Here is a 110444-nt window from a genome sequence, read left to right on the forward strand (position 1 = left end):
ATACTTCTTTATATGGCTCAGTGAAACGTGTCAACGCTACTGTATCTGATGGCTTTTCAATCAAAAAACTTCGGACGTGACAGCTGTTATCACTCACGTCCGAAGTTTACAATTCGCGCTGCTGCTGGTCGTTCTGCTGCAGGTAACAGTGTGCGTGTAGCGCTTTAAGGAGTCCGTGTAGAACACTCCGTCATGTCAGTTCCGATCTTCGAGCCAGCGCACGTCAAAATTAATAAATCTTATTATCTGTTCAGCACAGGGGCCACAACAGGGGCCAGGAGCAATTTTACAGGGGCACTGGCCCCCTCTGGCCCCCGTTTAAAACCGCCTATGGTGTCCTCACTATATAGTGAGTAGGGAGCGATTTCGGACACAAGGTCAGACTTTCCCAAAGAACAAAGAAATGGTTCTGTGCATGCGCAGCAGAAGCCTTTCTCATTGGATATTGGCATCAGTTCTGACATGTGACGTCATGTTGTCTTGACAACCGTGCAACATGGTAAACCATATTGCACGCTCATTCTCCAACGCTAACAATACTGCATGCTGTCGAACCAAATGAATGAAACCTGCTAGAAGGGAACAGAATACATGTTTTTATTCCATGGAAAAGTGTCCTGTATGTATAATAATTAAGTATCTTAAGTCGAAATTTGGTGCACATTAAATCATTAGACGTTTAATCATTTTAACTCAGAACTACTTTTATTCTGAAGAACAGTAACACTCATGGTTGAATCCTAAACGGTCCTCTGTTCCCTATATTAACGCACTATCTAGGGTATGTAGAAACAGTTTCGACACGCGATGTGGAACACTGTGTAGTTAACGTGTATGTATTTGGAGTGCGGCCCGTCCTGTGCTGTCGCCTGACAGCCGCAGTGCTCGATGGGAGTTAAATTGATTGAGGAGGGGACTGAGTGTTAGGATACAACATGGCTACTGCGGAGGGCTGTCAGTAGTTGTTTTTAAACTCTGAAGCGGTTGCTTTATTTTGGTTAAAGGCAGAGGACAGACTCCGCGCTCGGGTCCCGTCATGGCTCGGTGTGCTCAGTCGGTGCAGGAGTTTATCCAGGACTCGTTCGTGCCCATGGTGGCGGTGCTGTGCAGCGACGACGCTGAGAGAGTGAGCCGCAAAAACAACCTGAGTTTCCCCGAGCTGCTGCGGCCTTTCTGCCGGCTGACCTCGGAAGGTACGAGCTAACATTATCTCCGTGTGCTATTGAAGATGTACAGTGTCAGCTTAGGTTTGTTTGTTTGTTTATTTTTAAACGCGAAAAACGTCTGCGTAAACACACTTAACTAGCATTAGCTCTGTGCTCACTCACTCAGGAACTGCTGTTCATCCGGAATCTCATACTCCTAGACTAAGTAGTGTGTCACAGTGTAGCAGCAAGTCTGCTGACTAGCGCACTAAATAGTAGCCCAAGGTGATGTGTAGTACTCGGTTTAGGACAGAGCCTTGAGTCCTCAGCGGCCCTTTTCCTTTTCAGTGTGTGACACCTGATCGGTTTGCCGGTTACCCGAGCAGCTCAGCGATATCCGATATCTTTACCGAACTTCTTTCAACATTTAACGTCATCTTCTCTTTTCACGACTTAAATGAGCCCAAATATCAGCTTCTTCGCCAGCCATGTTAGCGTCTAAGCTAGCTAATCGGCTGACTACACCCTCTGTTTGTTTATAGAGCGCTTCGAGATCAGCGCGAACCCGGCGGCGGCCATATTGGAAGTCAAACGTCGCTGTGTCAGTGCGTTGTTGTTGCTCAGCGAAACAAAATGCCGAATACGTGTGTCATTGTTGGCTGTAGTAGCCGGGGGGAAGGGTGGCAAAAGCTTCCACAGACTCCCTAAAGTCGTGACAAACCCGGGAATTGCAGCACAGGAGAAAAGCGAGCGGAGGAGGCGACAGTGGCTGGCTACCATTAACCGATCAAATTTAGGACTAGACTGTATTCGGTAGGGCTGTAACGATACACCCAACTCACGATTCGGTTCGTATCGCGATTTTTGACCCACGATTCGATACGCCCACGATTTTTTTAAAATGTTTTTTTAAAGTAGTAAAAAATGACTTATTAACATTTACTTACTTACATTAACTATTTAATAACAAATAATTCAGACCACTGCAGAGAATGAGTAATGGGCAATTCCATGTAAATGTCAACCTCACCATGCAAAAATAAAGCAACATGTAATACATCAAAACCACTCCCAGAGATATCACCTAGGCCTGTATTTTACAGATGTGAATAATGCCGCTTTTCCACTACAAACGCGGCTGAGCCGTGCCGTGCTGAGTGGGGCTGTTGGAGTTGCATTTCGACTACAACCGCGCTGAACCGTGCTGGCTGGAAGTGGGTGGACACATTGGGTGGAGTTAGCGAAAGTGGGTGGACGTCAGGTGATGTCGTTAAGCAGCGCAAACAGTGACATCAGTGATCTTTTAAGCGGTAGTCTCACGACCCGGATAGTAAACAATAAACATGGAGGACATGGAGCCATTAGTGTTGCTGGTCTTGGTGCTGTGGCTTGTTGTCACCGACAACGCCAACAGATACTGGCAAGAGCGTATAGATGAGGCGAGGCGCATAAGGCTTCAGAAATTCTCGTAATTCGTAATTCTTCTCCTTCCGGGTTTGCGGTGTTTACAGATCCCAGCGTGCTCGCGGGGCGTGTGTGGGCATGTGAGGACACTCCTCCTCACCAATCAGTGCACAGGGGAGTGTCTGCTCACGCCCCCAGCCTCAGTCGGCACGGTTTGGCTCGCTTCAGCCCCACTCCAAAACGGTGCGAGTTTTAGGGGCTAAGCAGGGCTGAAGCGAGCTGAATCATGCTGGTTTTTGGTAGTCGAAACGCGAGCCGTGTCGGGCTGAAGCAAGCTGAAGCGAGCTGAAGTGAGCTGAAAAAGGGTAGTGGAAAAGGGCCATAAGTTGAACCAATTTGTAACCAACCTAATATGTCACTGTCAGTCTTTCTTTCTTATAATGTAAACCCCAAGCTAAAATCAACTTTGATCATGTACAATTCTATATTATTGCCACAAGCCACAGAAATGTATGCTAAAATCCACAAAACAGCAAAACAATAGCCATCCTAAATATTATTTAAGAACTTTGATAGTTTTAGCTGATATTTAGAGAGTTTTTCAAAGGGTTATGGTGGTTACATTGCTGATTTTCTAAACATATGCCATGTCTATTTCAGATGCGTCACATCCATAAAGGAATTTTGTCACATCCATAACGCTGACTTTTCCTTCCGAAACTCTGCATGAAATACAAAATATTTTAAACAAAGATTTTTTAATATTCACCTTGGACCCCTCTATCAAATGGATATCTCCATTTCGACATTAGGTTTACGATTTCACAGAGTTTGATAAAAATGTACAGTCACCCAAGAAAAGTGATACTTTTTCTGTCACATCCATAACGCATCTTTTATTGGCATTTTCTGGCATGCCCTAGATGTACTATGGGAATTGTTCTTGTTCTATCACTTCTCCAGTATGGTACAGCCTTAAAATATGCAACACCTGTTTAAATACTGGGAGACCAATAAAACATGGACTGGGTCATTTGTTGCCATTTTGAGTTCGTCACGTCCATAACACTGGAATTGCTCTAATGTCTGCAAAAATGAACAAATGTATATCCAAAGATTGTTTTATTTCTCAAAATAATACTGTTGAGCCGGAAGCTGTTTTTTTCGGTTCTGAAAATCATTTTTCCAAATCGTGTAAATCCGTTAAGATTTTTTTTTGGGGGGGTGGCTCTCTCACTGTCTCACTCTCATAGGGCCAATGATTTTCTGTGATCGCGGAAAACCGATGGAAATTACGGAATTTTTATGGTGAAACATTGCTCGCGTGTCAAAATGTAACTGCCGCAGAAGGCTTCCGCCCAAGCAGACATGCCTTCAGTGTTGCCAGGTATTGCTAACGTTTTCCACCCCAAAATATGTTCAAAACCAGCCAAAAAGCACCTAAACCTGCCCAGTCTGGCAACACTGCATGCCTTTCCGGTCAAGTGATTGTGATTGGCTTGTGGCACACCTAGCCAGCCAATGAGCCGCTTGTTTACAGATTCGCTCCCCGCGTCGCAACCAGAATGGCGACCGCTTAAAAGAAATGAATGCTCTGCCAGTGGCGAGTGTGGACGTTGTGTGACTCGCAGAAGATTGTCGCAGGTCGGCGAAAAAACAACTTACTAATAGATATAAAAAAAAGTAATTTAAGTTTAAAATGTAATTTAAATAAAAAGTAAAGTATTCATAAATTGAAGTTTGGAAGCGCCTCTGTTTTTGGGCTGAGGAGAAGTTTGAAAGGGTGTACCGCGATTCTGCCTTCTTGTATCGCGATACGGATCGTGGCTCTGCGTATCGCGATTTCGATACGCATATCGTTACAGCCCTAGTATTTGGATTTGTTCTGATCACTTTGTGACAGGTAGGTTAAATTGTCTTGAATTTCATAGTTACTAAAATAAATGCGATACAAACTATTATCTTTTCTATGTACTTTCAGCAATGATTAATGGATATATTTGTCACATTAGGTAGCTTATGTCTACTGCAGTGCATTGTTACATCAAATGGCATTTAAGATCTAGCCCTAGTAATGTTTATGTACACATGCTGTTAGTACAAGTTACATACTAGGCCTACATTTTATTCACTGACGAAAATAATTAATAATTATGCGGCAACAAGCTGGGGTCAGCTTTGGGACTCCTTAAAGTGAATGACGCATGAAATGGAATGACGAATGACAGCTAGTGATTTGAACAATAAATGGTCCCTTGTCATTCAGGTTCTTATAAATGGAATAACGATTGAAATGTAGGTGGAATGACATGTTTCTAAGTGGAATGACATACTTTTAGGTTATGTTATCAGTGATATCCCCTTTTACAAATGGAATGACAGTGTTTTTAGGTGGAATGACATACTTTGAGGCAATGTTATCAGTGATATCACCTATAACCTAACCCTAGAAACAATGTCATTCCATTTGTTAATTTAATATCACTGATAACATTGCCTCAAAGTATGTCATTCCACCTAGAAACCTTATCATTCCATTTGTAAAAGGTGATATCACTGACAGCATTAGCTCAAAGTAAGTCAATACATATAGAAACCCTGTCATTCCATTTGTAAAAGCTGATATCCCACCAAGCACCCACTTATCTTATCCTAAGGAGGTCTAAAACTAAAAATTTCAATCGTTATTCCATTTGTAAGAATCTGAATGACAAGGGACCATTTATTGTTCAAATTTACTACCTGTCATTCCATTTCATGCGTCATTCACTTTAGGGAGTCCTGTGCTCCATCACTTCAGATGTCTAAATTCTTAAAAATCAAAGCTTCTAAGCCCTCTAACGCGGAAACGAATCGGTGAATGTGTACTCTATGATGTGTACTCTATGCGCGCTCTGGAGCGAGTGACTTCCAAGATGGCCGCGCCGACCGCATGGTTACTATTTTTAGCATCATCTCGGAGCACTCTATTAATAAACAGGGATGGGTTTCCCAAATCCTCTTAACGCTAAGAGCGTCTTAACTAAGAGAGACCGAGAGAGGGAGTGCTCATTGTGCTGCTCGCTCTACCATTTAACGATGATCTTTGTGCCATTGATTTGATTGCTTTATTCCAAACAGTAAAGAAGATATAAAAAATGCAATAATCAGAACATCGTCATAAAGAAACAGAATAGCATAGCTACAAGGCCGTAACATAATGATGTTCGGAAAGGATTAGGAAGAAGTAAATAACTTGTCAAATCCTAACCCTCTATACCACCGCTAATCAAACGTCACTTTCCGGCATAATAATAAACTATATATACAAAAGCAACAACAAAAAAGAAAACATACCAACATGGTATAATATCGACCAAATCATATATAGTTACTTATGTTATGCATATATACACATACAATACGTACATGCATATACACATACCTATAACTATAGACATCCATATGTACACAGACACCCATATCATAATTATATACATTTTTTTTTTTTTAATATAATATATGCTATGATGCTTTTGGGAAGCTCAGGTCAGATTAGTTGAGCAACACAGTGACTGTGTCTGTTTAGTGCTCTAAGTATTCGTTTCTGTATCCGGAAGTAGGCGTTCCCTAAACCGGAAATGGTTATTTAATCTCTTCCATAATACCTGCAGAGATACTAACCAATAAACTTCTGTTAAAAAACACACCGGGTGAAATGGTAGCACTGGCAGAGAGAGAGAGAGAGAGAGAACAGTTCTTCAGCCTCCGATACATCACCGAGAATCAGAATCGGAATCAGGTTTATTGCCAAGGATGTTCTCACGTACAAGGAATTTGCTTTGGTGATTGGTGCTTGAATAGTTAAAATAGAGGAATTCAGTCGAGACAAGAAGTAGCTCTGTCTGTCTGTATGTATGTATGTAGCCGCTTATCCTGTTCTACAGGGTCGCAGGCAAGCTGGAGCCTATCCCAGCTGAGTATGGGCGAGAGGCGGGGTACACCCTGGACACGTCACCAGGTCTACTCTGACATGTAGAGACAAACAACCATTCACATTCACACCTACGGTCAATTTGGAGCCACCGATTAAGGCCAATTTATACTGACAACCCAGTCCTCGCAGATAGCGTCGCAGACAGTGTCTGCGTAGCCCCCCCACCTTCGCAGACGCTCTGCGCGCACCTCCCAAAAATTGTGACCACCGCAGAAGCCTCGCAGACAGCGCTGCAGACAAGAGAGCTCTGATTGGTCCACTCTACATCCGCTGTACACGCACTTCCGCTTCCCTACTTTCCCGGTTTGGTTTGTTTTCACGACCGCCATTTTTAAAAACACGAGCGAAGATGGAGCAGCACGAAGAGCGGTTGATTGAGGAAGTACGGACATCTATACGACTCCAGTTCTAGTCATTATAAAAAAAAAAAGTTCTAGTCATTATAAGTAACCGGAGGATAAACACTCCACTAAGCACACCCACCAACTACTCCTAGCGACTTCGCGCCCCCTTGCGTTGTGCCGGTGAATAACATCGCGCACGCCTATTACTCCCCGCTCAACAATAAATTACAACTGTCTGCGAAAAGCTATCTGCGAAAGCCTTGTCGCAAGAGCATGCAGAGGCCTTTAGCCTAACCTACATGTCTTTGAACTGTGGGAGGAAACCCACAAAGAGAACATGCAAACTCTACACAGAAAGGCCCTCGCCAGCCACTGGGCTCGAACCCGGAACCTGCTTGTTGTGAGGCGACAGTGCTAACCACTACACCACCGCGCTGCCCGGGAAGTGTATATATAAAGGATCTGAAAAATACAAATTTGAGAAGTTGACACAATTTAAGGGGTATGTGCATGAGTTGTTGAAGTCCAAACTGTACAGTATGTCCGGCATGTGCACAAATGGGTCATGTGATGAAGACGAAGAGACACAAGTGCGTGAGAGGAAGCGAATATGTGTAATCGGCTAAGTCAATAACCAAGCTGTACAGTGTGAGCTGGAACGTGCAGTAAAGGTTCGCAGAATGGCGATGCATGCCATGACCTTGAAATGTACAAAAGTGGATTCATGTTAGAGATTGGAAGTGTGAGGTGAGAGTTTAGTCAGTAGGCGTCTCTGACCTTATTGATGAGCCCAGCTGCAGTGGGGAAAAAGCTGACCTTATGGCGTGAGGTTTTGGTTCTAATGGACCGCAACCACCTACCAGAAGGAAGTGGTTCAAAAAAGTTCATCATGGGCTACTTGAACAAATGCGCTTCTGCTTCCACCTCGTCAGCTGTCGTCACAATAGCACTATTTTATGCCAAGATCAGAGCATATGATATTTTTCTTTCGTGATGGTCAGATCACAGTGCCATAAATTCTTGGTGACTGGCAACATGGCCGGTTTGACCCTGACCAATCATCGTTCACATCCTTGCGTGTCATCTGAGAGGAAGAGCAAGAAAGTGCCAGTCGCGGCTATCAAGTTTTGTCCGGGTGTGATGGGGAGTCCCAGACGCCACATTACTGTTCTTTGGTTATGTCGTACTGCAAGACCAGTTCGTCATGTCCGACATTCATATTCAGGCCTGATGCTGGGAATTTGTCAGCCATGACAAAATTGTCAATCAGGCTGAATTCCTGTAGTCTGATCCCAGCATAACCCACAACATCTGCAGCACTTTCTGAAAATAAACATCAGCGACGTTCAGCATTCTGTATAGACCCCTTTCACTGACGTCACCCGAAACCGGAAGTAAACAGACCCTGTGCCATTTTGGAAGACCAACAAACTCGTGATTAGGGGGAAATAAGTGAACCCACGAGAATAAAGTAGAGTGGCAAACGACTTGAACAAACAAATCTGAGCTGTTTTATTTATGATTTATTGGCCCAACAGTAGACTTGAAAGAAACCTGTGTGAGACTTGGCAAAAAACTGTGGATATAATGGATAAGTCTGTGCATGATCTGCGGACACTTTGAGGTAAGCAAACGCAAGAAATTCAGATTTAAAACATGCTAAATTGGCCCCAAGTTGATAACTGGATGAGGAGCAAGCCTCCCAGACTTCTACAATTTAATAATAATAATAATTTAGGATGGTTTGGGGCTTGCTCGCTGCTGCCAGGTTGGTTGTTGAGTAGCCTGACTGGTTTTTTTTTTTTTTTTTTTTTCTTGCGTGTGGTATCATTGTTGACGCGAGGTTGTTTTTTGAACATGCCAATGCGGACACGATTTCCCCGATGAGTTATGACTTCAGACGCGATGCGTGTGTGGAGATGTGGAGTCCGCGTGATATGTGCGTAAGATAGGCTTCTCATGTGTTTGGAGATCCGCGCTCCGAGACGAGCGCAAGCACACACACCCCCAAGGGGAAAAAAGGGGTCCCCCGAAAATATCGGCATAGTTCGAACACTGAGTGTAGGCACTGGGTGTAAACAACAAATAGTTTACAATGTCTGGGTAGCAAACAGATGGCAGAATTGGTGTCAGGTCCTCTTTATGTTTCCATTCTCCCTTGCCGCGAGTCTTATCATATGGGTCAAACCCATCAATCACAGCCAGTTTCTCCACATACCGTGCCCTTTCTGCAGCTGGTAATGTACTCACATAACCAGAATTATCATCCATCGTGTCACTTTACTCTCGCTCGTACTTTGTTTTATATTGTGAGTGCATGTACTTGGTCTTCCAATATGGCGCCTAACAAAATCTCGCGGCGCGGTGACGTCGTGTGAAAGGGGTCTATATGTATAAATATTTGTTAAGCTCCTTTTAGTAAGCTGGAGAAAGGACTCCGACTCTGTGCTTTGTTGTACATAAGAAGAAACCTTTATTTTTCACATGCACACTTCAAGCACAGTGAAATTCATCCTCTGCATTTAACCCATCTGAAGCAGTGAACACACACACAGAGCAGTGGGCAGCCACACACAGCGCCCGGGAAGCAGTCAGGGGTCAGGTACCTTGCTCAAGGGCACCTCGGCCCAAGGCCACCCCGCGTTAACCAGTGTTCTCCACTATTGTTAATGACTCGGTGGCCCGCCGAGTCATAACGGCTAGAAGAGCTATTACCGCCAACTCATAAATGCGCCGCCGAGCCTTAATTTTTGGCCGCCCAGTCAAAAAAAAAAAGTTTACTTCAAAGAAAAGTAAAAACAAAACAAAACACGCCAATACAAACACCAAAGTAATTCTCTGATCACAGATCGTTGATACGCTTTACTTTACAATAGACTCAACATGTTTCAGTGTCGCGCAGGGATATGGTCGAACGCCGACTTGCCGAATTATCTATCTTCCGTGATGTTTTTTTCCCCTTTAAGCTGGTCCCAGTGGTCACAATGATGACGACTACGTAGAGTGATGCACATTATGTAGGTCAGATCGGCTCTGCTTCATTAAGCGTTAGCATAGGTTATCTTTCATCACTTGGCTATCATTCTCAACTCTTATGATGTCTTTGTTTGGTTGGCTGAAACGGAAAGATGATGCTTTCTTCTGTCCTGAGATAATCAGAGGCCCTTCATGCTTGCTCGCTCACTTGTCACTACGCATGTGTAGTGCGGCGACAGAGGAGTGCGTGTCAGTTAAGTGTCTCCAATTGCCTCAGACCTCCGAGAGGAGTACGGTGGAAAGAAAAGACACAGGTAATTTTGTGTAGAATTCAACTAAAAACAAATTCTATTCAATAAACATTTCAGTAACGGAGTGACAAAATAAATAAATGTAAAGTCGGGTCCCAGTGTCAGAAGATTTTGCACAAAAGCAGCTACTTGCGAAATAAATAACATGCAACTTAGATGCTAGGAAGTGGGTTTCCAACCCCCCCACGACGGCCGCTCAATACTACCGCCGGGCTATAACTTCAGGTAGTGGAGAACACTGTTAACCTAACTGCATGTCTTGGGACTGTGGGGGAAACCGGAGCACCCGGAGGAAACCCACACAGACGTGGGGAGAACATGCAAACTCCACACAGAAAGGCCCTCGCCAGCTGCTGGGTTCAAACCCGGAACTTTCTTGCTGTGAGGCGACAGTGCTAACCACTACACCACTGTGCTGCCCATACATAAACTACTACATGGGTAAAAAAAAAAAAAAATCTGTTAATTGAAACAAACATCCAAGCCAATGTTCGCCCGACGCTGACTATTATAAGACTGGGGGGAGCCCAAACTTTACATGCCGCTGTCTTACTGTACTGCTGAATGTAAACAGCGCTACTGGAGACACGAGATTTGTGCTGTTTCAAAACAGAAATGCGTCATGGCCCTGAGCTGAAAGTGCATATCACGGGCAGGGTTTTTTCTAGAAAAATTTAGCATGAGGGAGCGAAGCGGGGGGGGGGGAGAGATGGTGCCGGTTGTCGTCCCCCCCCCGCCGTGCAAAGCCTTTGAAAAATGCTCCAATGGGACATTCTGAGGCTATCTGAGAGGGAAATTGGAACAAATTGTCTGTCAACATTGAAAAAGAAAGAAGTAATCTTCTGCCCCGGACAGTCTTTGGCCAAGTTTACATTAGACCGTATCTGTCTCGTTTTCTTCGCGGATGCACTGTCCGTTTACATTAAAACGCCAGGAAACGGGAATTTGCCAGGGTCCACGTATTCAATCCAGATCGTGTCTGGTCCGGTGCTGTGTAAACATTGAGAATACGCGGATACGCTGTGCTGAGCTCTAGCTGGCGTCGTCATTGGACAATGTCACTGTGACATCCACCTTCCTGATTCGCTGGCGTTGGTCATGTGACGCGACTGCTGAAAAACGACGCGGACTTCCGCCTTGTATCACCTTTCATTAAAGAGTATAAAAGTATGAAAATACTGCAAATACTGATGCAAATACTGCCCATTGTGTAGTTATGATTGTCTTTAGGCTTGCCATCCTTCCACTTGCAAGTGGTAAGTGACGCGCATGCCCGACATGCACTGAGATCTCACACACAGCGGCTCAGTCCCGAATCACAGCTCGTGTGCTTCACTCGCGCGCTCTGTGAGCTGTGCAAGGCCGGAGTGCGCACCCTCCAGAGGGCACTCGCTGTTCAGGGCGGAGTGATTTGGAGCGCAGGATGCCTGTGGAGCTGAGCGTATCCGTGTATTGGCGTTGCTGTGTGCACGTGAATCGTGTATTGGCGTTGCTGTGTGCACACTAATCGTTTTAAAAACGTTAATCTGATGATCCGCTGATACGGTCTAATGTAAACCCCATCTTTGGCTTTCTTCCGCTTCGTGCCGCGGGATGACATCTTTAAATGCCCAAGTGTCAACAAAAACAACTCGCGAACTACTTCTGTCAAAAGCTCCCGCGCCGGTGGGTGAAAGGTCATTCAGTCTCGAGAAATCTCGCTCTACAAGTCAGCTGACCTTGTATGTAACCCATGTCAAATCTCGCGAGAGCAGCCGCAACAAGTAAACAACTAAACAACATGGCGCCTCAGTCTGGAAAACGCCAATTCAGATTGTTTTTGCACCGTCTGGTGGTGTATCTACTATGATTGGAATATTTTTGGAGCAATTATAACGTATTTGATGATCAGACACATTGTCATGTAGTGTTGCTGGGATGTTTTCACGGAGTCGGTAAGGGGGCGCACGCCGAGAGTAAGAGGGCGCAGCGCCCCTGTTCCCCCGTTTAGACGAAAGCCTGACTGGTAAATTCAGAAGCAAGATCAATGTAATTCTCCTATTTTATATTAAACTTTGGTCAAATATCTGTAACGTTCTGCATTTTGCGCAATTTTTTTACCTTGCGTATTCAATTTGTGTAACTGAACTTGTTTCATATCACTGGTCATATAAACCTATGTAAACAGGAAAAACGCGGAAGAGTTTGGTCGCATCTAACTACAGCCCCAAAAAATACCATTGGCCATGCTGAGCCTAGCTACATTGCTAACAGGAGTGACAGCGCGTCTGACTGCGTCTGACTGACTGGGAGGTCGCGCAAAGCTCGGAGAGGTACGGAGCAGCTCGTCTCAATTCAGATAAGAGCATATTTCATTATGGAAGTACGGTGGACTGTTCCTTTAAGGCTCTTGAGGAATGACAGAGGACCATTTGTGAAGAGTATATCGCGATGACAATCGTCTGATTGAATATAAACAGTCTAGACATCTAGTTTAATAATTAAAAAGCATTCAGTAACCTTGTTGAAGCTAGACGGCTTTTCAGTTTTATAAAATCGGTGAAATTTAGTTCCCTCTGAAATTTGGTCATTGATTTATGTATGTTTTTCTGTAATATCTTTCAAGGTCTCATTGCATTTTTTTTTTTCATTAATTGTGCGGTGGTCTCTAGAATGAATGAATGTCCTGTGAGCCGGTTTTGGTGAAAAAAATGCTGTGGTTCTCCTGTTTCAGGCTGTTCTAGTTTGGTGGTGGAGTGGGTGACGGGAGAACGACAGGATTTCAGCTCTTACTCCATTAATATTCATGGCATGTAAACGCGTTACCTCTGATTGGCTAACAGCAATCAGTAAACGCGTTACCTCTGATTGGCTAACAGCAATCAGTAAACGCGTTACCTCTGATTGGCTAACAGCACTGTGACGCTACCTCCAGTGGGTCAGAACAAGCGGATGTGGGTGTCTTTGTAAAACCTGTTTTGATTGGCTATTATGGCCTCGACATCGATGGTTTGACCGATAACAATGTAGATAACACGAATTTTACATCACATTCAACGAGATTTAAACGAGACTAAAGATGGCGACTTACAAATAATGTGTAAACATCGTTGGAGTTAAAGTTTGAACAGCATGAAGGAACATACCCCAACCCCCCGAAATTAATAAAAAATAAATAAATTCTCAACGGATTTGGCATAATATAAAAAGGTCGTTTTTTACTCAGAAAAAGTGGAAATCTGCCGAAAAGCGGAAAACTCTCATCCCTGCCTAGTTTGTGACCATGTCATGCATGCTAACGTGGAGAATATGAACATGCTATTTTATAACAAAAACCTTCGAACAAAAAGTTCATGTTTTACTTGCAGCTTGTGAGCTGGTGGTTGATCGTTTTGACGGCACAGATCCAGGGATTAAAAACAACCTCGAAGCAAAACCACTACTGAAGGCACCCAAGTTTGAAAAGTCACTGTGGTTGAAATGATCAGAACACTGTACTAACGCTGCATTATAGACCCTTTTCACTCACGTGACCTTTGTAAACGCGACCGCCATTTTGGACATGAAGAAATAACGGTTTATGGCACAGACCCTTTCGGTTCTCGCTCATCTAGCTGCTACAATGACTGCTTAGACTGCAACAATAATACCTAACACACATTTAAGTATCCGTCGTAAAGACGTGAAACTCGACGAGTGTGTTCATTGATAAGCTAACACAATCTAAAAGTAGACATACCATCACACTGCCCTGGCGCTGTGTACAGTTTACCTTCTATGGTTTGTGCACTCGCTATTTGCCATTACTTTCTCCAACCCAGTGTTCGAACTATGCCGATATTTTCGGGGGGTCCCTTTTTTTCCCTTGGGGGGGAAGGGGGGGTGCTTGCGCTTGTCTCAGAGCGCGGATCTCCAAACACATGAGAAGCCTATCTTACGCACATATCACGCGGACTCCACACCTCCACACACGCATCACGTCTGAAGTCATAACAACTCATCAGGGGAAATCGTGTCCGCATTGGCATGTTCAAAAAAAACAACCTCTCGTCAACAATGATGCCACACGCAAGAAAAAAAAACAGTCAGGCTACTCAACACATCTGATCCACAGCAGCACCAAAGCATCACTGGAAATCATGTCAACAACCAATCTTCCATTTCAACACGTGTCAACAAACAAATGGCACCACAAACATGAACGAATCGGTCAGGCTACCGATTCCAAACCCACAGCAGACGAATAATTAAATGCATCTTACCTTAAAGCAGAATCGACCACAAAGGAAGTCTGTTGGCACACTTCCTTTCTACTAGTTTGTGTCCCCAACCTGGCAGCAGCAGTCGTTGTCATATCGGTTTATTTTATCTTTGATGTAAACACAACACTTCGGATATGCAAATGCTTCCCGTTACGCATGATTGCTATGTCAATAAACATTTTGCCAATATATTAGAGACCATCCATCTTCTCCGTCGGTCAGCATCTGTCGGGATCCGATAAAATGATAAATCTTGCCTTGTGTGTTGATGGTTACTACATCCAGGTGCACAACAATATAATGGCATGATGGAAGTCTTGCTCAAAGTAAAAGCTTTCTATGATGGCTATATTCCTTTCGATGCTTCGCCGTCGTTCCTCGTTGTTGGCTGTGGTAGACTACTGGCAGTTCATGTCGAAAATGGCGGCCGCGTTTGTCGTGACGTCACGTGGGAAGGGTCTATACTTCGCTGGTGGTCTTCCAAAGATAAATTCCAACCATTTCTTCTTCACCTCTTCTATCTTGGGCAAGAAATGCAACGTTGATGTGTTACTGCCACAAATAGCACAGGCACGAACTTGTTCAGACATGTTTTCAACTTGCTGTTAGGTCCTCTTCGTTAGCTACTGACGAGATGGGCTCTGCTATCTCTCCTCGCGCTTAAATCAGAACTTTCTTCCTGTGGGCAGTCGCAAGCCAAGGTGAGCGAGGCCATGAATACTAATTTTCGAAGTGACGCAAGTTCGTAGGGCTTTTTCAGATTCGCTCGTTTTTCTGACTATTTTCTTTCATAAGCTAATACAGGGAATGGGAGTAGAATTACATTTTCACGTGCAGCATGCATATGCAACTCGGAGTGAACTATGGTATTTTAAAAAGAGCCAGTATTAAACGTTTTTGGTGGAAGGGCACCTTTTTAAAAAAACAAAAACCCAGGTCCTTCTGTGGCTGTGGAGTTATTTAATTTGAGGCGATTCCCTAGCAAATAGTGCGCATGAAATTGTTTGCTCAAGAAATTGCTTGGTAAATATCTAGTCATTGCTTTAAGAATCAAAATTGTCCTATCAAGTAGAAACCTGAGGTTTACACCCTACTAAACATGAGAGATTACAAACACTCATTACTTTTGGTCATACTGTCATCAGCTCAATTTGACGATGCTATCTCTTATTCTCTCTCTCACACACACACACACACACACACACACACACACACACACCTCTCATGACCCCATGCTTCATACGTCACTTTTAAATTAAAAATCACACACGTTGTTTTCTTAAATATAATTCGTATTTTTTTTTTTTTTAGTGCTGTCAAGCGATTGAAATATTTAATCGCGTTTAATGTCGCGACTGTCATAGTTAACTCGCAATTAATCGCACATTTTTGTCACATGAAAAAACATTGTAATTCTCTTACCAGCATAAAAAAGTGAATGGGCTTGTTCTGTACCAATGTTTTTTTTTTTTGTTTGGTTTTTTTTTTTTTATATATTGCAAAGCATAACATGTCTTGACACAGCCACTGCAAAGTGAAACCTAAGCCGAGCACCGGCGCGGGGCTAGCAAGAGAACCATGAGTGAAATGATCTACTGTTTGAGTTAGTCTACAACTCTAAATCAGAGAGATACGTAGGTTACACAGTGACTGTAGGCTTGACATGCTTGATTATAAATAAAGTACACTATATTATATTAAGTTTAAGTTGTTCGTTGATAAATATTGCATTGAATCTGATCTTTACTGTTTCAGCTCACTTAACACATTTTGTACTTTTACACTTTCTGCCTGTTGATGCGTCGCGCTGTCCAATCAGAGGTGGCCAAATTTGCATATTACAGGAAGGATTTCTGGGATAGCATTGAGTTTACAGTTCAGAGGGATCTGGCTTCTTTAGACGCTGTCTTCTTAAAACTGAATAAATATTTAAAAAGAGCCAAATGAGCCAGTCTTTTGAACGGCTCTTTTCAAAGAACGGATCACAAAGATGCGGATCCCATCAAAGAGCCATAAATCCCATCTCTACTAGCGCGCCCTGCCCGCGCTGGTTCTTTGGGGGGAGGGCAGAGGACTCCGGCTGTGCGCGGCGCGGCATTATAGTCTAGCTGCTATCGGTTTTCTAAGCAAAGTCTCTGTTCCAAGTTCCTGGTAGTTTCAAAAGCTTATGAAAAACCTACATGTCACAGAGCGTTAATCTTGCGATTAAAAAAAAATTATCGCCGTTAAAATTGAGTCAAGTTAACACGTTAATAACGCGACATTTTTGACAGCACTAATTTTTTTTTTTTTTTTGAATAGCTCAAAGCATACTTGTGCAGTCATCAGTATTCCCGGACTTGCTGCTGCATTTAAACAACACTAGTTCCATATTACTAATCATCTGCTTCCAGTCTTAAGGCCAATTTATGCTGACAACGCAGTCCTTGCAGATGGCGTCTGCATAGCCCCCCTTCGCAGACGCTCTGCGCGCACCTCCCAAAAATTGTGACCACCGCAGAAGCGTCGCAGACAAGAGGGCTCTGATTGGTCCAGTCTACATCCGCTGTACACGCACTTCCGCTTCCCTACTTTCCCGGTTTGGTTTGTTTTCACGACCGCCATTTTTAAAAACACGAGCAAAGATGGAGCAGCACGAAGAGCGGTTGATCGAGGAAGTGGGGAAGTACGGACATCTATACGACTCCAGTTCTAGTCATTATAAGTAACCGGAGGATAAACACTCCACTAACCACACCCACCAACTACTCCTAGTGACTTCGCGCCCCCTTGCGTTGTGGCGGTGAATAACATCGCGCACGCCTATTACTCCCCACTCAACGATAAATTACAACTGTCTGCGAAAAGCTATCTGCAAAAGCCTTGTCGCAAGAGCATGCAGAGGCCCTTAGTTTCTAACTGTTAAAGAAACACTGATGTTACCCTGGACAGACAATATGGCCAAAAGTATGTGGACACGACCATCATGTCCACATGCAGTTCTTCTCCAAACTGTTGGCACAAAGTTGGAAGCACCCAGTTGTATAGGGTGTCTCCGTATGCTGTAACATTACATTTTCCCTTCACTGGAACAAAGAGGCTCAATCATATTCCAGCAGAACAATGCCCTGTGCACAAAGTGATCTCCACGGAGGCATGCTTTGCCAAGTCTGGAGTGGAAGAACTCTTGTGTCCTGCGCAGAGTCCTGACTTGAGCCCCATTGAAGCGCTTCAGGATGAGCTGCACCCCAGATCTCCTGACCTCACTAATGCTCCTGTGGCTGAATGAGCCCAAAGTCTCGTGGAAAGCCTTCTCAGAAGAGTGGAGGTTATTATAACAGCAGAGCGGGACTAAGTTTGTAAACGGCTGTTCAAGCACGTATAGGCATGTTGGCGTCTCACTCATACACGTCAGTTTTCTGCTTTAAGTGCATGTAAACTCAATTTGGTCTTTGTGATATGTTTCTGTAAAAGCGAAAACCAAAAACGGGTGATTGTGTGGCTGGGAAGTAATTTAATTTTGAGGGGATTCCCTAGCAAATAATGTGCATGAAATCGCTCACTTCTCGCAGTCAAGCAGACAGAGGAAGTCCGTGTGCGCATGCGTACGCTTGCCTGCGGCGGCAGCTTCATCTTTTGGGTTTTACGGCAGCTGGCATCACAGTGTTGCATTACTGCCATTTACAGGTTTACCTTTGACCGTGCACTGACAGTTACATCATTCTGTCGCTAAACGAACTGCTGATCACTCCGAGGTGCTCGCTGACTACCGATATTTATATTAGTTTGGTCCTGCGTTTCCTTTCCTTCACAACATAATGTCTTTTCTTCTCGCTTCTCGTTACTGTAGTCGGTCTTTCACGTTTCATTCGCACACTCACTTCCTACATTTTTCTCTCCGGTTTCAAATCTGTATCCCACAATGCCTTGTGCGAACGGGGAAAGCCCACTACGTGATGCATGACGTAGGCATGTTAACCAATGACTGTTTGACCGAATCAACGTCAACCGGTGTTGTTTTTTGGGTTGTCGATTTAAAAAAAAAAAAAAATCAATCGTTTTGAAGCTGCCAATTTTGGAGTGGAGAACCTGGAATTCATCTCATTATCTCTAGCTGCTTTATCCTTCGACAGGGTCGCAGGCAAGCTGGAGCCTATCCCAACTGACTACGGGCGAGAGGCGGGGTACACCCTGGACAAGTCGCCAGGTCATCACAGGGCTGACACATAGACACAGACACCCATTCACACTCACATTCACACCTACGGTCAATTTAGAGTCACCAGTTAACCTAACCTGCATGTCTTTGGACTGTGGGGGAAACCGGAGCACCCGGAGGAAACCCACGCGGACACGGGGAGAACATGCAAACTCCACACAGAAAGGCCCTCGCCGGCCCCGGGGCTCGAACCCAGGACCTTCTTGCTGTGAGGTGACAGCGCTAACCACTACACCACCGTGCCGCCCAGAACCTGGAATTGTGTCTTGTAAATGCTTGGGGCATGCCATGCGGTGTAAGGACGACAGCTGACAAATCAGAAACACCCCTTCAGTCATGTCCCGCCCCAGTTGAAGACAGCTGCCACTCGGCGAAAGAAAAGTGATTTTCGGAGTGGGGTATTTTGTAGACCACAGTGTTTTCTATTTCAACTTGTTTAAACCTGTTAACTTGTTAGCCTATGTATTTCCAAGAACAACTGGTGGTTTTTTTTTTGTTTTTGTTTTTTTGTGACCCTTGACAGAAGTTGACTGTATTTGTGAAAAATAATCAGGCTAGACTTTTTAGCTTACAAATTACTTTTTTTTTTTTTTAAATTATTATTAGAAGGCACATCGAGTTTAGTCCTGCCTTGGCCAGTGCATTCTGAAAGTATGTTTCGGTCTGTAGCCAACAATTCATGTTATTGCAGATCATATCTCTCCACACAAACTAAAGGCGCAGGTGCCGACTTTTGGAGGGAAGGGGAGAGAATGAAATGACAGCGGTGTCTGGAGGGGGAGTGACAAACGCAGCTTTTATGTCTGTGAGCCAAGTCGGTGACGGCTTCAGAGCAACTTCAGTACCATGCAGTAATAGCGTGTTGATATTGGTAACAGCGTTATAACAATTGTAGCTAATTAATTATAGATTACCCGGCGTTATAACAGCCTTTATTTTAACGCCATTATTCCCATCACTGAATGTTATGTACTTCTTCTAGCACTTGACTTTATTTTCAACGCCATCATGGCCAACTGAAACTGTGTCTAAGCTGGAGCCATTTGTCCTCCACTCCAATACAAACCCCTTGACATCAGTGCCGCGTTTGACTAAGGCTACATCCACACGACAACGGCAACGAGATGTTATTTAAAAAAATATCGCGTCCACATGAGCAACGATCAGTAAAATATCAGGTCCATATGGCAACGCAACGCTTGCTGAAAATGATGCAATACACATGCCACACCTCTAGGGGCGCTGTAAGACGGTCCCTTCGGAGACACCAGAACATTAGAAGAAGTAAGGACGCATGCGCATAAACTATTATGCGCGAGACTTCATATTAGCCACAAAGTCAGAAAAATCTGTTCGTAAAATTGTTATAATGACCAAATACAATGAAAAGAAGTATTTTTCCAGTCTCACCTGTGAAAGGTAATCCCATGTGATCTCGTTTGGACGGCAAACCTGTTGGTACAGTTAAATGCAGCACATGAATGAGGCATCTTTATTCTCTGCTTTGACCCATCCAATATGGCGGCAAGGATGACGTATGATTCTACGCGGAAGGCGGCGTCTTTAATGGTCCGGAATAAATTGAATGCTACACGTTGATGGATTAATTTGTTGTTCTACGCCCTTTTTGAGGAATGTATTGTAGGACTTAAACCAACATCTGAAGAGGTGAGATCACTCCTCTTTTTCCCTATTTTTGCTGGCGGGATTGACTCTGCCCTAAGGGCTATTCTCTCTCTCTCTCTCTCTCTCTCTCTCTCTCTCTCTCTCTCTCTCTCTCTCACTTTGCACCATTACATAATATTCACAGTGAAAATATTTTGTAAGCGCATTTCATGAACCAAGTTATAGGATTTGTTGACAACTCGCATCGAGTTCGTTACACTTCTACCCGGCGTGAAGCACATGTGGTTGTGACGTCATCGTAAACAAATCTGTTCTACTCATCCAGACAACTTCACAACGGCAACGTTGCCAGATCTTTCCACTCTGGGACCCGTTCTCAAAAGATTTCGTTTTGGGGCACCCAAAATGCCGGTGCCGTGTGGACGCCAGGCCGAAACGATAAACAATTGTATCGGATTCACCTGAATCCGTTGCCGTGTGGACGGGGCCTAAATGTTTCGCGCTGTAGAAAAGGTAATGTGAGTGGAGGGCAGCGACTGGGACTGAATGTGCGGATGCTCACGGTTAGATTTAGAATAGATTCTAATAATTCCAATTCTAGAATTTTAAACTCCTAGGTTAACCGACTTTAACCGGCTAATGAGGCTTGGTGGTCGGTCAAGATTTTTTTTTTTTTAGTTTTCGCCATCCCTAGCATGACGTAGTATCTTGAATAGGGTCATGGTGAAGCATGAGAAAAAGCAGAGAATTTAGGGCCACATGTCCCTAAATTCATTAATTGTTCTGTTATAAAAAATAAAATTGGAAGTCTGTGATTCGAATTCAGTAGCTTTCTGTCCACTAAACAAAAATAATTGGGTGTCAAGGAAAATTCTTTTTATGACCAACTTGAAAAATCTGAAAGGCAGTATAGCTTTAAAACATAAGGGCATTTATTCTGGTGTGAGTTTTTTGCTACTGGAAAATAGGATGAGGCAGCATGATGATATTAATGCCATGATAAATTGTCAAAACATTTGAGAGATTGCAGACGTTTCTTGTACAGATTCTGCAAGCGGTTGAATGTGTGAAATATTTCAGCTCAATTTTTAGAAATAAAATATATTTTAAAATGAATACTAAATAGTTTAACGTTTCTATTTTAGTTTTGTACATTTTATTTTTAAAGTAGATCATAAAGTTAGTTGCATTTTTAAAGGCAGCACTGTTTGTTTGGCAGTGTATCAAGTCTACAGTCCTCACTGAAAGTATTGTTTTTGCTATACACTGAAGACATTTGGGTTTGAGATCAAAACATGTATGATGAATATTCTACATCCAGATATGATAAATAACTTAGAACATGGTGCCCACCCCACCCACCCACCCCTCATTTATGCATTTATTTATAAATATAAACCCACCCATTTTTCAGGTGACCAAAAACTATCACACCATATGACTGGCGGGTTTCTTGTTGCCCAGCTGTGCCCGGTTATATTGACTGTTTAAACAATTAATAGCTCTGATTGTCTACTCTTGGTTTCAGCCCTGGGTTTCATCTGTAAGGACTGAATTTGTTGTTAAAAAGGATAAACCAACAAGACCAGAGAGCTGTCTATGGGAGAAAAGCAAGCCATTCTGCAACTGAGAAAAGCGGGGGTAAATCAATTGAAGCCATTGCACAAGCATTGGACATGGCCAATAAAACGAACTGGAATATCTTGGAAAACAAAGAAACCACTGGTGTACGAACATCCAGACATTGAACGTGTCAGCCAATGAAGATCAGATTGGAATTCACAAAGAAATACAGAGATGAGCCACAAAAGTTCTGGAACCAAGATTAATCTCAAGAAAAGTGATGGAAAGGTCAGTGTGGTGAAAGGATCCGCTCACGATCCAAAACGTACCAGTGGTTGTGTTATCGATTGGGCTTGCATGTGTTTTCTGGAAAGGGCTGACTAATCTTTGTCATGTAACTCATGATGGGAGTAGCAGGATGAATTGAGAAATCTATAGAAATGTTGTCTGCTGATTTACAGAGAAATGCATCCAATCGAACTGGGAGGAACTTCATCATGCAACAAGACAATGACCCAAAACACACTGCCGACGCAAATAAGGACTTCATCATGCTCCAAGTCAATCACTAGACCTTAAAGTGCCATTCCACCATTGGATGCATTCTTTGGCATAAAATACAATATATTTTATGACAACATGACTAGACAGAGAAATCTTTTAGCTTCAAAATGATATATCAAACACAATTTTTTGACAACGACAAGTATATTAATTTTGCGACCAAAGTCACCTACCCTTTTAATTTCCGCACGTGATGTCATCGGCAGGTTCCCCTTCTTGTGTACCACGTGTCGGTCTATTTTTAGACCAGGGAACCACCAAAGTGAGAGAGTCATTTCTCCTCGTATATGGGGGCCAAAAAAATGGCGAAAAATTGAGTTAATCTTTGTTAGCTAGATTTATTGGTATTAGCTAGATTTATTGGTATTATTTTTATCGCGTTCTATCTGCCATTGCTGATATGTGCCACGTCACACGTCACGTGGTACACAAGAAGGGGAACCTGCCGATGACATCACGCGTGGAAATTAAAAGGGTAGGTGACTTTGGTCGCAAAATTAATATACTTGTCGTTGTCAAATTGTTTGATATATCATTTTGAAGCTAAAAGATTTTTCTATCTAGTGATACCATTAATACATGTTGTCAAAATATATTGTATTTTATGCCAAAGAATACATCCAATGGTGGAATGGCACTTTAAGCCAACTGAGCTGCATTTCACCTCCTGTAGACAAGACTGAAGGGAGGAAACCCCCAAAACAAACAACTGAAAGAAGCTGCACTACAAGCCTGGAAAAGCATTACAAAAGAATAGAACAGTTTGGTGAGGTCAATGATTTCACCAGCTTGATGCAGTTGTTTGAAACAAGGGATATACAACCAAATATTAAGGGTTTTTTTGTTTGTTTGTTTTTTTAAACGTTGCTATGACTCTGTTCCTATACTTTTGCTCTCCTAGAAATTGGGTAGTCTCCCACAAAAGGTTCCATGTATTATGTTGATTAACATATCTAGATGTAAATATCAGGACATGAAAGCACCTGAAACTCTGATTGGTCATCTCATATTCATCTTTTTGATTTAAAATCCAGCCGTCTTCAGTATAAAGCAAAGGGCCACTGAACTGGTCTCGTTCCAATATTTCTGAAGGCATTCATGTGTCTGTTTTTATGAACATTTCGTCAGTGTATCCTGTAAGAATTGGCCTTGATGCTAACGAGCGTCAATGTTTCTTGCAAAACTGATCTCTTGAGTTGTATGGTGCAGACTTCTCTGAGAGAGGCTGTGTCTGTGGGAAAGGTAATTGGATTTAGATTTATTTAGGAATGTTTTGGTCAGTTGATGGAAAAGAAAAGGCGCTTCAGTCTTTATTTAGTAGCTATGCTGGAAATAACCTGCTTATATGAGTAATTGTGACATGGTTCACTGCTCTGTCTGTGTGCTCTTGTCCTAAAAAGATGCATCCTCCCCCCATTACATTTACCGTGGTAAACATAATTGTATGGGTTTTTTTTTTCCTTTGACATGTTTACTATCAAAATGTAATTGTCACTTCAGTAATTGTTGACCGTTCACTTCCGCTGTATTTGCCATCCTGCAGGACACCTGCGTGACCCCAATAACCAGATCGTGGTGGTGAAGGGGCTGAGGATCAGTGTGACTGGAGTGAATACTCGGCCAACGCATTCCACCGAGCTGCACAAACTCCTGAGCCAGGCCGTGTCAGCCTGTCAGCCTCCAGATGGACCCGCTGCTAACGTCATCACTGCTGGAGACTATGACCTCAACATCAGCGGTGGGTCACTGAAAGGGAAAGAGGGCTGAGGGAGAGACAAGGAAAGAGTGGGGACAGAGGAGACTGCAAAAAGCAGAAGAGAGTAACGGGGGGGGAGATGAAGAGAGAGAGAAAAGGGAGGGTCGGACAGGGACCAAGATAAAGATAGAGGGGTATATGTGGAAAAAATGGTTATAAATGAGGAAGGATGGGGGGGGGGGGGGGGGGGAGGACAAAGAACAAGAGATGGAGTGTCCGAGACTTCATGGAGGGAAGTAGGGTGTGTAAGAGGACGAGAAAACAAGGAGGAAATGAAGAAACGGGAACGGGGGGGATGGCGCAGAAAAAGAGGGAGAGGTAGCTGACTCAGGAAAGATGAAGGAAATGAGACCAGCAGTGAAGTGAAGGGAGTGCTGCTGTTTTTTAGTTATTACTTGATACTGCAGGATTAGGTGTGTGTGTGTGTCCCTGGTTTGTGTGTGTGTTTTTGGGGGGGGGGGGGGGTTCGTGAGAGTTTAAACTAATTCAGTTAACAGTGTGAATTTACTGGCTCTATCAAAGCAGATTATTTTTAAACCAGTTTAGTGAGCTTTCTTTTTTTTTATTACCCAGAGAGGGCAGCAAATCTCTTAAAAGCAAGTTTGTGTGTCGTAGTGGACGGCTGACTCCGACATCTTATTCCTGGTCGGACTTCTTGCTTTCCAGACGACAGCTTTTAATTTTATACACGCATGTCATTCTAGTTTAAAAACAAAAAACTGGATCACACGTGCTCTACCTACATGTGTATGTATTGCATGTTGGGACAAACTGTGCTGATTTCAGCTTTCGTGTGTGTGTGGACACTGGCTGTGGCTTGGCAGACCTCCACTTCACTTTTTTTTTTAGCTGGATTCTGACTAACAGATCGGAAGCTTGTCACCAAGTATTCTGTTTCGTTAGAATTACTTCGATTTAGATTTTTATTAATCTAACGGAGTTAACTGACCCGGTTATCTGGCTGAGAAGGATGGCGTTTCCGTCTTCCCTGTACATCAGTGACATTTAGCTGATCATGGATGTCGGTGAGCTCCTGTATATGGAAATTAGCATCCATGTGCAAGCGTGACCTTTCATTTCAATTCTAGCCTTTTCAGTGGGATGTGAATGGGGCAGGCACAGCTTCATGTACACTATTGCCAAAAATTTGTGGACACCTGGCTGTAACACTGTGCTTGTTGAATAACCCATTCCGGAGTCCCTCTTTGTGGTTATAATCTTCCAGGAAGGCTTTCCAGTAGATTATGGAATGTAGCTGTGGGGGTTCGTGATCATTCAGCCACAAGAACGTTAGGCACTGATATTAGGTGAGGAGGTCTGGAGTGCAGTTGGTGTTCCAGTGCGTCACAAATGTGGTCAGGGCTGTATGCAGGGCCCTCAAGATCTTCCACTCCAACTTTGGTAAACCATGTCTTCATGGAGCTCCCTTTGTGCACAGGAGCATTGTCGTGTTTGGAGTCCTTGGTTCAACTGAAGGGAAATCGCAAAGCTACAGCATGCCAAAACATTCTCGACAAATGTGTGCTTCCAGCTTTTTGGGCAACAGTTTTGGCGAAGAATCACACATGCGTGTCATGGTCAGGTGTTCACATACTTTTGGCCTAAGTGTGTGTAAGTTTCAGATGTTAACTTGTGCAGTACTTTTACTCCATTCGGTCAGTATGATGACAGCAGAAGGCAGATCTGTTTCCTAGCGCAAGCCTAAGAAAGATGGACAAAAGAAGAACCCCCAGATGGACGCTGCAGTCTGTGTGAAACCATTTGGACAAACCATGGACTCTAGGCTTGAAAACTGAGTGACTTCGACCTTCCCTAAGACATTAAGCACATATCTAATGTTAGCTAGGCTGAGCATACTTTGGTTCATTTTCTTTCATAATAATGAGCTTTAGATTAATACTAATAATTTTCATTTACCTTGTGTTTAAACACAAGGTGACAGTTTGTAACAGGAAAGCTACGTGAGCTGAAAGTGGACATGATTTCTGTTGTACTATATTTCATTAAGTGTTTTCGACAAAGCTGCAGATTCCTAATACGGTAGTTTTCAAAAATTCTACAGGGATAATGGATGCTCTGGAAGCCTTGTTAACATCGGTGTTCTACATGTCTATGCACTGGAAGGTTGTTGGAAGAAAAAAAATAATAAAGCACTGGGGACATGTCCCCAGTCAGGGTATTATCTCAACTGAGAGAAGGGTGTCAGTGAGGGTGCCTGCTAGGGGAGTCTGGGGGTATGCACCCCTGGGAAATATTGAAGCAAATTTGGGGCCATCTGGTGCAATCTTGGCATGGAAAAGCAGTTCGGAGAAGCTCTTAAAATAAGGTGGTTTTAGGTCATGAACTTCTGAAAAAGGAATCGGTCAACTCCAAACATTTCAAGAAAATTCTTTATTTTATAGCACATGTAGCCTTTGTGCCTAATTTTGCAATGCTCAGTCCTGATTAGCATGGTGTGGTAAATTGGTAATGCCTGTCCCAACCACAGAAGCCAACCTTTACATGTACATCGCCATGAAACAAGGACTATGGTTGGTTGCCGTGCCGCACGCTGGCCAATGGGAGCGTGCTGTCGGTTCTGAGCATCAAATCACGTCCCGCCTCAGAAATGAGGGAGAGCAAACATTGTACCGGAGAAACATTGCATGTGGGATGCAGATTTATTGTGTTTGGGATCCTTCACTGAGACTTGGTTCATTTCCATTCGGGGATCCTTCGGAGCACGTTGCACGTGCTTGGGACCTGGCCATTATGGGAAACACCTGATACTGATTTGAGCACAATCAACACGCGCATATAAAGACACCGAGGCTTTGTGAAGTATTATCACGGTCATGTTTGTTTGTAGCCATGTTTATGACTCTGCTTTCAGTTTCATTTTTGTAAACATCACGCCTGCTAATACTCTTCCTGTACTGAGACCCATCTACCACCACATACCTGACCGAATACTGCACAAAGTCTCTGTGAAAACAGCATGCTCAAATCAGCGTCAGGTGTTTCCCATAATGACTGGGTCCTAAACATGTGCACAACGCGCTCCGAAGGATCGCCGAATGGGAATTTAAAAACCCGTTGATTTCTCGTATTGGCTGTCGAAAAGACGGGTCTCTAGATTAGGGATGTTAACCGATGACCGTTTGACCGGTGGTTGACCGAATCAACGTCAACCGGTTAATTTTTTTTTTTTTGGTTAAAAAAAAAATCATTCGTTTTGAAGCTGCCGATTTTGGAGCGGAGAACCTGGAATTCTGTGTTGTAAACGCTTGGGCCATGCCATGCGGTGTAAGGACGACAGCTGACACATCAGAAACACCCATTCAGTCATGTCCCGCCCCAGTTGAACACAGCTGCCACTTGGCGAAAGAAAAAGTGTAGACACAGGCTTTTTAGCTTACAAATTATTATTATTATTTTAATTATTATTAGAAGGCACATGGAGTTTAGTCCTGCCTTGGCCAGTGCATTCTGAAAGTGTGTTTCAGTCTGTAGCCAACAATTCATGTTATTGCAGATCATATCTCTCCACACAAACTAAAGGCGCAGATGCCGACTTTTTTTCACGGCTTTTTCATGGACTGTAACGGCATTTGCTTATGTAGTAATTTTAATACAGAATTTACTCTGATGAAATTATTCAGACACTCCAACGCCCCCCCCCCCCCCCCCCCAAAAAAAAAAAAAATCGGATCTGCACGAGCTGTGAAAAAGGCACGCCGTTTGCATCCCTGTTTAAACTCCTAGGTTAACCAACTTTAACCGGCTAATGAGGCTCGGTGGTCGGTCAAGATTTTTTTTTTTTTTTTTTTTTTTAGGGTGTATTCAGACCAGGATAGTTCGATAGTTCACTTGCTTTGGTCCGAACCAAATGTTATGTTTTCATTTTGGTGCGGTTCGCTTTCACACTGTACATTTTAGTAAGCGGACCAAAATCTGTCAACAAAGCCACGCGCCCTGAGGTCGTTCAGCTATTGGTCAGAGACGACACGCGCACAAAGCGTTAAGTTCAAAAGTAGTCATGGAGGCTTTCCGTGCTGTTATTCTTTTTAATGTCATCAAAGCTATATGCTTTTTCCAGTTTTTACTGTTTTCACAATTGTGCGATTACTATGCTGTTGTACAAGTAATTTATCAACGACGACGACAAAGGGCAAGGCGGCTACGGAGGATAGCGCTGATGAGCGCACATCATGTTGTGACAGTTCTGGCTCTTCACGCAAGACGGAGGAGGTATGTGTCAGGATAGTCGTCTTATCCATCGTAATAGATGAATTTCTTTTTTGCGTCGCTAGTACCGCCACTTTTTGAAAGAATGTCCCTGATTTTAATGTAGGTCTGACGGAGTTTCTTCACTTTTAGCCGACATTGTTCTGGGGAGCGCGTGAACCCCTTCATTTTCTCACTGAATACAGCAAACACGTCGGCATTTTTGTGTGTTCTCTCCAAAAGCTCAGATATGTGGCCATCTGCCCAGATATCCACAAGGGTACGCGTTTCTTCCTCGGCCCACGTTTGCCCCCTACTCATTTTTTGTACTCTGTAGTCTAGCCTACCACTGGTCTGAATGACTGTTGTAAGGTTCCCTTGACAACCGACACAGTGTTTGCACTTTGCGGTGGAGTGTCAAGACTCTGTTTCCCATAATGCTCGACAAACGACGGAAGCTCCCGAGGTACAAAAAAGCAAAACTGTCGGATTAGGTCCGGTCTGCTTTCACACCTCCAAAAGGTCCGCACCAGAGTTCCTTTGGTCCGGACCGAGTCCGACCTTGCAGCTCGGTCTCGGTCCGCTTGTTTGGTCCGGACCAGAGTTCAGTGGTTTGTATTCAGACCAACCCAAAAGGTCCGGACCAAGGGAAATTTGGTTCGTTTGGTCCGGACCAAACAACGTAGGTGTGAAATACGCCATTAGTTTTCGCCATCCCTACTCTAGATAACACTATTGTCCCCAGGATTCATTATAGCAATGCCACTGAGTTTAGTGCAGCAGGTAATGGGATTTGGAATAACTAAAACATGCTATAGTTACAGCTTGAAGTTCGTCACACCACTGTGAAGTGCATGGAGTTTAATTGCTCTGTCCTAATGGGATTAAATTGACCTGGGGTAATTTCCTATGTTACAGGTGCTACTGTGTGATTTGGTATTTCACTTCTGAGAAAATTACAGGCCGGAATTACCTACTGAAAGAAAGTGAATTATAAAAAGCAAGCTCCTGGTAGACTGATTAAATGAGCCATTATAATGGCAGCTACAGGTGTTAAGCGAGGTTTAATATCGTTTTAATAGCTTTGTTTTCTATAATTAATAACTAGTTCTGTCACTGCCACTTCCTTGAATATCTAATTTTAAATGCTGATCAATTTACTGCAAACGGTCTCATTGTTTTATCTGTAAACTGTGAATTGTTTACAGTAAGTATTTAGCATTTAGTTTCAGATGTTTAAAGAACTGCCCACATAAACATTGTACAAAAAGCTTTACTTGTAGAAAATATTACCTGTTGGAAATTCGCTCATCCTGTGGTCATTTGGACGCCAGAGATTCGTCACTGAAGAAATGAGTTTTAAAAAAATAAAACGGACATTCTCTGATTTAAACTAATCCACTCCAAATAGATCTATTGCATGCATACACTAAAAAAAAAAAAAGTTTCTTACATCCGCACTGATATTCCATTATTATTCTGAATGAGAATATTCTGATTTTGATATCAGTCGTGTAAACAGCATATTCCATTTGGATATTCCAGATTTGGCCTTATTTATTAATTTAATTTATGATTAAAGCATGTGGGATATGCTGATTATTATTCAGGTTTTAGGAGCGTTCTTTGGGGACACAGCACATTCAGAATGCGTTGGGGGTTTTACGGCAGTTTGCGATTCAGACCCCGTGTCTAGAATCCCTCACTATATAGTGAGTTCGCCATTTTGTGGTGCTGTCCAGATGTAAAGTGAGCATTATTACACCCTATATCGGGGCTTTTCAAAGTGTGGGGCGCGCCTCCCCTGGGGGGTGCCAAAGTTCTTCGGGGGGGGCGCAACGTGAGGAAACATAGACCAGAATAAGTTACTATTGCAGGCATTTGGCGAACTTCAGCTAGCCTTTACCAGAGACAAAATGGATCAATTTTTAGCACCTAAAGCTACAGTGAGTGAGGAGACAGAGTCTGGGCCAAGCAAAAAACCAGACCCTCCAGGATTTCGCGATGTTGCGATTCAGCCAATCCCCGCGAATTCAGGGCGGTGTTGCAATTATATCCAATCACCGCAACCTTCCCGCAAATTTGACCAATCGTTGGCGTCGTCTTGAGGTGACGGCGACAAACTACCTTCCGCCTTACTTCCGTGTATACGTTCAAGAGAAACCGCATGTGCGCAGTGTTGCCAGATTGGGCGGTTTTAAGTGCATTTTGGCGGATTTTGAACATATTTTGGACTGGAAAACGTCAGCAGTATCTGGCAACACTGCATGTGCGAGACGATGTTTATATAGGCTTAAATTATGTTTACAGTGAAGGACTGTGTGCACTTTATTTTTTTACTTGATGCAAGAAATTAATGGATGCCAACATTTTTGCCAAAATGGTATTTTATTTTCCATTGTTTAGGCAGCTTCAGCATCATACTGTGAGATTCTGTTCAAATTGTTGTTTTTTTTTTTTCTATGAAGCCTGAGCCATTTATTTTATTAGTTTATAATTATTGTTTAATTTAGTCTTCAGGAGAGACTGACTGCACACAGTACTAGTATTAATAGTGTTTTTTTTTTTTTTTTTCTTACATGAAAGCTAAGGCATTTATATTATATCTTAAGGTAACTTCATGTTGTGCTGTGAGGTTCTCTGCACTTTAACTTTGGAACCAACAGGTGCATTTGGATAAGTAAAGCCTATTTTTGTGCATTTTTGTAGTCCTGGTAATCTTTTATATTGGTAAAGTTATTTATAGGACCATTTCTCAGTGTCCTTTTTTTTTTTTTTTTTTTTTTTTTTAATCAATAGTTTTTCAGTAATAACTTAATATTTAACACATCACTCAATTTTAATCACAAAAAGAGAAAATCGCAACAATTTCTCGCAACTTTCACTTCCTCCCGCAATGTAATCGCAACAAAAACCTAAACGCTGCAACCTTCATTGCAATTTTTTGGAAACCCCCGCAACATCAGACATTTTAGCCCGCAACAATCACAAAAAAGGCCCGCGGAATCCTGGGGGACTGGAAAAAGGAGGAAGTATGACCACGATTATTTAAAGTTTGGATTTTTATGGACTGGATCTGAAGATGCTCCACTGCCACAGTGTGTTGTCTGCCAAGGGGTGCTAGCTAACGATGCTATGAGATGTTTAAAATGTGTAAAACAAGATGTTTTAAAAAGAAAAGCACAGATGTTTAAAATGTGTAAAAGAAAATCTGTACAACAACCTTTTTTTTTTTTTTTTTTTTTTTTTTTTTAAAATATGAATGGAACATTAAGTATAGCAACAAAAATTGTAAGGGGGGGCGCTGTTTATTTGCTCTCTGAGGGGGGGCTGACTCTCCCACACTTTGAAAACCCCTGCCCTATATAGTGCACTCAAAATATCCCACAATGCATCATGAAAAAATAGTGTACAACCAATGGTCACTAACCAAGCAATATATCCCATCATGCGTTGCAGTCATGCTGAAGGAAATCAAATCAAAAGCCTCAAATTTGATTTGATAAAAGGCAGCGGCGAAGAAGAAAGGATTCAGGCTTCATGTAAAAGAACTGAAAGATACAGCAGACACAAAGCGCTTTATGTATTAATGTAGGAAATGCATTCAGTATAATATGTATTTATCACAAAAATGCATGCACGTATTTATCATTTTGAAAACCCACCAGCTGACTGATCTGGCATGTTTTAATTGTGCGACAGTAATGAGGTAAATACCAGCGCGACGGAGTAGTGTCCGAAAGCGTGTTTTCATTTTACCGATGAGCTCACTATATAGTAATTCCCTACGTAGGGAGTAGTGAACGAGTGAGTGGTTTCGGACACAGGGGTTGCCTCTCAGCTGTTTACAGTCAGTCCTGTGCGTTTTACGCAAACAGACTAGACAATAGTTTGCAAGGCTGGGGTAGAGATGCGTACAGAAGCCGAGAGAGGCCCTTCATATAATATATATATATTTTTTTTTAAATTCACCTTGTTATCCCGAGATAATGACATAATTAATTCATGATCTCAAGAAAACGACACAACTAATTCGAGATCTCGAGAAAACAAAACCGTTATTTCGAGATCTCAAGAAAACAAAACAATTATTCCGTGATCTCAGCTGGATCACTGTATCTCCGTCGGTAGAGACGAAGCCGGGCCAGTCTTCTGCGGAGGTGCCGCGGACTAATTTTGAAATGATCCCTTATTAAAAGACTTAATGCAATCTCTCCCTGTGTCAACCCCTGATCAGAATATTGCCTTATTAGGTGATCGATTATTCCAGACATTCTAATGACCAAAGTTGCGTCTATACAGAATGAGAAATAGCCCCAAAGTCAGCATATCACAAGTCTCTTGGCGCACCTGAATGAACCATTTCTCAGCTGTTTACTCGAGATCACGGAATAATTGTTTTGTTTTCTCGAGATCTCGAATTAGTTGTGTTGTTTTCTCGAGATCCTGAATTAATTATGTCGTTATCTCGGGATAACAAGGTGAATAAAAAAAGGATTATATGAAGGGCCTCTCTCGGCTTCCGTGGACGCGACTGCATGTACATGGGATATTATTCTGATAATCATTTCTATTAGCCATGTGAACAACTTTTTAGTAGGAATATTATCTCTTTTGGAGTAAGGGTGAAAACCAGAATATTTTGTGCATTATGTAAACATAGAACCTACTTGTCGAGCCTATTTCTCTGTTGAAGAAACAAAACAAAAAAAAAAAGCACCAGTAGCCCAGATATACAGTAGAATCAGAATGTGTCCTTCTGTTTGTAGTGACTTTGTCCTTCCAGTCCCCAGTACTTCTTGGATATGTGAAGAAATGTGGCCTGGACATGATGGTTAAGACCAGGGCTTTGAACCGGTTCAAGGAACGAAAACGAAAACCGGGAACTTTTTCTATTTCACATGGAACAGAAACGAAACCAGAAACTTTATTATTTTTTATGTTCCGGAACAGAAACGCTTATTAAAAATAATGGTAACCGGTTAATACCGGTTTTTATTTCGTTCCTCAAAGTTTCCGTAGCCTACAAATAAAGTCATTCTTCTCCTGCGCAAGTTTCTATGACCCGCTGGGGTTCACTTCCTGTGTGACGTTCGCTGACTGAATGGAGAGAGCGGGAGGGTGGACTACTATCACGTCTCCACATCTTAAATAAGAGGTAAATATTGCAGTCTATCGTTATTCGAAAACGTCAATTTCAAACACGATATCAATATATTTGTCCACGTTAATGAGAGGCTCGCGAACATTAAATGACGTTAACCTCTGTTAGCCTATCAATGCATAGGGCCTGACTAGCCTTTGGTAACACACTAAACGAATTATCTTTCATTTCTGGCACTTTTTCTGTTTGTGTAGATGGGAAGACATATTGAGAATCCAAATCGCCAACATTTGAAATAATAATTGTTTTGAATTATTTCTTGTCTTATTTAATGAAGGTTGTAATAGAATTAGCCTACATTTGGCTTAAGCTGGATGAGACAGAGACATAATTTTATAGCCATTTGTTAAACAGCTGACAGGGAACGTAATTAACCGTTCAGGGAACGAATTTATTTATTTTTTTGTTCTAACCGGTTCGGGAACGTCTATTTAATGGTGGAACCCAAAACCGGAAATGTTAAAATTCCGTTTCTGTTCGGAACGAACCAATAGGAAAAAAAATTCTGGTTCAAAGCCCTGGTTAAAACGCACCAAATGACCTGGATGACTGAAAACCCTTTTATTGTGAACTGGCTGTTTTAAAAAGGTGTGCGTTTCAGAGTGCTCTAACCCAACCCTCTGGCTCTTTCCCCCCTTCCCAGACCGCTCGGTCAAAGCTAGCGTTCCCTGGTACTCTGACTGGAGAGAAACCCTCACCCAGCTCAGCTCCTCCAAATACTATACAGGTACTTGCTCCAGTCTGTGCCGGGGAGAAAAGGGGGAGTTGAATTTAGTTTTAATCACCTACTCCTCATCTCTCTTTCCCCTTTCTTTCTGTAGCAGATCTGTAGCTAACTTTTTTTTTTTTTTTTTTTTTTTTTGTCCCCCCTGCCCCGTTCTGTCTCTTGTCACTCATTAAGGTGTTGGTAACGGCCTTAGTACGTAATGGAAATGTATAGAGGCAAATGACTCATTGTGTGGACGAAACAGAAATGTGGTTATTGGTTAAATATAGTTTTAGTAACATAGTAGCTATATGGTGTCGTTATAACGGCTTTACTAGTCTCGATTGACATGCTGTCAAATTTTGGGCATTGTGAAAGAGGCATGGATTTTAGGATTATATACTCGCTCACTTCTTTACATCTGAACCCATGAGTCATTTCACTCGCTCTCAAATCTGTCCCTGTTCTAGCCTTTTCTCTTTCTAGATGTTTTTCAGTCCTTTTGATCCTGCTGCTGTCTTCGAGCCTTTTTGTTCATCACAGACGGAACACATCTGACTGCTCTCTCTGTGCTGGGAGGAATATAAAACTCAATTCGACTGGCTGCTTTTACAAACCAGGAAAAGCCAAAAGCAGGTGTTTTTTTTAATAGGATGTATCAGGTGGATTTTAGATATTTACAGGGAGCAGGCACGTCACGATTCGATTTACGATACTGGGTTCTTGATTTGAATTGACCTTTTTTGAAAAAATAAGTTCAGCGTTTTCCTATTCTTGATCAACTGAAATATCCCTTTTGTTTAGGGGTTGTTTTACAATCAGGGTACGCAAGCTAAAAATCACATTTAACACTTCAATATCAAAAGGCTTGACTAAATAAACTTGGTTGTTTATTGTAGCCCTGTGATAGCTCTATTTACCATGCAAAAAAAAATTTGGTGATAACATTATTTTTGGTGAATGTATGGCAATATGTCATATTTAGCAAAATTACTCGTGTCATTTAGAAAAAGTGCTTTTTTGACCACAGGTAGCTCCAAAAGGGATGCACTTAAATCATTCTTTATACCATAAAACACATATTTGGTTCCATATCATTAGAAACATACCGTAGTTAAGTTTTAATGTTGAATGCCAGTAAGTTTTCAGACTATTTTGATCAAATTAGTATGTAATTGTGTCAAAAAAAAAAAGTCCTCTCCGAGACAGCTCATTTTTCAATATAAAATAACACATCTAAAATGATTATTTTCATCCTAAAATGTGGTCAAGATATTGGGACATAAATATTAGAGACAACTAACACAAAGCTTACAGCCTTATATTTAAAAGCACTATGGAAGTAGTGGATTCTGAATTGTCAAAAAAAAAGTCCTCTCCGAGAATCACTTCATTTGTTTCTCCCAGCCCTGCTTAAAGCTACACTTAATCTTGTTATAATACAAACTATTACACATGCCTATCTGTTCTTTAACTTGTTCTTCACTTAAAAACTGGTACAAGATAGCCTAGTAAACTAGACCCACCCGCCTAGTGGCCAAAAATATTTTTGCCTAGCGAGTGGGTCTAGCCTCGCACCATATAAACAAAAACACCCCGGGCATCAAATCGTGCCCGCCAATCACAACGCAAGGTTTTTGTTTGGATTCTTTGGGCGGGCTTTTGCAGGAGTGACGACAAAGCTGCGCGACGCTGGAGAAAGCACAACAGGAAAGATGGCTACGGCTAGAGAACAGCGCGTGTTTGACTCCGCTTTGGAATCAGTTTTAGAAGAATTAGACTTGGAGTTTTCGTTGAAACATGAGCAGGAAGAGGCTCTCCGCTCATTCCTTTTCAAGAAGGACGTTTTCGCTGTTTTGCCGACCGGCTATGGCAAAAGTCTGATCTACCAGCTGGCTCTGCTCGTAGCCAAAAGGATGGGGCTAGTTTGTGCAGTACGAAGAATTAATAAACAGCTTTGAAACATTACTTTTTGTTTATTTTCCCGTTATTTTAAATTTAAGGGAAATTATTTCACCAAACACCACTAAATAAAAACTCTCAAACAGTTTAAGCAAACCCTTGAAAAACACTTGGAAAAAAAATGAGTGTATGTGGTACAGACTCCAAACTTGTGGTCATTATCTCCAAACTTCTTAATATCTAGAACCTGTTTATTAATTAATACGCATTTTGAAAAATTATTTATTTCAAGGCCTCCCCCACTGCTTTCTGTCGCTCTGACTACGTCACAGTCACTGTTGCGCTGATTGGTCAGAGCGTTGGCCTATACGCACAGAGACAGTTTGAAAGACAGCGGTTTGTTCCTCCTACACCCTTCAGAAATGTCTACGGATCGAGGCCAGACTAAATATTCACGTTTAGTCTGGCTTGCCAGGCTAGGTACAAGAACCAGTTTGAATCAATTTGAATTTTGGACCCCTGTGACACAAACTTTGTACCCTGATTGTAAAACAGCCCTTAAATTAAAAAAAAAAAAAAAAACACAACTTTTTTTTTCTTAATAACCAACAATAATTATTGATCCACATTAGGGAAGGTTGGGGTAAAATCTAATGGCATATTAAATTCCTTTTATTAAAAATGAAAGTTAATAACATGGGCCTTTTCTTAATAAACATTTGTACTATCTCTCCTTTGGCGCTTTTTTCTTTAGCTTTCAGCAGTCTGTAAAAAGAGCGCTCTGATTTCTTGTTAAATCTTTGTACAGTCAACCACTCAACAGCTTTTTTTTTTTTTTTTTTTTTCCCCGTTGTGTGGGTGTGTTTTCACGGCATTTAGAATTGTTACTTCCATGTATAGTGAAATCACGTGCCTTCCCACTATTGTACATTATTTCCTCTGCTGCCTCAACAATGCAGTCACAGCTAGGAAAAATTATTGCACAACCTGATAATCACGATTCATTTTTATTTCGGTTCAAATAATCAAATTTGTATCCTCGCACAATATATCGTTCTATACCTAACGGAGTGAATCAGATGTGTTCAGAATGTGATCAAATGTCCTATGTAATTGCTGACTCTTTTTAGTTGGACCTCCAGATTATTAATTTTTTGGGGGGTGGTCACTGTTCTGTTTCTCTAATTGAATTTGCTGCAGTCAATCACATGTCCGTTATCTTGATTTATTATTCATGTGTTTAATTTTCTCGACATTTTTATTTTGCTCCACTGGTCTCAGGTTGTTTGAATAGGCCGAACGCAAGTTTCCTTGAATGCCACTGAACGTTTTGCATAAACTTTGCACAAAGCCATGCCAACTGATTTCAGACCTCTGAGACACAGCGGAGCTCATTTAATCAGTCTGGCAAATCCGTCTCCTCATTCCGCAGATATGCGAGACTCTTATTTTCTATTCTTATTTTGATTTGTTTGAATGAACTCTAAAGAGAACCGGTCTGTTGCATCTACAAAGCTTGTGTCCTGTGGTTTCTTTCTCCTTCCTCAAAAAGCTGTAATGATCTTGTCTTGTTCCTCTTTCAATAATGACGTTCTCTCCTCCTCTGTCCAGCCATGCAGGAGACGGCACGTCTGCCCTGCTATGCAGATACGTTAAGGTGTGTGTGTGTGTGTTTGTCTGTTTTAGTAACAACACCATGGTTTGAAGCATACAGGGAGAGCTTTCTACAGTCCATGCCTGCATCAGATCACGAGTTCCTCAACCATTATGTGGCCTGTATCCTTTATTAGTCCCTCCCCCTGCAGTGCGTGTGTATGTATTTTGGCTTTGTAACAATTTACGAATGAACAATCATAATACATGCCAAGATTGTGATATTTCAAGATTATAATGTTAAAACACTTCTATACATTCAGGTTTGTAACATACTGCACATTATGTGAAATGTTAGCACTCAACCCCATACATGCTTGCAGACATAAATCAGGCCTAAAAGCCATAGTCTCTCACTCTTACCTCACACCTCTCTTTACTCCCATATCTACCCCATCCCACTCCCCCAATGCACATTGGCTTGTTTTTTTTCTCTCAACCCATCCTTTTGTTTTTCTGCTCTTCCTTGCTCTAGAGCCCTCTCATTCCTTGAGTTAGTGTGTGTATTCCTTCACTCCAGTGTGTGTAGGTATGTTGGTGGTGTCGTCTCATGATCCCGTGCCCACTGAGCAGTTTCAGAAGCTCTCTCAGGAGCAGCATAGGATCCAGCACAGTGGCGATTACACCTACCCTAAGTGGTTCATCCCCAACACCCTGAAATACTACGTCTTACTTCACGACATCACTGATGGAGAAGAGAAGAGGTTTGGCTCACAATCACCAGTCTATCTGTGTGGTGAATTTGAGAGATGATTTACTCCCCCAGATGTTTCCAGTTACTGAAGTGCTTTAAACATTCCAGGGCTCGACATTAGCACTTGCCCGATGGCCCGGCGGTGTGTTTTACGTCTTTCGGGCCACTAAATTTGGCCAAACAGTGGCCCGGGCGGGCCAGTACGTTTTCGATACAAATTAACAAATTTTATTACTCATTTTACCCAGAATTGTGAAGAAATTGTTTGTAAAATGCACCTTTTCGATACGCGGTCCATCTTTGTTTTTGTCATGCTCCACTCCGTGGCAGGAGTGTGTCGTCTTCGTGCATCTTCGGAGATGTTCGGCGCTGTTTGGAAGCGTCGTTTTGGCGGGAAAATAGCATCTTGTAGACGAAGACGGTTGCAGCAAGGAGACCATCAGAACGGTGAAATTCAAATAGAAATTTGTTCAAACTCCACGCTCCCCAACCTGGCCAAAGGCCAGGTAAACAGTTTAAATACGATCGTGCATAAATTAACTATCGAGTGTTAACGAACGGCTTAATTTTGAACTCGGCAGCCAATCAGAGCGCGCGACGTCACGCTCGGTTTACAGCTCACCAAATCGTAAAACAGCATTTCGACACGCGCACTTTAGCTTCAGATGGTGTAAAATCGTTCAGACTTTGGATATTAATATCAAAATTTCAGGATACACTGCCAAGAAATACGGCTACACGTGTATCAACTTTTAGTGATTTAAAGAATGAAGTATAAATGTTAGTTGCTATGACTGAAATAGAAGAACAGATAAAATAATGTGGTAAATTAGATCTGATCCCATATATTATTCAAATATCCAAAGATTATGAAATGTATCAAAATAGCCAAACTAGGTCTACATTAGTTCATTACAACAAAAATAATAACTCTTCTGACCCTCTCTGGTACAACCAGACCATGCTAAACCCAGTATACCCCCAGTTGCTAGGGTATCTGCTGTTGCCATGGCAACAGTTTATGCAAATGAGCTGAATTTGCAAAAACGTACTACTAGTTCCCCCAAGGGCATATCCTGAAAATTTGGTGTTTATATCTTGTCTTATTAAAAAAATACATTTCACCACTTTTTGGCTCACCTGAGCATACCTGTTAATTAGCTAATTAACAGGTAATTAGGGTTATATATCACCCCCGAGCAGGTAAGGCTTTGCGAAAATCTCACTAGATTATTCCCCAAAGTCCACCCTTTCAGGAAATGTATGGTTTGTCAATGATTCTCATGATATTTTTATTAATTAAGAAATCAAACTTCTTCATGGGCAATAAAAATGCCCATTTAAATCCAGCATGATGAGGGTTAGTATGCCACCCTCACCTTCCATCCACATTTGGGACTGGCCTGTGTGTCTTGTGGCTATTATATAAAGGTGTATTTAAAAAGTTCATTGTACTTCTATTTCTATAAGAATATCTACAGTGGTGAGAACTCAATATCTACAGTGGTGCTTGAAAGTTTGTGAACCCTTTAGAATTTTCTATATTTCTGCATAAATATGACCTAAAACATCATCAGGTTTTCACACAAGTCCTAAAAGTAGATAAAGAGAACCCAGTTAAACAAAAGAGACAGAAATATTATACTTGGTCATTTATTTATTGAGGAAAATGATCCAATATTACATACGTGAGTGGCAAAAGTATGTGAACCTTTGCTTTCAGTATCTGGTGTGACCCCCTTGTGCAGCAACAACTGCAACTAAACGCTTCCGGTAACTGTTGATCAGTCCTGCACACCGGCTTGGAGGAATTTTAGCCCATTCCTCTGTACAGAACAGCTTCAACTCTGGGATGCTGGTGGGTTTCCTCACATGAACTGCTCCCTTCAGGTCCTTCCACATTTCGATTGGATTAAGGTCAGGACTTTGACTTGGCCATTCCAAAACATTAACTTTTCTTCTTTAACCATTCTTTGGTAGAACAACCTGTGTCCTTAGGGTCATTGTCTTGCTGCACGACCCACCTTCTCTTGAGATTCAGTTCATGGACAGATGTCCTGACATTTTCCTTTAGAATTCGCTGGTATAATTCAGAATTCATTGTTCCATCAATGATGGCAAGCCGTCCTGACCCAGATGCAGCGAAACAGGCCCAAACCATGATACTACCACCATCATGTTTCACAGATGGGATAAGGTTCTTATGCTGGAATGCAGTGTTTTCTTTTCTCCAAACATAACGCTTCGCATTTAAACCAAAAAGTTTTATTTTGGTCTCATCCGTCCACAAAACATTTTTCCAATAGCCTTCTGGCTTGTCCACGTGATCTTTAGCAAACTGCAGATGAGCAGCAATGTTCTTTTTGGAGAGCAGTGGCTTTCTCCTTGCAACCCTGCCATGCACACCATTGTTGTTCAGTGTTCTCCTGATGGTGGACTCATGAACATTAACATTAGCCAATGTGAGAGAGGCCTTCAGTTGCTTAGAAGTTACCCTGGGGTCCTTTGTGACCTCACCGACTATTACACGCCTTGCTCCTGGAGTGATCTTTGTTGGTCGACCACTCCGGAGGAAGGTAACAATGGTTTTGAATTTCCTCCATTTGTACACAATCTGTCTGACTGTGGATTGGTGGAGTCCAAATTCTTTAGAGATGGTTTTGTAACCTTTTCCAGCCTGATGAGCATCAATAACACTTTTTCTGAGGTCCTCAGAAATCTCCTTTGTTCGTGCCATGATACACTTCCACAAACATGTGTTGTGAAGATCAGACTTTGATAGATCCCTGTTCTTTAAATAAAACAGGGTGCCCACTCACACCTGACTGTCATCCCATTGATTGGAAACACCTGACTCTAATTTCACCTTCAAATTAACTGCTAATCCTCGAGGTTCACATACTTTTGCCACTCACAGATATGTAATATTGGATCATTTTCCTCACTAAATAAATGACCAAGTATAATATTTTTGTCTCATTTGTTTAACTGGGTTCTCTTTATCTACTTTTAGGACTTGTGTGAAAATCTGATGATGTTTTCGGTCATATTTATGCAGAAATATAGAAAATTCTAAAGGGTTCACAAGCACCACTGTACAATGTTGAGAATATATGAGCCAAAGTTGAAACCATGACAAAAAAGGAAAATTTGTCTACATCACACAGGGTGGGTTACAGGCAAAGCTTATTCTATAAACAAGTTAGTTGCATGGTGAGGCAAAACTTAGCTTATTCTAAAACTTATACAAACAATTGTTAATGTAAAACAGTAATCAACAGCATGTGTTAAACGAACAGAGAACAAGAACAAAGGAAATTTTTAAATGTAACTAAGAAATTGATAGAACAAGAAATGCAAACAATAAAATCAGTGTGAACAAAGATATGGGTCAGTCCATGAAATGGGGTTACCAAAATGTGACATAGAGAGAGTCACTTAAAACAATTTACAACTGAAAACAACTTTTATTTCCATGAAGCATTGACCATATAAGAAAATATAACTCCTGCTCTACAATGTATGATAAAATCCATCAGTATTTACCCGGTTGCTAATGTAACAAGGACACGAACAAGCTTTTAAAAATAAAGGAAAAATATTGATAAAATCAATTTTTTGCTTTTATTTGCTTACTTTAAACATTAACACGGAATAATAATTCATTAGAAATATTAGTTCAACATCATAAACACTGAAAATATGAAATACCAGTATTTCACAAACTTCATAAAATCTCTAAGATTTGAACAATAACAGTCATTAACAGGAAACAGTTTCATCCTATATGGGGTAAATGAGACTATTGAATTCATTACTTTACTTAGTCACACTTATATCTGCACTTCTCGAGAGCACGTGTTGTGGTGTGTGAGATCCCGCGAGAAGTTCTCTCGTGTCAGTTCAGCTCACCTAGATTGAGTAAACAGGTCTCGCAGGTTGTGAACGAACCAGGAAGTGAGTGGACGCCAAGTTAGGATGTGAGAAACATCGATAATTTCTTTTATTGCCGTTTGTTTAAATTTCTTTCTACCTACATCGTTTTATAGTATATTCTTCTTTATATTAAAAACATCAATCATGATTTCAACTCGTTTTATCATTTTTTATAAGCCTGGTTTCTAACGTAACACGGTAGGACACCACAATGTTACGTTCACAACCTATTTTTAGTGGATGAATTCGAAGCTAAATAGTTTATAGAACCTTCTTAACTTTATTATGCGAGTGTAAAACTAAATTGCAAGTACCATGAAACTAATTTTATTGAAATTCTCAGAAAGTAATGAAGGTTTATTTAAGCTCAAAGTCAGCAAATATTCCATGTCACAAAAAACGTGTCATCCGTGTCCAGTCACAGGGGAAGAAAATGTTTCACATTTCTTTATTTCAAAAGAAAACTTCATTTTTTTATTTTTTATTTCTTCAAACAGTATTTATGGATAATCTGCTAAATATTTCTTTAAATCATGGAAATTAAAGATGAAATGATTATGTAAACCCGGACTAATGAAAAGTAACATCATTTCATGGACTGACCCATATAATAATGTTAGCAAAATATGAATAATCTTTATTTTCATTAATTTCACCTTAAAATGCACCAGAATGCACAAATATGAATTGAAAAATCAAAATTTTCCGGGGGAAGGCCCCCGGACCCCCCTCTTTGTGCAAGCACCTATGGTGCTTGCAGCGGCTGCCTGTGGCAGCTGTGGTTTGGGTACCGCGCGCATTCGGGCCACCACATTTTCCATTTGGGCCAGTAACTTTTCATTTCCACTGGCCCAATGGGCCACCAGTGGTAAATGCTTAATGTCTAGGCCTGCATTCTATTTAACATTTCCTTTCTGAGGAAATTGTCATTTAAAAAGGTTCAAGTACTGCCTTGTTTGAAATTTCCAAGCAAAGCTTTATTTAATGTAGCAGTGGACTTGAAGATTTGTGCAGTTTCCTTGCTTCCTCTAAATGCTTTTTACAGGGTTCCCACAGGTCATGGGATTTCTGGAATATCATGGAATTTTAAGCATCTATTCCACACATGGAAAGTCATGGGGTTTGATAATTTGGGCCAAGTCATGGAACATCAGGGTTTTTATTTTAATTATTTTTTTTAAATCAAGATATTGCACAAAAACACATCACAATGACTAAATTTCACCGGGCTTCTTTCTTTTTTTTTAAATTAAATTAAATGAAATCGAAAGGCTGTCTACTTTTTAATAATTCTTTCTCACGATATCTATTTGTTCCCTCGTTTTACTAATTCATGGCCACATTTGAATAATTTGTGGCTCCGTTTTAATAATTTGTTCGGAATAGCATAACCTGCTGTTTATTAATGCATCACTCTCATTTAGCTGCTGAAGACATCTGCATTGGATGGTATGGGGACAGTACAGTGTCCGTGCAACCACAATTTGCCTAAAACAAAGGAACGAAATATTAAAATGTGGCCATGATTTAATGAAAATGAAGGAACAATTTTAAAACATGGGGGGGTAAAATCTTATTTTCGTGTCCTGAGTGAGGTTCTGTACCAGTCAGAAGGTGGATAAATTTGATACACCAGCACAGTTTGGACAGTAGTTGCAGCTGTAACATGAACGATAGGTTTATATTCATGCACTCTCTCTAATACATTTGTTGTTTCTATAGTAACGGCTCATGCGCAGGAACTTGTATGATGTTCCACGTAATCTGAGCCTTATAATAATGAACGGTTTAAAAAAAAAAAAAAAGTTAATTTAACAAAGGAACGCAAGTGTTGATTGGGGGGGTTGATTTTTATATACAATGTATAAATTAGTGCTGTCAAAAATGTCGCGTTATTAACGCGTTAACTTGACTCAATTTTAACGGCGATAATTTTTTTTATCGCGAGATTAACGCTCTGTGACATGATGTAGGGCGCGCTAGTAGAGATGGGATTTATGGCTCTTTGATGGGATCCGCATCTTTGTGATTCGTTCTTTGAAAAGAGCCGTTCAAAAGACTGGCTCATTTGGCTCTTTTTAAATATTTATTCAGTTTTAAGAAGACAGCGTCTAAAGAAGCCAGATCCCTCTGAACTGTAAACTCAATGCTATCCCAGAAATCCTTCCTGTAATATGCAAATTTGGCCACCTCTGATTGGACAGCGCGACGCGTCAACAGGCAGAAAGTGTAAAAGTACAAAATGTGTTAAGTGAGATGAAACAGTAAAGATCAGATTCAATGCAATATTTATCAACGAACAACTTAAACTTAATATAATAGTGTACTTTATATTATAATCAAGCATGTCAAGCCTACCGTCACTGTGTGACCTATCTCTCTGATTGATTAGCTCAAACAGTAGATCATTTCACTCATGGTTCTCTTGCTAGCCCCGCGCCGGTGCTCGGCTTAGGTTTCACTTTGCAGTGGCTGTGTCAAGACGTGTTATGCTTTGCAATAAAAAAAAAAAACCATTGGTACAAAGCAAGCCCATTCACTTTTTTATGCTGATAAGAGAATTACAATGTTTTTTTATGTGACAAAAATGTGCGATTAAATTGCGATTAATCGCAAGTTAACTATGACTGTCGCGACATTAATCGCGATTAAATATTTTAATCGCTTGACAGCACTAATATAAATACAATTTTTTTTAAAGATACTTTATGTAGCATTTATAGAAATAATTTAATACTCGGTGCTCTGTAACAGTGTTGTGTTGCTATTATGTAAGCAGTAACAGGAACTAATGCCGCTTTTCCACTACAAACGCGGCTGAGCCGTGCCGTGCCGAGTCGAGCTGAGTCGAGCTGAGCGGGGCTGTTGGAGTTGCATTTCGACTACAACCGCGCTGAACCGTGCTGGCTGGAAGTGGGTGGACACATTGGGTGGAGTTAGCGAAAGTGGGTGGACGTCACGTGATGTCGTTAAGCAGCGCAAACAGTGACATCAGTGACAGTGGCGGAACAAGTCAGAGCCGGGCCGGGCGCGGGGCAAATGACCGGGCCCTTTATTAAAGCTTATCATAACATCATTTTAGGCTACAAAATGTCCGCAACTGCGGTGTTTACCAATTTCAACACTACCGGGTGCAACTATATGTTATTTAGTACATCAAGTCCTTCAAACGAACATGTAACTCAGAAACAAAAAACATTAGGATACTGTACATGGCTCATAATAAAACATCAATAGCCTATACTGCGCACATTATTTGAAGGGCATACGAATGAGCGCTCAGAGTGGTGACAGGAAGAGTCAGAAATAAAAGGAGGGCGGTGCAAACCTCACTGAATGCACTGTGTTTACCAATTTCAACACTACGGGGTGCAACTATGTTATTTTGTACATTAAGTCCTTCAAACGAACATGTAACTCAGAAACAAAAAAACATTAGGCGACATACTGTACATGGCTCATAATAAAACATCAATAGCCTACTGCGCGCATTATTTGAAGGGCATACGGCGAGCCTTGCGCTCCGCGAACTCGTCCACGATGCTCTGTATGTCACTGATTCAGTGATCTTTTAAGCGGTAGTCTCACGACCCGAATAGTAAACAATAAACATGGAGGACATGGAGTCGTTAGTGTTGCTGGTCTTGGTGCTGTGGCTTGTCGTCACCGACAACGCCAACAGATACTGGCAAGAGCGTATAGATGAGGCGAGGCGCATAAGGCTTCAGAAATTCTCGTAATTCGTAATTCTTCTCCTTCCGGGTTTGCGGTGTTTACAGATCCCAGCGCGCTCGCGGGGCGTGTGTGGGCATGTGAGGACACGCCTCCTCACCAATCAGTGCACAGGGGAGTGTCTGCTCACGCCCCCAACCTCAGTCGGCACGGTTTGGCTCGCTTCAGCCCCACTCCAAAACGGTGCGAGTTTTAGGGGCTAAGCAGGGCTGAAACGAGCTGAGTCGTGCTGGTTTTTGGTAGTCGAAACGCGAGCCGTGTCGGGCTGAAGTGAGCTGAAGCGAGCTGAAGTGAGCTGAAAAAGGGTAGTGGAAAAGGGCCATAAGTGTTGTCATGCAAGTTTCCCCAACAGTAAATGTAACTATAAACCATTAAAAAGCATGTATTATTCATTAATAAATTATAATCTATGGTAAATTGCTGTGGTATAAGAAAAATTACATACTCCAGACTGTGCTGTTCCACAAAAATAATCCATTTTGCCCCAGGCCATGTCGCACCACCCTGTGTGGTATTTTTCAGTAGCAGCCCAGTCTATTATGTTATTCCTTATTTAATGAAATTGTATATAATGGAATATGGCGGTGACTCTCCTTTGCTCTTTCTCCCTCTTCCCCATTTCCTATGTCTCTCTACAGGGCAGACTCCATATATGAGGACATGAAGCAGAGGTACGGTACTCAGTGCTGTTACCTGTTGAAGATCAACTCTGGAACAGGTGCTGCTGGGCCAGATGAGCAAATGCCAGACCCCTGGAGTCAGTATCTACATAAGAACCACTTCTCCAGCTCTGTGAGTCCAACAGCAGCCTATTTACATTGTTGGCACTCATTCCTTGGGCTTAAAAGAATATTCCAGTGCTTCTAAGCCTGAATTCTATCTGACAGTGGTAGCATTTGGTTCATGTCTACATCTTACTCTGTACTGAAGAAAGTAACTGAACTTGTTTACATGAATTTGACTTTTAGTGGAAGTCTAAGGGTTGTTGCTGAACTCCATAGATATACTTTTATAACAAATGGGACATTTTTTTAAGAATTTGATGACGACAAAAGCTTAAGATGGGATGGATATGAAAAAGTCCACCAAAGATGCTCGATTATCCAATGTGCCAACAGTGTAGCAGTATGGTAGAAAGAAATTCTCGTTACTCATCCTTTCTCCGAAGGGTTTGTGGTATCCATGCGCAATATGATCCACCAGCATGGATGAAATCTACAGAACTGGAGCTTACTCCAACAATACTTTTGACTAAATCATTTATAAAAGCTTTCTACAGAGCAGTCAGCATTAACCTTCTGGTAAAGTAATGACGCTGTATGATGCAATATTTACAATAGTTGCTGCTGTTACGCAGCCATTTTCGCTTTCTTCTTTTCTGCTGTTACACATTGAACAGCATGTACACCAGCACACTTGGTTCCCATTGCTACATTCATTGTGGTTGTATGAGCCTGGTAGTTTCATACCCAAGCAGATCTGCTATCCCAAATCAAAGGAAAGATTCATCACCCTCAGCTAGATGACCTGTGCCTGTGGGTTAGGCCCATTGGGGTGTTGTGCAAACTGACCTCTGCAAGCCTGCATTCCAGGAACCACTCCTGAATGCAAGAGCTCGTATCATATGGGCTGCGTGTGCCCTTAGCTGGAATCTGCTCCATTAGTTTGTCTTGCAAATGTTCACTGGGGTTGACCAGGAGTTTTAGGTTTGTCATATTGCCCAGGTTTGTGATCAGTTGACCTTGCAGTGTTCCATTGAGGCAAAGCTGCAGAGTGTTCTTTCATTCTATGAGCCTGTTTAGACTAAATGGCAGATATCTCATCCTCAAACCACCTGCTCATCTGTCATGGAGGAAAGATGTGAGGGGCTTCCTTGCCCAACTGGAGACTGGCCTGCTGGGTGGTGGATGGCCTCACCAATAGGCAGGCTGGGTACCCAGTCCCTACAATATATCTCATCACTGTCTCTTCTTAATGCATGCTTCTTACAAGCGTGCCTCTTCCCTGAAGTCTGTGCTGCTGCTACCTTGGCATCACTGTAGACATTCTCCAGTTTCTACGAGGTTTATTTCACCTTCTTAGTTGGGTGCGTGAACACCATTCCCATGACCCCTAAGGTGAATTGCGTTTTTCTTGGTTATCCAGATGATTCAGACTGCCTTTGGTGGTTAGGAGGGGTGAAATAGAAAGCTGGTTCTGTATGTGGCTGTGGTTCAGTACATCATACCTGAACTTGTGGCATTGTTTGGAAACATTGGTGTGTACAAGAAGGTATAAAGGGTTCATAGAAGAACAAGAGTAACTAGCACTTCCCTTTAAGCCTAGGTCACAACCGGACGTGCGATTTTTGGCGTTTCCCAAATCGCTGCGTTTTTGTTAGTTCATGGAGAAAGACGCACGTTGGCCGTAAGTTTGTCTTGCAACCTGAAAAAAAACGTAAGTGCCCGTAGAGTTTGTTTGACATGACAAAGAACCTCTGCGGCCAGTCTACTGCTCGAAAATCAGCACGTCACACGCGCGCCCTCCGTGCGTTTTTTGCACGTAGACCGGCCGTAGAAGCACATACGCCTGGTTGTGACCGAGGCTTTTTATTGGCTGCCTCAACAACTGCTCTAAGAAACATCAGCTGTACGATAAGGAGAAGGTGGACATGGCTAGGACACATTTTGAGACACCAGGATGACAACAGTATTGTGGCACTTGGATGGGCTCCAAGTGGAAAAGAGCTAGAAGCAGGCCCAAAATGACATGGAGAAGAACAATGGAAAGAGAGGAACTATCAAGGATGGCCTAGTTGGAATGCGGCCAGGACTGCAGCACAAGACAGAAGGGGCTGGTCAGCCAGCATGGAGGCCTTATGTGACTTGTGGTGCGGAGAGACTTGGTGCTTAAAGGAGATACGCAGAGCCTTTATTTTTAAATGCATTTCTGAGTGGATAGTATCTCCATCCTTGACTCTTGTATGCTGCATAAATGGGAATAAAAAAATATATTTTTGAGAGTTAAAATCGACTGCAAAGTTGGCATTCGAGCTGCCCCACTGAGCCAGCCAGCCCCGAGTGCATGATCTCACAGCAGGAGCCGGTTTTAATGCTGAGGCCTTTGACAGCTGTAGACCAAAGTAATATGAATAAAAATTTATAGTGAAAGTAAAAAATACCGTTACCGACTTGCTCAACTAAGACTGATTTGACTTCATTGATTGTGAGTTGACTCTCATTAAAACAGGATGGGTGTTATAACTTGGGCAACATACATGTGCATGCATGCATTTTCACTGATAAAACATAAAAGGCTAATTAAATAATCAGATGAACTGAGACAATCACATTCTGAAGCAAATTAAATAATCTTATACCGGTAACTTAAACATACAATACAAGTTACATGTATTAATCTAAATGCAGGGTCAACAAGAAGTGTTTTGTATCCAAATGAGTTGGAGCTTACCTGTCTGTTCTCGCTTCTTGAAGGCTGACCTTGTGGCTGATTGTTTTGAAACAATCCTGGCTTTCAGTTGTTCGTTCCGTTCTCTGTTCATTCGCTTCTTCCATGTAAGGGTGAGATATTGCTGCTGAGGCAAGCATGTCCAGTGGAGAAATCAGACTGCTGGTCCACTCATTCTCCATTTTCCCCATACTGAGTACTCCGCCATTACTGCTCAGCTCAGGCAATTACTAAAACCCGGGATGGAAAGGGATGTCACCGGTTTTGGCAACAACCATGGGGAGGTCACTGCCTGAGCGATATGTCGCATCCCATTCTGTCCCGGGTTTTAGCAACAACCCTCGACTCACGCTCCGGGAGAACTGGTGCAACTGAACTTGCTTTCCTTTTCTTGTTTTCCTTTAATTATTGGTACTGCACCCTCTTTCAATACGGGCTTATAGCCAACGCTCCTCAACAGATCAGAGGTCTCATACAAGTGTTCAGTAAAATGTGCCGAGGAGAGACCACTTCGTAGGCGCCCAATGTGCCCGTGAACTTCTCGCAAAACACGTCCAAATCTTTGCAGTTTGAACATTTCTTGGACCATGAATGCAACGTAAATCCACCTTCTGTCGTGTTGCTGCACCCGCCAGCAACACATCTATGTGGCATGGCGATAAAATAGCTCGAAGTTACAGTCAGCTCTGTTTTAGTATAGCCGCAATGGCGAGGAGACCAATAGACTTCCTGCGGTGACATCACAGATGTCAAGGTCATTCATTCAGACAGCTACCTATATGAATCTCTTTAATCGTAAAAATTACTCTTAGATTTATTGTTAACACTTAACTATTCCTATGCCATTCTTGAGGTCTCAAGGCATTTATAAACAAAAAGCGAGGCCATGGTTCTGTGTATCTCCTTTAAGCTTAAGATCAACGACTGCTCTTGGACTTCCCTCAAAAATATTTTAAGTAATTGGGTGTTCGGTTGTCTCAGTACGGGTAAACGTGTATCTAAATTCCTGTTATTGGTAACCAGTGATTTAGGTTGAAATTTTCCTCGAACCCAGCTTCAGACTTTTGTAAGCTTAAGCCATCCTTTTGTGCACACGATACAGGAGCAGTATGAAGAAGCTGTGGTGAATAATGTTGGGGAGAATAACATTAACTCTGAAGTGGATGGACTTGACACGTCAGGTGACTTTTGCATGGAACTCCAATGTTGAACACGTTTTTAATCGTGAAAATGTTTCTTTAATATTCTGATGTTCTCCTCACCTTTACAGATGCAATCACTAATACCCATCTGCTGAAACTGGACCAGACAGCTGACCCAGGCTATCCTTGCAACCCCCGTGAGGCTATGAACAGTGTGGATGTGGATTTATCAAGGTCACAGAAACAGACCCCCACATCACAGGCTCACGGTGTCTGCTTAACCCTCAATGACCACGACCGCATCCGCCAGTTCATCCAGGAGTTCACCTTCAGAGGACTGTTGCCCCACATCGAGAAAAACATCCGCCAGCTCAATGACCAGGTGTGTTCTCTCGCGCGCGCTCTCTCTCTCATATGTATGTATGTGTATGTACTGTATGTATGTATACAACCCCGATTCCAAAAAAGTTGGGACAAAGTACAGATTGTAAATAAAAACGGAATGCAATGATGTGGAAGTTTCAAAATTTCATATTTTATTCAGAATAGAACATAGATGACATATCAAATGTTTAAACTGAGAAAATTTGTCATTTAAAGAGAAAAATTAGGTGATTTTTAAATTTCATGACAACACAACACATCTCAAAGTTGGGACAAGGCCATGTTTACCACTGTGAGACATCCCCTTTTCTCTTTACAACAGTCTGTAAACGTCTGGGGACTGAGGAGACAAGTTGCTCAAGTTTAGGGATAGGAATGTTAACCCATTCTTGTCTAATGTAGGATTCTAGTTGCTCAACTGTCTTAGGTCTTTTTTTGTCTTATCTTCCGTTTTATGATGCGCCAAATGTTTTCTATGGGTGAAAGATCTGGACTGCAGGCTGGCCAGTTCAGTACCCGGACCCTTCTTCTACGCAGCCATGATGCTGTAATTGATGCAGTATGTGGTTTGGCATTGTCATGTTGGAAAATGCAAGGTCTTCCCTGAAAGAGACGTCGTCTGGATGGGAGCATATGTTGCTCTAGAACCTGGATATACCTTTCAGCATTGATTGGTGTCTTTCCAGATGTGTAAGCTGCCCATGCCACACGCACTAATGCAACCCCATCCCATCAGAGATGCAGGCTTCTGAACTGGGCGCCGATAACAACTTGGGTCGTCCTTCTCCTCTTTAGTCCGAATGACACGGCGTCCATGATTTCTATAAAGAACTTCAAATTTTGATTCATCTGACCACAGAAGAGTTTTCCACTTTGCCACAGTCCATTTTAAATGAGCCTTGGCCCAGAGAAGACATCTGCGCTTCTGGATCATGTTTAGATACGGCTTCTTCCTTGAACTATAGAGTTTTAGCTGGCAACGACGGGTGGCACGGTGAATTGTGTTCTCTAGAAATATTCCTGAGCCCATTTTGTGATTTCCAATACAGAAGCATGCCTGTATGTGATGCAGTGCCGTCTAAGGGCCCGAAGATCACGGGCACCCAGTATGGTTTTCCGGCCTTGACCCTTACGCACAGAGATTCTTCCAGATTCTCTGAATCTTTTGATGATATTATGCACTGTAGATGATATGTTCAAACTCTTTGCAATTTTACACTGTCGAACTCCTTTCTGATATTGCTCCACTATTTGTCGGCGCAGAATTAGGGGGATTGGTGATCCTCTTCCCATCTTTACTTCTGAGAGCCACTGCCACTCCAAGATGCTCTTTTTATACCCAGTCATGTTAATGACCTATTGCCAATTGACCTAATGAGTTGCAATTTGTTCCTCCAACTGTTCCTTTTTTTGTACCTTTAACTTTTCCAGCCTCTTATTGCCCCTGTCCCAACTTTTTTGAGATGTGTTGCTGTCATGAAATTTCAAATGAGCCAATATTTGGCATGAAATTTCAAACTGTCTCACTTTCGACATTTGATATGTTGTCTATGTTCTATTGTGAATACAATATCAGTTTTTGAGATTTGTAAATTATTGCATTCTGTTTTTATTTACAATTTGTACTTTGTCCCAACTTTTTTGGAGTCGGGGTTGTATGTATAAAAGCACTTTTTCTCTTGAATGCATGAAAAATATTAGCATTGATTGAGTACGTGGTGTTTTAGCGTCACATTTAGCTCCGAGTTTTCTTCAGTCTTAGACTTTTGCCGACGTTGGACATCATTGTGAAGCAAATGAAATTCCTTAAGTTCTTATCTTTTCAGCTCCTTGATGAACCCTTTCTGTGTCTCCTTGTAGTTGGTGTCAAGGAAAGGGTTAAGTAGATCTCTGTTCTCTGCTACAAAGAAGTGGTTTGGGGGTGGCAAGGTTCCAGAGAAGAGCATTGCAGAACTAAAAAATACTTCAGGACTGCTGTGAGTGTGCAGATATTACACACTTGTTTGTTTTCAACCCTTTCACCTTCCCTACTTCAGTGTGACTGGAATAGCGGTCTGCCATGGTGAATGGGTTAAGAAATGCTAATTTAATCTTTTGTGACCTCAGATACCCCCCAGAAGCCCCTGAGCTGCAAATTAGGAAGATGGCTGACCTGTGCTTTCTGGTTCAGCACTATGAGCTGGCTTACAGCTGCTACCACACCGCCAAGAAGGACTTCCTCTCTGACCAGGCCATGCTGTATGCTGCTGGAGCATTGGTTAGACAGACGCACGCACGTACATGCACAGTAGACACGTGGCTAGCTTTGATGCACTCGCGTGTTCTAAACCTTTTTGTGTTTTGTAGGAGATGGCTGCTGTATCGGCGTTTCTCCAGAGTGGAGCTCCCAGGCCATACCCTGCCCACTACATGGAGACTGCCATCCAGACATATCGAGATGTCTGCAAGTATGACGTGGATATTTTTTTAAATTTAATACACTGTTACCATTTTTGTTCATGTGTTGTGGCGAAATACATTCTGCCCCTGAGACATAACGTTTTCCCCTGTGACTCTGACCTTCAAAAGCACACTAACAACGACACAGCATTCACCTCATTAACATTGCTTCATCACACAACACGCAACACCTGCGAACGCTGATTGGGGGAGTGGCCACGCATGGTTGACGAAGCGCTTGCTTTAAAATGTCATTATGCTGCATCCGTAGCTAGGAGGGAGTGTAGCGCAGCAGAGCAGTACAGAGCTCCGTTTGGTTCCTGTGCGAGCAAAGCGTGAAGGTGCGATTCTGGAGTAGGAGCTAAACCGAGTGGAAGACTTGTACATTGTTGCCGATGACGGAAATTGCGGCGGAGATTGCAAGCCGACCCAAGCAAGATTTCCGTGACGGAGGAACATCGCAAGCCACAGGTGAGAGGGGCTAATAGCGACTTCAAGCCTGATGCGGGAAGCGGATGGCTAAGGTCTGTTGAAGCTTCGGATCCAGGACAGTCTAGTTTACGCAGCCAGCTCCAGAACTGTGAGTTAAACCGTAATCCACACGCCCCTTGCTGCTCGTTTACCAAGCGCTACAACTGACTGGAACTACAAACGCGCTCTCCCTCTACACACGCTAACATTCACAAACATACAAGCACACACATACACACCCACACATGAACACTGGGTTTACACGACATTTTTGTTTATTTTTCATGCCCCTTTCGCCGTATTGGGAGCATAAGGTTGTTATGGAGTTGTATTGATGCCATTATTATTATTATTTTTTTGTGAATAAGTAAACAGAATATACACGTTTAAAACCTACTTTTCGTTAGGCCCCGGTCACACCGCCTGAACTTTGCTGGAGTGTTCCTTGAACGGTAGGGGGGGGGGGGCCAAATTTCGACAACGCTCGTCACCACGCACAAAATGGGGGAAAAAATCGAAAACACGGGCGTTGGCTTAGCAGTGCACCGCTGAAGCCGGCGTTGCTTTAGCATTGGTTTAGCGGTGACGCGAGCGTTGGTATAGCGGCGTTCTGCGCATGCGGGCTTTGGCTCGGCGGGGGTATAAAGTTGGTTTAGCACCAATCATAGCAAGTCTCTCAGCATCCATGGTGATAGTTTTACTGTAACTTTGAGCAAATTCGATATAGATGAGGTCTGAACTCAACGGCAGCTTGATTCCAAATGAGCTCCTGGTCCATTTCTCCCCGTATTTATAGCCAAATTCTGGTCCCGCTCCGACACCTCTATACCAACGCCAAACCAAAGTTCATTGCTGCCATGGATAGCTGCTTCAACGCCCGACACCGTTCCAGCAACCCCGTGTCCGCTCGTAAAACGCTTACAACCGCTCCACCGAAGTTTGTGCAACGTTTAATCGCCGCCCGGGCAACGCTGGCGAAGCAGCGGTGGTCCAGCGTTCAAGATTTCTGCGTTGGCCTAGCGGACCCAAGCGTCCATGAACTTGCGTCTAGCGGTGCCAAACTTTGACTGGGCGTTGGTGGAGCGGGGGTGAACTTTGCCGGGGCGGAAAATTGCCCCCTCCTCACCACTCGCAATATTTTGTGCAGCTCAAAACTTTCGGAGCGGTAGGAGGGCCCCTCGAGAAACATCAGCGGTGGCCGAGCATATACGGCGTTGCTTTAATGGGGACCAACTTTTGTTAAACGGTGGTGAACGGTTACGAGCGGTGATGAATTTTTTTTCACCGCTCCAGGAACGCTCCAGCAAAGTTCGGGCGGTGTGACCTGGGCCTTATTGTTTTATTATTGCTGGCGGTGGTTACTTTTAGTTAAGTGGCAGGATTTTGGGCCTGCCTGGCACCCGAACTAAATTTATACTTGAACCTTGGGTAGCACCGTTAGTGTGTGTACTCAAAGCGTGCACATGAACGGTTTTAGTAGCAATAGCAGGCTAGCGTCAAATGTAGCCTGCTATTTGACATGTAACTTTTACTACAGATTATGTTGCCTAAGTAATAAGTGAATGATCAACAGTTTAAATGTAAACTTATCGTGATTATTTAGTTGTAATATTAGTCAGATTTGGTGTAACATGATGTTCATGACAGGAAGGAAATGATGGCGTCCTTGTCATCTGGGACATTTGACACTGCGTTTTGACATTTCGTGCATGGAAAATTTAATTTTGATTTTAGCAGCCGAGGGTGGTGTTTTGAGAATAGTGAGGGAAAACAAATCACATGAATTAGGTTTCAATTTGAATGAGAAAAGAGGCAAACACATTTTTGTAAACAAAAATAAGATGCCGTCTGAATAAGAGTATATTCGTCTCGTCTCGTCTTCTTCCGCTTATCCGGGACCGGGTCGCGGAGGCAGCAGTCTAAGCATGGAAGCCCAAACTTACCTTTCCCCAGACACCTCGGCCAGCTCCTCGGGAAGAACACCGAGGCGTTCCCAGGCCAGCCGAGAGACATAGTCCCTCCAGCGTGTCCTGGGTCTTCCCCGGGGCCTCCTCCCGGGGGGACATGCCTGGAACACCTCCCCAGGGAGGCGTCCAGGAGGCATCCGAAAAAGATGCCCGAGCCACCTCAGCTGGTTCCTCTCGATGTGGAGGAGCAGCGGCTCTACTCCGAGCTCCTCCCGAGTGACTGTGCTTCTCACCCTATCTCTAAGGGAGCGCCCAGCCACCCTGCGAAGGAAACTCATTTCAGCCGCTTGTATCCGCGATCTTGTTCTTTCTGTCATTACCCAAAGCTCATGACCATAATAAGAGTATATTAAATAGTGTAAATGAAAAGTTTTGAATTTTTTTTTTTTTTAAAGTAACTTGGACTTTATAATCTGTCTCTAGATTTACTTTTTGTGCGTGTCTTGTAGGAACATGGTTCTGGCTGAGCGCTGTGCTCTGTTGAGTGCGGAGATACTGAAGAGTCAGGGCAAATACTCCGAAGCTGCAGCTCTCCTCATCAAGATGACCAGTGAGGTGAGTGGATTTATTTAATAATAATTAAAAAAAATAGTTTGGCAAGGTGTAACTGTGCATTTGAGTATAATTTGAAATATTTATGAAATTAGTTTTGATGGTGTTAAAGGTAGACTGCCTTTCAGATTTTTCAAGTGTAGGTCATAAAAAGAATTTTCCCCGACACCCAATTATTTTTGTTTAGTGGACCAAAAGCTACTGAATTCGAATCGCGGACTTCCAATTTTATTTTATTTATTTTTTTTATAGAACAATTAATGAATTTAGGGCCACATGGCCCTAAATTCTCCACTTTTTTTTTTTTTCCTTGCTTCACCATGACACAATACAAGAAACTGCCATGCATCATGTTCCCTGTTCACGCAAGGCATTGTGGGATACAAATTTGAAACGGGAGAGAACAATGGAGGGTGCAAATGAAACTGGAAAGACCAACTAACGGAAAGCAAGAAGAAAAGACGTTATGTTGCGAAGGAAACGCAGGACCAAACTAATAAATATCGGCGGTCAGCGAACACCTTGGTGTGATCAGCTGTTCGTTTAGTGACAATGATGTAACGGTCAGTGCACGGTCAAGGTAAACCTGTAGATGGCAGTAATGCAGCACTGGATGCCAGCTGCCGTCAAACCCAAAAGTTGAAGATGAAGGGAAGCGTGCGAGTATGCACACGGACTTGGTCTGTCTGCTCGACTGTGCGAAGCGAGCGATTTCATGCATGTTATTTGCTAGGGACCCCCCTCAAATTAAATAACTTCCCAGCCACAGAATGGCCTGGGGTTTTTTGTTTTTAAGATATTACAGAAATAAACATCACAATGACGAAATTTCACCGATTTTTATGAACTCGAAAGGCCGTCTACTTTTAATTCATTCCTCTCTGATATTCTTTATAATCCTTATTGTCGTTTGAATCAGAATGGTGTGCATTTCAGTTGTGAGGATTCAGTATTTTGTATTTGTAATCTGTTTTGTCCATGACAGGACTCTGACCTGCGGAGTGCGCTCTTACTGGAGCAGGCGGCTCACTGCTTCATTAATATGCGCAGCCCCATGGTGAGAAAGTTTGCCTTCCACATGATCCTGTCAGGCCACCGTTTCAGCAAAGCCGGACAGGTGAGACCGAGCCTTTCTGAGTACCACTGCTGTTCATATCTGAATGTCTGTCTGGGCCAAACCGATACCTGCTGTCCGTTTTTAAGGTGGTTTTAGGGTGGTGGTGGTGGTATTTCCGCTGTTCTAGTTCTGGAGAAGGTGCCTTTTCAAGTGTAGATGGATAAATTCTACAGCAATCGAAAATGCTACCTGACTGGAACCAAGACCCAGTAGTTTCAGGAGCTTGAGAGAAGTGTCCTTTTGGCAACATTGACAATACAAGCATGCATAATGATTCTATTCTTTTTGACCCCTGCGTCAGTGCAAAAGCGTGCGAGAACTGATTTTTCTATCAGTCTGTACCGACTTGGTTTTCTTTGCATATTCCATTATTTGGTGTAGGAAAAGGTGTATGTGCATGCACAAAGATGATTCCCAAGTTTCAGAAAGTCTTGAGTTTCCACCTCATACAGCGTGCATTATTCTTGTCTTGGTATGCAGAAGAGACACGCATTGCGGTGTTACTGCCAGGCCATGCAGGTGTATAAAGGGAAGGGCTGGACTCTTGCTGAGGATCACATCAACTTCACTATCGGTCGACAGTCCTTCACTCTGCGCCAGGCCGAGAACGCCATAGCAGCCTTCCGGCATATTCTCCTTGGCGACAGTAAGCAGTCTGCCACGCAGCAGAGCGCCTTCCTCAGGGAATACCTTTATGTGTACAAGGTAAGAGGCTAATGTCTGTTACATACAGTGTGTGTGTATAGCTAATGGCAGTGTTGTGCCTGGTTAGAAAAGTGCATCATGTATTGTGGCTGGTTAAATATATTGGAGAAAACCTGGGCTATATAGGGGGGAAGAAAGAGCCTGCCATGCTGGACTGGATATTTGGAGAATTTTAGTTTAACCCGTGTTGAATGTTCCTTGAGTTCATTCAGCTAGCAGAAGTGATGGATGATGTAAGTGAAGGTCAGTGTTTTAAACTTGGCTCCGTGGGTGCCAAATTAAACATGTGGTTGGAAGTAAGGAACTACATCTGTTCTACAAATCCTCGAGATTCATGAACTCTTAATGGAAAACACAGCCATGTCTTGTACCACAATAGACTGTGAAGTACTTATAAGAAATGAAACACACACATTTTTTGTTTTGGCTGATGTAGGTGGATCTTTATAGCAGTTGGACGCAGATTATAAAACCGGTGGTGGAGTCAAACCCTCTGAGAGCATAATTCAGAAAGGAATGAGATTTTTTTTCTTTTTTTTTTTTTTTTTAAATGGGGTCATGTGAGAGCAGAATCTTCTGCACTGGGAGGTGTGAAGGGTAAAAGCGAATCCATTAATAAAACCACTTTGGTCAGAGGTAAGGGTTTTTTTTGCTGCTTTTGAGGAAAAAATGTAATGGTGGCTTCAGCTTTTTACTTGCTCACCAGCAGAAGTGCAAGTTTACCAATGCTGTCTGGAACACCCGGCTTCTGATTGATTTGTGGCACTGAAATGGCTTTAGACAGCTTGTCTACTGATCTAGGCAAGGCAAGTTTATTTATATAGCACATTTCATACACAGGGCGGCACGGTGGTGTAGTGGTTAGCGCTGTCGCCTCACAGCAAGAAGGTCCGGGTTCGAGCCCCGTGGCCGGCGAGGGCCTTTCTGTGCGGAGTTTGCATGTTCTCCCCGTGTCCGCGTGGGTTTCCTCCGGGTGCTCCGGTTTCCCCCACAGTCCAAAGACATGCAGGTTAGGTTAACTGGTGACTCTAAATTGACCGTAGGTGTGAATGTGAGTGTGAATGGTTGTCTGTGTCAGCCCTGTGATGACCTGGCGACTTGTCCAGGGTGTACCCCGCCTTTCGCCCGTAGTCAGCTGGGATAGGCTCCAGCTTGCCTGCGACCCTGTAGAACAGGATAAAGCGGCTAGAGATAATGAGATGAGATGAGATTTCATACACAGTGGCAGTTCAATGTGCTTTACAGAAGTAAAAGCAAAACAGTAAACAATAGAAAATAAAATTGCATAAAATAAATGGGGAAAAAATAATAAGAATGAAACAATAGTAGAAATAAAATAATAAAATGAAGTAAAAGTTCAGTAAAAAAAACAGCAGAATAAAATAGAATAAAAGTTAAGTAAAGTTTAAAACATGCAGACTGTAAAAGTTAAAGTTTAAAACATGTAAAGATGACAGTATTAATCAGTTAGCTGAAAGCATCTGAGAACAGCTTGGTCTTTAGTCTAGATTTGAAGCTGCCAACAGCAGGAGCATTTTTAATGTCCTCTGGGAGTTGGTTCCATAGCTGTACTGCATAGTAACTAAAAGCTGCTTCACCACACTTTGTTTTAACAACAGGTTTTACCAGTAAATTTTGCTCCTGCGATCTGGTAGATCTGATTGGGTTAGGCCATTGCAACATATCAGAGAGGTAATTGGGCCCTGTACCATTTAGAGATTTGCACACCAGCAGCAATGCTTTAAAGTCAATTCTGTAGCTTACTGGAAGCCAGTGAAGGGACCTTAGAATTGGAGTAATGTGCTCTGTTCTTTTTGTTCGTGTGAGAACCCTAGCTGCTGCATTTTGAACCAGATGAAGTCGTTTGATGGTCTTTTTTGGCAGCCCTGTGAAAAGGCCATTGCAGTAATCAACCCTACTAGAGATGAAGGCATGGTTAAGTTTTTCCAGATCATTTTTTGACACAAGTCCTCTTAGTTTGGAAATGTTTTTTAGGTGATAAAATGCCGTTTTAGTGATTTGCTTTCATGTGACTGTCGAAGTTTAGCTCACTGTCAATGAAAACACCAAGATTTTTAACCATTTCTTTTTGTTTTAATCCCCTTTGTGTCAAGAATAGTGGTGATCCTGAGTCTTTCATCTTTTTTTCCAAATAGAATTACTTCTGTTTTATCTGTGTTCAGCTGAAGAAAATTTTGTGACATCCAGTTGTTGATTTGGTCGATACACTGGCAGAGACATTCAAGGGGGGCATAATCATTAGGTGATAGAGCAAAATAAATTTGGGTGTCATCTGCATAGCAGTGATACAAAATTGAGTTGTTCTTGATAATTTGTCCAAGTGGGAGCATATAAAGGTTGAATAGTAATGGTCCAAGAATCGACCCCTGGGGGACACCACAGATCAAGGACATTGATATTGAGGTACAATTTCCCATGGTAACAAAGAAGCTTCTATCTTTTAAGAATGATTTTAACCAATCGATAACTTTACCAGTCAATCCAACCCAGTGTTCAAGTCGATATAGCAGTATGTTGTGATCAACAGTATCAAAAGCTGCACTGAGGTCCAGTAACACCAGGACCGATGTTTTGCCTGCATCAGTATTAAGACGTATGTCATTTATAACTTTAATCAGCGCTGTTTCAGTGCTATGATTGGCACGAAATCCTGACTGAAAGTTATCAAAACAGCTGTTTGATATCAAGAAGGCAGTTAATTGATTGAAGACAAATTTTTCAAGGATTTTCCCGATGAATGGTAGATTTGATATTGGCCTGTAGTTGTTCAATACTGAAGCATCCAGATTATTCTTTTTAAGTAGGAGCTTTACAACAGCTTTTTTCAGGGACACAGGAACAATGCCAGTCTCTAGGGATGTATTTATGATCTGAAGCACATCTGTAATTATGAGGTGAAGAACAGACTTGAAGATCTATGGCTTTTTATGTTGAGTAACTGTATTGGGAGGGCGGCGTAGTGGTTAGCACTGTCGCCTCACAGCAAGAAGGTCCTGGGTTCGAGCCCAGTGGCCAGCGAGGGCCTTTCTGTGTGGAGTTTGCACGTTCTCCCCGTGTCTGCATGGGTTTCCTGCGGGTGGTCAGGTTTCCCCCACGGTCCAAAGACATGCACGTTAGGCTAATTGGTGGCTCTAAATTGACCGTAGGTGTGAGTGTGAATGGTTTTGTCTGTGTGTCAGCCCTGCGATAACCTGGCGACTTGTCCAGGGTGTACCCCGCCTCTCCCCCATAGTCAGCTGGGATAGGCTCCAGCTTGCCTGCGACCCTGTAGAACAGGATAAGCAGCGACAGATAATAGATGGATAACTGTATTGGGATAGTACTGATTTTGAACACGCAGGCTAAAGCAAAAACCAAGTTGTGGCCTGATTGTTGGTGTTATTTTTTTATTTATTTATTTTTTTCGCTTGATTAGGTATGATCTCATTGAACAATTGTAGAATGTTTCCCATTCTGACATGGCAGGCACTTTATAGGGTGTGGAGTAATAGCTCTGGATGTATAGGTGCCGTAAGTCAAAAGGATCCAGGATTTGAAGTTGCTGAAGCAAAAATTGAAATGTAAGGAGATTCAGCTTGTAGATTTATAAGGGGTCCTTTCTATAAAACGGCACTTTTTTTTTTCTTTTTTTTTTTTTTTTTTTTTGAATGGGAGTGATTTTGGAAATGCTCTTGACGTGACCTTGATTTTTGCATTTCTGTCTGTATTGTCCTATACTTTTCAGAGTGTGAGTCAGCCGTCCAATGCAAGCTCTCTGCCTCAGTTGCCTCTGCCCTGCTTACTCTGCACCCAGACACGTGTGTTCTTTGGCCATGAGCGCAGACTTGCAGAGGGTAAGACTTGCACAAATTATCTATTCTAGCTCTTATTTGCGCACGCACACATTAATATTAACCCTTGAGAGGTTGATTTCAAGCAAAGTGCTTGCAAAATTCTCACCTTCAGTCAAAGCTATCATTTTGCTCCAGGGTAGTTTGCAAAACTTCTGCTCTTACAGATCATTCATAAGCAACAGCCTAGTTTGGTCAAAGTACCTGAGAGTGTAAAATGTAGTGGAGGAAAATCAGTTTCAAAGGTCAAGATATTGACGACTGGACAAATGGTATCTTTTTTTTTTTTTTTTTTTTTTTTTTCCCCCTCCTACCCTTCAGGTATATCCAGAGGTGGACAAAGTACACAACTTCATTACTTAAGTCAAAGTACAGATCCCACTAGTCAAATGTTACTCTGATGCAAGTGAAAGTTGTCCAGTCTACTTTAACTTGAGTACTTTCTTTTAAAAATACTTAAGTATTAAAAGTACATTTTCTGTTAATGCATCGTTGTATTATTGCCACAACCTAATGCCTTTACCAAAGACAGAAATGTGAATTCACAAAATGAACACATGCTGTGCCATTATGGTGGTTTAACGTTAAGCTAGCTAGTCAATGAAACTCCACCTGACATGCTAGCAAACTCTTTTCAAACTCGAAATCATATCGGGTAGCTAATGTTACTAGAAAAGAGAGATTTCTACATTGTTTATTTGGCAAGATTATGCTAAAACATATTTCTGAAAGGACTATTCATGTTAGCATAACTCCGTTTTTACATGCTAACTAACGGTGTCCAAGTTAACTCGCTATGTGTTAACGTTAGCTGTGGACAAGGTGATGGCAACTTGGCAGGCAAATCCATAGAAAGTCATGTGACTAAACAGACTGAATAAGTATTGCAACGTTATCGCTAGCTCTAAAAGCACAGACAACTTCATTGCAAGCGTGCTCTTGGAATAGAACGTTTATATACCTCAATATGCTTCCGCGGGTTGGATGGCAAATTTTTGTAGGCTGTGATGTGGTTCATTTTTGGCAAAAAAAGCAAACACTTGAAACGAAAGGAATCTTTATTCCTTTCAGAAAACTGAAACATGGGTTCTAGGTATGGCCATGAGTGCGTGCATTCCCCAGAAGAGCCGCCTCCTTCCATTCTGCCATCAACTGATCGTGTTCAAATAATGCTGCTGATTAAATCCTTGAATTTAATTTTATACAGTCTATGGACTTGATGTGACCCTAGTGATTACTGATAGACTGTCTCAGTGTCACCTGTGGGGAAAAAAAACAATCACGTTTTTGAAAAGGGGGGGGAACCTTCCACTTTCAAAGCCGCTTCATAGTAACGAGGACTTTGACAGAAATGTAGTGGAGTGAAGAGGGTGATATTTGCCTTTCAAATGTAGTGAAGTTAAAGTCATAAGTTTCCAAAAAAATAATAATTCTGTGTACAACCCCGATTCCAAAAATGTTGGGACAAAGTACAAATTGTAGATAAAAATGGAATGCAATAATTTACAAATCTCAAACTGGTATTGTATTCACAATAGAGCATAGACAACATATCAAATGTCGAAAGTGAGACATTTTGAAATTTCGTGCCAAATATTGGCTCATTTGAAATTTCATGACAGCTACCCATCTCAAAGTTGGGACAGGGGCAATAAGAGGCTGGAAAAGTTAAAGGTACAAAAAAGGAACAGCTGGAGGACCACATTGCAACTCATTAGGTCAATTGGCAATAGGTCATTAACATGACTGGGTATAAAAAGAGCATCTTGGAGTGGCAGCGGCTCTCAGAAGTAAAGATGGGAAGAGGATCACCAATCCCCCTAATTCTGCGCCGACAAATAGTGGAGCAATATCAGAAAGGAGTTCGACAGTGTAAAATTGCAAAGAGTTTGAACATATCATCATCTACAGTGCATAATATCATCAAAAGATTCAGAGAATCTGGAAGAATCTCTGTGCGTAAGGGTCAAGGCCGGAAAACCATACTGGGTGCCCGTGATCTTCGGACCCTTAGACGGCACTGCATCACATACAGGCATGCTTCTGTATTGGAAATCACAAAATGGGCTCAGGAATATTTCCAGAGAACATCATCTGTGAACACAATTCACCGTGCCATCCGCCGTTGCCAGCTAAAACTCTATAGTTCAAGGAAGAAGCCGTATCTAAACATGATCCAGAAGCGCAGACGTCTTCTCTGGGCCAAGGCTCATTTAAAATGGACTGTGGCAAAGTGGAAAACTGTTCTGTGGTCAGACGAATCAAAATTTGAAGTTCTTTATGGAAATCAGGGACGCCGTGTCATTCGGACTAAAGAGGAGAAGGACGACCCAAGTTATCAGCGCTCCGTTCAGAAGCCTGCATCTCTGATGGTATGGGGTTGCATTAGTGCGTGTGGCATGGGCAGCTTACACATCTGGAAAGACACCATCAATGCTGAAAGGTATATCCAGGTTCTAGAGCAACATATGCTCCCATCCAGACGACGTCTCTTTCAGGGAAGACCTTGCATTTTCCAACATGACAATGCCAAACCACATACTGCATCAATTACAGCATCATGGCTGCGTAGAAGAAGGGTCCGGGTACTGAACTGGCCAGCCTGCAGTCCAGACCTTTCACCCATAGAAAACATTTGGCGCATCATAAAACGGAAGATACGACAAAAAAGACCTAAGACAGTTGAGCAACTAGAATCCTACATTAGACAAGAATGGGTTAACATTCCTATCCCTAAACTTGAGCAACTTGTCTCCTCAGTCCCCAGACGTTTACAGACTGTTGTAAAGAGAAAAGGGGATGTCTCACAGTGGGAAACATGGCCTTGTCCCAACTTTTTTGAGATGTTGTCGTGAAATTTAAAATCACCTAATTTTTCTCTTTAAATGATACATTTTCTCAGTTTAAACATTTGATATGTCATCTATGTTCCATTCTGAATAAAATATGGAATTTTGAAACTTCCACATCATTGCATTCTGTTTTTATTTACAATTTGTACTTTGTCCCAACTTTTTTGGAATCAGGGTTGTACTTAAGTACAGTACTCAAGTAAATGTACTTCGCTACTGTCCACCTCTGGGTATATAGGTGTTTTAGCTGGGTAGAAAGCAAAATCAATGCTAACTGTATATGAATGCATTAATTCTTGTATAGCATCAAACAGTATAGTGTTATTTCAGATTTCATGCCCATTTTATTGAGAAGTGCCTGGAATATAGGTGGATTATGGAAAAGTCTGTCTATTATAAAGAAAACAGTTGCTAACATTTGGCAGAGTGGCTACTGAGCAAGCTGTAATTGTTGCTACCAGTCATGGTGTCTCTTACCAGACTCCAATATTATTTACTAGGGAGTGTTTGCCTTTTTCATGTTCTCATACTTTTTCAAATCAAGTGACTGGTTGAAGTTTAAGAGCGGGTTGGTAGTTTTAGATATCACTGATTGCAGGCATGTGTGCATGTGATGCTTACAGGCGAAAAGCAAGCAGCCACCCATGTGTGGCTGGATCAGGAATACGAACGGGAACAGTCCCAGCTGTGGGCGGAGTTAGAAGAGCAGGTGGTGGCTGTGGTCAACAGGGGCAGCGTGCCCGTCAGCTTCCAGCCGGCACAATACTGCCTCAGCAGCCACACTGACAACCTGCGCTACCCCCTTGCTGTGGTAGAAGGTAGGACTCCTCTCGTGACTCCAGCCACCAGGGAGACTTTTTAATATTTGTTTCGCTATATTTTCCAGCTCTGTTAAATATTGGAATGTTTGGGTCAGATACTGAGCACAGAAACTTTCCCAACAGGTTTAGGTCCAGTGACTGTGGTAGTGGCTTGGTATTGCTAAAGGCTATTTGTTTTACAGTGCCTTCCTTAGGTTTATGAATGCACTGTTGGGATTGGAGTTCATTTAATGGGCTGGAATATTTATATTTTGCGTATCTTTTTATTTCTTAAACCTGTGGATAAGTGGCCTCTCTTTGGGAAATGTGTGTTAAATCTTACCTGTGTTCTGTTTAAGCATTTCCTACCTACATGTTCATTGTTTGTAGAACAATACTGAAGACATCAAAGCTATGAAATATCAGGAACATGTATGGAATTATGTGGTAAAAAAAAAAAAAGGGTGTTAAACAGTGTTTCATATGCTAAATTCTTCAAAGGAGCCAGCGTTTACCTTGACGCTTTGCACGTTATTGGCGTTATCTTAACCAGCTTCATGAGATAGTCGCCTGGAATGCTTTTCAGTTAACAGGTATGCCTCGTCAAAAGTTAATTAGTGCAATTTCTTGCCACCTTAATGCGTTTTGAGATCATCTCATTATCTCTAGCCGCTTTATCCTGTTCTACAGGGTCGCAGGCAAGCTGGAGCCTATCCCAGCTGACTATGGGCGAGAGGCGGGGTACACCCTGGGCAAGTCGCCAGGTCATCACAGGGCTGACACATAGACACAGACAACCATTCACACTCACATTCACACCAACGGTCAATTTAGAGTCACCAGTTAACCTAACCTGCATGTCTTTGGACTGTGGGGGAAACCGGAGCACCCGGAGGAAACCCACGCGGACACGGGGAGAACATGCAAACTCCGCACAGAAAGGCCCTCGCCGGCCATGGGGCTCGAACCCGGACCTTCTTGCTGTGAGGCAACAGCGCTAACCACTACACCACCGTGCCGCCTGTTTTGAGATCAAATAGTAAATAATAAAAATACAGTAAATAGCCCTATTGCACAACTGTAGTAATCCATATTATGCCAAGAACAGTTCAACTAGGTAAAAAGAAACAGTCCAACGTTACTTTAAGACCTGAGGTCTTTTTAATTAATAAAAATGTTGAATTAGGTCTGTCCAAACTTTTGACTGGTACCGTATGAAGTGAACAATGTTGCGGTTAAATTAGGAAAATGCTAATATTATGCGCTCGCTCTCGCTCTCACAGTACAGATGGTTTGACGTGTATAATGTTGAACAAGCAAGAAGCATTTATCCTTTAAATCTGGGTAAATCTATAGCACAAGTCACACTGCCAATATGCTCCATTATGTTGCACCTCCTGCAGAGCCCATTATCGTGGAGGTGGTGTTCAGAAATCCTCTGAAGGTTCCACTGGCTTTGTCTGAACTGTCTCTGCTGTGGAAATTCACACCTAAAGACTTTTCTGGGCCTCAAGGAGGCACGAGTGGGGAAATGGTCTCGAATGAAAAGGAGTCCGCCACAGGCGATGTAAGTCAGTCTAAAGTTGTTATTCGTGTTTAATGAGGCCTCCTGTGTTTTTAATGTGCTTTCTTTGTTTCAGCCCACAGCACTTAATGACCTTATCAGCACTGAAGTCATTACAGAATTTCCTATGAGTCCTGAAGAAACGAAAGTGGTGAGGAGTTTTATCATTTTGTTTCTCTGTTTCAGCCTGCTGTTTGTTTGGTCTATTGGTTTGTCTTGTTGTTTGTTTGTGCCCCCCCCCCCCCAAAAAAAAAAATTCCTCATTGTGTTAATTTTTTTTTTTTAATTTAATGCTGGCTTTCCCATCAGGCTCGGCTGAAGTTGCTTCCTCATAAAACAGGAGCGCTGCATGTACTCGGTGTGGTCTACAACTTGGGCACTGGCGAGGACCTCACCACTGATGAAGGTATTGAACAGTAATCACACTCCCAAATACACTAATCCTCACATTCAGCCGTTGTAACTTTTAATGCTACCACCCATTTCTTCTTATCCTGGATGACGAGATGAATTTTATCTGTAGCAGCTTACCTACATGATGTACTACCATTTACATACCTTTCTTATTTGTATTCATATGTCAGATGGATTATTGTCTGCTGCAAACCAGTAAACCGTGTGTGCATTTTATTTATTTATTTAATGTATTATTGTAATGTGCTTTGAAATGTTTGTTCCTACAACCCCAATTCCAAAAAAGTTTGGACACTGTCTAAAACATGAATAAAAACAGAATGTGAAAATTTGCAAATCACGGAAACCCTACATTTCATTAAAAATAGTACAAAGACAACATATCAAATATTGAAACCGAGAAAAAAATTTTTTTTTAAATATATGCTCATTTTAAATTTGATGTCAGCAACACGTTTCAAAAACGTTAGGACAGGGGCATGTTTACCACTGTGTTGCATCACCTCTACTTTTAACAACACTCTGTAAACATTTAGGAACTGAGGAGACCAGTTTTGAAAGAGAAATGTTGTCCCATTCTTGCTGGGTATACAGTTTGGGGTTGTCTTTGTCATATTTGGCGCTTCAAGACAGGTCTGGACTGCAGGCAGGCCAGTTTAGCACCTGGACTCTTTTACTACAGAGCCATACAGTTTTAATATGTGCAGAAAGTGGTGTGGCATTGTCTTGCTGAAAGAAGGAAGGCCTTCCCTGAAAAAAGATTTTGTCTGGATGGCAGCATATTGCTCTGAAATGTGTATACATCATTCAGCATTACTGATGCCTTCCCAGATGTACAAGCTATCCATGTCATGTGCCCTAATGCCCCCTCATACCATCACAGATGCCAGCTTTTGAGCTGTGTACTGACAACATGCCAGATGGTCCCTCTCCTCTTTAGCCTGGAGGATGTTGCATCCATGATTTCTAAAAAGAATTTCTACTTTTGGTTCGTCAGACCTCGGGACAATCTTTCACTTTGCCTCAGAGCTCGGGCCCAGAGAAGGTGGCGGTGATGTTTCTGGATATTATTTATATCTGGTTTTAACTTGCATATGTGGATGCAGGAATGAACTGTTTTCACAGATGATGGTTTTCTGAAGTGTTCCTGAGCCCATATAGTGATTTCCACTACAGACACGTGTCTACTTTTAATGCTGAGGGCCTGAAGATCACAGGCATCCAATGTCAGTTTTCAGCCTTGTCTCTTGCATACAGAGATTTCTCCAGATTCTCTGAATCTTTTAATATTATGTACCGTAAATGATGTGACCCACAAATTCTTTGCAATTTTACGTTGAGGAACGTTATTCTTAAATTGTTGCGTTGTTTGCCCATGCAGTCTTTCACAGAGCAGTGAACCCCTCGCCATCTTTATTTCTAAGAGACTCCGCTTCTCTGGGATGCTCTTTTTTTTATACTCAATCATCTTACTGACCTGTTGCCAATTAACCAAATTAGTTTTTTTTTTTAAGCATTACACAACTTTTTCAGTCTTTTGTTGCCCCCGTCCCAACTTTTCTGAAACGTGTTGCTGACATCAAATTCAAAGTGAGCGCATATTTTTCAAAAAACAATAAAATTTCTCAGTTTCAACATTTGATATGTTGTCTTTGTACTATTTTCAATGAAATATATAGGGTTTCTATGATTTTTGCAAATCTTCACATTGTTTTTATTTGTTTTACACAGTGTCCCAACTTTTTTGGAATTGGGGTTGTACTTGAGTATGCATTAGTGCTTCCAGAGCTTTGTTGTTTCTCTTCTGTGCTCAGCAGCCAGTCGTTTGATGTGTGTCCGCGGGAGGCAGGATCTGGAAATCCAGGGGCCGAGACTGAACATGACCAAAGAGGAGAAGACCTCTGTCCGACATGGATCAGACCGCCGCCTTGAACCTATAATCACTCCTCCAATGCCTCTGCTTGAGGTCTGTGGAGCGCAGCAGTAACCTTTTAATCCCTTACAGCTTTAATTTTGTTGGCAGGCTTCAGCCATGTTCACCCTTGACCCGTTTATGAGCGCTTTTTTTTTTTTTTTTTTAAATCCCAGGTGTTTTTCATTAACTTCCCTACGGGCTTGCTATGTGGCGAGATCAGAAAAGCGTGGGTGGAGTTTGTCAATGTGAGCGCCGTTCCCCTCACTGGCTTGCGGGTGGTGTCCACCCACCCGGAGTTCTTCACCTTTGGAAGTGCGACCTCTGACCTCACACCGGTGACCCCCACTGCCTCTGAACACTGCTCTGCCTACAAGACAATGGTCACACCTCCATCTGTGGCTACAGTGACTCTGGTATCTCCTGCATCCTTTGGCATAACTGGGGATGACCAGCCCACAGTAGCTGAGATTCCTTTAACAGAAGGAGTTCTGGAACCTGGTGACTCACTACAGATACCACTGTGGCTCAGAGGACCTGACCAAGAGGGCGTGCACGAGATCCACTTCCTGTTTTACTATGAGAGCGTGGAGAAAAATGCAAAGCTCAGGTACCCACAAGCAGAGGGAGCTTCTCTGTCTCTTTAATTAACGAAACGTGCTTGCTGAAAATGAGTCCGAGTTCAGTTTGAATGACTACTCTTCACTTTGTCTTTCACGTTCCCTTCCTCGTTCTCAGTCACCGGGTGCTACGCCACACAGCCTTCATCTGCGCAAGTCGTTCCCTGAGCGCGAGAGTGACAGCATGTCGCAGTAACACGCTGCCAGGAAAAGTCAGGAGAGAGGAAAGGGAGGAGGAGCGCTGCGGCAGTATGCTGGTGTTCGTGGATGTAGAAAACATCAACACTGTATGCCCCTTCCAACAGACATGCCTTACTTTTTTCCCATGCACTAACAGCCTCTCTGTTTACTTTGTAATCAACACCCAAGTTTAGATTGCACACCTAATCACTTGAAAAACACAGTTAATATATGCAAGATGCTACGCAACAGAGGTGGACAGTAACGTACATTTACTCGAGTACTGTACTGAAGTACACTTTGAGTGTCTTTTTGGCAACTTATGACTATATTTTTCAAATCTAGTGAAGTTAAATATCGTACTTTTTCACTCCACTACATTTCTACCAAGGTCCTCATTACTATGAAGCGGTTTTGAAAGTGGGTGTGGTTTTTTTTTTCTCTTTTCTAAAACTTGATTGGTCTTTCCGCAGGTGACACTGAGACAGCCTATCAGTGATCACTAGGATCACGTCACGTCCATAGACTGTATAAAATCAAGTTCAAGGATTTCTCAGCAGTATTAACGCGATCAGTTGATGGCAGAATGGCGGGAGGCGGTTCTTCTGGGGAATGCACGCACCCAGGGCCATAACTAGAACCCATGTTTCAGTTTTCTTAAAGGATTAAAGATTCGTTTTAAGTCTTTGCTTTGTTTGCCAAAAACGAACCACATCACAGCCTACAAAAAACTCGCGATCCAACCTGCGGAAGCATATTGAGGTATATAAACGTTTCATTCCAAGAGAAAGCTTGCAATGAAGTTGTCTGTGCTTTTAGAGCGAGCGATAACGTTGCAATAGCTATGCAGTCTGGTTTGTCAAATGACTTTCTATGGATTTGCCCACCAAGTTGCCATCGCCTTGTCCACGGCTAACATTAACACGTAGCGAGTTAATGTGGAGACACTTAGTTAGCATGTAAAAATGGAGTTATGCTAACATGAATAACGTTAACTTCTCTGAAGTCCTTTCAGAAATATGTTTTAGCATCATCTTGCCAAATAAACAACGTAGAGATCTTTCTTTTCTAGTAGCGCTAGCTACCCAATATGATTTCGAGTTTGAAAAGCGTTTGCTAGCATCAGGTGGAGTTTCATTGACTAGCTAGCTTAACATTAAACCACCATGATGGCACAGCATGTGTTAATTTTGTGAATTCACATTTCTGTCTTTGGTAAAGGCATTAGGTTTTGTAAGCGTTGTGGCAATAATACAACGATGCGTTGACAGAAAATGTATTTTTAAAAGCCAGTACTTCAGTACTTAAAGTGGCATTCCACCATTGGATGTATTCTTTGGCATAAAATACAATATATTTTATGACAACATGACTAGACAGAGAAATCTTTTAGCTTCAAAATGATATATCAAACATAATTTTTTTGACAACGACAAGTATATTAATTTTGCGACCAAAGTCACCTACCCTTTTAATTTCTGCGCGGTAGTGAAACGTGAGGTCATCAGCAGGTTCCCCTTCTTGTGTACCACGTGTCGGTCTATTTTTAGACCAGGAAACCCCCAAAGTGAGAGAGTCATTTCTCCTCGTATATGGGGGCCAAAAAAATTGCGAAAAATTGAGTTAGTCTTTCAGTTAGCTAGATTTATTGGTATTAGCTAGATTTATTGGTATTATTTTTATCGCGTTCTATCCGCCATTGCTGATAATATGTGCCATGTCACACGTCACGTGGTACACAAGAAGGGGAACCTGCCGATGACATCACGCGCGGAAATTAAAAGGGTAGGTGACTTTGGTCGCAAAATTAATATACTTGTCGTTGTCAAAAAATTGTTTGATATATCATTTTGAAGCTAAAAGATTTCTCTATCTAGTGATACCATTTATATATGTTGTCAAAATATATTGTATTTTATGCCAAATAATACATCCAATGGTGGAATGGCACTTTAAGTAAAAATTTGACTGCACAACTTTCACTTGTATCGGAGTAACATTTGACCAGTGGGATCTGTACTTTGACTAAAGTAATGAAGTTGGGTACTTTGTCCACCTCTGCTACACAACACTTTCTTAGATGTGTGTTTTGAGTCTGTGCTGAAAACGGCGCTAATGTTTAACGAGTTTAGAATTTAGTTTGTCATTATTCTGAGTAACGCCTTACTCTGTCGCTCATACACAGAGTGAAGTAGGGGTGCGTGAGTTCCACATAGTTCAGGTGTCCAGCAGCAGCAGACAGTGGAAGCTACACAAGTGCATCAATCCTGCTGGAGACAAAGGTACGAGTCCTCTATATTTTTCATCTCCAAGAGCCATCTTTTGATGACCAGATCTGTCTTTCACTTTGAAACTGGCATATTGTGAGGGTCATGGTTATCTTGAAGCAAATACACAAAATACATTTTGCAAGATTTGGAGTGTGAACAGAATGGTTTAATGCTGAACTGCTGATATGAACCAAACACCTCAGCACTGAGCTTCCAGTTCTTGCTTAACTCTTGCTGACCCCTGCTGCTCCCAAAACGACTTCTCCTGACAGTTTGGCTGGTGATGTTAGTCTGGTCTAGGGGTACGAAAATGAAATTTCAGTTTCAAATCACAATTTTTTGAGATTACAGCGCTGTATGTTTTCAGAAACGCATAACCCAGGGGTGAGAATTGACAGTCCTCTTGTTTATAGATTGACGGATGGGTTGTCAAAATAACGTGATTAATTATGGGGGGGGATCTCTCAACCTTCCAATCAGTAGTTCAGAGCCCTAACCACTGCATGTTTTGTATCTTATCTGAGTCTCGTGATGCTAATTTGGCTTCCTTTGCCCACGAGAGTTTTCCTGAAGTTGTCAACTGTCTGATAATCCAGTTTGGAAGAAGAGCATTTTGTCAGTAGAATGAATGTGGCACGAGGCGTTTAATCTATTTTCCTCATCTTCAGATTTCGCAGACCTTTTTGTCCTTGTGGATGATAGGTTAGGGTATTTTTTTTTTCTTTCTTTCTTTAAAATTCCTTTAGTCATCCATCAACATGGAAATAAGAGAGAACAAACCAAATGACGGAGAAGTGTGTTAACCATTCTCTGACTTATGAAGGTCACCTTAAAAAAAATAAATAAATAAAGGCACTCACCTGAAAATGTCCATTTCTACTGTTGGAGTAATGATGAAGTAGACACCAAGGGGAACCGTTACAACTTACCTGGAAGAAGACCCAGGTTTATTTCCTCCCCCCTCCCCAATACAAAGAGGAGGATGGTAAGAGAGGCAAAAAAAAAAAAAACCTCCCTAGGGATCATTGTTGGTCAATTCCAAGAAAAAGTAAAATCTTGGAGGTTTTGAAGTTTGTGAAACACAACTACAACTTTGACTGGAATCGTGTTCTATGGTCTGATGTAACAAAAATGGAGCTTTTTGGCAATAAATGCTCAAGGTGGGTTTGGCATGAAAAGAACCTGATCCCAACTGTACAATATGGTGGAAATTCTGATGTTTTGGGCCTTGATGTCAATCAAAGGTTGTGTTGGTGTGTTTTAATTTTCTCTGCGAGATTAAGTTACTTTACCAAAAAGTGGATTTTTTTTTTTTTTGACCCCTTTTTTTTTTTTTTTTTTTTTAATTGCTCTTTACAAGGGGGACTGATGATTGATTGATTGTGGAGAAAACTTTTAAGTCAAGATGTATGTTCATTTAGTGATAAGAGTCCAGTAAAGTACAGTATTATGTGCCTGAGAGCAAAAACTGTCCTTCAGTGTGCCTTAATGCTGTGATATCGCCCCTCAGACACTAGGGAGTAGAACGGCTATTGCTCAGGTCATTTGAGTCCTTGGTTATTGCTTTGGACTTATTATAACAACTGAAAACATGTATGTTGTCAGTGTCACGAATAAGTACCAGTGATCTCTACATTCCTTACAACAGTGATTCCCAACCAGTGTGCCATGAGAGATCATCAGGTGTACCGTGGGAAATTCTCCAATTTCACTTAATTGTTCCAAAAATTATTTATTTACTGCAAATGATTTCTTCGTTCGTCTAAGCCAGCGACATATAGTGACAGGCAGAACAATTAAATACTCTTCCACTAGATGGCAGCAGGTAGCTAATTAACCCGTGTATCTACCTGTTGGGGTGGCACGGTGGTGTAGTGGTTAGCGCTGTTGCCTCGCAGCAAGAAGGTCCGGGTTCGAGCCCCGTGGCCGGCGAGGGCCTTTCTGTGTGGAGTTTGCATGTTCTCCCCGTGTCCGCGTGGGTTTCCTCCGGGTGCTCTGGTTTCCCCCACAGTCCAAAGACATGCAGGTTAGGTTAACTGGTGACTCTAAATTGACCGTAGGTGTGAATGTGAGTGTGAATGGTTGTCTGTGTCTATGTGTCAGCCCTGTGATGACCTGGCGACTTGTCCAGGGTGTACCCCGCCTTTCGCCCGTAGTCAGCTGGGATAGGCTCCAGCTTGCCTGCGACCCTGTAGAAGGATAAAGCGGCTAGAGATAATGAGATGAGATCTACCTGTTGCCATTCAAACAATAGAATTAGTAATGCTTCAGGTGTGACAGCGGTGATAGCGATGGATGAATATTTGAAAAGACAAGGTACACAATCTAAACTGGGTCCTGCAGAAAATTCTGACCCAGATGAAAGCCCTAGAGGTCAGAAGAAAGCAAAAAAAGGTGATTTTCCACAACCTATCTATGCGAGCTGGGCTTTTCAAGCATGACTGCTGTAAAAACTAAAAAAAAAAAAAGTGACTCAGAGCTGTTGAAGATCTTCGTGTGTGTCTTTCTTCAATTCCTGCAAGTATATCAGCTTTGTGTTCAACTAAACAGGCCCAGGTTTCACACCGAGTAAGTAAATTGAGACTAGATGATCATTATATTTCATTATCTATACTTTTTGTGACACGTTTTTGTTTGGTGGTGTGTCGTGGGATTTTTCAAGTGTAAAACGTGCCATGGCTCAAGAAAGGTTGGGAAACACTGACTTAAAACACTCTGAAATGCCCTCCTGAACTGTTCCTCCTCCATACCAGATAGTGAAACCACCTTGTAAGGACATTTTCCACTTTACTTCAATGCGAGTTAATGAATGTGTTAGTGCTCATACCCCATTTTCTCAGTCTACAAAAAGAAAAAAGCCATTTTAATTGTCATACTTGTATTGCTAGACCATTTAAGCTCTCCTGAGATATATCATTAAAGGAATCTGAAACTCCTTATTTTAAATGGCATTTAGAAGTAATTAAGAATTGGTCGCATTGAGTCAGTATTTCATCATGGTCTCTTCATGACCGTCTTGTTTTATAGGCAAAATTGATCGAGCAGAGCAATACAACGTGCTTCAAAAGTGCTTTGATCAACTGTTAAACACTTTCATATCGTTACAGAAGAGGGAATTTTGATGAAAAATGTCAAGTTCTGAGCGACTCGACACACTGCTTCTCAGAGCGTTACTCATTACTTACTCACAACCTGTTTATAAAATCAACATTTGGTTTAGAAAATCAATAGAGAATGAAATGTGGAGTGTGGGAATTAAAGACCAAATGCAAATATACATTTTATTTATTTTTTGTACAGAATAAAATGAGCTTTTATTGAAGAAACCGCTGACCTTGAGATCTTACAGTGGGGCAAAAAAGTATTTAGTCAGTCACCAATTGTGCAAGTTCTCCCACTTAAAAAGATGAGAGGCCTGTAATTTTCATCATAGGTACACTTCAACTATGAGAGACAGAATAAGGGGAAAAAAATCCAGAAAATCACATTGTCTGAGTTTTAAAGAATTTATTTGCAAATTATGGTGGAAAATAAGTATTTGGTCAATAACAAAAGTTCATCTCAATACTTTGTTATATAACCTTTGTTGGCAATGACAGAGGTCAAACGTTTTCTGTAAGTCTTCACAAGGTTTTCACACACTGTTGCTGGTATTTTGGCCCATTCCTCCATGCAGATCTCCTCTAGAGCAGTGATGGTTTGGGGCTGTCGCTGGGCAACACGGACTTTCAACTCCCTCCAAAGATTTTCTATGGGGTTGAGATCTGGAGACTGGCTAGGCCACTCCAGGACCTTGAAATGCTTCTTACGAAGCCACTCCTTTGTTGCCCGGGCGGTGTGTTTGGGATCATGGTCATGCTGAAAGACCCAGCCACGTTTCATCTTCAATGCCCTTGCTGATGGAAGGAGGTTTTCACTCAAAATCTCACGATACATGGCCCCATTCATTCTTTCCTTTACACGGATCAGTCGTCCTGGTCCCTTTGCAGAAAAACAGCCCCAAAGCATGATGTTTCCACCCCCATGCTTCACAGTAGGTATGGTGTTCTTTGGATGCAACTCAGCATTCTTTCTCCTCCAAACACGACAAGTTGAGTTTTTACCAAAAAGTTCTATTTTGGTTTCATCTGACCATATGACATTCTCCCAATCCTCTTCTGGATCATCCAAATGCTCTCTAGCAAACTTCAGACGGGCCTGGACATGTACTGGCTTAAGCAGGGGGACACGTCTGGCACTGCAGGATTTGAGTCCCTGGCGGCGTAGTGTGTTACTGATGGTAGCCTTTGTTACTTTGGTCCCAGCTCTCTGCAGGTCATTCACTAGGTCCCCCCCGTGTGGTTCTGGGATTTTTGCTCACCGTTCTTGTGATCATTTTGACCCCATGGGGTGAGATCTTGCGTGGAGCCCCAGATCGAGGGAGATTATCAGTGGTCTTGTATGTCTTCCATTTTCTAATAATTGCTCCCACAGTTGATTTCTTCACACCAAGCTGCTTACCTATTGCAGATTCAGTCTTCCCAGCCTGGTGCAGGTCTACAATTTTGTTTCTGGTGTCCTTTGACAGCTCTTTGGTCTTGGCCGTAGTGGAGTTTGGAGTGTGACTGTTTGAGGTTGTAGACAGGTGTCTTTTATACTGATAACGAGTTCAAACAGGTGCCATTAATACAGGTAACGAGTGGAGGACAGAGGAGCCTCTTAAAGAAGTAGTTACAGGTCTGTGAGAGCCAGAAATCTTGCTTGTTTGTAGGTGACCAAATACTTATTTTACCGAGGAATTTACCAATTAATTCATTAAAAATCCTACAATGTGATTTCCTGGATTCTTTCCCCCCATTCTGTCTCTCATAGTTGAAGTGATGAAAATTACAGGCTTCTCATCTTTTTAAGTGGGAGAACTTGCACAATTGGTGGCTGACTAAATACTTTTTTGCCCCACTGTAGTTGTAACATCTGTGTGCATAAGTATTTGTGGGTTTTGGTTTGTTTTTTTCCCCTTCCCCCAATCTGGAATATAAGAAGATTCGTTTCAGAGAGATTTAATTCGCTTTAGCAGGTCCTTTTTTTTCATCCGAAGTCGAGCAACAAAGTTGCAAAGAAAGTCCTATGAGAACATTTTCAAGTTACATTTTTTTCTTCCTTTATTGATAAACTTTTTTTTATTTCTCTTCTCTTCTCCCCTCTCCCAGACTCTAAGTTGGGCAACAGAGAAAGGGGGAAGCTGTGCTTCAGAGCAACTAGATGCAGAACACAGGAAGGTGAGAGTCACCCACATGCACAGCAGTTCACGTCTTCAAATTTAGCTGTCAGATGATTACTATTCGTCAGCGTGAACGTGTAAGCCTCATTCACTCCATCTCACTTTCTGCTAGTCAGTACTCCGTTTCAGCTGTCTGCATGTCGACCATAGTGTGAATCAGTGGTGCTAGCTCCAACCTCCTCACAGTGAAAACGTACCATGGAATCGCCAACTAGGAAATACTTCATATGTACACCACCTATTTTATTAAGAACACCTGTTTGCTACAGTTAAATAGCCTGGGGGGAGGAGTATTCTTCTGAAGCCTTTCAAATGGAAACGGTGACTCGAACCGGCAGCACGGTGTTGTAGTGGTTAGCAATGTCTCCTCACGGCAAGAAGGTTCTGGGTTCAAGTCCAACGGCTGGCGAGGGCCTTTCTGTGTAGAGTTTGCGTGTTCTCTCCGGGTGCGCCGGTTTCCCCCACAGTTCAGAGGCATGCAGTTAGGTTAACGTGGGGCGGCCTTGGGCTGAAGTGCCCTTGAGCAAGGTACTTAACCCCTGACTGCTCCCCGGGCACTGTAATGTGGCTGCCCACTGCTCTGGGTGTGTGTTCACTGCTTCAGATGGGTTAAATGCAGAGGATGAATCTTGCACTACGTTCAGACTGCAACCTGAAACGACCCATATCCGATTTGTTGTGAAATCCGATTTTTTTGTTAGGCCGTTCACATTACCAATTATATGAGACTTGTATGCGATCTCCAATATGAACGGAAAACGACCCAAAAGTGTCCTGCATGCGCAAATTGACACGTAATAAGCACATCTACGTAATACGTAAACAAAAAAAAAAAAGCGCACTCTTCAAGTTTAATGTTTGTTTGTTTGTTTGTTTGTTTGATTATCTGGTTAGTGTTAAAGTGTGAGGTCTCGTGTGTGTTTTTGTTTCTGAACTGAAATGAAAACGTGTAGCCTGGTAACGAGGGTTGACTCCTAAATGTCTCTCTAATTTCTATACAAGTGCACTACATGTTACTAGGAAGTAATGGATTTTTAAACTCTATATAGTGCACTCGAGCTTCAGTAGGCAGTCATTTGGGATACGGCCGCTGTATTACCAAACTCTTAATTCAGGCTTAATAATTTGCACATATTTATTTCGTCATATTAATAAACTTTTTCTACATTTTTATAAATATTTATTTAGATTGTTTATAGCCAGCTGAATTCTGCAACTTCTCTCAGCGCTGGCTCAAGGTGCATAAACACCAGTGCAGTTTGCTATGGAGATGAGGCGAGACCTGGCGATGTGGTTTTTGTGGCGGCGGCGGAACTCACACAATAATCTGATTAATGTGGGCAGCAGAGTAATGAGACCGAAGGTGTCAAATTACTGGAAATTTCCAGAACAATCTTATCTTGTAATACAGGATGGTTTAAGTTATAAATCAGTTATAGAAACTGTTTTATTTAATCAGGCTAACAGATAAACATCCAGGTCCCTACCAAATCCACCATTAGCTTGATCAAGTCTATAAAAGTCTATTTAAATTCTGAAAACTGTACAAATGTTGTTGTTTTCCACCAAAGAGGCGGGATTAGCCAACGCAGAATAGTGACGTTTGTCTCTTGTTGATGACGTGTAGGTCGCATGAATGCGACCTGTCCGGTCAGACTGCAGTCGCATGTGAAAATATCGGATATGCATCGGATTTAGGACCACATATCCAAGCGGCCTGGGTCGCATGTGAAAAAAATCGGATCTGTGTCGTTCAAATTGTCAATAACAAATCGGATACAGGTCGCATATGGGCAAAAAAATCGGATATGGGTCGTTTCAGGGTGCAGTCTGAACGTAGTCTTACTGTGCTTGAAATGTGCATGTGACAAAGGTTTCCTCTTCTTTGAACTGCCCTTTTTTTTTTTTAAATCTCAAAATGCCATCCACAGCCTAATGGAACCATTTAATTTGTCACCCGTATGTGTGCGCGCGCTGTATGTTGTCAAACTTGGCTTTGTAGCAGTATGCGGCTTTTTGATTCAGCATTCTATACTCCTCTTTTTTCAGCTACCTCAGATACAATAGAGAAGTACACTTTTGCTGACCTGAACCTTGGTAATGAACAGGTAAATCATAACCCTGTATCACATATTTCAATGGACAGAACGCATGAATTACTTTTCATTTATATAATTGCTTTTCACTAAGACTTGACCCGCAGTTTTGAATCAAATTGTTTACTTGACCTTATTCTCATGCTCATTTGTTTCGTTCTGTGCCCCTCCGTAGATTGTCAGTTCTATGACTCCATGTGCAGACTTCTTTTTCCGGAGAGGTCTGCCCTCTGAGCCTCGTAAAGGAGGCGGAGCCACGCATTTGAGGAGGCAGAGCCTCACACCTGCTGGCAGGACGGATGACAGCATGACTAGTGTCGTTCGGAAATGCAGTGAAGTGGAGCTTGACGTCATCATCCTTTGGAAGGTGCTTTACTGTTCTTTCAAATCTGTCCAATTTTTTATGAACAACTACTTGAATCGTCTGGCAGGGTTTTTTTTTTTTTTAAGGAACACTATAGGTCTACTAATACTGGGTAGGGCCTCCCTTTGCCTTCAGAACAGCCTTGTATATTCGTGCCATGGATTCCGTAAGATGTTGGAAACGCTCCTTTGAGACCGTGATTAACGTAATTGCATCATGCGGTTACTGCAGATTTTTTTTTCATGTGCACGTTTATGCTGCAAATCTGTTGCTCTACTATATCCTAAAGGTGTTCTACTGGATTCAGATCTGGTGTCTGGGAAGAACATTGTTCATGAAAACAGTTTGACACGACTTTGGCTTTGTGACTTGGTGTGCATTATACCATTAGAAGATGGTAAATTGTGGCTATGAAGGGATGCACGTGGTCAGAACAATACTCAAATAGACCGTGACATTCAAGCGATGATTGATTTGGTTGGTATTAACCAGGGCTTTGAACCAGAATTTTTTTCATATTGGTTCGTTCCGAACAGAAACGGAATTTTAACGTTTCCGGTTTTGGGTTCCACCATTAAATAGACGTTCCCGAACCAGTTAGAACAAAAAAATTTCGTTCCCTGAACGGTTAATTACGTTCCCTGTCAGCTGTTTAACAAATGGCTATAAAATTATGTCTCTGTCTCATCCAGCTTAAGCCAAATGTAGGCTAATTCTATTACAACCTTCATTAAATAAGACAAGAAATAATTCAAAACAATTATTATTTCAAATGTTGGCGATTTGGATTCTCAGTATGTCTTCCCATCTACACAAACAGAAAAAGTGCCAAAAATGAAAGATAATTCGTTTAGTGCGTTACCAAAGGCTAGTCAGGCCCTATACAGGGCTTTCCACAAGCGCCGGCTGCCGGCCATACAGCCAGCACACAATTAAGTCCAGCCGGCTACTTTAATGACTATTATTTTTGTAGCCCACAGGTTCTAAATATTAATTTTCGATTTTAATAAAATTAAATGTTTATCTAACGGACTGACAATGTCAAACTGAACCGCACTCATTTAAGTTGTGATTCGTACTGTTTGTACCGATAATAACCACAAATTCCCCGCCGACTTCGCTGATCCGCGGCCCCGACATGCAGTGTGCGTGTGCGCGCACTCGGCGGAGTTTATTTTGTGTTTAACACCCCCCCGGCTGGCTACTTATTTGTCATGGCTGGCTAGTATGAGCCTTAGTGGAAAGCCCCGTATGCATTGATAGGCTAACAGAGGTTAACGTCATTTAATGTTCGCGAGCCTCTCATTAACGTGGACAAATATATTGATATCGTGTTTGAAATTGACCTTTTTGAATAACGATAGACTGCAATATTTACCTCTTATTTAAGATGTGGAGACGTGATAGTAGTCCACCCTCCCGCTCTCTCCATTCAGTCAGCGACCGTCACACAGGAAGTGAACCCCAGCGGGTCATAGAAACTTGCGCAGGAGAAGAATGACTTTTTTATTTGTAGGCTACGGAAACTTTTTGAGGAACGAAATAAAAACCGGTATTAACCGGTTACCATTTTTAATAAGCGTTTCTGTTCCGGAACATAAAAAATAATAAAGTTTCTGGTTTTGTTTCTGTTCCATGTGAAATAGAAAAAGTTCCCGGTTTTCGTTTTTGTTCCTTGAACCGGTTCAAAGCCCTGTTATTAACGGACCCAAAGTGTGCCAGTGTAACATTATCCACATTATACTATCTCCACCAGCCTGGATTGGTGAGACAAGGCAGGTTGGGTTCATGGATTTAGGTTACTTGGGCCAAAATTCTGAGCCTACAATCGGTGTTCCTCAGCAGAAATCAAGATTCGTCAGACCAGGCTACGTATTTCCAGTCTTCAACTGTCCAGCTTTGGTGAGCCTGTGCTACTGCCGCCTCAGCTTTCTGTTCATTTCTGACAGAAGTGCAAGGTTTGATGTGCATTCCGAGATGCTCTTCTGCTCACCACAATTGTGCAGAATGGTTGAGTTATTGCAGCGCCTCTGTCAGCTTTGAACCAGTCTGGCCATTCTCCATTGACCCCCTCTTAACAAAGTGTTGCTGTCCATAGAACGTTCTTTATTGCACCATTCTGAGTAAACTCTAAAGACTGTTTGTATGAAAATCCCAGGAAATCAGCAGTTATAGAAATACTCGAGCATTTGGCGCCAACAGTCATGCCACGGTCAAAATCACTGGTCACATTTTTGCCCATTCTGATGGTTGATGTGAACAGTACCTGAAGCTGCTGGCCTGTATTTGCATGATATATATATATATTTTTTTATAGATTTCACTGCTGCCATACGATTGGCTGATTTTAGATAATTGCATAAATGAGTAGGTGTATGGGTGTTCCTAATAAAGTACTCAGTCAGTGTTGACCTCTGAGATTAAAATTATTGCAAATACCGTGCCTGGCCCAAAAAAATTGCACACCGATATTTTGTTGGTCCGTGCCGTGGCATTGTTTTAACAACCTTGTGTAACGTCACATTTTCTGTCCAGAGTTGCAAAAATGTTTCCAGAGCTCTTGTACTGATGATGGGAGAGTCAAACCACTCCGTAAAGGCCAATTTATGCTGACAACCCAGTCCTCGCAGATGGCGTCGCAGATAGTGTCTGCGTAGCCCCCCCACCTTTGCAGACGCTCTGCGCGCACCTCCCAAAAATTGTGACCACCGCAGAAGCCTCGCAGACAGCGTCGCAGACAAGAGGGCTCTGATTGGTCCACTCTACATCCGCTGTACACGCACTTCCACTTCCCTACTTTCCCGGTTTGGTTTGTTTTCACTACCGCCATTTTTAAAAACACGAGCGAAGATGGAGCAGCACGAAGAGCGGTTGATCGAGGAAGTGAGGAAGTACGTACATCTATACGACTCCGGTTCTAGTCATTATAAGTAACCGGAGGATAAACACTCCACTAACCACACCCACCAACTACTCCTAGCGATTTCGCGACTTCGCGCCCCCTTGCGTTGTGGCGGTGAATAACATCGCGCACGCCTATCACTCCCCACTCAACGATAAATTACAACTGTCTGCGAAAAGCTATCTGCGAAAGCCTTGTCGCAAGAGCATGCAGAGGCCATCAGTCTTCTCCAACACATCCTAGACTTTTAATAGGGTTGAGAGCTAGACTATTGTGGCCAATTCATGTGTGAAAATGTTTCTTCATGCTCCGTGAATCCTGGCAGTGTCCTCCTGAAATGCACCCAAACCATCAGGAAAGGGGGGAAAAATCCATTGATGTGATAACCTGGTCCTTCAGTACATTTTTCATGTATTCGGCTGACCTTTTTTTGTTGCCCCGTAATATTGCCGAGCCTCGACCTGAAGCAACCACAGATCATAACACTGCCTCCAGAGGCTTGCACAGTGGCCCCGATGCATGACTGGGGCATTGCTTCTTACACTTTCCTTTTATGACACTCCCATCACTCTGGAACAGGTTAAATCTGGACTAATCAGACCACATCACCTTTTTTTTTTTCCCATTACTCCAGAGACCAATCTTTATGCTCCCTAGCAAACTGAATTTCTCCTGTCAATTTCTTAGGATTTGACTTCAAATGTTTAAGTGATTTTTCAGATCACGGTCAGTCGGGTTTTTTCCGACCGCATTTCCGACCCTAACTGATGCAGTAAGTAGCTTTTCATTTCTTAAACAACCATGTTGATCTATCTCGTGGTCATGGAAAAGCTGTTACTGTGTTTCCAGAAGGATCAAATTATTGGCTTGCATCAAGCAAATATTGCTGACATTACTGGAATTGTGGGCGGCACGGTGGTGTAGTGGTTAGCGCTGTCGCCTCACAGCAAGAAGGTCCGGGTTCGAGCCCCGTGGCCGATGAGGGTCTTTCTGTGCGGAGTTTGCATGTTCTCCCCGTGTCCGCGTGGGTTTCCTCCGGGTGCTCCGGTTTCCCCCACAGTCCAAAGACATGCAGGTTAGGTTAACTGGTGACTCTAAATTGACCGTAGGTGTGAATGTGGGTGTGAATGGTTGTCTGTGTCTATGTGTCAGCCCTGTGATGACCTGGCGACTTGTCCAGGGTGTACCCCGCCTTTCGCCCGCAGTCAGCTGGGATAGGCTCCAGCTTGCCTGCGACCCTGTAGAAGGATAAAGCGGCTAGAGATAATGAGATGAGATGACAAAATCACTTCTCTGCCTAACAGTTGGACTAACTGAGGCATGTCTGTATTCTGGTTGACTGTGCCAGTTTCCATACATGTCAACCCCTTTGGGCGTCCACCTGTAGTATCAGAGGAAGAAATCCATAAAATCAACATAAACTCCTTATAGCCTTCGAATCGCACCAAACTTAAATAAATAAGTAAATATAACTTGCCTGAGAACTTCATCCAGCATGTCAAAAATCGCCTCGCCCGTGCCGATATTGCACACGGGCATGTCTATGATTCTTGACTTCGCCCCTCTGTTTATGTCGAAGATCCGCACCAAAACGGCCAGTCGCTTGTCCGTCTTTGTCATTGGATTCGTCGATCATCAAGGAAAATGGCGACGTCCGGCAGTGCTGGATGATCGGTAGTGTAGCTTCGGGGGCCAAGCTCTTTTTGATTATTTGCGGTGTTTTGGTGCACCTACAGCTGATAGATTTCGCAATCGTACTGTCCGTGCAAATTCGCGGCAACAGTTGTCAGGTGGTCCGCAACGGCTAGTGGCAAATTGTGCTGAGCAGTAAAATTACAGATCGTAACTTCTGCTCTTATTACACTTGTTGGTTGATCATCGGTCTTAGACTTTGCAAACATCGTCATTTGCGGCTGATTCTGTTTCTGGTGCAAATTTCGCTGATGTAGTTTGGACCTCGTGTTCCCTCACGTCGTAAACTCCAGACGCCACAACTTTTATATCTCGCACACAAACTGTGCAGTGCGCGTACTCCTCATTTTTCGCCTGAACAATGACACCATTAAATGTCTCCTTCCATTCAGGAAGATCCCGTCCGCCGTATCTCATTTTCTTTCTCGGTGTTCCCATTCTTTCACTCAGCAGACGCTATTCAAAATCTCTCATGTGTAAACAATGTCGCTCTGCACAATGAGAAAATCATTCGAACAATGACCGTTTTGCACGTTTAAATGCAGATCGTGCGCATGACCAGAACGAGCGAAGTCTCGCAGTCGCGATATTGCACGAGGCTTGAGGGATAAACATCCGGTTTCACATCAAAAAAAAAAGTCAAAGTCCTTCCCATGCCTTACAGTAGGGCAATTCCATGTAAATGTCAACCTCACCATGCAAAAATAAAGCAACATGTAATACATCAAAACCACTCCCAGAGATCTCACCTAGGCCTGTATTTTACAGATGTGAATAAGTTGAACCAATTTGTAACCAACCTAATATGTCACTGTCAGTCTTTCTTATAATGTAAACCCCAAGCTAAAATCAACTTTGATCATGTACAATCCTATGTTATTGCCACAAGCCACAGAAATGTATGCTAAAATCCACAAAACAGCAAAACAATAGCCATCCTAAATATTATTTAAGAACTTTGATAGTTTTAGCTGATATTTAGAGAGTTTTTCAAAGGGTTATGGTGGTTAAATTGCTGATTTTCTAAACATATGCCATGTCTATTTCAGACGCGTCACATCCAAAACGGAATTTCGTCACATCCATAACGCTGACTTTTCCTTCCGAAACTCTGCATGAAATACAAAATATTTTAAACAAAGATTTTTTAATATTCACCTTGGACCCCTCTATCAAATGGATCTCTCCATTTCGACATTAGGTTTACAATTTCACAGAGTTTGATAAAAATGTACAGTCACCCAAGAAAAGTGATACTTTTTCTGTCACATCCATAACGCATCTTTTATTGGCGTTTTCTGGCATGCCCTAGATGTACTATGGGAATTGTTCTTGTTCTATCACTTCTCCAGTATGGTACAGCCTTAAAATATGCAACACCTGTTTAAATACTGGGAGACAATAAAACATGCACTGGGTCATTTGTTGCCATTTTGAGTTCAAGTGTCACGTCCATAACGCTGGAATTGCTCAGTACCTGGTATTCCTAGGCAGTCTCCCACTCAAGTATTAACCAGGCCCAACCCGTATGTGGCGCATCGGGCGGCGCCGATCTCCATTTCCATAGCCCTCGGCCTCTCGCCTATTACATAGCTAGGGTTACAGTGGGGGGCTAGTCCTCTGGTAACCACGAGAGTTTAACCCCCCATGCACATCTGTATTGCAGTGTGCCTTGCCAGATGGCGGTAGGTACCATTTTTTTATGATGGTCTTTGGTATGACCCGACCGTGAATAAAACTCCCGATCTCCCGATCGAGAGGCGGACACACTACCACTAGGCCACTAGTCAGTTCCGGTTTCACATAGTCTGGGTTATCTGCCCCTGCATACACGCTGTTTGTCTATAAATCGAGCTTTTGTATGTTTTTGCGACGATCAGCTGACAATGTTCAAGTAAGACACACAAAATAAATTTAGGTCAGAAAATACTGAAAATCCGTAAGACTTTGTTTATACGCCCTTGAAATGAGCTAAAATCCATATAATTTCCGGACAATCCGTATAGGTTGACATGTATGAGTTTCCCTATTCTATAACTCGTCTACTCATTTTGGAGTTTTCATCCACTGTCATTATGTTGCAGGGTCCCCCCCCTCCCCCCCCAAGCAAAATTAAGCCCCATTTGGGGCTTTGAGCTTTACATTGTGTTAAATTTCTGAATTAATGTTTCTAATGCCTTGTATTTGTTTTGCAGGCTTATGTTGTGGAGGACAACAAGCAGCTCATTCTAGAGGGACAACTCCATGTTGCTTTGCAAACTATTGGCAAAGAGGCATGCTCACTCAAACAGAAAGAGGTATCTGTCAAATGACTCCACACTTTTGCTCGCATTTCCTCATTTTGAGTGATTTTAAAAACAATTTCTAATCCCAGTTCAGAGGTGTGTCTGTCTATCTATTGCTGTGTTCACACTTATACCGGTACGAAAGTGGTGTAACTGTATCGATACAAAGTATACCGGTATAGTTTAGTGCGTCTGTCCACACTAGCGAGAAATGTTTGCGGTTTTCTTTCACGGTAGTTGAAATGCGCGTGCGCGAAATGTTTCCGTGGTTACCGAGTAACTTCCTCCCGAGAATATACGGCATCCGTTATTTCGAGATCTCGAGAAAACAAAACAATTATTCCGTGATCTCAGCTGGATCACTGTATCTCCGTCGGTAGAGACGAAGCCGGGCCAGTCTTCTGCGGAGGTGCCGCGGACTAGTTTTGAAATGATCCCGTATTAAAAGACTTAATGCAATCTCTCCCTGTGTCAACCCCTGATCAAAATATTGCCTTATTAGGTGATCGATTATTCCAGACATTCTAATGACCAAAGTTGCGTCTATACAGAATGAGAAATAGCCCCAAAGTCAGCATATCGCAAGTCTCTTGGCGCACCTGAATGAACCATTTCTCAGCTGTTTACTCGATCATGAAATAATTTTGTTTTCTCGAGATCACGGAATAATTGTTTTGTTTTCTCGAGATCTTGAATTAGTTGTGGTGTTTTCTTGAGATCCTGAATTAATTGTCGTTATCTCGGGATAACAAAGTGAATTTAAAAAAAAAAAAAGGATTATATGAAGGGCCTCTCGCGGCTTCCATACGGATGAAACAACGTGTGTGTGCTTTTTGTTGTCAATGTACAGTATTTCTGGTGGTCATTTATTCAGTCGAATCGTATAAAACGCGCGAGGCAGTTGAGAAAGAAACAAACGAATCTCCGTTCTTCACTATTTTATTCAGCGAAGACATCGATTGAGGTGTGTGACTTTGCGCATTATATTTGTATCGATACAGAGCCGCTTCATCTGTCCACACTACAGCGAAGCGCTACAGTACCGATACTGTACCGGTACGAAACCCATACATTTGTGGGTTGTGTACCGATACAGTTATACCGCTACAGGACCGGTATAGTTGCTAGTGTGGACAGGTGCTGTGGTACGAAAGTAGTTTTGTATCGGTACAAAATCCCTAGTGTGGACAGGGTATAAATAATATACATACACGTACGTGTGTGTGTGGAGGGGGGGGTATATAGGTATCTCAATATATTATCGCTACGTGTGTAGTGTTTTTGTATTCAGTTTCACTTCACCTATTGTGTTGCAATCAGTTTCGACAAGCGTTCAAATCTGCAAACCTTTTAAAGGAACAGTCCACCATACTTCCATAATGAAATATGCTCTTATCTGAATTGAGACGAGCTGCTCCGTACCTGTCCGAGCTTTGCGCGACCTCCCAGTCAGTCAGACGCGCTGTCACTCCTGTTAGCAATGTAGCTAGGCTCAGTATGGCCAATGGTATTTTTTGGGGCTGTAGTTAGATGCGACCAAACTCTTCCATGTTTTTCCTGTTTACATAGGTTTATATGACCAGTGATATGAAACAAGTTCAGTTACACAAATTGAAACGTGGCGATTTTCTATGCTGTGGAAAGTCCGCACTATAATGACAGGCGTACTAACACCTTCTGCGCGCTTTGACAGCGCATTGATATCTGAACTCCGTATCAATGCGCTGCTGAAGCGCGCAGAAGGTGTTAGTACGCCTGTCATTATAGTGCGGACTTTCCACAGCATAGAAAATCGCCACGTTTCAATTTGTGTAACTGAACTTGTTTCATATCACTGGTCATATAAACCTATGTAAACAGGAAAAACGCGGAAGAGTTTGGTCGCATCTAACTACAGCCCCAAAAAATACCATTGGCCATACTGAGCCTAGCTACATTGCTAACAGGAGTGACAGCGCGTCTGACTGCGTCTGACTGACTGGGAGGTCGCGCAAAGCTCGGAGAGGTACGGAGCAGCTCGTCTCAATTCAGATAAGAGCATATTTCATTATGGAAGTACGGTGGACTGTTCCTTTAACTCTTCTAGTAGTGCTTACATGACACATGAGCATTTTTGTGCCACGCTACTCCTCTGCCTCTGTACTGAGAGGAAATCCGAACCATTTGCTTGAGTGAAAATATGGTAAACTTCACTTTGTTCCAAACTCTGTTACTGAGTTCAGGACTTGAATACAAGTTATTACCTGGTTCTCACCATGGATGTGTGCCTTTTGTTATGCGTACACTATGGTGGAAGTTACAGAATAAAGTGTTTGTTTGTTTTTTTTAAATAATTTATTATTTACACGTTTGTTTAGTTTTGGCCCAGCTGTCTAAACCTTTTAATCTTTCAACCATTCCTATCCTTTCCATTAAACGTTAAGTAATTCATTTAGTGCTTGCTCCTCTGGAACAGATTACATCATGTGCCCCCCCCCCCCTTTTTTTTTTTAATAAACTACTGTTGCATAGTAGCCGCGGCCATAAGCACTCATTGAGGAGGTCCTTCACGTGAGGGAGTTATGTCATACATACAAGAGCAGGTGTTGCTCACTCACTCGTTTATCTCACACACTACCACTAAACTGCATCCCTCTGTTTCTCCTTCTGAATACTTCGTGTGCGAGGATTTTGACACAGCTTTGAACTGGCACTGTGTTATTTTGTGCGTGGCAGGAAACACAGGAGATGGTGCTGCTAAAGTTCAAGCCTGATCCTCCACCTCCTATCAGCAGACCCTCACTGGAACAACTTTCTCATCTCATTAAGACCTGTCTGCACTACCCTGAGTCCTATGACCACCCCTTCCCACAGAAAAGGTCTCTCACTCACACTCTTTTGAGGAACCATCCAGCCTTACACATCTTTAATTATTGCTCCAATCTAATTGGCTTATCAGAATGATCTCCTTGTATCGGACTTAGTGTGTTCATTAAAGTGACTGGATTTGACCAGAGGTGCTGCGGAAGTTGTTGTATATTCATGGCCTCTCAGTGGAAAATAAATCGTCACGCCACCTGGAAACTGAAACTAGGTTAAAGATCAGTGCTCTGGCTAAGTGACCCAGTTATTATGGAGATGAATAAGCCTGAGAATATACAGTATGTCACATGCACTCTTTTATTTTATCTCTCTGGTTCTTTTGTCTTCCTCTCCTCCTACTGTCTTTCATCTAATAGGAGGACCAAAAGATCGAGAATTGTAACTGGCAATACAAAGTACCTCATGAACACGCTTCACAGCTATAGAGGGCAGCTCGGCTTTAATCAAACCCTTATCGATTTTGTTTTTCGGTAACGGCTAGCAAAACTGAAAAACACCCAAATCCTCTGGACAAATCAATCCTCTCACAGACTTGATGAAAAACTGTATAATTAATGGTCCTGTAATAAACAGCCAGTCTTGCAAAAGCAGGGATGAGAGTTTTCCGCTTTTCGGCGGATTTCCGCTTTTTCTGAGTAAAAGTCAACTTTTTTATATTATGCCAAATTCGTTGAGATTTTTTTTTTTCATTTATTGAGGGGGTTGGGGTATGTTCCTTCGTGATACTCAAGCGTAATTCAGTCCTACGATGATGTTACATGTTTACGTTTTCGCCATCTTAAGTCTCGCGGTAGAATACGTGTTATATACAATGTAATTGGCCAAAACATCGCTGGCGAGAGCATGATCGCCAATCATAACAGTTCTTACAAGAGTGTGGGAGAGAACAAAAGCCAATCATAACAGTTCTTACAAAAGTACCCGCATCTGTTCTATTTTATCGAAACTTGCACATGTTCATCGTCGCTGCTCTTCAGAAATACGTTTCTCTTTCGTATCGGCTTTTTTACTCAAAATGCCGAATAGAATTGACAAACGAGACGAAGCAAAGGTACGTGAAATCAATGCTGGTATAAAAAACAGAGAGAGGACTGACAAGCTCTTGTCTTTGGCCAAAAAGCTGAAGAAGTCGAAATGATTAAATGAAAATGAGAAGTGACTGTGAACTGTAAATAATTGTATAAAGTGTACATAGACATCCCATAAACTCAGCATTCGTTTGATTTAGTACATTGAACATTATGATGGTCAGTAAATCTGAATTAATGCTGACAGTTTTGAAAACTTACAGTAAATATTTCAAAAGACTTTTTGAAGAAATCATATGCAACTAATGAGGACATAGGGCGAAAAGGTCAGTCACCCTAAAATTTTATTTAATATATGAACATTTTGATAATTAATAAAACTTAAGTTTAATGTGAATTTAGTTTGTCGTTTTTGTTGATCATGAATTATAACCATACCCTTGAATGTAGAATGTGATTTTATCTTGAATTCAAACAATACTCCTATTGATTTGAAACATATTTTCATGTAAATATATAAAAAAGACAACATATATATGAGTGATTCCACGCTTATGTGTACTGAAATGGGGACATGAACTTATTTTTAAAAATTCACCTAAAACCATTTCTTTTTTTATTTTACCATCAGGTCACAAAACATGTAATCTTTAATGAATGATATGTTAAAAGATAACTAATTTTCTGAGATGTAATAAAAACATATTTATATGCCAAAGTCAGAACGTAACAGAAGTGTTGTGGACATATATATTCTCAATTTTAACAATGTAGAATTACTTTTTGAAACATAGGAAGGTGATGTTTTAGCAAATATAATTAATAAACATGTGTAGTAGAATAAACATACACATTCTTTCAATAAGATTAACATGGTATATAGCTAGACTGTAATTAATTTGTAACAGACGCGAGATGGACAATCGTAACAGAAGTAATGTAACAGACATCATTTTGGAACTCATAGGCTTGACTTTGGCATATAAATATGTTTTTATTACATCTCAGAAAATTAAAGTTATCTTTTAACATATCATTCATTAAAGATTACATGTTTTGTGACCTGATGGTAAAAAAAGAAATGGTTTTAGGTGAATTTTTAAAAATAAGTTCTTGTCCCCATTTCAGTACCCATAAGCGTGGAATCACTCATATATATAATTTTTTTTTTTTTTTTTTTTTTTTTTTAAATCTACTACAGCTCAGATTGCAGGACAAGTGGTTTGTAAGGCCTTATTTTTCAAAATTTTCCAGGGGGGGCATCTTGTTTTCTGCTTTTTTGATGACCACCCACTCTCATCCCTGAAAAGTTCTTATACGATGACCTACCATTGTATGTCTTGTCCTTTTTAAATTATGATGTCCTGGAAAACGATTTCGTAAAACAAACGGGAACCGTAATGTAACCTTTTGGTCTGAAATTTGACAAGTAGCTATTTTGGTATATGAACATGGGTGAACAGCTAAATTTTTCCATTTCTTGTGTGTTACAATTAACAACTATTTGCCAAAGACAAAGTGAATATTGGTGAATAATAACCAAGATGAAGTTGAATCATCAAAATATCTAGCCCAAATGGCTTTAGTCACTTTGTCACTCCTACTACATCTTTCTCTCCTCAGTTTATGCATGGTACCGGTTATCTTGACCCTGTCCAACTGTTCCCTGGCTCAGGTGGATGTCATCATTGACCTGCGCCAGAAAACGACAAGGTAATCGAGACTGACTAGTGTTTCACAAGTTACCAATACATAGTGAAGTAGTGGTGGTGTTTTTTGGGGGGTTTTTTTGTGTGTGTTCTCTAACGAATTGTCACTCTTCTTGTTAGCCCCGAGTCACTAGAGGTGCATGGTGCGTTTACATGGTTGGGACAGACCCAGTACAAGCTGCAGCTGAGGCCTCAGGAAGTCCAGCAGCTCTCGCTGAAGGCCTGTTTCTTCCAGGCCGGTGTATATAACCTGGGCACGCCGCGGGTCTTTGCCAAGCTCGCCCAGTCAGGCACAATGTGTGAGACCAGCCAGCAGAGTGCGATGCCAGCGCTCATCATCATTAACAGTGTGTGAGCCAGGCATCAGTGCAGGCCTGCTGCTGCTGCTCCTCCAGCCTCAGCTCGCCACCCTACAGTGACGTTTCTCTTTCAGACTACAGCGGTTTTCTACTTTTTGTTTAAAAAGAATTGGAAAAAATTTGGGGAAGGAAACAAAATACCAAGGTTAACGTGTTTAAGTGCAGTACTGCATCTGACGTTCTTGTAATCTCTGGGGAGATGATAAAGACCAACCTATAGTTGTTTTTGTCTTAAATGCAGATAATGGATTTGAAATATAATTTTTTTTTGTCTTTCCCAGGATGTTTCTCATATCAGCTTTTCTTTTCTTTTTTTTTTTTTTATTTTATGAAGTCCATTTTATCCAAATCAACACTTAAGACTAAACCTGCGCGTGTGTGCATGGGTGTTGCTAAATAAATGGGTGTTCAGTCTCCTCGTATTGCCAGTATTTCAGGCACAATGCTTCACTTCTGCAGTAACAAAGACTTTGTACCATGTGGAATCTTGAAGCTGAATAATTAGATATAACCTGCTGCAGGACTTGTTTGCTCTGCCTAATGGACCATGGCATAATTTCTTGATCAGTGAGCAGGCTGTACAAGCTGTCAAAGCCAATGAGGTGCAAACGGCATCTGTGGTGACCCATTTAAGAAGTTGTGGCATGTGTAGCCCACTGCAGTACTGTAACATGTGGAATACTCTGGGCATGCATGTAGTTTGGCTGGACTGGGCTGACTTCACAGGAAAAAATGTTTTTTCTTTACAAACCAATCATGTCCACCTGCCACCCCTGATTAATCTGTTATTTAATGTATCTATGTGATTTGCTTTTCAGACAAAAATCATGTATTATATTTATAACAAATGACTGTAAATAGAATAAAATGTAACCAAATAATCAGTGGGGTTGTTTTTTTCTTTTCCTGTGCACATCTTTGGTGCTATATACAGTATCATTTTGTTTCAGATTTAGCACTGGTGTTCTACACAACCATGAAGGGCTTCGAAACTTAATTGCGCCGAGTTTCCCAAAAGCATCGTAGCACAAAGATCGTTAAATGGTAGAGCGAGCAGCACGATGAACACACTCTCCTAGTTAAAATGCTCTTAGTGTTAAGAGGCTTTTGGGAAACCCACCACTGATTTGCATCATCAATGTCTTAAATGAAGTTGAATGTTAAAATTGGCAGCGATGTGGACCTTCAGGACTGAGGTTGAACATATGGGATGAGGTTGGTTTTGTTTTTCAATTTTTCAGCGGTCTAGTTTCATCGAACCTGTAGCCTCCGACTCTCTTGTTCTTGGCTGACAGGATAGGAACTTGATGTGGTATTCTGCTGTTGTAGCCCATCCGCCTCAAGACTTCATGTGTTCTCATGACTAGCCTTCCTGCCAGCGCAAAAAAAAAAAAAAAAATGGTCTGGTTATTCTTTGAACTTTCTCAACAAGGCATTTCTGCACACAGAACTGGTGTTTACTGGATGTATTTGGTTTGTCATTCTGTGCAAGTTCTGAAGGCTGTTGTGTATGAAAATCCCAGATGATCAGCAGTTTCTGAAATACTGCTTGAATATATAGATGCAAAGGTCTTACAAATAAAGTGGGCAGTGAGTGTATATGTTCATTGCCCTTATGAACGAGCAGCCACTGACTTAAAAGGAGTTAAATCATAAAGGAGTTCATATCTAGGTTTTCTGTGCAACACCATATCTGCTATAGCCTAGACTCCATTTGGTCTAATCCAAGAGTTTGGCAAAGTACGCTACCGTTCAAAAGTTTGGGGTCACCCAGACAATTTTGTGTTTTCCATGAAAAGTCACACTTTTATTTCCCACCATAAGTTGTAAAATGAATAGAAAATATAGTCAAGCCATTTTTCTGGCCATTTTGAGCATTTAATCGACCCCACAAATGTGATGCTCCAGAAACTCAATCTGCTCAAAGGAAGGTCAGTTTTATAGCTTCTCTAAAGAGCTCAACTGTTTTCAGCTGTGCTAACATGATTGTACAAGGGTTTTCTAATCATCCATTAGCCTTCTGAGGCAATGAGCAAACACATTGTACCATTAGAACACTGGAGTGAGAGTTGCTGGAAATGGGCCTCTATACACCTATGGAGATATTGCACCAAAAACCAGACATTTGCACCTAGAATAGTCATTTACCACATTAGCAATGTATAGAGTGGATTTCTGATTAGTTTAAAAAGTGATCTTCATTGAAAAGAACAGTGCTTTTCTTTCAAAAATAAGGACATTTCAAAGTGACCCCAAACTTTTGAACGGTAGTGTACAGTTGTGTTCAAAATAATAGCAGTGCGTTTAAAAACGTGAGTAAAGCTCAAAATCCTTATAATAGTTTTTATTTCCATGCACTGGGAACAATGCACATTATATTCTACATCAAAACATGAAGAAAAATGTATCAATATTTTAATTACTTTACAGAAAATGAAGAAAAATGAACATTGGGCTGTTCAAAAAAATAGCAGTGTCTGCATTTTTCATTATAAACTGAAAAAGTCTTAAGGATTTAGTATTCCTGTGAATCACTAAACTAATATTTAGTTGTATAACCACGGTTTCTGAGAACTTCTGGCACCTGTGAACAGGTATTCCAGCCCAGGATGATTTGACAACATTCCACAATTCCTCTGCATTTCTTGGTTTTGCCTCAGAAACAGCATTTTTGATGTCACCCCACAAGTTTTCTATCGGATTAAGGTCCGGGGATTGGGCTGGCCACTCCATAACTTTCATTTTGTTGGTCTTGACCCCTGATGCTGCTCGCTTACTGGTGTGTTTGGGGTCGTTGTCTTGTTGAAACACCCATTTCAAGGGCATTTCCTCTTCAGCATAAGGCAACATGACCTCTTCAAGTATTTTGATATATGCAAACTGATCCATGATCCCTGGTATGTGATAAATGGGCCCAACATCATAGTAAGAGAAACATTCCCATATCATGATGCTTGCACCACCATGCTTCACTGTCTTCAGAGTGTACTGTGGCTTGAATTCAGTGTTTGGGGGTCGTCTGAAAAACTGTCTGCGGCCCTTGGACCCAAAAAGAACAATTTTACTTTCATCAGTCCACGAAATGTTTTTCCATTTCTCTTTAGGCCAGTCGATGTGTTCTTTGGCAAATTGTATCCTCTTCAGCACGTCTTTTTTTTTTTTTAACAGTGGAACTTTGCGGGAGCTTCTTGCCGATAGATTAGCTTCACACAGGCATCTTCTAATTGTCACAGTACTCACAGGTAACTTCAGACCGTCTTTGATCACCCTGGAGCTGATCATTGGCTGAGTCTTTGCCATTCTGGCTATTCTTCGATCCATTCGAATGGTAGTCTTCTGTTTTCTTCCACGTCTCTCTGGTTTTGCTGTCCATTTTAAAGCACTGGAGATCATTTTAGCTGAGCAGCCCATCATTTTCTGCACTTCTTTACAGTATACGTTTTACCTCTCCAATCAACGTTTTAATCAAAGCATGCTGTTCTTCTGAACAATGTCTGGAACGACCCATGTTTCTCATGTTTTCAGAGAGAAATGGATGTACAACATGTGCTGGCTTCATCCTTAAATTAGGGCCACCTGACTGACATCTGTTTTTTCACAGAATGAATGATCTCACTAATTAAACTCCACACTGCTATTATTTTGAACATGTCCCTTTCACTTAATTATTCGATTACACAGACTCAGGAGCATGCATATCATGAATGTTGGGTCTGTTGGTTTTCTATGACTCTACTACACCTACTGGTAAATTATTTGCCATGTAGTAATATAATTTCCACCAAAAACAGTAATTGATCTGGTTAGTCGTGTTGGACTGCTATTATTTTGAACACAAGTGTACATCCATGATCTGTTTTGTCCCTTTTTTTTTTTAATACATGTGTAGCTTTTCAAGAAAAACTTTACTTTACTAATGACTATCATCATTATCTCTGAACAGGAGTCTGAGGTTTGCTTCTTATTTACCAGTTTATTATACGGATTTTCTGTCAAGTTTAAAACTCCAGTAATTATTCCCTAGAGCCTGTAGACGATGCCTTGAAGCATGCGACAATCAATTAGGCTGAAAACATTCTGAAATAAAGTGGAAATATATGCTAATTTCTTTTGCCAATATCTATGCTCATAAAGCATCTCACAAATTTGACTTATGGAGTTTGACTGACTATATATTTTATACTCCTGTAGTGTGTAACAGACATCTTACTTTGTCTCTCAGTTCTCTCTTTTAGGACTCTTAAAGGGATAAAGGCATAGGATATGCAAAAGAAAGTATACAGAGCAAGGCACTAAAGATCTTTTGGTGTTTTTACATTGTTGTCAAATTTGTTCATGTCATTGAGGTTTCTGTTTCGCTATCCCTTACTCTGTTCTTTTGCCCCAGACGTACTGTTGGTGTCCTGAAGACCCTTTGGATAAAATCGCCATGCAGTGGTCCTTAATCCTCAACAAAAAAATCCGTTTCGACCAACTAGTTCCTGGTCTCTCTATATATTGAGTCTTGTTCATCTGTCAAGTTTCTTGTCAGGCCTGTGTCAACCTTGCCTATCTGTAATTATCTTTTTTTGGACCATGACTTCTAGGAAATATTTAAATAAGGTTGCTCATCACTTGACTATAACAGCCTCTGACTCATAAGTAATAAAAACCTCTGTGTCTATGCCAAAAGGAAATATTTATCCTAAAATAAGCTATTCACATAATTGCATTTGAAAAAGCAGGAAGTTGTGCACATAATTACCACCATCTTATGTGCATTATTAAATTTAGATTTCCTAGCTACGAATTAATAAAAGTGCTACTTTAAAACCAAAGGTACAGACCCTTTGTTACTATTAATACAATCCCAAATATCATGGGATGCCATTACTGCTACTTTTGATAAAACCAATGCCATGATTGTGAATAAAACACCACCCTGACCAGCACAAAGCTGTTACTGATGACGAATGAGCAACTCATTTTGTTTTTTTAATTGTAAGATTCTTCATTTGAACAAGGGTCTTAACATTGCAAGTGTGCCAATCAATTATTATAAGCTTAATAAATAAACTAAAGTGCTTTAAAAAAAAGAGCGAGAGAGGTAGCTATTGGTGCAGGAGTGTTTAACATTATTACGAATTATCTAAAAGCCGTTATGTGAAGACGTGTGACTGGAAGAATTACCAGGTAACTGGTCTGTTGGCTTGGCCATGTTTCTATGACTGACTGGTTCTGTTCCAACCAAGCTGACACAAGAGCTGGGAGTCATTTGCTGTAATTGTGACCAATGATTAACTTCAATGGAAGTTAAATGTAAACTTCTTTATCGGTGTTAAACTGACAATCTTGCCGCCACTACTCCGTCGTCCCAATTGTATGATCATTGAGATTGATTTGGAACCATATTTATATTAGATTCAAGACTGCAGCCAGATACTACAGTATAATGTCAAGTCAGTTTAAGTAGGCTTCATTGTCAGCCCTCTCATCACAAACTGATATTAAGAATGAAATACAGTTCCCCCAGAATCTCGATGCTATAATTAACATGAGATGCCAGACAAGAGAGAAAGTCAATAAATACAGATAATACACTTTGCAATAGACTATAAGCTATACAGTAAACATTAAATACTGCAAAACAAAAGTCAGTTTCGCAGTAATAATGACGTAAACTCTGTTGATGGTCCTGAGCAGCGTTACAAACGTAACGTGGTTGTGAAATATTATGTCTCTTGTAAAGTGACTTAGAAGAAACCTTTGTCACATGTACCTTACAGCACAGTGAAATTCTTTTCTTGGCATCTCTCAAGATCAGTCATGATGCAGCACCACTGTTCAAGAGCCCAACAGTGGCAACTTGGCAATGATGAGGCTTGAACCTCCAACCTTCTGATCAATAACCCAGAGCCTTAACTGTTGAGCCACATACAAAGAAATGCTGTAAAGCAAAGATGCCTTCAAGAATAATGAACTTTTTTTTTTTTAAAGATTTTTTTTTGGGGGGGGGGCTTTTTTTCACCCCCATTGGATAGGACAGTGCAGAGACAGGAAACGAGCAGGAGAGAGAGACGGGGAGAGACTGGGAAACAACCTCAGGTCAGAACCGAACCCGGGTCCCCGGATCCACGGCACGGCACCCCATCCACCCGAGCCACGACGCCCCCAAGAATAATGAACTTGATATGTTTCTGCATTTAAAAAAGTACTCTAAAGAGCAGTAATCAGTGAAACAAAGTCAATGCTTGGTGTCACCATCCTTCACTTAAAAAAATAGTCTCAGGTACAATGTGTGCGGTTTTACGAAGCATATTGCAGAACCAGCCACAGTTCATCTGGAGACTTTGTCACACTTGCTTCTTATTTTTGCAGTAAAACCCAGCAGCCTTCTTTTTTGGGGGGTCTGAAAACTGCTTTTGTACATAATATTCTACCTTCTTTACTGAGATCCAAACATTTTTCTGGAACATTTCATTCTGTGCTGGAAAACTTATGCTTGGAAATCTAAAATGTTTTTGTACTGACTCGAGAATGTAGAAATTGTAAAATCTCATCTCATTATCTCTAGCCGCTTTATCCTGTTCTACAGGGTCGCAGGCAAGCTGGAGCCTATCCCAGCTGACTACGGGCGAAAGGCGGGGTACACCCTGGACAAGTCGCCAGGTCATCACAGGGCTGACACATAGACACAGACAACCATTCACACTCACATTCACACCTACGGTCAATTTAGAGTCACCAGTTAACCTAACCTGCATGTCTTTGGACTGTGGGGGAAACCAGAGCACCCGGAGGAAACCCACGCGGACACGGGGAGAACATGCAAACTCCACACAGAAAGGCCCTCGCCAGCCACAGGGCTCGAACCCAGGACCTTCTTGCTGTGAGGTGACAGCGCTAACCACTACACCACCATGCCACCCGAAATTGTAAAATAGTTTGTACTAAAAAACTAGGTTACCTATGACTTTTGCACAGTACTGTAGCTGTTCATATGGCCAAACATACCGTATATAGACACTTGACAATCTCGTGTCCATACATGTTCCTTCCCCAAACTGTTGCCACAAATAGGGAACCATACAATTGTATAGAATGTCTTTGTATACTGCAGCTGTTAGACTGTCCAACCAGCACTGCTCACAGTAGATTCACATCTGTATGTCTGTCAATAGTTGTTGCATTGGGGTTTTTTTTCCTGTTTTTTTGCAACTATGACCACCTGATATGTGCAATAAGTATGTTTCATCTACTTCATAATTCCTCTAATTTAGTATTTATCATGTATATATATATTTATTTATTTTTTATTTACTTGTGTGGCTTAATATGTCTTCTATCCATTGTGCTGCTGCAAACGAAATTTCCCCATTGTGGAATAATACATATCTCAACCCAACCCAACCCAACAATGCCCCTGTGCACAAAGCAAGCTTCATGTAGACGTGGTTTGCCAAGAACACAACTCCACTGACTGCTTTTTATGCCTCCGCCACCGTAAGGTGCAGGAGGCATTATCTTTTCAGGTTGTCCGTCTGTCCGTGCATCCATCCGTGTGTCCGTCCCGAAACCTTGTGAACGCGATATCTCAAAGACTAATGAAAGGAATTTCACCAAACTTTCACCATTTGTGCGCTTTGGGACAAACATGAACCGATTTGATTTTGAGATCAAAAGGTCTAAGGTCAAGGTCACTGTGAGGTCAAATATCTGTCCAAGAACCTTGTGAATGCGATATCTCCAAGGCAAATCAAAGGAATTTCACTAAACTTTCACCATTTGTGCATTTGGGGACAAAGATAAACTGATTAGATTTTGAGATGAAAAGGTCTAAGGTCAAGGTCACTGTGAGGTCAAATGTCTGTCTGGAAACCTTGTGAACACAGTATCTCCAAGGCAAGTATTAACAAGTAATTTCACCAGGTCAAGATTACTGTGAGGTCAAATGTCAAGTCAAGTGAAGTCAAGTTTATTTGTATAGCACTTTTAACAATAAACATTGTCGCAAAGCAGCTTTACAGAATTTGAACGACTTAAAACATGAGCTAATTTTGTCCCTAATCTATCCCCAATGAGCGAGCCTGTGGTGACAGTGGCAAGGAAAAACTCCCTCAGACGACATGAGGAAGAAACCTCGAGAGGAACCAGACTCAAAAGGGAACCCATCCTCATTTGGGCAACAACAGACAACATGACTATAACATTAACAGTTTTAACATGAAGACAGTTTCATTGATGTTATAACTCTTCATTGATGGAAACTTGAGTGCAAAACTGTTCATGACAACTGCAGTCCTAAAGTTAGCAAGTCAACTGTAGTCCTCAGCCATAAAAGCATTACTGTAAGAATCCAGAGCATCCTCCAGGTATAACCCTAAACTGTCCTCATGGGGCCGTCCTCCACAGGAGCGATGCGATAAAACTCCGACCAGACACAGGGCACCAGAATGGATCAAGCAAGTCCGAGGGGCAGAAGAGGCCAGCATCTCAATCCCAGGACCAACATGTAACTCAGAGGGACAGATATGGGGGGGGGAGAAAGAGAGAGAAAGAAAACGCAGGTTGTTAGGTATGCCCTAAAAATGACACAAGTATTAAATCTGTGTGGTAGGCTTGCAGAGACGAGTCTCTTGACATCAGGCATAACACACAACAATGGCATGTTAATATGGTTAAAAAATATCATGACCTGCTCTGGCTGGATGCTTGACTGGGTGATGGGAGCACACTCCTCAGCAATGATGAGATGCAGATGGGACCCTTAGGGCTGGCCAATGTCCATCAAAATGTCCATCCCCAAATCACAACTTAATAAGGCGTGTAGTCCATCAGGCAGAGGCATCCCCATCGACTCCGTTGGTGTCGAGTTCTATCTAGTTCATCCTTGTATCAGTCCTCCAGTTGTCTCACTTCCTCTCTAATGCTACTGCATCACTGTTGGTGTTGAGATCCGGCAAACTTGATTATGTGGTTGCTGTGACGTTTGGCATCATGAGTGAGCTTTGTGTAGCCCAGAGTATACAGTACACAGCTCCAAAATAGTCAACTGATTAAAATGTGTACTGGTAGATTTAATGTACAGTAAATATAGCTTTGATTTTTCAGGCAACGGTCTTATTTTCATGCCATAAGCCACCACGGAAGTAAAAGTAGCCTTTGTAAACAGCATTTCACAGTTGTGAGATGAGACTGGGGATCCTGACATATCACTACGTCAAATGCCGCTTTTCCACTACCAACGCGGCTGAGTCGGCCTGAGCCATGCCGTGCTGAGTTGGGCTGAGTCGAGCTGAGTGGGGCTGTTGGAGTTGCATTTCGACTACCACCGCGCTGAACCGTGCTGGCTGGAAGTGGGTGGACACATTGGGTGGAGTTAGCGAAAGTGGGTGGACGTCACGTGATGTCATTAAGCGGCGCAAACAGTGACATCAGTGACCTTTTAAGCGGTAGTCTCACGACCCGGATAGTAAACAATAAACATGGAGGACATGGAGTCGTTAGTGTTGCTGGTCTTGGTGCTGTGGCTTGTTGTCACCGACAACACCAACAGATACTGGCAAGAGCGTATAGATGAGGCGAGGCGCATAAGGCTCCAGAAATTCTCGTAATTCTTCTTCTTCCGGGTTTACAGTGTTTACAGATCCCAGCGTGCTCGCGGGGCGTGTGTGGGCATGTGAGGACACTCCTCCTTACCAATCAGTGCACAGGGGAGTGTCTGCTCACGCCCCCAGCCTCACTCGGCTCGGTTTGGCTCGCTTCAGCCCTACTCCAAAACCGTGCGAGTTTTGGGTGCTAAGCAGGGCTGAAGCGAGCTGAGTCGTGCTGTTTTGAGATAGTCGAAACGCGAGCCATGTCGGGCTGAAGTGAGCTGAAGCGAGCTGAAGTGAGCTGAAAAAGGGTAGTGGAAAAGGGCCAATAGTCTTTGTTTGTTACTTACAAAGAATGAAACAAACTTAAAAAAGCAGGAGACATGTATGTTCCTCAATGTAAAATTTCAAAGAATTTGGGGATCACATAATCTACGGTGGGCGGTACGGTGGTGTAGTGGTTAGCACCGTCGCCTCACAGCAAGAAGGTCCTGGGTTCGAGCCCAGTGGCCAGCGAGGGCTTTTCTGTGTGGAGTTTGCATGTTCTCCCCGTGTCTGCGTGGGTTTCCTCCGGGTGCTCCGGTTTCCCCCACAGTCCAAAGACATGCAGGTTAGGTTAACTGGTGACTCTAAATTGACTGTAGGTGTGAATGGGCCATTGGCCAAGCTGGTGTGGCCACTCTGATGGTCATTGGCAGGGCTGGTAAGGCTGCTCCATCAGCCTCTTGTGTGGCTTCGTAGGTGAGACTGCCCTGTCATTGGGGTATTAGAGGCATGTCTACAAAATGACTGACAAGCGGCTAATCCAAACATGAACAAATATTCTGGACCAGAGCAGGTAGGTTTCCAAACGGTTTTATTATTATTTAATAAGTATGTAATACACTTGTTCTGAGACAATGGCTTAAACTATTTTTGAATCATTTCTACATAATTTTCTACATTATTTGTACTAAGAAATGAAAAAAAAACCCCAAAAACATTGACTACTGGACCTTTAACAGTTTTGGTAAATGATTTATTGCATCGCACAATTTTTTCTTCCTCTTCTACTAGCTACTCCCGCTTCTCTGCAGGGTCGCTGCAGCAGTCAGTCTTCTCCAATACCCGCGGTCTAACGTGTCGTCTTTCACCGCTCCGATGACCTCCATATCATCTCTGATGTTATCACTCTATCGCCTCTTGGGTCTCCATCTCTTTCTCTTTCCTGGTGGTGCCATATACAACACCCGTTTCCCCACATACTGGTCGTCTCTTCTCTCGACATGGCCATACCAGCGTAGCCTTGCTGTTCTGCATCTGGTCAAAATACTCTCCACTCCCGACCCATCTCGCACTTTCTCATTCCTCACATGGTCCAATCTTGTCCATCCACATGCCCACCTACACATCTTTATCTCTGCTACTTCAAGTTGTTTTTCTTGTTTTCCTGTTAGGGGTACAGTCTCTATTGCATACAGCATGGCTGGTTGTACTACCATGCTGTAGCTCTTCCCTTTAACCTTCCCTGGGACTTTTGTGTCACACAGGATCCCCGTCATTTTCTTCCAGTTTCTCCACCCAGAATCTACCCTCCTCTTCACTTCTTTGTCTAATGTTCCTGTGTTGGTCAGCATACTGCCCAGATACTTAAATTCTTGGGCCTTTGGAACTTGTGTGTCTTGTAGCCAGATGTTATCAGCTTCTGTCCTATGTAGGCAGAAGTACTCTGTCTTGCTTCTTGATACTGTTAGGGTTTTGCTGGGATTCGAACCTGGTTCGTTGGTGTGATAATCCAGCAAACCCCCACTAGGCCACCAGGGGGATGACTCAAATGCAGAGGCGTGAGGCGGAAGTAGAAAAAGAATCAAAAGGTTTATTTAAACTATGTACACTATATACAAGGCAAAACAAAAGACAAAAAAAAACCAAAGAGTATAATCCAAAAGAAAAGCAAAGTGCAAAAATACAAAAGCTAAGAAGATCAAAAAACACAGTACAAAGGAAACTGGAGATAAACATAACAGCACAAAGACTCCGTGACAAGAGGACTGAACTCAGGGGTATAAATAGACAAACTAATTAAGGACACAGGTGAAGATAATTAGGCAATTAACACAAACACAAAACACAGGAACAGTGGCGGCCTCTAGAGGCCAAAATAAACACGACATGAAAAGGAAATAACAGCGGCCTCTAGAGGCCAAAACAGTCCTAGTCCTAACAGGACCCCCCCCTCTAGGAGCGTCTCCTGACGTTCCCAGGGCGATCCGGATGGGCCGAATGGAAGTCCCGACATAGTTCTTTATCAAGGACATCCCGAGCAGGAACCCAGCAGCGCTCCTCAGGACCATAGCCCTCCCAGTCCACCAGATATTGCAACCCGCCGCGGACCCGGCGGGAGTCAAGCAGGCGATTCACAGTGAACACAGTCTGCCCCTGGAAGATGCGGGGGGGTGGGGGGTTCCTAGGGGCAGGGGCATACGTAGACGTCAGTACGGGCCGTAACAGGGAAACATGGAAAGTGGGGTTGATCCTCAGAGTCCGGGGCAACTGGAGCCGGTAGGAGACAGGGTTCACCCTGCGCACCACCTTGAAGGGGCCAATGTAGCGAGGAGCAAGCTTGCGGTTCTCCACCCGCAGTGGAAGGTCCTTAGTGGACAGCCAAACACGCTGCCCAGGGCGGAAAGCGTGTGCAGGTCTTCTATGGCGGTTGGCCTGAGTCTGGTTGGTTCTGGAGGTCTGTATGAGGGTCTTCCTGACCTTGCTCCAGGTCTTGCGACACCGTCTCACATATTGGTTGACCGAGGGCACCCCCGCGTCCTCCTCCTGGTCCGGGAACAGAGGTGGCTGGAACCCGAATTGGCACTGGAATGGCGACAGCTTGGTGGCCGATGACTGCAGGGTGTTGTGGGCGTACTCCGCCCATGGCAGCCAGGTGCTCCACGATGTCGGGTTATCCATAGCCAGGCCTCGCAGGGTGGTTTCCAGGTCCTGGTTGAGCCTCTCCGTCTGACCATTGGACTGTGGGTGAAACCCAGAGGAGAGGCTGGCAGTGGCTCCGATGACATTGCAGAACCCGTGCCACACTCGGGAGGAGAACTGGGGCCCTCGGTCTGAGACGATGTCCTGTGGAAGACCAAAGACTCGGAAGACATGATTAAACAAAAGTTTCGCAGTTTCAAGAGCAGAGGGGAGTTTGCACAGTGGTATGAAGCGGCAGGCCTTGGAGAATCTGTCAACTAAGACCAAAATGACCGTGTTACCTTGTGACTCAGGGAGACCCGTGATAAAGTCGACTGCCACGAGGAGGGGTAGTCCCAGGGAGCAAGTCGATGGCACAGTCGTAGGCCCGGTGCAGAGGAAGAACGGCGGCCCTGCTCTTGCTGAATACCTCCTTGAGATCCCAGTACTCTGTGGGAACTTGAGATAACTCGGTGAGATCAGGGGGCTCGGCAGGAGACACAGGAGAGCTAGAGAGCAGACAAGAGGCATGGCATGCAGGGCCCCATTCCACAACCTGGCTTGTTACCCAGTCTATGCGAGGGTTGTGGCGAGTAAGCCAAGGAAGGCCTAGAATAACTGGGAACTCAGGTGAAGGAATCAGGTGCAGGGATATTTCTTCCTTGTGACCTTGAGACTGGAGGAAAACTGGAGAAGTAACTTGGGTGACTCTTCCATCACCTAACGCTTGGCCATCGAGGGCAGACACAGACAGTGGGACTTCAAGAGGTGCAGTCGGAATATTGATGCTTTGGGCGAAGTGAATATCCATAAAGTTCCCAGCCGCCCCTGAGTCTATCAAAGCTTGACAAGAGTGGACAGACTCACCCCAGGAGATGGAGACCGGGATGTAGATTCCTTGGCCAGGGAGTCCGGGAGAGAGGGTAGGCCCCGTCACAACCCTCCCTCGGCTGGACGGGGCGGTCCTTTTCCCAAGAGTTCGGGACATGATGCTCGGAAGTGACCAGGCTTGCCACAGTAGATGCAGCACTTGTCCCTCCTTCTGCGCTCCCTCTCAGATGCGGAGAGGCGAGTACGACCCACTTGCATGGGTTCTGGACAGTCACTGAAGGAGGTAGATGGTCTCCAGGTAGAGGTAGGGAGGCTGGGGGGGCTCAAGGCTTGGTGGCGTTCTCTCATCCTGTTGTCCAGACGAATAGCATGTGAGATGAGGGTTTCGAGGTCACTTGGGCATCCAATAGAGGCCAGACCGTCCTTGATGGGGTCAGACAGACCATGGTGGAAGGCTGACACCAGGGCAGTCTCGTTCCATCCACTTACTGCTGCGAGTGTTCGGAACGAGATGGCGTAATCTGCGACGCTTCCTCCTTGCCGGATGGACATGAGCTTTCGGGCTGCGTCGGTACTGATGTCTGCCTGATCGAAGACCCGAAGCATCTCTTCAGAAAACAGCTGGAAATCAAAGCACTCAGGTCCCTGTCTTTGCCAGATAGCAGTAGCCCAGGCTCGCGCCTTACCAGCTAATAAGGTGATCACAAAGGCAATCTTGCGGCGATCCGTAGTGTAGGTGGTAGGCTGAAGCTCAAAGGTGAGTTGACACTGGGTAAGGAACTCTCGGCACTCACTGTGCTTGCCATCATACCTCTGTGGTGCAGGAAGGCTGGGTTCGCGAGGTGAAGAAGGCAGCATTGCAGGAGGCACTGGAGCAGGAGTGGGAGCTGGATCAGGAGTGGGAGCTGGATCAGGAGCAGGAACTGGATCAGGAGCAGGAGATGCAGGCAGAGATGTCAGCTGTGCCAGGGTTTTCCCAATTTGCTGAAGCAGTTCCTCGTGGCGAGCGAGGGCCTCACGTTGGCTGGTGAGCGTACGTCCATGAGCGTCCATGGTCGCTCCGAAGCGTGTCAAAGCTGCCATAATTCCCTGAAGGTTGGCCGGGTAGACAGTTGAAGCAGCCTCTGCTGAGTCGGTCATGACGGAGTCTTTCTGTTAGGGTTTTGCTGGGATTCGAACCTGGTTCGTTGGTGTGATAATCCAGCAAACCCCCACTAGGCCACCAGGGGGATGACTCAAATGCAGAGGCGTGAGGCGGAAGTAGAAAAAGAATCAAAAGGTTTATTTAAACTATGTACACTATATACAAGGCAAAACAAAAGACAAAAAAAAACCAAAGAGTATAATCCAAAAGAAAAGCAAAGTGCAAAAATACAAAAGCTAAGAAGATCAAAAAACACAGTACAAAGGAAACTGGAGATAAACATAACAGCACAAAGACTCCGTGACAAGAGGACTGAACTCAGGGGTATAAATAGACAAACTAATTAAGGACACAGGTGAAGATAATTAGGCAATTAACACAAACACAAAACACAGGAACAGTGGCGGCCTCTAGAGGCCAAAATAAACACGACATGAAAAGGAAATAACAGCGGCCTCTAGAGGCCAAAACAGTCCTAGTCCTAACAGATACCTTCATCCCCTGGGATTCCAGCACCTCCTTCCACTTCTCTAGGTCTTCCTCCAGTTTCTCCTTGTCTGTGGCACACACAACCACACCGTCCGCAAACAGAAAGCACAACTTTGTTCATCACACACTTGTGAAATTTCCTCTCTGCATTTAACCCATATGAAGTAGTGAACACGCACACATACCCAGAGCAGTGGGCAGCCATGCTAACAGCGCCCAGGGAGCAGTTGGGAGTTGGATGCCTCGCTCAAGGGCACCTCAGCCCAAAGCTGTCCCATATTAACCTAACCGCATGTCTTTGGAGTACCCGGAGGAAACCCATGCAGACATGCAAACTCCGGACAGAAAGGCCCCCGCCAGCCACTGGGCTTGAACTAAAAACCTTTATTCGTCACATGCACATTTCAAGCACAGTGAAATTCATCCTCTGCATTTAACCTTTTGGTGACTGACCCCTTGAAAATGGTTCCTCCAGGAACGATGACGTTTCAGTTGTCAAGACAACGGAAAAACTAAAATACAAATACAAGAGCATTTTGTTTTGTGCACAAGAGCATTGTGACGTATCTTTCTGTTTTTGTATTTTAGTTTTTCCGTTGTCTTGACAACTGAAACATCATCGTTCCTGGAGGAATCATTTTCAAGGGGTCAGTCACCAAAGGGTTAACCCATCTGAAGCAGTGAACACACCCAGAGCAGTGGGCAGCCCAGAGCCCCCAGGGAGCAATCAGGGGTTCGGTACCTTGCTCAAGGGCACCTCAGCCCAAGGCCGCCCCATGTCAACCTAACTGCATGTCTTTGGATTGTGAGGGAAACCAGAACACCTGGAGGAAACCCACACAGACATGGGGAGAACATACAAACTCCACACAGAAAGGCCCTCGCCGGCCACTGGGTTCAAACCCGGAACCTTCTTGCTGTGAGGCGACCGTGCTAACCACTTACACCGCCATCTGCCACAGTGCTCTTTCCCTCACCCCATCTGTTAAGCAATCCATAATGATGGCAAACAGAAACGGGCTAAGAGCTGAACCCTGATGGAGGCCTACTGCGTAGCGTCCCACTGTTTCGCTATCAGTATACAAATCCTTCCCCATTCGCACATACTTCTCAGGAATTGCATAGTACAATTTTTTGGTAACAGAAAAAAACGAGGGCGGCACGGTGGTGTAGGTTTTCTGTAACTGGTGGAATTGTCTTTTGTATGTTTTAAGTTTTGACTAACTGTGAATCTCCTAGGTGGTGTAACGGTTAGCACTGTCGCCTCACAGCAAGAAGGTCCGGGTTCGAGCCCCGTGGCCGTCGAGGGCCTTTCTGTGCGGAGTTTGCATGTTCTCCCCTTGGGTTTCCTCCGGGTGCTCCGGTTTCCCCCACAGTCCAAAGACATGCAGGTTAGGTTAACTGGTGACTCTAAATTGACCGTAGGTGTGAATGTGAGTGTGAATGGTTGTCTGTGTCTATGTGTCAGCCCTGTGATGACCTGGCGACTTGTCCAGGGTGTACCCCGCCTTTCACCCGTAGTCAGCTGGGATAGGCTCCAGCTTGCCTGCGACCCTGTAGAAGGATAAAACGGCTAGAGATGATGAGAATGAGATGTTCTAAGTTTTGACTAACTGTGAATCTCCTAGGCGGCACGGTGGTGTAGCGGTTAGCGCTGTCGCCCCACAGCAAGAAGGTCTGGGTTCGAGCCCTGTGGCCGGCGAGGGCCTTTCTGTGTGGAGTTTGCATGTTGTCCGCGTGGGTTTCCTCCGGGTGCTCCGGTTTCCCCCACAGTCCAAAGACATGCAGGTTAGGTTAACTGGTGACTCTAAATTGACCGTAGGTGTGAATGTGAGTGTGAATGGTTGTCTGTGTCTATGTGTCAGCCCTGTGATGACCTGGCGACTTGTCCAGGGTGTACCCCGCCTTTCGCCCGTAGTCAGCTGGGATAGGCTCCAGCTTGCCTGCGACCCTGTAGAACAGGATAAAGCGGCTAGAGATAATGAGATGAGATGTTTTAAGTTTTGACTAACTGTGAATCTCCTAGGCGGCACGGTGGTGTAGCGGTTAGCGCTGTCGCCTCACAGCAAGAAGGTCCGGGTTCGAGCCCCGGGGCCGGCGAGGGCCTTTCTGTGTGGAGTTTGC

General features: G+C 42.5%; 1 protein-coding gene across 3 annotated transcripts; it reads left to right on the forward strand.

Annotated features, from left to right (window-relative positions):
* The first annotated feature begins 895 nt into the window (after positions 1-895).
* Positions 896-94222, forward strand: trappc8 (trafficking protein particle complex subunit 8). 3 transcript variants are annotated; one of them, XM_060917614.1, is made up of 30 exons: positions 896-1193; positions 23892-24086; positions 34118-34201; positions 37769-37858; positions 38265-38439; positions 46736-46889; positions 50647-50725; positions 50815-51068; positions 52931-53046; positions 53177-53327; positions 53417-53517; positions 56397-56502; positions 57485-57616; positions 58097-58321; positions 62067-62175; positions 65648-65842; positions 67228-67391; positions 67465-67539; positions 67698-67794; positions 69617-69768; positions 69891-70324; positions 70453-70621; positions 72700-72796; positions 77974-78042; positions 80094-80152; positions 80316-80507; positions 87294-87395; positions 90099-90241; positions 92897-92986; positions 93103-94222. In XM_060917614.1, exons 1-30 carry the CDS (start codon positions 1037-1039, stop codon positions 93335-93337), a joined length of 4401 nt encoding a protein of 1466 aa, XP_060773597.1. In that variant the 5' UTR covers positions 896-1036; the 3' UTR covers positions 93338-94222. The 3 variants fall into 3 exon arrangements, with proteins under 3 accessions (XP_060773597.1, XP_060773598.1, XP_060773599.1); XM_060917615.1 differs by having other exon boundaries at positions 69620-69768; XM_060917616.1 differs by lacking the exon at positions 34118-34201.
* Positions 94223-110444: the final 16222 nt, after the last annotated feature.

The sequence above is a fragment of the Neoarius graeffei genome, chromosome 3 (assembly GCF_027579695.1).
Source record: "Neoarius graeffei isolate fNeoGra1 chromosome 3, fNeoGra1.pri, whole genome shotgun sequence".
Classification (NCBI taxonomy): domain Eukaryota; kingdom Metazoa; phylum Chordata; class Actinopteri; order Siluriformes; family Ariidae; genus Neoarius; species Neoarius graeffei.

Excerpts from the sequence above, each read along its gene's own strand:
- trappc8 (XM_060917614.1), top strand. The coding sequence starts at position 1,037 with ATGGCTCGGTGTGCTCAGTCGGTGCAGGAGTTTATCCAGGACTCGTTC. Across the intron at positions 53,047-53,176 it reads AAAAATACTTCAGGACTGCT|ATACCCCCCAGAAGCCCCTG; the intron begins GTGAGTGTGCAG and ends TTGTGACCTCAG. Across the intron at positions 53,328-53,416 it reads TGTATGCTGCTGGAGCATTG|GAGATGGCTGCTGTATCGGC; the intron begins GTTAGACAGACG and ends TGTGTTTTGTAG.